Source organism: Miniopterus natalensis, chromosome 20 (assembly GCF_054644295.1).
Source record: "Miniopterus natalensis isolate mMinNat1 chromosome 20, mMinNat1.hap1, whole genome shotgun sequence".
In the NCBI taxonomy this organism is placed as follows: domain Eukaryota; kingdom Metazoa; phylum Chordata; class Mammalia; order Chiroptera; family Miniopteridae; genus Miniopterus; species Miniopterus natalensis.
The window spans coordinates 8,012,959-8,130,144 of record NC_142100.1 but is presented as its reverse complement, the minus strand read 5'-3'; the positions used below and the strand labels follow the sequence as shown (position 1 = coordinate 8,130,144).

General features: G+C 45.0%; 1 protein-coding gene across 6 annotated transcripts; it reads left to right on the top strand.

The window, feature by feature from the left end:
• Positions 1–39,877: 39,877 nt before the first annotated feature.
• On the top strand, positions 39,878–105,325 carry APLP2 (amyloid beta precursor like protein 2). Of its 6 annotated transcripts, XM_087828433.1 has the most exons (18): positions 39,878–40,065; positions 73,159–73,332; positions 74,097–74,220; positions 83,020–83,132; positions 83,991–84,199; positions 84,498–84,700; positions 85,762–85,929; positions 88,901–89,031; positions 89,973–90,047; positions 91,305–91,463; positions 92,309–92,437; positions 95,811–95,910; positions 97,413–97,565; positions 99,022–99,057; positions 101,776–101,861; positions 102,444–102,518; positions 102,746–102,901; positions 103,909–105,325. In XM_087828433.1, exons 1-18 carry the CDS (start codon positions 39,880–39,882, stop codon positions 104,008–104,010), a joined length of 2,379 nt encoding a protein of 792 aa, XP_087684559.1. In that variant the 5' UTR covers positions 39,878–39,879; the 3' UTR covers positions 104,011–105,325. The 6 variants fall into 6 exon arrangements, with proteins under 6 accessions (XP_087684559.1, XP_087684561.1, XP_087684560.1 ...); XM_087828435.1 differs by lacking the exon at positions 85,762–85,929; XM_087828434.1 differs by lacking the exon at positions 99,022–99,057.
• Positions 105,326–117,186: the final 11,861 nt, after the last annotated feature.

The window sequence follows — 117,186 nt, the reverse complement described above, 5'->3', positions numbered from 1 at the left end:
ATGGTACTGGCATAAAAACAGACATATAGATCAATGGAAGAGAATAGAGATCCCAGAAATAAATCCACGCCTTTATAGTCAATTAATATTTGACAAACGAGGCAAAAACATACAATGGGGTTAAGACAATCTATTCAATACATAGTGTCGGGAAAATTGGACAGATACGTGCAAGAAATGAAACTAGACCACCTCCTTACACCATTCACAAGAATAAACTCCAAATGGATTAAAGCCTTAAATGTTAGACCTAAAACCATAAAAATTCTAGAAGAGAGGCAATAAAATCTTCAACATTTTTCTTAGTATTTTTTTTAAATATATTTCCTCAGGCAAGGAAACAAAAAAATAATAAACAAATGGGACTACATCAAACTAAAAAGTTTTTGCACAGCAAAGAAAACCATCAACAAAATGAAAAGACAACCCACTGAATGGGAGAACATACTTGCCAATATATTTGATGAGGGCTTAATATCCAAAATTTATAAGGAACTTATAAAACTCACCACCAAAAAAACAAACAATCCAGTTAAGAAATGGGCAGAGGACCTGAATAGACAGTTCTCCAAAGAGGACATACAGATGGTCAACAGACCTACGAAAAGGTGCTCAATGTCACTAAACATCAGAGAGATGCAAAATTAAAACCACAATGAGATATCACCTCACACTTGTCAGAATGGTTATCATCAATAAATCAACAAACAACAATACTTAAAATAATAATAGTAAAAGACTGAACACCTTTCCGTGTGTTCATTAGACATCTGGACTTCTCCTTTTCCGGAGTGCCCATTCAGGACTCTGCCTAGTGTTCTACAAGTACACATAACATCTCATCTAACACACTCTTCTCTATACTGGGGTCAGGAATAAATTCTCCTGTATTAACTTCTAAAAGGTTAATTGTTTTGCCTTTTATCTGCCATGCCTCCTGGGTCATAGATCAAGTGTGTGAAGTGCGTGGGACTGTCTCTGGACTTCTAATGGTGTTCTATTGACCTATTAGTCTATCCTGATGCCAATATCACACTGCCTTAATTATTATAGCTCTTCCTGATTTCCAGTAGAGACGTTTTCCCAATTTCGATTTCTTTTTCAAGAATGTCTTGCCACTTATTGGGCCTTGACAGAAGTGTTAGGATTGGCTTCTCTAGTTTTTTTTTTAATTTGCTGGGATCACATTAAATTTATAAGTCAGTTCCAAAGAATTGACACACCTTACAATATTGAATCTTCCAATCCTTGAACCAATGTATCTCTCCATTTATTTAGGTTTTAATTTAAAGGCACTCAATAAAGCTTTAGAATTTTTTCTATAAAGGTCTTATACATATTTTGTTAGACTTAAAATATACCTCCTACAGCTTATAACAGTTGAAAAACCATGAATCCAAAAAAAGATATGACTTTTTAAATGTATTAAAATATATTTTGATAAGATACCTAGACTTTGGGATAAGTATATATAAATAAACATTCTCAAAATTTTTAAATGAAACGATGTTTATCAAAGCACAATGAATGCTAAACAATTCAGATTTAAATCTAGGGTTACAGTTTTATAGTTATGTCATATGTCATTTCAACAGGTTCAATATACTTGAGAAAACTTAGGTCATATAAACAAGTGTCCTAAACATCTATTGGTCATAGATCCTCATACTAATCAAATTATGGCGTACATAAAACCCAGAGTAGTTTCAATTCATGAAATTCAAGAAAAAAAGAAGGAAAGAGAAGATGAATAAAGGGTAAGAGACTGAAAATATACACACCCTGCCTGAGACTGAGAAATACCAATGCCTTGCTCCCAGCCTTAGTTCCCTCCACTCTCACATAATCCACTAAACTTCTGCCTCCTTTTTTTCATTCATAGTTACTACACTGTTCTGCCAATGACCTGCATCAAGGATTTAACAAAAGTAGGTGCCTTACAAAGCACATTTAAAAGTCAAACAGAAAGCAATAGTTACAGCTATCCCACCATCAAAAGGACATCATAAGGGTGCCTGTAAGTGTGGTTTGCGCAAGACTGAAAATAGCCCCCAGGAGATTGACCTGGAAATCTTCCAGCAATGCTAAGAAAATGGCAGGATTCGCATACAAAAATAAGAATTTTGAAAAAGAAGACTTCAGTAATCACTTTGAATGTCTTAAGTTAATTGTACCCACTCCTTTATCCCTCCAAACATTTTAGAGACAAGTAAGTAAACGTCACTCTATAGGAGGGAGGCTAAAAACTATCCATGGCTTTGAGGAACTTATGTTTAGGAAGCAAGAAATAGGCATAAATCACTGCTACAGGGCACAAATTAAGCACTCGATAAATGTTACTATTATAACAAAGCAGTACAAAAATGCTGCAGGACATTCACAGACAGAAGTGATCCCTTTCGAGTAGGATGGTCAGCAGGGCCTCAGGGAGGAAGGCGCGCTTTCCATTTGCTCTAGTCCAGGGGTTGGCAAGCCACAGCCTGCGGGCAGCCAGACACCTGCTCTTTTATGGCCTGTGAGCTAAGAATGGTCTCTATGTTTAAAATAGTTGAAAAGACTCAAAAGAAGAATATTTCATGACACATGAAAGTTATGTTACTTTAAGTTGGGGGTCCATAAATAAAGCTTACCTGGAACACAGACATGCTTTCACACTCCAGGGGTGGAGGGCAGTGGCTGCAACAGGGACCGTGCTGCCCACAAAGCCGCATATATTTACTCCCTGGTTCTTGACAAAGAAGTTTACCAGCCACTGCTCCAGGAGAATGGATGGGATTTTAGCGGCGGAACTCCGGTAGGACAAAGGAGTGGGCAGAGGAACAAGCATTCAAGAAACGGAGGCGTGAAAACATGAAGGGAAACCCGAATGATGTAGAGGCAATGCGAAGACCGGTTTGGCCGAAGCACAGGGTCCAAAAGTCAGTAAACATTACCAAGGCCCTGGGTACTGTGTGCTTTGTTATGGAGCCATTTATACTATTGGGGCATGTAACAAGCATTCTCCCACCTCGCCTGCGAGATTGCTGCTATGATCATCCCCATTAATAAAGAAACTAGCTGCCCTGGCCAGTTTTGCTCAGTGATTAGAGCATCGGCCAGCAGACTGAAGGGTCTCGGGTTTGATTCCAGTCAAGTGCATGTACCACAGTTGCAGGCTCGATCCCCGGCTGGTCAGGGTGTGTGCAGGAGGCAACCAATGGATGTGTCTCCCTCTCTCTCTTTCTCTCTCTCTCTTTCACTCTCTCTGAAAACCAATGGAAAAAATATCCTTGGGTGAGCATTAAAAAAAAAAAAAAAAACTAGTTTATGATTTGATAAAGAAACTAGGGCTTACCAAAGTTAACTAATGGGCCCAAGGTCAAAGCCAGTCAATTGAGCTGAGTCTAGGTTCCTTTGCCTCTACAGCCGCTGCTGTTAAGTGCTACATCGTATCAAAGCTCCACAGAGGCTTGTAAAGGAAATACATCTGCAAAGGTCAGTTAGGGCAAAACTGTCAATGTTTCAAATACAGGTGTGAAAAAACATGATTTTTATCTGTAGGCTCTGAACCGTGTTTAAAAGGACAGTTGTCCTACAAGCTGGTCCAAAGAGTCCCACACTTAGAAAGTATTGTGGTCTTTTTTTTTTTTAAATCCTCACCCAAGGCCATGCTTGGGGGGTGATATGAGAAACATGGCTCAGTTTCCTTCCATGGGTGCCCTGATGGGGGGGGGGGGATGGAACCCGAAACCCAGGTATGTGTCCCTGACTGGGAATCAAACCAGCAACCTTTAGGTGCACAGGATGACACTCAACCAACTAAGCCTCTCCTTCAGGGCTTATGGTCTTCTCTTAAATCACAGGAGAAAAAAATTGTGACCCTGATTTTCCTCAATTGTAAGTTTCTCCCTGAAATCTTTCTTAAATCTTTGAAAAATAGTACATTATAAAAATCAATGAGTAAGTAAAAAGCCAAGTTTGGGAAAATTTAGTTGCTTATGCTTAGCTCAACTTTTTTGTTAACGGATTAAGTGCTCAACAGCTGTCATTTTATTATTTTAAGTTCAAATGGTTAATTGAATATATTAATTCAATAACAGTTAACTCAATTTTCTGGAAGTGGTTTTAAGATTAAGGTGTTTGCAAAAGCATAATAATGCTTCTGTGAAAGCTGACATAGCACTAAAGTAATCAGCTCTATCTACATATTAGCAGTATCTGTTCGTAGAAACTAAAGAAACAAAAAGATAAATACAAAAACAAATATAAATATAAAAACAAAAAGTGAAAAAATTGTCTGATGACAGTGCTACTTGGGAACATCCACCCCTACCAGACCAAGTCTAAGTCTAAGGTTGCACTGCTCATGCGAATCACATATGCAAGCCACACGTAATTTTGTTTCTATTTTTAATTTAGCTTGAAACAGGGAGGAGGAGTGCCTTGAGAGAGTGAAACATCAATGGACTGCCTCCTACGCCACCTGCAACCAGCTATCAAGCCCCCAACCCAGAAAAGTGCCACAACTGGGAATCCAACCAGCAACCTTTCGGTGGGCAGGACGATGCCCAAACTGAGCCACACCAGCCAAGGCCACATGTAATTTTAAATTTTCTGGTAGCCACATTTCTTTAACATAAAAAACAGGCTAAAATAATTGCAGTAATATATTTTATTTAACTTAATATCTGCAACATATTATTTCAACATGTAATTGATATTTTAGAAATAGAAATATTTGGGGGGTTTTCATACTAAATTTCAAATCTGGCATGTATTTCATATCTACAGCACTAGCCATATTTCAAGTGGTCCATAGACCACATTAGACAACACAGATCTAAGGGGCAGCTATTGTCAAGATCACAGCAGCAAAGAAGCTATGGACTTCAACCAGTTGCATGGGTAAAGAAAGGGAGTATTTAGTTCCAATATTCTGTTAAAATGAGACTTCAACTAATAAATGAATAACAAAAAATAACTATTTAACAGTACTAATTTTATAATGGTTGTTTTCACATTTTACCTAGTCTTGCTATAGTTGTGACGACTTGGGATTATCCATAACCTCCCCCCTGCCTTTCCATTTTCTCACCCGCCCCCCCCACCCCTAATTCTCTACACTATTTCAAAGTAATCCAAAAAAACCTACTTCCAGGTGCTTTCCACAACCTGAACAAATTTAAAATCTACACGGGTATGGGCAATGGGAAGCCAATGAAGGACTTTGAAAAGGGAACAGAAATAATGTTTCAGAACTAACGGTGAGATATCAATGTCACAGGAGCTGTAGGAAATAACCTGGAAAGGCGCCAGTTCAGAATGTTCCACAGAAGTCTTGAACCAGAGTTATGACATTGATAATAAAAGGACAGAGGCCAGATACTCTAGTAGTGATTTGACTAAATCATGCAAGCAGTATAATGCCAGAAGGGGGAGAGGAAGGCTTCAACAGAGAGTAACCAAAATAATAAAGTCAGAAAAAGCTCCTCTCTCACCTTCCTGCCAGAATTTGAACAGAACCCTTCTGCCAAGATTTGGTTGCAGCAAACATTTGCTCTTTCTTAACTCACTGACTGTACACCAGACCAAAGTCTCATTCACTACAATAAATTTAAATTTATCAAAGTGTCTATGATAAATGTAAACAGTAATCAATAAATCCTGCTTGTGAAAAAGCATATGAATTGCCGGAGAGGGTGTGCTCACACATTTTGGAAAGGAGGTGCGGTGGGGGATAGGTCAAAGTACACGAGCCTTCTGTTTTAAAACAAACCAGGACTAATCAATTCAAACACATTGCAGTGACAGGGTGGTTAATAGTTTACTATTTTTACAGGATGAAATTATGTAGTTCCCCAGAGCTTACAATGTAAAATTAATCAAAACTATAGCTGTTTCTCAACTCTTTGAACAATTCTGCTCGTTACTCAGAAACCTATCTCATAAGACTGTGCATTTAAAAGGTAAAATGAATCAAATATTGTAATTCTTTTAATTCAGAGGATCTCATGATACCCCCTTGAACTAATGGGGAAAACTACTGAAAATGGCAAATTATCAGTTAAGTCATCAGGTACATTAAAAAAAAAGAAGATATAAAAACCATGTACCATAATTCCAAGTTTGTAAAAATGTTTTTATGCACACATAAGATTTGAAGCACACCAAAATATCAGCAGAGGTTATCTCTGGTAATTGCACTTTAGGTAACCTTTACTTTTTATATGGTTTCTGTATTTTCTATGTTTTCTACAGTGATCAAAAAAAAAATTAATTTATACAAGCGGAAACTGAAGCAGTGCCAATCAATTTATGATTATATTGGATTGATATGCTATCCTTATACCACAATAATCTCTAAGTCAAAAAGCATCCAGAGCCCTTGAAGACAGGCTTTGCTGTATCTGTAATACTCGGTTACATTCACTGCATTCACATGCACGATACGTATAGACGCAAACATTAATCTGTGGTGGAGCATGTATCACACATTAAACTAAAAATGGCTTAGTTAGAAAAACAGCAGTTTAGCACCCTTTTAAAACAGGGCAGAGCCAAGAGTGGGTGCTCAAGGAATAAACGTGTACAGGGGAGTCACAAGGTGAAGACAATGTCTTGGTCCATAATTTTAAAATGTAACCCTACTACTCAATTTTTCACTTTAAAATAGTTCATTTTATGCAAATTTTGCCTACATTTATTAAAAGAGTAAACCTAGAAGTTACTTTCTAAATATACCGGCTTGGATCAACAACTGCTTTCAACTCGGCTTTGCTCCAACCAACCCGTTTTGGTCTTTCTGTTTGTTTTTCTCTCAGTTCTCCAGCAACACTGAAGTCTGGTGCATCCACCTAGAAGCTGCCGTGGAGCCGGGAGGGGTGGGTAGGCGAGTACTAAACACAGACTGGATACCTCCTGCTTCCCAGGAGCTTAGAACAAAGGAGGGGGTCAGAAAAAGAGGCCACGAAACAGTCCCGAGTGATTGTTTTTAATGAAGGTTCAGTACCGTGCAGAGTTTAAAGAACTTTTGGGGGTGATAAGCCAGGCAAGATGTGAACAGAATCAGGCACAGGACTGAGCTGGGGGGGCTCATCACACATGCGATCCTCGATGCCACCGCCCCGGCCGCCCGCCTCGTGCTCACAAGTACTGAGCGCGGAGAGCCACGCGCCCGCCGGGCCGGGCGGAGCGCGCCCGCCACACGCACAGCTCCGCGCGCGCCACTTCGGGTACCTGGCTACAGACTAACGAGTGCTCAGTGCAAGCTGAGCGTCGGCTGCCAACGACACCCCCGGCGGCCGGCCCCCCGGAGGCCCCCGACTGCCGCCTTGGCCCGCTCCACGCAGCGCAGGTGGACCTCGGCCTCCGCCCGGCCGCCCGCGGCCGCCGTTCCCGGGACCACCCGCAACGCGCCGTCCCACGCCCCCTCCAAAGGGGCCTCCCCGGGCCCCAGGGACGCCCCCTGTAAACAAGGCGCGGGGGCCCGGGCATCAGCGGCAGGTGGCGGCGCGGCCTCCTAAGACAAAGCAGGGCGCTCCCCAAGGAGCCCTCTCCATGGCGCCGGCCCGCTGCCCACCCGGCCCCCGGGCCAGGGCCGCGCCGCCACCCCCGCGCCGCCCCCCGACCCAGACCGCCCGGGCGCCCCGCAGCAACCCGCGCGCCCGCCCAACCGCCGCCGCAGGAGCGCGCCGGGCGCCCAACTGCCGTCCCGGCCCAACCAACGCGGGCAGGGGAGGAGAGGCGCGCGCGGCCGGCGGAGCGTGCGAGCCACTCGGGGGTCGCAGGGAGGCGGCTGCGCGCGGGGCAGGCAGGGGCGAAGCGGCGCCGAGGCCATCGCAGGACGCGGCGCCAGGAGGGACTCCTCTAGGGGCTTTTGCCCTGTTCCCCTAAGAAGGTGCAGATGGTTTGACCCCCCCACCCGAGCGAGGTGCCGCGTCCCAGCCCCGGCTGGACTGTACCATCGGGCGGTGCCGCCGGGATTTCTCCCCCCCACCACCACCATCAATTCCCCCCCCACCCGGGTCCGCGGTCGGTTGGCCCCGGCCGGGCTCTGAGACGCGGAAAGAGCTTGGCGCCATTTTGGGTGGGACTAAGCAAAGACGAAACACCCTCCCAGTCCATGGGGTACTCTGGACGCCGGCTTATCCGGTCCCCTTAATCCTTTAGGTACTTACACGATGTTGGGTGAGGGGAGCTGGAAGATCAGCGGGTCCCCGATCCTCTCTCCCTAGGGGTGATGGAAATCAATCCCCCCCCGCCACCTCCAGGTGGTTCTTCCCGCCGCAGAGTGGGAGCAGCATAAAAGGCGGGGCCTCATTACCATAATCTGCCTGGCAACCTGAGCTCGGCGGTTTGTGATTGGTTGAACTCTATAAACCCCCTGCCCAGCCTAGATTCGAGTAACGCTGGGACGAACTGACAGGCCCAGATTTAAGACGCCCGACGAAGATTCCCGAGACGCTTATTCAGTCGGCGGGGAAGGCGCAAGGAGATTCACACAGCGGCCCAATGACTGCAGGCCTCTTTATTTCGTGCTCTGCTGTTTTTTTAAAGCCCAATCACAGAGCGGGTCTCAGGCAGGGCTGGCCTGCGTTCGTACTCTCAGCCAATCAGGAGAGCCGACTCTTCGGATTCAGGGTCCGAGGCTCCGAGGGACCCGCGGGCTCCGGGGCGGGGAAAGCACCGGCCTCGGAGCCCCAGGTGGCGGCCCCGCGCCCGCGGCGCCACGTGTCCTGAAGCGGCGGTGCTGCCCTGCGCGCCGCTGCCCGGCCTCGGCCTCGGGCTCGGGCGTCGCCGGGTGTGGCCCGGGCCCAGCGCTCCTGGGGCGACGGCTCTTCCGTCCCCCGCTGACCCGCTCTGTTCAGCCCCTGCCAGGCCCGCAGCGCCTCGTTGCATCTTGTCCTTTCCTCTTACCATTCTGAAAAAGGAAAACATTTTTCGGAAACATGAAAAATTATCCAACACTGGTTAAGCAGTGATTTAACCCCTTTCTGTATCTCGGGCTTCCACATCCTACCACCCCTTAAAATTGCCTTGTCGAGGGGTAACCGGGTGCATGGGGAAAGCTCAGGCTTCGGAGCAGGAGACCCAGCTCTCGTTCCCTTTCGTAGGAGTGGCAACTGGATCTCCAAGAGGCCCTGAAACGTTCCACCTCCAAGGAGCAGTTTTCCCACCCGTGACACCTACCTGGCTACGTCATTTCGAAGATTAAATAAGATTTACTTGTAAAATATTTAGCACACCGGAACTTGAATAGAAGAATTGATGATAAAACAAAATTACCGAACTATTGGCTAACCAAGAAAAAGAAGAAAGTATAAGCAAAAGAGGAGAACAGAAGGGGGGGGGGGGCTGTAAAATTCATTAAACAATATGCTCTTAACTGTTTTGTTTGTTTAAAAAACTGGAAACAAAGTTGAAAGAATGGGAGGACATTCTATTTTTAAAACTCCAAGACGGTTGACTACCTTGTAAGCAACTTTGTAACAAGACCATGCCTTGTTCTTGCAGAGACCCCTGTGCAGGCAGCACTGGGCTTAGGATAAAAGCCTGTCGGGAAACACGTGTTGAAATTCATTGGCAAGAAGTGTAAATGGGGACCCGATGAGGCAGAGCTCAGCATTTATAGTAAGAGATGCTATTAGCTCTTCACTGGATATAGGGACACATGGAAATCAGAAGCCTTAGGAAAGATGATATTGATTAAGAGAGTCATTATGTAATGTTTCCTTTTAGTGCTGGGAGTAGACAATGCCAGAGATTGGACAGGTCCATTCCTCTATCCCCTGGCCTCTGGAGAGAACTTCCCTCATTTTTGAGATTTAACATTATTGCATCCTCTCTGATGATGCAATTGGGATGGTCCTAGCTAAAGTCTGCTGACCAAAAATGACACCAAGGAACCCAGAAGGGGAACTTACCATGAGGAATGGTGCTATATGAACTGGAGAGCCCAGCTTACCTTCAGGGACCTGGAGAAATGGTCTAAGACTTTAGAGTACACAAATATTGCAGAGAGATGCCACCCCAGAGGTTTTTTTATTCAGGTCTGCTGTGAACCTCAGGAATCTGCATTTTATATAAAATTACGTATATATATTTTTTATTCTCACCCAAGGATGTTTTTCCATTGCTTTTTCAAAGAGAGTGGAAGGGAGAGAGAGAAAAAAAAAAAAAAAAAAATCAATGTGAGAGAGACACATAGATTGATTGCCTCCTGCAGGCACCCCGACCGGGCCAGAAATCAAGCCTGCAACCAAGGTACCTGCCCTTGGCTGGAATCTAACCCGGGACTCTTCAGTCTGCAGGTGGACACTAACCACTGAGCCAAACCAGCTAGGGCTGTAAATTAATTTTTAAATTTACACACAGTAAAATTCACCTAGATTAGTGTTTGATAGAGTAAAACAAGTTGACACATATAACTGACCATCACATGTGTAATATATTATTCCTGAAAAACAAGGAATGAGAAAATTCCTGTATTTTATATGTGTATGTGAACATATGTATATGCAAGTATCTGTGCATTTGCAAATACATGTATATCACGTATGTGTTGTGCATATGGTTGAGCATGGAGGAAAAATACTGACAGTTACCAGGGTGATGTAGATGGAAGGGCAGGAGCGGGGGAAGAGAGTGCCAAGCCCCCAAAAAAAGACTGCAATATAAAAAAAAAACCATAAAATCCAGGATATATACCTATTATCATATTTATGGATTTATATTAAAAGTACCTATGTGGATATAAATCAAGACATCTAAAAACTAAAAAAAATACAAATATTTAGCAGTATTTAGCATTACTTGTTAATCTTCTCTTAGCTCCGGCCAGGTGACTCCATTGGTTGGAGCTTCGTCCTATGCACCAAGAAGGTTGCAGGTTCGATTCCCAGTCGGGAGGCAACTGATTGATGTTTTCCTTCCTCTCTTTCTAAGAATCAGTGAACATATCATCAGGTGAGAATTTTTAAAATAGATAAATAAAATAAAATATCCTGTTAAAAGAGAAAACCACAGGCCCCAAATGGCATCACTCTTGCTAAAACCTCATGATACCAAACCTAGATTTAATACCTGATCTAATTGCAGTTTCAACCTCTCCCACAAACATAGTCTTAATCAACTGGTCTGGAATTTTGTGGTCAAGCACCAGTATTCTGTCACATGGGCCCTCTCCATGCCCCCATAAAAAGAAGAGGCAGTCTGCATGATAAAAACCAGTCTGGCCCGGCTGGGCGTGGCTCAGCGGTTGAGCATCGACCTAGGATCTAGGCAACTGGGGTTCGATTCTCAGTCGGGGCACATGCCCGGATTTCGGGCTCGATCCCCAGTGGGAGGCATGCAGGAGGCAGCCGATCAATGACTCTCTCATCATTGATGTTTCTATCTCTCTCTCCCTCTCCTTTCCTCTCTCTGAAATCAATAAAGATATATTTAAAAAAAAAACAACAAACCATTCTGCGCTAGTCCCCCAAAGAATAGATGTAAGGACCCAAAAACAATCCTTTCTTTTCTTTTGTTAATAGAAACAAAAGTAAAGGATTGCCTACCTTTCTTCCTATAAAAACCTCCCATTTCGTACAGCCTCTCGGAGTGCCCTTCTAGTTGCTAGATGGAATGCTTCCCAATTCATGAGTTGCTTAATAAAGTCAACTAGATCTTCAGATTTACTTGGTTGAATTTTGGGTGTTTTGTTTTTTTAAAATATACCTTTATTGATTTCAGAGAGAGAAAGGGAGAGAGAGAGAGAGAAACATCAGTGATGAGTCATTGATCGGCTGCCTCCTGCACACCCCCTGCTGGGGATCGAGCCCGAAACCCGGTTAGTGCCCTGCCCGGGAATCGAACTGTGATCTCCTGGGTCCTAGGTCGATGCTCAAACGCTGAGCGACTCCCAGCCAGGCTGAATTTTGTTTTTTAACAATCATAATAAGAAAGATGTGGACATGTTCTTGTTAAATATCTATTTTAAAACACAATATGTGTTATTAGTTTTCTAGGAACAGATTACCATAAACTGGATAGCTTAAAACATAGACACCTGTTCTCAAACAGGAGACTAGAAGTTTGAAATGAAGGTATGGGCAGGGCCGCATTCCCTCTGAAGGCTTGGGGAAGGGCACCTTCTTGCCTCTTCCTGGCTTCTGGTGGTCGTACCCGACAAATTCATCCACCGGGAGCTGTGAGGACCAAACACTAGACACTGAGAATTGCCCTGGAAAAAGGTTGGCTATTTTATTATGAACGGTGCCATCCAGAAGGGGCAGCTAATGCTCAAAATCTTGAACTCCCCAGTCCAGGGTTTGGGCAAGCCTTTAAGGGTTTACGGGAACAGACACGCAGAAGCACTGGTGGGGCAAGTTTAATTGGAGGACCTTGGAGCTTGGCCATTAATGGTGAGGGAGGTCAGCAACGAGTCTTCCTGGGCAACAGACAGTGTTTAAGTTCCAGTGATGTCCCCATGTTACCAGTGTTGGGGATCTTGAGTTTCCTAAGACAGAAATCAAGAGGAAATCCTAGAGAAGCTTCCAGACATGTTTTGAAAAAGATGTTTTAATTGATTTTGAGAGAGAAGGGAGAGAGAGAGAGAGAGAGAGAGGGAGAGACATTGATTGGCTGCCCCCTGCACACCCCCCACTGGGGACCGAGCCTGCAGCCCCAGGCGTGTACCCTGACCCAGAACCGAACCTTGATCTCCTGGATCATAGGTTGATGCTTAACAAAACTGCTAAACCACGGCGGCTAGGCTAGGTGGGGGTAGTTTTTATATCCTATAATACAAAACATACTAAATGGCTATTTGGAGTAAGTTGTGCATCTAATGTCTTGAACATTTTAAATGACTTCTATTCTCGTGTTTTTGGTAGAATTATTTCCTAAAGTCAACCACTCCTTGATCTCGGCCCTCCCTGTCAGAGTTTCGTGCACTCTGTAACATCTTCAGTGTGGAAGTCCAGTTTTCCTAGTGACTTTGTTAATGTGCTGTGAAAGATTGCAAATGTAATTATGTCCTATATATGATATTAAATTGTGCATTAGTGGGGCTTTGATGTAACAGCACATCAACATTTGAAGATACTGGTACTTGATATTCTATTAAGGAAAATTAGCCTCCAAATTCTAAGCTGGAAAGTCACTGGAATAACAGTTTAGAAAAGAATCACTACTGCAAGTTATTTTAGGTTTTTGGTACGTATGTTAAGAATTGTGTACAAATTGAAATATCTGTGTACTTATCCTTAAAACAACCAATAAAATCTCAATTATGAAAGAAAAAAACTTAATTAAAAAAAAATCAATGCAGGGCAATTTCTACTTAGAGTTCAACCCCTCTGTTTGTATAGTGTTCCACAGCTTTCTGACCAGGCCTTACGTATGGATGGCCTCATTTGATCTAAATGAATATCAAATGATATTGAATGATCTAAATGATCGTTACGAATATAATGGCTGACCAAGCAGTAAACTGGGGTAAATCTTATGCTAACTGGGAGAAAGGAAATGGAAAATTTTTTAGAAAACAAAACCCTAAGCCAAATATAGCAAAGATTAAGATCCACAGAAACATTGTTCTGAATATTTATGGGTAATCCATGAATAATCCTCAGAAACAGATATTGCTGATGCAAATCAGATGAAAAAATTTAGAAGGATTTTTTTCAGCACATATGGCAGTAAAGAAGAGGAAACACAGCGACATTGTTACCAGGGCCATGGATGCATAATTTAAAGACTGAGAGGAAATAAGTGCCACTGGTTAGAGAAATAATCCTCTGTTGGGAAGGACCACATTTCTCTGATTATTAAAAGTGGGAGACAGTAAGAAATGAGAGGAAAATTCCATTGTACTCTGAATGCCTACCGTGACACTTCATGTTTGGATTTTAAGTTGCTTGAGCTTTTTTGTTCTTTCTCAGCAAACATTAACAAGAGACAGGCACTGCATAGATTTAAATTTAGTAGGACCTTTTGTCTCCTTAACAGTGTTTTTATTTACTCTCCTCCTTTGGTCATGGATGTAAATATTCTCTTAACTTCTCCTCATCATATTAAAATAACCAATAGAGGGCTTGAGAATTAGGCAGAAATATTCCCCCTCAAAGCTTCTTTTCAAATTCTAGTATGGCACCCAATTTCTTTTCATTTTAGTCAAGACAAACATCGAATTTTTTTAAGTAAGATTTTTAATTTCCTCACGGGGAAGAAACATTAATTACAAATGCCTACAAGTGCAATCACTGCTGATGACTAGGTTCCTAGAAAAAAATGCTTTTTGTTTGTTTTTTTCTTTACATGAAAGTAACCTACACATTCAAACATCTCAACTATTCAGGTTGCGTTCAACTCCTAGGCATTCAGTCTGTTCGTATACGAATTGTTGAAAAGTGTCTCCCCCCCACCGACTTAAAAAAATCCTAGCTTTTAACCTTGAGACTATGAATCTCTCTAAACTTTTTATACAAAATACCATGTTCAAGCCCTGGCCAGGTAACTCAGTTGGTTAGGTTGAGGGTTCGAGCCTGTGGTCAGGGCACATACAAGAATCAGCCAATAAATGCGTAAGTGGAACAACAAATTGATGCTTCTCTCTCTTTTTCTCCTTTCCTCTCTCTAAAAATTAATTTGAAAAAAATACCATGTTCAAGCTCATATGTGTATTTCTTCCAAGGACAGATTTCAGTTCCCAGCACATGCCAAGGAGCCCAAGACCCCATAAAGACTTAGAATCGCTGCCTTGTAATAATTATTGAAAACAAGGGACTTTTATATTGAATTTTATAGACCTTCTAATTAGCTACATCAGCACTTCCCAAATTTTAATTCACACACAAATTGTATGGGGATCTTGTTTAAAATGCAGATTATAATTTAGAAGGTCTGGGGTAAGATATGAAATTCTACCTTTCTAACAGACTCCAAGGTAATTCTGTTGCTCCTGGCCCATGGAACACACTTTGAGTAATAACAAAAGATATGATAGGCCTGGGGTTCAGAACATGTCACCCATTCAGAAGATCCTAATACTGTACTGTATTTGTCGATATGCTCCAGCTTGATCAGCAAAAGGTGGTATCTTGATTTCTGGTGAAGATGAACTTGAGTAACTTTTCCATATTATCTGTTAAACACATTACCTCCTTTGTGGTCTGTCTTTTATGCCTTTTGCTCATGTAGGGGAGAAAAAATTCTCCTTCTACCTTTGTAGGTTGTTTGGCTGGTCCAATAATCAAATTAACATGAGACAGATTAACAGGAAAAAAAATTTTTAATTACATATGTATGTATGGGGGCCCATAAGACTATGAGACCCCAGGGCAAGTCTAGCAGTTGAGGCCTATATGCCACCTGAGCTAAGGAATGGGATAGGGTCTGAGGCTTCCAAGGGGCAGAGGGTAATTCACAGCACAATATTCTTATGTTGGGGAGATGCTCGATAATTAGATGTTTACCTTGCCCTACAGATAAGTCATTCAGACAAAAAGTTATCTCTGATAATAGTTCTCTCTCTGAACTAGCCTCCCCCCATCTTAATTATTTTAGGTAGTTCATGGAGAGATTAAAGGTTTCTTGAATCTGATGGTTCTTGATTGCCTTCAGCTTAAAATAGTCCACATGTCAAAGGGGCACATTTTGTGGAGGCACATGGAAGACTGTTGAAGATTTATCTCATCTTAATAGTTTTTTATATAACAATATACTAATTTACTGTCAAATTTGCTACAAATTTTTTTGAGAGTTTTTGGGTACATGGTTTAGTTTTTAAATAATGCTTATAAGTATATAACTAAAAGGTTTGATCATTGATTCTGTTATAATATCAACTTGCTCATGTGGCTGGTCAAATGCAGAACAGAATAGGACGTTTTGATGGTAAAATCATTAATATATCATTAAATTTGCAAATGTATATGCTAATCTGAAATTGGCTAAATTTTCAGTTCTTTTAGTGGCTTTATCTCATCCTTTTCCCAGAATAGCATTTGCAGAACTATTAAGTGTTGACCCCATGTAGTTTGTCAAGTGTGAGCAACCTTAGCAGCCTACAGAGACCTCTCATTTGTGGCTTTCTTTCCTTTATTTATTTATTTTCATGGTTTCCTAAGAAAATAATTAGCAGTTCAAGTTTAAATGACCATTAAAGCCTTTCAAATTACATTTCACTAAACTTGTCTAATGCTAGGAAAATTAGCACTCTTACTATTTCTTTATGAATGCCATCTACTTTGAGGGGTGGACACTTCTACAATTTAAAAATAAACATTTGACCTTTTAAAAAAATGTAAGACACAGATTGAATGAAATCAGTGGTTCCACTGTGAAGGAAAGAAAAAACAGTGTCATTTATTTATCTTTCTTATACTTCCTTTGTTATGAAGAAAGTCCTGGGAATTAGTAGACATCTCCTTTGAAGCCTTATAAAATTACTGTAACTCTTAACAGGTCAAAACAACAATCACTCTACCAAAAAGTATTTGTTGAACACTGCTTTAGGTTCGGGCCTGCCGCAGGTGCTAGGAAATATAAGGAAAGCGGATAATTGGTCCTTGAGAGGGCAGGAGAACAGTGAGAAATGAAGCTGCAGGCTGCTGAACCAGGTCACAAACAGTCTTTCGTAACCTGCTAAAGAAGATGGAATTTTTTTCCACAGCAATCGACAGCCTCAAAATATTTTTCTTTTCTTTCGGCCATACCATACATCAGTGGGCATCTTTAAACGCACAGACATGTGCGGGGCTACCTTTGCCATATCTGCAACGCCACGAGTCTAATTAAATAATAAAATAGCATCATTTCTCTTTCAATAGAAAAATGTGTTTTAGAAAGATAATTCAGGCGCCCGTGTGGAAAATGGGCTGCACAGAGGAGATAGGGGTGGAGGGTGACCACTGGGAGATTGATCGCAACGGTCGGGGTGGGACGGGGGGAAGGCCTGGCCCCGCAGGGAACAGCCGAACAGGACAGGGCCCCGCGTGACGGACGAATGAATGAGGTCACGCCGCCTGCTTGTTTACCCTAACACCATGCCCCTGGAGACGGTGCTGCAAAAACACATGATTAAAGGGAGACGGGCTTTTATTAAGATCCTGCTGAAGGTACAGATTATACAAAGCCATCCTTCTTGCTCGATCTTTTCGATCTGACTGTGGTGTCGCCTGTGTCTCTATGTAATCGGTTCACACCCCCTGCTGCTTGTGTGTTGACCGACCGTAGAAAAGGCACCGGGCACAGAGCAGCCAGCAGTTGCCTGGGCCTGTTGGGGGTGTGCCCTCAGTAACTCATCAGCTGCTGACTCAGAGAAAGGGGGGAGCAGCAATGCCCCCTCTCGGTTCCGTGGCCAGCCAAGCGGTTCCAGGAGTGTCGAAGTCCACAGCGACGGGGGCCTCTCCCGGCTGCCCAGCTTGCTCACCTGCTGTGTCATCCTGAAGCACCACTGACGTTTCCTATTAAAGAAGTGAGTCACGTAAATCATTCCCAGGGCTTGGTATCCGGTGGCAAAAAGAACAGACCTCTTTCCCTGGCCCGGGGCTTCCTTACTCACCTGTGCTCCAGGCGGCTCCAGCTCAGGCTCCTGGGCCCCAAGAGAAGCCACTGCTAATGGGGGGGAACACCCAGCACAGAGCCTCGCCCTGTGGGAGAAAAGAATGGGACATAGGGTGGGACACGGGCTTTGTCCAGGCTGCATGACCTCCTGCAAGTCAGTTAGCCTCCTTCAGCTTCAGGTTTCCCACCTGTGAAATAGTGGTTACGATATGACCACACGTATCTATGCGTAAAAAATATATGTACACCACCTGGAGCTCTCATACTTTGCTGGTAGGAATGTAAAATGGTGCCACCTCCTTGGAAAACTCTCAGTTTCTTTAGAAGTTAAACGTAAATTTACCATACAGCCCAACAATTCTACTCCTAGGCACCTACCCAAGAGAAATGAAAACATATGTTCACACAAAGACTTGTGTGTGAATGTTCACAGCAGCATTCTTAGTGACTGAACCACAAAAACATTACGCTAAGTGAAAGAAGCCAGACCCCCCAAAATCACATATTGTGTAAGTCAATTTACATGAGGGAAGGGAAATGCAGAGAAGATAAATCTTAAGGAGGTTGCAGTTGCCTAGGGCTGGGGGAGGGGGGGAGACTGACTGCAAATGGGCAGGAGGGATCTTTTGGGGATGGAAATGCTCTAAATTGGATTGTGGTGATGGATGCATAACTCTGTAAATTCACTAACAGCCATTGAGTAGACACACTGGTAGAAGTTTATGGGATATAAATTATAACTCAATAAAGCTGTTTTTAAAAACCTACCAGGCATGTAGTAGGTACTCAATACCCTAGTCAATCACCAACATTTAATAAGCGTTTATTGGTAAGCGACTTTAAACACATTCCGTGCCTTAGCTCAACTGAACTCCTACTTCTAAGGCGCGTTTCTAAGTTTCACAAACTTTAGTTTTTCAAATACCACTTTCACTACTTTTCCCCACATCCACTGAGACTCTCTCCCTCCCTCCTTCCCTTCCTCTGTCTCTCTAAAATCAATAATGACATATCCTTGGGTGAGGACTTGAAGAAAAAGCCATTGATAAAAGCGATTTCAAAAAAACACACACCTTACTTTCACACTCTGCCATTCAACTAATGCCTATACCCAAACACCTAAAATTATCTTTGGAACCTCCTACTGTTTGGGAACAGGGCTCTTGGGGAAATGAAGAGCTGTCTTCGACCCCACCCTCCAGCCCTAGGGTTGCCAACTGGGGCGCTGAAAATGCCTAAGCTACCTCTCCTCTCAGCCTTTGTAAACTTTGGCCTGTCTTTTCCAGGTGATGGACATCCAGGGTAAAACTTAGTATTTATACCTGAACAAAATGACGACTTTTCTCACTTGCTCTGTTTTTTTGTCTTTTACTGATTTCCCAGTTCTTGCCTTTCCGTGGCCAGCAAGGGAGAATTCTGCCTGCCAGTCTCCCCCGGGCTAAGCGACACTCAGAGCTTGGGGTACAGAAGCTCCGGTCTGCGATGCCAGAGTTTGAGGTTCAGGTTCTGCCTCTTGTTACCTATTTAGCCTCGGGCAAGTCCTTGAACCTCTTGAACTACGTTTCTTTACCTGTTAAATGAGATTAATTATAATATCTGCCTCCAAGGTTGTTGTCAAGCTCAAGTCAGGTAACATGAGAATATACGCCACACAATTCTGCAAAAAATGTGACTTTTTATTATCGTGGTGGTGGTGGTTTTCAAAGGAGCACCTTTAAGAAGTCATCGGTCCCATTAAGATATGTACCTATGCTTCAACATCTCTCAGAAACATAAAACTGAAAGACAACTAATTTATAGAGACATATGCTATGCATTTCAATGTGGATTTTACATGTTCGGCTTTATTGCAATATATTGACCTGTAACATTGTGTAAGTTTAAAGTGTAGAATGTGATGATATGTGTGATACACATATATTGTGAAATATACAACCCCATAGGAGAGTTAGTTAACACCTCCATCACCTTATAATTACCATTTCTTTTTTGTGGTGAGAATATTTAAGATCTACTCTTTTTAGCAAGTACACAATACGGTATTGTTAACAGAGTCACCGTGTTGTAGATTAGGCCTCCAGAGCTGGAAGTTTGTACGTTTTGAAAAGATCTCACTTCCCCCAGGCCCAGCCCCTGCAGACGACCATTCCACTCTGCTTTTTAGTCGGCTTTTTTACATTTCACATATAAGTGAGATCATACAGTATTTGCCCTTATCTGTCTGACTTATTCCACTTAACATGATGCCTTCAAGGTCTATTCGTGTTGTTACAAAAGGCAGGACTTTCTTCTTCTTTATGGCTGAGTAATATTCGTATATATATATCATATTTTCTTGATCCACTTATCTGACACTTCGGTTGTTTCCGTGTCTTGGCTAGTGTAAATATGCTACAGTGAATATGGGAGTGCAGATGTCTCTTTGAGATACTGATTTCATTTTCTTTAGGTATATACCCAAAAGTGGAATCGCTGGATCACGCGGTCGTCCTGTTTTTAACTCTTTAAGGGAGCTCCCTACTGTTTTCCAGAGTGGCTGCACCAATTAATATTCCCAGCAACAAATGCCCAATGATTCTCTTTTCCCCATAGCCTCACTGACACTTATCTTTTTGAGGTAGCCTCTTACCTTTTTGATAGCAGCCATTCTAACAGATGTGAGGGGATGTCTTATCGTGGTTTTGATTTACATTTTCCTATGACTAGTGCTGTTAAGTATCTTTTCATGTACCTATTGGCCTTTTGTATGTCTTTTTTTGAAAACACTGTGAGTTTTAAAATACCTGAAACAGTGCTATATGTTGTTCAAGAATATGTACATGAGTAGCAGAAGTACTTCAAAGGTGTGGGAAGACATGCTAATGGTTGCTCTGGGAACAAAGGGGCAGGGCACTGCAGAAGAGCACACAGGGCCTTCAGGTGTAGCTAGAGTATTTTATTTCTTTGAGGAAAAAAAAGAGAAATATTCAAAGCAACTGTAACAATTTATGAACAAGTGTTCATCTGGGTGGTAGGCACATGAATGTGAACCATGTTATTTTCTGTGCTTTTCTCTTTTAAAATATTTTAATTTTTCAATTGCAGTTGGCATTCGATATTACTTTATATTAGTTTCAGGTGTACAGCATAGTGATTAGACAATCATATAATTTACAAATGTGTCTGTCTGACTTATTTCACGGCGCACAATACCATCTAGGCCCATCCATGTTGTTGCAAATGGTGAGATTTCATTCTTTTTTATGGCTGAGTAATATTCCATTGCATATACGTACCACCTCTTTTTTTTCCAATTGTCTATCAATTGGCACTTAGGTTGTTCCCATACCTTAACTATTGTAAGAAATGCTGCAATGAACATAGGGGTGCATACATCTTTTCAAATTAGTGTTTTGGATTTCTTTGTATAAATATTCAGAAGTGGAATTGCTGGGTCATAAGGTAGTTCTAGTCTTAATTTTTTGATAAGGCTCCATACTGTTTTCTATAGTGGCTGCACCAATGTGCAATCCCACCAAAAGTCCCCATCCTCCTGATACTGCTCTGTTGATTTATTGATGATACCAGTTCTGACAGGTGTGAGGTGAAAGCTCACTGTGGTTTTGATTTGCGTCTCTCTGATGATGAGTGACACCGAGCACCTTTTCACATGACTATCGGCCACCTGTATGTCCTCTTTGGAGAAGTGTCTACTTAGGTCTTTCATCCTAAGTAGATTGGACTGTTTGTTCGGGTGTTAAGTTGTATGCGTTCTTTATAAATTTTGGATATTAATCCTTTATATCTGCAGATGTGTCATTGGCGAGTACCTTCTTCCGACTGAGAAAAAAAAATCCTTAAAAAAATGTTTCAGCTCGATGCTGAAAATCTAAAGAAAACAAAGAAGGATACAGCTGATGGCGACAAAACCTAACTCAAATAACTGCCATCAACGTTGATTGGTAGATGCACCTCCCATCTTTTCCATTCACTTAGACGCAGGAGTGCAGGTAAACACAGCTGGATCATTCCGCTTCGTGAGACCCGAGGCGCCCGCTGGCAGCTGGGCTGGATTGCTCCTGGCCTAGGTGTCAAACAGCAGGTCTCATACAAAGAAAACCATCTCCACCGCCCTTTCTTATTGAGGCGTCTGGCTTATAAAAATCGCCCTTTACAAAAGCTCTGTTGTGTAGAGTGTAAATATTTCATTCAATCCACATTCGCTTCGGCCTGCCTGGTGTTAGCTTTTCATTTGTATTTCACTGTGTTACACAATGCCAAGTTCATCTGCCCGGCCACTCCGTTCAGTTTGTGGGGGGAAGCAAAATCATTTTTTGGTGTTGTAAAGATCAAATGTTCAGGTGAGTAACTGAATTTTTCTTTTCTATTTACTTGGTTTGGAATTAACTGTATATGTGTTCTCTTATCTCAGGAATTGGTTTTTTTTTTTTTCTCCCCAGCCTTTCACTTTTCAACCACTTACTTTTAGTTTAGGTTCAAACTCAGGAGTTGGTTAAGGTTAAGGTTAAGGTTTCAGTATTCAACGGGTCAAGAAATCTGGACTTGGCCTCTCATATCTGCAAAAGCCACCCATAAGTCTAAAGTTGCACAGTCCAATATAGCACCCACCAGCCACATGTGGCCAAGTTTCAATTTGTTAAACTAAACAAGATTTAAAATTCAGTTCCTCGCTCACACCGGGCAGGCTTCCAAGCGCTCAGGGGTCGCCTGCGGCTTCCGTGCGGGACAGCGCAGCACCGAACGCGGTGGCACCGAAGAGGAAGCTGTGGGCTGCTGCGGGTCGGGGTTCCCTGGCTGCACCTGCAGGCGTTTCCTGCACTTCCCAGGGCTCCCACTTTCCTCTGAACCTTGAAGAACCTCTGCAGGTGCAGCTCCGGATGAGGAAACTGTGGGCAAAGCACCATGAGGAAGACGAAGCCCAGGGGAGCCCTGTTCCTTCTGCCCCGGAGGCCGCTGTGCCTGCCAAGCTCCCCGGCCCTGTCCTGGCCAACATCCTGGGGCCTTAGGAAATCTTCACATAAAGATCTTACCGAGAGTCAGAAGGAGATTCACCCATCTGAGGCTCCTTGTCATTTTATTTCTGAAAAAGAATTTAAAAGGCTGTGAGGCGAATGGGATAGGTAATCCAGTTTTGTCCTTAGACAAGCTTCTGGTCACTGCATCTATCGAGCCTCTTTTCGGAAATCAGACTAATAGATGCAGAGTGTGGCCAAGTCGGCCAATGCGCCTTCGGTGGCTCCATAAGGCCAACAGGTGTCACAGCTCAGAACGCCCCTTAGTCTTCGTAGGGGACATGCTCTACCGGCAGGTCGGGCAGAACAGTTATGCCTGGTAATCTTTGAATCGAGGAAAATAGTTAGCAAATGAAATTCCTGGGGAATATGTCTTTCCAAAATTCATGAGGAGATTTTTCTTACAATTCCATGGGTTCTGTGATCTCCCCTAGAGCGCTATTATTTAATTATTCTCATTTGCAGTTTTCCATTTCGCTTTTACAGGAGTATGCTCTATGGTTATTTTATTTTGAAATATGTTTTTATTGATTTGAGAGAGAGAGAGAGAGAAACATCAATGTGAGAAACATTGATCGGCCGCCTCCCCTTCACATCCTGACCAGGATTGAACCTAAAACCTGGGCATGTGCCCTGACCGGGAATCGAACCTGTGACCTTTCGGCGCACAGGATGCTCAACCAACTGAGCCACACTGGCCAGGGCTCTATGGTTATTTTAGAATGAATCAATATACTATTTAAATTTTAAACCACCAGATTTTATGAGAACACCTATAAAGTATTTATTATTCAATTAATAGAAGTATGTCCTTTGTAATAATTGCCTTGGGGCACAAGCACAAAATTAAAGACATGCAATAAGTTATTTAAGACTATAAAAGCCTTCAGCCAATGACAAACTTTAGGCGTTAAGCCACTTTAAAGAATTTTAAAGCAGCTTTCAAAATACTCTCTTAGGGAGAGGCCAGCAGAAGAAAGATAAATATTGGTCCAAACTCTGAAGGCAGCCAAGCTAGAGGCTTCAGCAAGGCTGGAGGGGGGGAGGTCCTGCACACGGGGTCCTCCAGGATGAGGCCTCTGTTGTCTCAGTCCCCTCCTCCGCAGAGGGGATTTGGGGCTGTAAGTCGCTGTGCCCCACCGGGTCTCAGACGACAGCAGCGCTGCCCACGGGGAGGCAGTCACTAGGGTAACCAAATCTCAAACCACTTAGGTCCCTAACGGACATGCTCAAAACTTCAAATTCTCCTTAGAAGCAAACAGGCGGCTCGTTCAGACCCTCCAAGGTGAGTTCATCTCCTCCTTTCAGATTTTCAGAAGTAAAGGAAACGAATCTGATGAGCTTTAATATAATTCTGTGAGCCTTTCCTGAAAGCAAGGCAAGTATTAGCACCATGTGTTGTTACCACAGCCCTCTCTTCAGCTCCCTGGAGGCCAGTCATCCCTTCCAGCTCCTCACCTTCGCCTCTTTGCAGTAGCAATAATGAGCTTGGAAAGCCGATCTGAGACTTTAATCAGCCACACAGAGTTACTAGTTACAAATAATCTCACTTGTTGTTGAGCAAAGCTCAGACCACCTGCATAATATAGGCACATGCTCATGATAAAAGCATATTCCTAGACTCCACCTAAGGCCCAAAGGACTCAGGACCTTTAGAGAGAGGTGCCAGGAATCTGCATTCTGGCCACCTCTTTTCCATGATTCTTCCATTAAAATTTAAGATGGAATAGATGGGAGATAAAAAGGTTTTCTATGCCTTTTATTATGAAGAAACGAGCCCGAAATTCAGCTCAATCTCTGAACCAGAACCAAAAACTTAATAATTGAGAAATAACTCCGGGCAAAAAGCAGAAGTAGATGAATTTTAAAGCTACAAGTACTTCTAAGGGGTCCGGTGACTTGGCAAATCCAGTGATCCTACATTCCTCATTTTTCAAGCCAGTTCCAGTTGCAAATATTCTGACCTACTGCAAGTGTTGAGAACATCTTCAAGTGTTCATCTCTTTATTTCTACTACTCATTTGTATTTGTAAAATGAAAATTAGACATTTCTGTGCTATATAACGATAAAGTTTTTGTAAAGATGCATTGAATAAGACGATCTATGTAAAAGCAGTTTGCAAACTATAAAGTGCTTTACAAACATTACTGGGTCCAGAGAATAGTGAATTGTATTATTCTTTCATTGTCATTTTGGAAAAAAATCAGTTACTAATTCGATCTTCTCTTCTGTAAATTAGGGCCATGGCTTTGAATCATGAGTGAACTATATTATGGTGCAACCCATTCATTTATCGTTTGTCTTTGCAACTGAATTCACCATGTGGCAGTTTACATGGATTATGGAGACATTCAGATCAGATGTGTTTCTCAGGGCTCTTCATAAATGTAGATGCCTCCTTCCTCTCATGATTATCCATGCTGTTTCTTTATATTTTTAATTTTTTTCATTTATTGATTTTTTTTTCAAATATATCTTTATTGATTTCAGAGAGAGGGAAGGAGAGGGAGAGAGAGTGGTAGAAACATCAATGATGAGAGAGTCATTGATCGAGCCCTCAACCCGGGCATGTGCCCTGACCGGGAATCGAACCCCGATCGCCTGGATCCTAGGTCGACGCTCAACCGCTGAGCCACGCCTGGCTGGGCTATTGATTTTTTTTTAGAGAGAGAGGAAAGGAGAGAGAGACAGAGACAGAGAGACAGAGAAACATCAGCTTGCTGTTCCACTCATTCATGCATCATTGGCTGAGTCTTGTATGTGCCCAGAAATTATTTTATGCACACACAAGCAGATATAAGGCTATATTATCTCTCCTTTTACTTTTTAAAATAATTCTAGCATAATCCATGTACTATTCTGAACTTGTTTCACTTAACAATATACCTTGGAGATCTTTCGCTAACAATATAAAGAGTTCCTTCAATCTGTTTTACAGCTTCGGTAAATTCCATCGTATGTAGCTGCACTATAATTCTTCTAACCAGCCTCGTCTTGATGAACTTCGAGGGGCATTCCAGTCTTTTGTCATTGTAAGTCATGTCGTAGTGAATAAACCTGGACATGCTTCATTTCCTGTTTGTGCGAGTATCTCCGGCAGATAAATTCCATAAGGCTCATTTTCTAGCCTCTGCATGTTTTGGTTGCCTCTTTGGGGCTCTTTCCAAGTTGTGCCCGTCTCTCTTCAATTAGAGAAACCAGAAATACACTCAATACCAAGGAATAATCTTCCCAATGCTCAACATAACAGGAGTGCTTTTTACTCTTTAGTTCTTGCAAATCAGATCTGCTGGAGTTGTAAACCAGTTCTTAAAAATGGCCTAACTGTCTTGAAAAAGAAAAATTATTAAAAATAATGACCTAACATTGCTGAAGAATATGAAACATCTAAGCATTGTGATTTCCAGTTAAATTACTGAGATTTATTTTTTCACATTTTTTCCCTCTTTAACACCTATTTTTTATTTGGGTTCCCATCTTAATGGAAAGGTTTGATTGCCCAAAACATCACAATGAAAGCAGTTATGATCGGGGGTAGAATGGGAAAATAGGATTTTAACTGTCGAGTACAAGTGGTGGCTAAATGTTCTGATTTAAAATATTTCATCTCATGATCTGATTATATGTCTCAATTTTAGCTTCAGGAAATACAATCACCACACAAATACAGAATATGTTCAGCCCAGGAATTTGGTAGCTATAATAGCCTTTTAGTGTTTAAGGTGGCAGCAATTGCTTGAGAATTCCCAGTTTCCCTTCATGTTGATAATGCTCAGCGATTCGAAGTGACTTAGTGGCAGGAAGAAATTGCTACTCATTTTAAGGAAACGTTCAGGTATTTACTAAGCATACACAAGCCAAATGGCACTGCATCCGTTTCTGTTTTTTTACTTTCAAAACTACATCAGTTTTGTTTTTTTTTAAGAAATGGAACTTAAGTAACAGAAAGCCGCAGACGGAAAGCCCAAAAGTTCACTTTAACTGTCTTACCATGATCTTCTCTATGCCTTACCTGTCCCTTTCTTTCCTTTTCTCACTCCCAGATCTCCTGCTGGCAGAATTTCTCAAGCAGGAGTAAACTGACTTATTTTAAAAATGTCCTTGCATTTCCTCAAGGGAATGGCTAAAAAAGAGGTTAGCAGTTTGAGGTGCTAAGAGGTCATGGACAGTGTAAAGTAGACAGATAGTTGAGAACTCACTTTGTTTGATTTTCCTCAGATACCTCTGAACTCCAATTAGAATTGACATAACATAGCTGAGCGATAGGAAAAAACAGAACTCACGACTGAACACCTAGAAAATGTTCATAAAGAACTAAGCAAACTGGCATAATGAAAAAATCTATAGAAAACCTGTTGTTGAAGGCATGAATCCTTAGACTTATCTGCACCCTCCATTGCTGATAATTCAGCCTTAATCTATCGAGGGCCGCAGCCAAGAGCAAAGCTTAAAAACAACCATGACAAGAATAACTCCTCTTGCAGGGATGGGCTATTGCCCCCTACGTCGTCTTTATGACTTGAAAGTGTTATGATCTTTTTATTGGGTGATGATAACTTGATCTTCAAGTACCCAAGTATCCCTTATCCTCACCAAACGTGTGGGCTGATACATTTGTCTTCTAGTTTATCTTTACTGTTCTCTGCACTTAGGCGTAAATGTTTCTAGCAGGTCTGAAAGATTGCACACATAGTCATGTCCCAGTGATCCAGGTGATGTCCTTTTACGTTACAGTTGACCCTCGAATGACACGGGTTTGAACTGCGCAGGTCCACTTAGATGTGATTTTTTTGCAATAAATACTGTAAACATATTTTCTCTTTCTTACAATTTTCTTAATAACATTTTGTTTTCTCCAGCTTACTTTATTGTCAGAACACAGTACGTAATACGTACAACATACAAAATATGTGTTAATCGACTGTTTATGTTATTTGTAAGGCTTCTGGTCAACATGAGGCTATTAGTAGTTAAGTTTTGCAGAATCAAAAGTTACACCTGGATTGCCCTCCCTGGTTTTGCTCAGTGGTTAGAGCATTGGCCCAGGGACTGAAGGGTCCTGGGTTTGATTCTGGTCAAGGGCTAAAAGGTCTCGGGTTCAATTCCAATCAAAGGCATGTACTTCGGTTGCAGGCTCCATCCCCAGCCCGGTTGGGGGGGTGTGGGAGGCAACCAATCGATGTTCCCCCCCCCCTCCCTCCCACTCTGAAAAGCAATAGAAAAAATATCCTCAGGTTAGGATTAAGAAAAAGTTACTCATGAATTTTCATCTGCACGGGGATTGGTGTCCCTAACCCCGAACTGGTCAAGGGTCAACTGCGCTTGTGTCAAATATTCAGTTCTGTCTGCTCCTCGCAGGCTTTTAACCTAGGAGCAACCTCTTATTCTTTGGTTTCACCCCTGGATACTTTTTAGTATGTATTTCAAAGGGGGGGGAAATTCTCACATAACCACAAAACCACTGTCACACCTAACAAATTGAACAAAGCTCCAAAGCCTCTCCGTTTCATAATATTTTATCATGTCTGCGTGATCCAGTGTGTGAGTACCAGCAGCGCGCAGATGGCACAGCCCCGGTTTTCTGGAGAGATCTGGAGCCAACCTGGTCCTTCCCGAATTAGCAGCATCTGCCCGCGTGACGCTCGGGTTACTCACCGCGCGCTGAGGAGCTCCGTGTCTGGTCCCCAACCCAGCCAAAAAAGGAGCGGGACCGGTTTACAACCGCGTATCTGGAACCAGCTCAAGTCTTCAGCAACCTGCACCGTGTAAAATGTAACAGGGGGATTTACAAGCTGATTTAGAATATGTTTCTGGACCGCTGGATACAGAGCTCTTTTTATCTCAAAATAGCACAGACATCATCAAGCGTCCCCCAGGGCAGGCAGCCAGGAGCTGCTCTGGGCCTTGCTGTCTGCGCTTTTGCCAGAAAATGTGAGCGACTGCTCCCCAAAGAAGAGCCACGGTAAAGCCCCCAGAATTTGGGTACCAGGCCACCTTCTGAGAGTAAAGCTACTAGGCTTGGCATATACTTATTTCAAGTAGTCCCCTGCAGGAGGAACAGTGCTGTGGGTGAAAATATGGGAAATACCTATTTGAACAAATGGACAGTGAACTATGTGGTGGTGTTTGAGCAGCACGCGTTTCGTCTGGTCCTTCAGAGGGACGGTTCTGGAAAGAGGCAGACCTGGGTTCGAATCCTGTTGTTTCCACCTAATTTCTATGGAACCAATGATCTAATCTCTCTAAGCCTTAGAGGGTTGTTGTATGAAATTACAAGTTAAGTGAAATAATGTTTAGTTTTTCATATGCCTTGGTATTGAAAAGGGTTCCCCAACTAGCTAGTACGAGTATTCTGGTCTCCTGAAATCTGTAACCCCACCGTCAACTGGTGGTGTATCTTTTAGTTCTATGAGGCAAGCTCTTCTGAGTTTGGTTACCTTAAGATAGTGCTTTAAGGGCTCTGATAGATCAAATTTCTGACCTGCTAAACAGAGGACTACAATAGGACCCAGAAATTCTACTTTTAGGTATATACACAAGAGAAATAAAAATGTATGTCTACATAAAAACTTGTACACAAACGTCCATAAAAGCATTATTCATAATAGCCAAAAAGTAGAAACAACTGATGAATGGGTGAGATGTGGTGTACAAACACGAGAGAATATTATTTGGCAATAAGAGGGAATGAAGTACAAATACACACTGTAATATAGTTAAACCTTGAAAACATTATGCTCAGTGAAAGAAGCCAGCCACAGAAAGACCACATGTTTTATGATTCCATTTATATGAATGCCTAGAAGAGGCAATTCTGTAGATACGAAAGCAAATTAGTGGTTGCCTAAGGCTTTTGGGAGGGAGGCTGGGGGGTGACTACTAATGGGTTCAGGGTTTCTTTTGGGTATAATAAAAATGATTTAAAATTGGTTGTGCTAATAGTTGCACAGCTCTGTGGATATACTAAAAACAGTTGAGTTGTACACTTTAAGTGGGTGAATTGTGTGGTATGTAAACTACATCTCAATAAAGCTGTGTGTGTGTATATATATATGTATGTATATATATATACATACATATATACATACATATATACATACATACATATATACATACATATGTATATACATATTTAAAACAAAACATACAACAGCAAACAAAAAGCCCACAGGAATAGACCTTGGGGTCCCACCAAGGCCCTCTTACTCTGAGGCTCTGTCTGAGACAGCTGGGCTCACTCTTTGACTTTTTTTTTTAATATATCTTTATTGATTTTAGAGAGAGGAAAGGAGAGGGAGAGAGAGAGAAACATCAATGATGAGCGAGAGTCATTGATCAGCTGCCTCCTGCACGCCCCCGACTGGGGATCGAGCCCCCAACCCGGGCATGTGCCCTGACCGGGAATCGAACCCTGAACGCCTGGATCCTAGGTCGGTGCTCAACCACTGAGCCATGCCCGGCTGGGCTCTGACATTTCTTAATTAAAACGACAGACAGACAGGCAGACAGACAGGCAGACAGACAGACACTGCCTATATAAATCAAAGAAGAATGTGACTTATTAGTTTGTTCTACATCTTACCTTCCACTCAAAGGTGTTCGGGTAATTTAGAGCCGAGTGGCCTCATCGACGGCCAATCAACACATATCTAAGGGCGCACAGAGCAGCAACGGGAGCGCCAAAGCGAGATCCCAGGAAGGACCTTTGGGAAGGAGGAAAGGGAATCTGTGGTAGCCTGGCAGTAAGACCCAGGCTCAACGGAATGGTGAGCAACAGTCATGGACATTGCCCGTTTCCTACCTAGCCTCCCCTCACCACCCTCCCTTCCTGCCTGATCTTCATGCCCTTACAGCCCTCCCCCAAGGCCCACCCCACCTCCGTATCCGAGGGAGGCCCTGGTAGGCATAGGGCTCCCAGCAGGTGGTGTTTTTGCCCCACCCCCACCCCCACTATACCCCAGTTATTGACTCAGGAGTGGGTGTGGGACCCAAGTTGTCCCATCAGAGAATCTCAGGACCCCCGTTTGGGAGGCTGGGGCAGGAGCTGTCTTTTCTGGACAGTTTCCTGCGCTGATGCAGCCCAGGGCCCGAAACCATTGCCTGTGGATGAAGCGGCCCCACGGGTGGGACCAGGACAGGCGCAGAGGCCTGAGCTGAACGGCTAACTGGAACCATGCCTGCTCTCGGCCCCTTCACCTCTAGGCTTGTCCAGTTCTGCAAGCCAACAGATGCCATTTTTGTTTAAGCCAGTTTGAGTAGACATTTCTATTATTTACAGCCAAATTACATAAAAATGAGACCATTCTAATGAATTCTAAACTCGTATCTAAACTTAATATCTATTAAGATGCTTAGGACAATGCCTGGTACGTAGCAATGACTAGGCAAGTGTTAGTTGTAGTTATTATTATTAATAGAAGTGCTAGTATTATAAAGTGGAGATAATAATGCCTAATCTATCTATTTAACAAAGATATAGTTAATAAGACAAAACCAAAACAACAAAAAACGAAAGAGAAGTGTACCATTCCTCCTTCCATACACATCCATTATCAAAAATTTGAAAAGCACAGAAATATATGAAGAATAAAATAATTATTTATAATCCAACTATCCCGAAAAAAAATCATATGTTGTTTTTTTTTTCTTCCAAGCTGCTTTAAATGTGCAGTTGAAATAATGCTATGTATACAATTTTGCATTCTGCTTTTAAAGAATTTACCATATCTCATAAGCATTTTCCATGATTTATTCACAGTTTGGATTCTTTTCCTAGAGTGGACTCCTAGACATAAAATAAGTGGAACTTACAGGGTTCTTCTGAACACGAAATGAGATAATGGATCCAAAAGAAATTAGAAAATTGAAAAGCACTATACAAATACGAGCTATTGTAATCTCATTACCTCTTCCCCAAACTCGCTCCCCCGCCCCGGCTTCTCTCTTTTGCTGAATTGCACCAGCATAATCACCACCATAAACAACCAACCGCAATTACGTGCTGCCCCGCATCGAGCACGCACGCGCTTCACACTGGGCGAAACACGCAAGAGCTGCCCCATTGTCCCATTCAGTCTATATTAGAATCCCTGCTAAAAAGGTGATATCTGGTTTTGCCAAGAGAGTGCTGATCTTTGATGAAATTAAATCATTTAAAGTCACACAACGAGGAATTTTAGAGCAGGGATTTGAACCCTGAAAGTCATCTGAACCTCACGTCCCCGCGCTATCTTCTGCCATGCCCCCCCTCCCCCCGTGTGCATTTCTTCTGTCCCTCAGGTCTGCAAGGAGGGGAGTTTCTACCCCCTTGTCAGTCTCCCCTGCATTTCCCCTCCTCTGCCCTCCTCCAGGCGCTCACTGTGTCTCCCCTGGGTCATTTCAATAGTCTCCTGGGCTGGCCCATCCCTCCCGTGTCCTTCCTAAGATGCAAATCTGACCATCCTTTAGTGGTTCCCCACAGCTGTCAGGACAAAGTTCGAAATCTTTAGCAGAAACACCCTTATCTCTGATCATCTCTCTTTTCTCTGTCGTTCCCCTAGCAGGGGTGGGGACCCTTTTTTCTGCCAAGGGCCAATTGGATATTTATAACATCATTCACGGGCCATACAAAATTATCAAACTTAAAAATTAGCTTTGAATCAAGTTCCTCGATTTCTTGAATTTCGAGTCCGGCCTGCGGTAGCCTTGGCAGGGCCAGACCAAACGATTTCCAGGGCCTTCCAGGGCCTGCAGGCTGGACGTTCCCCACCCCTGCCTAGGGGTTCAGGCCGCTTCATGCCCACACCCACGCCTCTGCTGCTGATACCTGCTAACCGCAGACACGTTCTTTGTCCATGTGACGCCTGTATTTTTCAACTCAGTTAAAGCATTTCTCCTTTGGGAAGCTTTCCTTGTTATCATAACACTTTTTAACATTGAGCAAAGAGCTTTTATTTATTAAGCAAACTGAGAACAGGGAACATATCTTATTTCACTTTCTATCCCAATGGCATGCTGTAGCTGCTAAATAAATACCTGTTGGCTGAATTATGTGACATTATGTGGCATTGATGTCTCATCAGGAAATGTTAGGTTGTATTAACAAAATACACACTGTCCAGAAAAGGACCATTATATACTCCATTTAGCATGTGAAATATTGTGCTCAATTTTGGGGATCCACATAGTTAGAGGCTGAGTGGTGAATCAGAATGTAGACAGAGGCCTATACATGGTAAGAAGGTCTAGAAACAATGTTACAAGAAAAATGATTATAGAAACGAGCCTGTTTACATTAAAGACCGTGAGAATGGGAGGGCAGAGTGGGATGTGACAGCCATCTTCAAATATGTGATGAACATTAGCTCAGTAAAAAGACAAAATTTAAACCAAGGAGCTGTGAGTTTCTCCAGCCTTCCATTATGGATATTATAGAAAGAACGTCTGCACGGGGTAGAAAGACGACCCCAGTATCTTCAAACTCTCTGATTTGGGGCTACTCAAGCTGAGCAATTTCACACCAGCTTTTCTGAAAAGCAATACCATATAGAAATGACCAACAGTAAGAAGTTTTGGAGTAAGGAGTTCCCCACACTGAGGTTCTTTAAATCATCATTTCATATGTTTTACTCCGAAGGCAGAAGAAATTATTCAAAGAAACACCAAACGAGAGCACTAAAAAATGGGGCATCATCCCGGTAGCTGAGAAAATAGCCACAGCATAGAGGCAGAACAGACCAGGTACAAGGGGTGGGGTGGCTTCTTTCAAAGAAAGACTCTGGGACGACAACAAATAAAGGCAGGCAAATAGAGTTACATGCAATAACAACTCCTCCAAAAGGGATTTGCAGCCAGAGGCAGCTTGTCTCAGAGCTAATCGAGATTAAGCTTTGGGGCCGCTCTCGTCCCAGGCTCCTCCAATGCCCTGGCAGAGACCCTAAAAATCTTACATTGTTTGTCTTCACAAGGACACCCAAGAGTGTAGTAAGTTTTAGGCCTTACAAACTTTGTTGACTGTAAGCTTGTAAACCAGTTCACCAGCAAAACAAAACTTAGTATATGCGTAGTGTGTTTAAAATTGTTTCTCAAGCCTTGTGTTTCAGACACACCTACATACCCAGGTTGTAATCAGTAAATCAATATTATCTTTGGAAACAAAAGATATTTACATGTATACTTTAGGTCCAGACTCTCTCCCATGTCTAGACCCTACTCTGACATTACTGAATTTTGGGGGCTCTGTCTTGATTTTAAGTAGTTGTCTACCTGACTTGTTTGAAAACCAGGACCTTGTTTTAATCTAGACCAGTAGGAGGTAGAGAAAAAGACTTTATAAATTAAACTATGTAAGTCTTAATTGCTTAATCATGTGGTAAAGATATAAATCGTATAAGGTTAAACCTGTTCTGCTTCTAGCCCGATGTCCCTCTGAGAAGTGATTCCATCAGTGACAGGAAACACAGAAGAGAAATATGGGACAGCTAGGTAACTTTCTAACTCCTTGAGCCACATTTTTATAGTGTCTTCTCTGTTCATTAATAGAAGTATGATTTTAAAGTATATCGCAAAGCTACATTAAAATGCGAAAAGAAAGAATGGCAGGTCATTGATACTGTTTCCACGCTTCCACTGAGGAATTTTTTTTAGAGTAATATTTTCTGACATCTGGTAGGGAGCTGGTTGGCACGATGTGAGCAGAGATCTTAAGTCTCTGAAGTCACACAAATCAAGGTTCAATGTCCTTCTCTGTGAGCTACTGGTTTTTGGCTGTGGGTAAATTATTTAAGCTATGTGAGCCTCAGTTTTTTCATCTGTAAAATAAAGGCAAAAGTCATCTTACAAATCTCAATGGCCTTTTTGCATTTTCAGTTTCTCCCTTTCCCCAGTGTCTTCTCGTCAATGGCAGGCAGCAACAGCAACAGCAGCAAAGCTCCCCGCCCATACCCCCAAGGGCTACTCTGCCAGCTTGCTCTTCCACCAGGAAACATCTCAGAAGAGGCCACTGCACTTGAGCCACTGAAGCTTTTACTTTCTGTAAGCAGCTTTAATCCTTACAAAGAAATGACCCATGACCAAGTCCAACGGTCTCCAAGTTCAGTGATCCTTCCTCAGTGCTCACCCAGCTTGGCCTTTGCTAGCTTTGACGCTTTGCTGTGATGGTCAACAAAACGGTGTATCCTTCTGGGTTTCTTTCTCCCTCCTTTGTTGCTGGCCCCGCTGGCTATCTTATGGACTTAAGGAATAATTTTTGCGTAGGTAACTCCCCAGATTCTAATTCTAATTCCAGTCTCTCTCTGAGTTTTTCCCTAAGTAATTACTATGCATCTTATGCTGGAGATTTTGCTGCCTTTTGATGATCTCAGCTCTCCTCCCATCCCCACAGTCTTCTCATTTCTGCCAAGGGCACTGTCATCATCGTATTCTCCCAGGCACCATGTTCGAACACTTGAGGCTCTTTTTGTACCTCCTCCCTCCTCTTTCACTGATTCCTGGCTCCAATGCACCTGTCTAATGCACCTGTCCAATGCACCTGGGTCCAATGCACCTGTTCAATGCACCTGGGTCCAATGCACCTGGGTCCAATGCACCTGTCCAATGCACCTGTCCAATGCACCTGGGTCCAATGCATCTGTCCAATGCACCTGGGTCCAATGCACCTGGGTCCAATGCACCTGTCCAATGCACCTGTCCAATGCACCTGGGTCCAATGCACCTGTCCAATGCACCTGTCCAATGCACCTGTCCAATTCACCTGGGTCCAATGCACCTGTCCAATGCACCTGGGTCCAATGCACCTGTCCAAGGCACCTGGGTCCAATGCACCTGTCCAATGCACCTGGGTCCAATACACCTGGGTCCAATGCACCTGGGTCCAATGCACCTTTTGCACCTGTCTCCTTTTCAGTCCCACTGTACCTCTCTTAGTTGTACCCATATTTATTCTTTCCCCAACATCACAAAAGGCTCCTAGTTGGCCTCCTTGCCTCTAGGCTCTACTTTCTTCCTCGTATGCCGTCACACTCAATTTGCCTAAAAGCTAATTCTAGTTATATCTTTGTCCAAAGATTTCTATGGCTCCTCAGCATCTTTTAGGCAGGGATACTGGCTACCACCTTACCTTTGCGATTTATTACACGGTGCTCCAATGAAGTGAAATACTCACACTTTCTCCTGCATGCCTCACGTTTCTCCAGTGCCATGTTTTCACTCAGATTGTTCCTTCCACGCTTCTTGCCCTCCCCTGACGCTGTATATATTCCCAGGAAACCTCAGGTATAATCTCTTCCAGAATCCTTGCCTGATGCTCTCAGCCAGATAAAAACAACCTTCTCCTCTTCTTCATTCCCTAAAGAATGTAGGCAGTGCCCTAGCCAGCTTGGCTCAGCCGTTAGAGTGTCGGCCTACGGACTGAAGGGTCCCAGGTTCGATTCCGGTCGAGGGCATGTACTTCGGTTGCAGGGTCGATCCCTGGCCCTGTTCCCAGCGCCTGCGAGAGGCAATCAATTGAAGTGTCTCTCTCACATCGATGTTTCTCTCTCTCTCTCTTCCTCCCTCTCTCTCAAATCAATCAATAACTTTTTTTTTTAATTAAAAAAATCTGATTCCTTTATATCACCCTAACCTTGGTGATTTAGAATTTCTGAGGGAGAGGTTTAGGAATTTGCCCTTTTGTAAAACTTCTTAGTTGATTTGTAAAAGGATCCTGATTTGGAGCAACAACCTGGTTTACCTCACCTGACTAGGTGTTGGCTAACAAAGTGTCAAATGAATACATTTAGGGACATAAATTTTACTATTTTTCCCAACAATGAAATGCAAACATCTGAAGCATGCATGGAAGAGAACTGTTGGGAGAAAGTGTGATTTTTTACGAAGACAGAAGAAACAGGAGGTTATTTTAGGACATTTTACTTTTGGACACAAAGGGTGATAAAATGAAAACACAGTACTCTTCAAATGACTTGGTAACTGACATGAGCATATTGGGATGAAAAATTCTTGCTTGAGAATTGCAAGATTAGGTATGGGCCTCTCTGTCATTTCATAAAATGAGTATAACATTTTAAAGTCAAGAACATTGATAAACAGGGCAATAAACTCCTATTAATGATCCTTCAGTGACCTGAAAATGCAAATAAACTGTTTTCAGGACCGTTAGCTAATTTTAAATTGAAACTTCCTATATCACTTTTCCATATTTCCTTGTTGCATGCCCTGATATTAGAACTCAGTCTTGAGTGGAGTCCCAAAAGCATGAATATCAGGGCCCCTGCTCTGAACTCAGGTAACTTCACGTGCTTTTTTCTCTTAGCATTTCGATTCATAGGAATTGAGAGATCCCTGAGTTCCAGTGCCTGATTCTGTGGGCAGGGGAACAGGCCCCAGAGGGACGAGGAGACTCACCCAAGGCTCCACAATAGAACTGCAGCTTGTGAGACGTGTGACTTGCTACCCACTTGATACTGTTTCCACACATGCTTTCGTAGAAACACTGTACTTGGTAACATGTTGTTGCAGCCCCTTTCACCTCTTAAAGGTTCTTCATGATTTCCACTATTGTACATTCATTTCTCATGGAATTATACAAATTGGTGAAGTGAGGCAGGTTTTATAATTTTTACACTTGACAGAGAAAAGTCCAAATGATGAAAGGGTGTGGCTTGCCCTAGCCACACAGCTATACTAGTCGCTCTGGCTGCCATAGTGAATTACTACAGACGGGGTGGCTTAAATCACAGGAATTGATTTTTACAGGCTGAGAAGTCTAAGACCATGGTTTGTTTTTGTTTGCTTGTTTGTTTTAAATCCTTACCAGAGGATATTTGTTCCATTGCTTTTCAGAGGGAGTAGAAGGGAGAGAGAAAGAGAGAGGGAGAGAGAGGGAGAAACATCAGTTGGTTGCCTCCTACACGTGCCCCGATTGGGGCTGGGGATTGAGCCCTTGGCCGGAATCGAACCCGAGACCCTTCAGCCCTGAGGCCGAAGCTCCAACCACTGAGCCAAACTGGCTAAGATCCTGGTTTGTTGATGAGACCTCTCTTCCTGGCCCCCTTCTCACTATGTCTTCACATGGGAGAGGGTGCTGGGAAGGGTGAGGGAAAGAAGCAAGCTCTGTGTTCCTGTTTTATAAGGCCACTAATCCCACCGTGAGGGCCCCACCCTCAGGACCTTTTCTAATAATTACCTCCCAAAGATCGGATCTCCAAACACCATCACAGTGGGGGGGGGGGTGGTCAGGGCTTCAACATACCTGAATTTGGGGAAGGACACACTTTAGTCCATAGCAGCAGTACTAGGACCAGAACCCTGAATAATTGGTTTCAGTGTGTGAACCCTGAGAAAGAAGCTACCTACTAAGAAGGGCTCCTGGTGGTTAATTGTGCTCAAATTTTTTAAGAAAACAAAAACAAGCAAACAAGCAAGACAGAGCCAAACAGCCATTTCTACACTGAGGCCTCTCATTCAAACTGCATGTCGGGGAGAAGTGGGCACTGAGCTACCTGTGTCTGCACTGAGCGGCCTGCCTGCAGGGTGTCCCTGCCACCTGCCAGCCCTTATAAAGCAGGTCCCGTTTCAACCAATAGGACTGAGGCTTCCCCATCCCCTTGGAGCTGCACCCCTTCAACCAATCAGTGTCTCAACTCTGACTAATCAGCCAGGGGCCTTTTGACCAAACTGAGAGGATCTGGAGTCCTCCTTAGCTTGGGGAGAGATCAGTCAGGGACAGGGTGGGGATGGGGGTGGCATGTCTATAAGTCAGCTCCCCTCTGGCTCTGGGAACACACTTGTCCTTTCCACTGAAGACTGTGGTACCCCAGCTGGTCAGTCTGGAGCGCAGAGCAGAGCGGAATGGACCAGACCAGAGCAGACCAGAGCCGCCCTGCTGAAGCGGGCGGCTGGCCCCAGGGCCACCTGGCTCCAGCGGCCTCACAGCTGCGCTGTTTTCACAGCCCTGCTGTATCACCCTTGAGCTGTTTTACACTGAATAAAGTTTCCTTCTTCACCGAACCCCAAATTGGGGATTCCTATTGGTGTTGAATTGGTTCCAACGGCCGTCGGTGGACAAGTGACACTGCAGAAGCATGTTGAGGTCTCCCCCGTGGGGGACCCTGCAGTAGGATTTACTGAAGCCTCGTCAGTGGCATAGGAGAAGCGTGGAAATAAGGAAGGGGGCAGGAGCTATAATGGGAGCCAGCACCCTGGGGGCAGGAGGAGATGGCAGTGTATCCCACTGAACAGAGGAAGAATGCAGACGCTTCCAAGTGCTGGAGAGCCGGCACCGCGGGCCCAGGAAGGGCTGCGTTGGGGAATGGGGCCGAGCCTGTTTAACCACCACCCGGAGCTGCGCCCCGGCGCAGTCAGGCCGGAAAATCCAGCGCTCTCCTTGCCCTCCTCCGCTCGGTGTGGACGCTGTCACTGCCTGTTTACTGCTTCCTGAGGCCCTGCTGTCTGTCTGTCTGGTTGAACCTAAAGGGACTAGCAAGGGCTCTCCCCAGGGTGGGTTGTGAGTCACGGGCTAGCGAAAGGACACAAAGCCGTGGCGAGGGCGCGCCGGCGGTGCAACGGGCAGGGAGCGCTTTCCCGGTGCCATCCGTGGGCATCCCAGTCCCCAGGAGAAAGGAACACCCTCCTTTCCTGCAGCGCAGGGCCTGCCTGGGTTTGAGGTCACTGTGGCCCCTGCACCACTGGTCTCCGTGGGAGGCGGCGCGATCCGGCGGAGCGGCCGGGGGAGGAGGGAGGCGGAGGCCCGGGAGCAGAGGTCACGGCGCGGAAACACCGGGCGCGGAGGGCGCAGCGGCCGGCCGCCGGGGGAAGGGGCGCGCCCCGAGCAGGGTCGGAGGGGCGGCGGCGCCTGTTTGCCCCGCCCCTGTTCGGGGAGGGCCTTCTGGGAACATTTATCCTGGATTTTTTTTTTTTAATCCTGTTTTGAATAAACCATCTTTCAGAACCAAATAGAGGGCGGTACCCAAAGGAATCTGAAAATACCCCGCAGGGGCGGGGGCGCGGGGCGTGACCGGCGCTGCGCCGCCGGATAACCCCGGGGGTGTGGGCGGTCGCGGGGAGCTCGGACCGGGCGGGGCGCCACCCCACGCGCACCTCCGCGCACAACCCCCGCGCTGCACGGCGAGGGTCGGGGCGGGGGCGGGGCCGTCGGGCGGGGGCGGGGCCTGGCGCGCAGCCGGCGCGGGCGGGAGGGGCGGGCCCCGCTGTTCCCTGATTGGCCCTGGGGCGACCAAGAGGCGGGGTCTCTGGGAGGGTCTACCGGCGGGCATTGGGCGGCGGAGAAGCAGGGCGTGGCCTTATGAAGTCAGTTCCGGTTTGTGTAAAACCCCCGGGGCGGCGGCGGACGGGCTTCAGATGCTTCTGGGTCGCGGTGTGAGAGGTGCTGGCTCTGAGCGTGTGAGCGTCAGGCCGAGCGCGAGAGCGACCCGGCGAGGGATGGCGGGCACCGGGAACGCGGCGGCCGCGGCCACGGGCAGGCTCTTGGTCCTGCTGCTGCTCGGGCTCACGGCGCCCGCCGCGGCGCTGGCCGGCTACATCGAGGTGGGCAGCGGACGAGCGCCCGAGCGCAGCCTTTTCCACCCGCCTTGGAGCGCGGCCTGCGGGCGGGCGGGCTGGGGGCGAGCGCGCGGGGGGAGGCGGTGGTCGGCGCTGCGGCGGGGCCGGCGCCCCCTCCCCCGCCCTGCTTGGCGCAGTGCTTAGCGCTGGAGGTCGGGCAGCCTCGGCCGCCGCAGAGGCCAAATGAAAGGCATCGGGGCTGCGGGGGGCGGCGGACCGCCTCGGCCGCCCCAGCCCGCATCCCGCCCGCGGCCCCGCCGCTTCTGTGGGGGACCCTGCGCGGTCCAGACGCCCGCCGCGCCCTCCCCCGGGACGGCGCGAGTCTCGGCCCGCAGCTCGGGACCTCGGGGACGGTGGTGGGCTTTCCCTCCGGGAAGTGGCTTTGCATCCTTTGTTGGCGAGGTGGGCTCGGTTGCGGGGTGCAGCCGCCCGGCGCGCCCCGTGGAAGTGCGGAGGGGCCGGGCGAGCGCGCTCCTGCCCCCGCTCCGGGCGATCGCCGCGCCGGCCCCGGGTCCGAGGGGAGCTGTGCGGCGGGGCTGTCGGCCCGCGTCCGCTAGAGAGGAAAGCCCCTCTCTGGGCGCCGCGTCGCTCCCCGTTAAGAGTGGGTCCCCGCGAGTAGGGAAGGTGGAAAACTCTCTTTTGTCATCCCCCCTGTTATGGGGTCGGGATGCCGGTCGTTCTGCGTTGATGCCCGCGAGCGTTTCGTGCTGCGCGGCGGCGCGGCCTGGACTCGGGGCGACCGGCTGCGGTGGGGCGCGGGGTCGGGGGCCTGCGGCGCGTTGGACGCGGCTCCGCGGAAACCCGCGGGGCGCGGGGACCCGGCTGTGTTCTCACCCGCCTCCTGAAACGCGCTCGGCTGTGGGCCCCGACGCGCGTTTCTGGTGGGGTCGTTTATATGCCTCTTCCCCGCTCACTATTTTATAAAAAAGTACAGTTGCTTTCAGCGTATTTAGCTGATGTCATGACCTAGGCATCGAGAGAACTTTCTAACCGAAACCGCAGGTGTTTTCGCGGTGTTTTGCTATTTCCACGGGTGTAATAAATCTAATCAGGAACAAACTTTTTTCAGATGGAATGGTTTACAACGTTTGTGTTTGTTCTTCTTAAAGCTTTTAGGGGAAAAAATGATTCTTTAGGGGGCGAAAAGGGGAGTTAAGTTTTAAGTAGAAATAGTTTCTGTAAATGTGCTTTTGGAAGACGGTTCTTGTCGCTTCCACGCAGTGGATGGTGAGGTGTGTGCCCGGTCCCCGAGGCGCTGCCGCCTGGAGGCGAGTCCGCGCAGGGCCCGCAGGGGGAAGGAGCGTGTGTGGAGTGAGGAATTCGGGGCTCACGGAAGCCACTGTCCCCGCTCCGGCCTCGCCTCCCGGGGCTGAGCCGCGGGGGCGCGGGGTGAGTTCAGGGAGGGAGTCCCGGTTGTAAGGGGCGCCCGCCTTCCAGCCGAAGCAGGGTGCTAACGCTGCTGCGCCGGCGGAGAGGGGACCCCTGGCAGTCCCAGAGCCTGCTGGGGTTCAGGTTTGGTTGTCACCCACGGCCTTGTTCAGTGGGAAAGCCTGGTAGGAATTAGACGTTTCCCTGAACCGCTTTCTGAATGCTGTTTTATGGCAGCTCCTGTTCTCCAGAACTATATTTTGCCCACACTAAACTATTTTCCGGATTTTTTTTTTTTCTTTTGTCAAGCAGGCAGAATTTTACTCATGTGTGTATATTTTGATTTATGTGTTGTCAGGCCAAGGATTGCCTAAGCCTTGATGTAGATGAGAATGGCCTAGACGTGGATGTCGTTGGGAAGGTCCTTATTGAGATTAGCCAAAGGGATTGCAGCCAAATCCCCGATCAGGTTGCTTGGCACAGAATTATTAATTGGAGAATCTTTAGTGTTGGTTGGTGTTGACTGAATGAATCTCTTACACCTGTTTAAAAAGAAAAAAACACTTCTGTCCTCGGGGTCACTTCCTCTTTTAAATCCAGGACAAATTCTGTTGTGTGCAAGCTCCCATTTGGGGTTCTCAAATGGTGCTTGCGCTGGAACTCTGCACGGTGTGAGGTGGACATTGAGGCTTAGAGAGCCAGAACTTGAATTCTTTCTGCCACATTTAAAAAGTAAGTGGGCCATTTGATAGCCAATTTTCAGGAAAGTCAAACTCAAAGTATGACACCTGCAGCAGAAGGTGAAGAGGGCTTTGTGTTGGTATATTTCTGAGTGGTGGTATAGCAAATATCTGACTGTGACTTGGAGATAGGAGTATCAGTCCTTATTTTATCATAACTGTGTTAAAAATCTTTTGATTTCCTCCTTTCACAGGGAATTTGTTTCGTGATCTAAACCTGTCTGCCCTGTAGTGTAGCCACATGTGGCTCCTCAGCTTGCAGTTGGGCACAGTGTGATTGAGGAATGAAATTTCCACTGTATTTCATTTGAATTTATTTACTTTTACATTTAAAGACTGATACTCAAACCGGTGATTGGAAAACTTTTAACTATGTTTGAAACAGCTTGGTTATGTGGATCTACTTCTTAAACTGTACATTTTATGAAATATAAATGCAGATCAGATATTTCCTATGAAAACAGCATCTGCCTGGAGATGCACTGTAATTGTAAAATGTACACCAGATTTTGAAGACTTAGTATGAAAATAAAATATTTCATTGATTTTTACATTGATTACATTGAAATGATAATATTTTAGACGTTGGCAAAGTAAAATATATTAAAATTAGTTTCACTGTTTCTTTTCATTTTTAATGTGGCTGCCAGAAAATACTACATCTGGGCCTCACATATTTCTACCAGATTGCTAATTTAATGTCTTGGTTGAGGTTGGTCCTACATGTGTTGTTATTAGCACAATTTAAAATATATTGCTATTTTTCCCTCCAATAAACTCTTGCTTGAAGTTGGTCCAGTGTGATCTTGTGTTTTCATAGGAAAATTTTGAACGTTATTTTTTCTCTGTTGTTTTTCCCCCATTACATTTATTTAGAAGTAATTTCAAGCTTACATAGAATTGCACAAACAACTCTCACACCCTTCACCCACATTCACCAGTTAACATTTTCCCTACTTAGCATTGGCTTTATCATTCATTCTGTTTGCATTTTTTGCTGAACTATTTGAGATTAAATTGTGTATAACAAGCCCCTTTACCTCTGAAAACTACAGTGCATATTTCCTAGGAACCAAGGACATTGTCTTACATAACCTTAGAACAGTTATCAACTTAATGAAATTTAATGTTGATACAATGCTTTAATCAAATCAAATGCTGTCTGTATTCCAGTTTGTCACTTGACCCAATAATATTTTTATAGCATTTGAAAACATGGTTATTTTTAAAGCTAAAGAGTGTTAGAATTCTTAGCAGTAGTATGTGAAGGGTTATTAACTTTTTCCAAATACAAAAATCGGATTTTTAAACTTATCTGATATTGTTGACTTTGGACAATTGAAACTTTAAAACCTTTTCAAGATTCTTATATAATTTATCCTTCCTGAATTCCCAGGCTTTTGCATTTTCCTCTTAAGATAACAGAATAAATATTATATAGGTAGTGCTGTTCACTGTAAAAATAAATACGTGTAAACATAAGCAATGAAAAATAATCTGAAATCCTGTTAGGGAAACCTTATGGTAAACATTTTGGTGGTGCATGTCCTGCTGGATGTGCCAGGTACATACATGTTATATGAGTGGCATTATAATGCATATTGAAGCTGCTACCTAACAGCTATTGTTTTGAATTGCCCTAAAATGAACAGTTGAAAGATAAAAAGTGTGATAAAAAGTAGGGAATAAACATTTGTGCTGTTATGGCAGTCTCTATGGAGGGAGCACCTTGAGAGAATTTGAAATGTCCCACAATCCATTGTTCATGAGCTTTTATTTGTTTGTTTATTTTTGTTGTTAATCCTCATTTGAGGATATTTTTTCCATTGATTTTTAGAGAGTGGAAGGGAGAGGGGAGCGAGAGGGACTGACGGACACTGATTGGTTGCCTCCTGCAGCTCCCTGACCATGGCCTGGAACCAACCTGCAACCCTTTGGTGAGCCACACTGGCTAGGGCTGTTTTTAAAAAATGAGAAAAACTAGATTACTCTACCGCTTACATATATTTAATGTAGTGTATCTGAGATGGAAGGCGAACCATGGAGGCGCATTCAAAGAGAAATGATTTCCAGTCCTCTGTATCAAGTATAACTAATAATTAATTTTGCTAAGAGAAGTTTTCTTACATAAGTACCATGAAGTCTTTTTGAATGAAATCTTTTTAAACAACTGTTACCTATTTTTAAAATAGGAGTTTTCATTTGTTATCCACACTGCCAGTGTTAGATGTTAAACAGTACAGCAGTAAAAAGAAACAATGCACAGTGCTTCTTACTCTACTAAAGACGCTTGCCTGTGGTTTCTGGGCCCCACCCCCAGGGATTCTCACTGAGTGCATTTGGGATTCTCATTTTCAGATGCTTCCTAGGTGATTCTTCTGTGCAAGTAGAGAAACAAAACAAAACTCCAGCAAGCAGTGCATTTGGGTGCACTGTCTTCTGTAAGGTCCTGGACAGTCTGGTGAAGTAGGTATTCTCTCCACCTAAAAAGGGAGCCAGTAGAGGGCAGGGGTTATGGTCCTGCACCCGGCCAGGGTATGAATCTGTTTGTCCTATTCTCAGTCTGTTGCTCGCTCTTTCCTCTACATCAGGATGTTTCATAATGTTTCCCTTTTGGTTTGCAGATTTCTTTTTATGCATGTCTACCTTTCTTTCCCAGTACCAAAAAACCTGATAGGAGTATTTCCTTTGATAGAAACTAATTTCATAGAAACCGCTATGTATCATGAATCAATATATACCAAACTTTTAACAGTGGTTATCTTTGAAAGATGTAATTACAGGGGACCTTGTGTTTTATAGTTTCTATGACTTTTAAAAAAACTTTTAAGGCCCGTTTTTCACTTTTTAAATCCTTACCACCTGAGGATATGTTTATTGATTTGAGAGTGAGAAACATTGGTTGCCTCCCAATATGCACCCCAACCCAGGATTGAACCCAAAACCTAGGTATGTGCTGTGACTGGGAATCGAACCTGCAACCATTTTAGTTCCTGGGACAATGGTCCAACCAACTGAGCCACCCAGCTGGGGCAAACTTTTAATGCTTTTTAACATTATACAGGTTCTTTTTTAAAAATAATAAGCTTGTTTCATCTTTGTATTCTGCAAAAAATTTTAAGAAAATATGACCCCCCTCTGGGGAGTCTTATAAAACTCTCTGTATGGGGATTATTTGGAAGAAAAAATGTTTATGGGTACCAGATTTACAATCACTGGCCTAAGTGATAGACAAAACATTGGGAAGTTGCTTCAGTAACCAATATGACTGAGATAAGATTGTGGTCTAGAGAAAAGATAATCGGCATTTGGAGTAGGGCGCTCGTAGGGTTGGATAGTTGAGAGCTCAGCACAACCTTTCCTTTCTGCCTTCTCAGCCTAAAGCCCCGGTTGCAATGTGGCTTTAGTTCCAGAGGACATGCTCTGATGTGCTAGCGTTCAGGGTAAGAAGAGACTGTCTCTTCTTGTATGTCTCTTTTTAAGAGTGACGAAACTTTTCTCAAATCTGCAAAAAAGTTTATTGGACATAATTGTACCAGATGCTTCTAGCCAAACCAGAGGTTCGGAATGGGGCCTCTGTGATCAACTTAGACTTCAGGTCTGTTCTGTTGGAAAAAGGCTATGGATGTTGGGTAGATAACAACCCAGTGCCTACTACATGGGCATTCTCCATTTGGGAGGTTATATAGCTGGCTAGCTGGAAAGAAAAAGACCTAATTTATTCTTACCAGAAGTATCTGTGAATTAAAAGTTTGCTGGGGAAAATGAGACATTGGCGGGAGCTCTCAGCGCAGTTACTAGGATCTTGGCACTTCATTTTGAGGGATATTACCATCTGGAATAAAATCGCTGGGATGGCGAAGTTATGATAAATTAGACATGAAACATGGGTGAACTCTAAGGGAGATATTTAGCCTCGAGAAGAAGAAAATAGGGAATTTAGTGGTGGTGGTAAAGAACGTAAGTATTTTTGATATTTTATACTTTGTTTCTGGAAGGCTAATGGATGACTTGCTTAGGCTGAAGCAGAATTTTTACCTGGAGAAGTGAGCCGATAAAAGAGTGTAGGACCTTTTATTTTACTCCCTTTAATTATGAATATTTCCAACATAATGTAGTAAATATATAAAAGATACTCATATATTTACCACCCCATTTTGTTAAATTTTAACACTTCCATATTTGCCTTAGCCTTTCTTTTTGAAAGAACTAAAGTGTTATAGATACAGAAATAAAGCTTTACGATAGAAAGGCATTTAAACTTTTCCAAATCCCATTAACCTTCCTTTCCAGAGGTAACCCTCATCTTGAGTTGGGAATTGAGCATTCCCATTCAAGTTTGCATGCTGAGAAAGACCCCTGCCATCTCTGTGGATTCCAAAGAAACTTGCTCTGGCTCTTAGAGTTATAACAAATACTAGTTTATTAGTGTACTGTTCATTGTTTGACAGTGTTTTGTGATGATTTTGGAAGATAAGATGGCTGAGGTACTTGAAGTAAAGGTCGTGCCATACTCCTGAATGCTGCAAGCATACAGAGCACTATTTCTAGCCTTTGCCACCCGACATTAGAATCCCCTGGGTATTTTTGAGTTTTTAAGATTTAAAAGTACACAAAAGAATAAAATTTATGGCTCAGTGTGTTTTCATAAAACAGGTATTTGTGCAAATACCTCCAAGGTCAAGAAATAGAACAGGCCCCCCTTCTGTTCCCCAGGAACGGTTACCCCTGACTTTTATTGTGTGTAATTACTTCTTGCTTTTCTTATAGTTTTACTGCCTAAGCATTCATTCCTTAACTCTGTATTTTAGTTTTTCCTGTTCTCCAGTTTTATGTAAATAAAATCCTCCAGTATGTAGTATTCTCAAGTGTCTGGCCTCTTTCACTAAACATGTTTTTGAGAGTCTGTATTGTTGAGTATAGCTGTGGTTCATTTGCTCCATTGCTGTATAGTACTCCATTGTGTATGAAGAAACCACAATTTGTTCTGGTGTTGATGGACATTTGGGATGTTTCCAGTTTGAGGGTATTGAGATAATGCTGTTCTCTCTGTGGCTTGCCTTTTCACTCTCTCAGTGATGTCTTTTGAAGAAGTTCTTGATTTTAATGTCTAATTTGCCAGTTTTCTTTTCAAATTGTTTTTTTAAAGTTATTTAAAATTACAGTAGGCGAATTTTATGTCCTATTTGAGAAGTCTTTTCCTACTCTGAGGATATACAGTTATTCTCATGTGTTGTAGATTAGAAGCCTTTTGTTTTTTGCCTGTTGTATTTGGAGCTACAGTTTACCTGGAACTGATTCTTGTTTAGTTATGAAGCATTAGTCTTTTTATGTTTCTTGTGCGTATGGATATCTAGCACATACCATATGGCTACCCAGCTTGCACCATTTATTGTCAAGGTCATTCTTTCCCTTCTGTTTCCCATGACACCCTTGTTGTTAATACCTCTGTATCTCTGTTTCTGGACTGTCCTAATCCATTGGTTTCTTGTCTACTCTGGTAACAAGTTTACACTATCTTAATGACTGTTCTTTATAATAAGGTTTTATACCTTCTACAGCAAGCCCTTGGTTATCTTCAGTAATGTCTCGACAATTCCTTAACCCCTGTCTTTCCATATACATTTGCCACATTAAACCCAAAGCAACAGCCTGTTTAAGTTTTGATTGGGATCGCATTGAGTCTGTAGTTCAATTGCGGGAAGTTGACATTTTTCTAATATTAAGTCTTCCAGTTAAAAAACATGGCCTGTACCATTATTTACGACTTCTCTAATCACCTTCTGGTGTTAGATTCATTCATAGATACTTAATGTTGTAAAATGGCACCTTTAAAATTTTTTTTGTTTTTGTTTTGTTGTGGCTGTAGAAATGCAGTTGATATTTTCACCTTCATCTTGTATCCAGGAGGTTTGCTAAAATTGTGTACTAATTTTAATAATTTATCTGTAATTTTGAAATTTTCTGAATATATTTTGTGAATTGTGACCATTTTATTTCTTTCTTTCCAATCCTTGTAGCTTTTCTTTCTTTTTCTTGCTTTACTGCACTGGCTGGGACTGTAGTAAAATGTTTTAAGAGAAGTGGTATTAGCTAGTGTCTGTGTCTAGCTCCTGATCTCAGGGAAACTATATTGGCTAAAGGTTTGTTAATTTAGAATTTTAAAGAGCCAGCTGTTTTACTGATCTTTTCTATTTTGTCTATTTTTGCTCTGATCTCAACTATTTCCTTTTTTTGTCTACTTTGTGTTTTGTTTGTTCTTTCTCTATTTTAGCTGTAGAGTTAGATTGCTTATTTGGCATTCTTCTTGTTTCTTGGAGTAGACTTGTATAGTCTGCTTCTTAGAAATGCTTTTTTGCTGCGTCCCATAAATTTTGAGAAGTTGTGGTTTCATTTTCATTTGTTTCAAGGTAGGTTTTTATTTCCTTTTTGACCCATTAACTGTTTAGTAGCATGTGGTTTGGTCTCCATGTATTTGTTTTTTTCAGGTTTCTTCTTTTAGTTGATTTCTAGTTTCATGCCATTGTGGTCGGAAAAGATGCTTGACATGATTTCAACCTTAAATTATTGAGGCTTGTTTTATGCCTTATATGTGATCTATCCTGAAGAATGTTTCATGTGTACTTGAAGAAAATATGTATTTCTGCGGTTTTTTGACAAAATGGTCTAAAAGTGCCTATTGGCTTGGGCTGGTCTAATGAGACATTTACGGCCATTATTTTCTTAATAATTTTCCATCTAGATGATCTATCCATGGATGTGCATGAGGTATTAAAATCTCCTACTATCATTGTAGTACTGTGGATTTCTCCCATTAAGGCTATTGATAATTGCTTTACATATTCAGGTGCGTCTATGTTGGGTGTGTAGATATTTATGATTGTTATATCTTCTTGCATGGACCGCTTTGTTATTATGGAATGTCTCTGTCCTTCTTTACATTTCTTTGTTTTAAAGTCTGTTTTGTCTGATACGTCTTTTCTATTTGCATGGATTATCTTTTCCCATCCCTTCACTTTCAGTTTGTTAGGTGTCTTTCTATTTGAAGTGAGTCTCTTGTAAGCAGAATATAAATAGGTCATGTTCTTAAGTCCATTCAGCCACCCTATGTCTCTATTGGAGCTATTTAATCCATTTACTTTTAAAGTAATTATTGATAAATGTCTACTTACTGCCATTTTGTTAATTGTCTAGGTCATTTTTATAGTTGTCCTCTGTTCCTTTCTTCTCTTGATTTCTTCCCTTGTGGTTTGGTTTTCTTTGATTTTTTTGGGGGGGGGTTCTCTTTGTACATTGTTAGGTTTTGGGTTTGTGGTGTGTATATTGTTCTATATCCATATCAGTCTGTTTTAAGATGATAGGTGTTGATGTTTGAATGTATTCTGTAAGGACTACATTTTTGCTCCCCACTCCATGCTTTATGTTTTAGATGTCATTTTAGATCTTTTTGTGTTGTGTATCTCCTGTTGTAGTTTGAATTGAGTTTGATACTTTGTTCTTTCAACCTTCATGGTAGTTTTTTAAATGCCTCATTTGCTGTATTTATTAAATATTTGTCTTTACCTGTGAGATTTGTTTTTCATATTTTCTTATGGTTATCGCCTTTTTTTTCCTACTTAAAGAAGAGCCTTTAACATTTCTTGTAAATCTTGTTTAAAAGTGATGAAATCCTTTAGTTTTTGCTTATGTGGGAAACTATCTCTCCTCAATTCTGAATGGTAACTTTGCTGGGTTAATTATTGTAGATTGTACGTTCCTTTATTTCAGTACTTTAAAGATGTTCTGACCTGTAAAGTTGCTGCTGAGAAATCAGCTGATAGCCTTATGGGGTTTCTTTTTTTCGTAACTCAGTTTTTCTCTTGCCTCTTTCAAGATTGTCTCTTTTATCTTCAACTATTGTCATTTTAAATGCAGTATGTCTTGTGTGGGTATCTTTGGATTCAACTTGTTTGGAACTCTGTGCTTCCTGGATTTCAGGTTTTTTTCTTTCCTAGGTTAGGAAAGTTTTCAGCCATTATTTATTTAAATAAAATTTCTGTTTCTCTCTTCTCCTGGGATCTTTATAATGCAAATATTTGAGTGCTTGATGTTATCCCAGATGTTCCTTAAACTATCCTCAATTTTTAAAATTCTTTTTTCTTTTTGCTGTTCTTATTGGTTGATTTCCATTAGTACGTCTTCCAGGTCACTATTCCATTCTTCTGTATTAGCTCATCTGATGTTGATTCCTCTAATGTGTTTTTCATATCAATTATTATATTCTTCAGGTCTGTTTAGTTTTATTTATTTATTTATTTTTAGGTTACTTAGTTTTTTATTATACTTTCTAACTCTTAGTTGAAGTTCTGAGTTCCTGTATTCCACTGCCTAGTATCATGAGCATTCTTATGACCATTTCTAGGAATTCTTTATTAAGCAAATTATTTATCTCCATTTCTTTACGGTTTTATTCTGGGGATTTTTCTTGTTTCTTTATTTGGGAGAGATTCTTCTATTTTTTCATTTTGTTTGACTGCCTATTTTGTTATACGAATTAGACAAAATAGCTATTCTCCAAATCTTGAAAAAGTAGCCTTATGTAGGCTCTGTGTGCCAAGTAGTTTCGGCAGGCCAGGAGGAGCTGGCCTAAGGTGTCAGGGCCACTGGCCTACTGAGCAGGAGCAGCTCTGGCTGGGGCGGTCAGGTGTAATAATGCCCTCTTTATCCTACTTGCTCTGTTGGACCTGAAATGGGCTTGGGCCATGTGTACTGCAGTGACTCGCAGGCAGGCCAGAGCACCTTGACACAGCCCCCACTCACCTCATGGAGGTGAAGGTGGATGAAAATCACCCTTAACCCTGGCATGTTCCCACATCTCCGGAGAGCTCCTGCGGCTCCTCCATTTTCTCTGTACAGTCCCTCTCTTGTACAGAAAGGGATCTTGTGTAGAAGTGACCTCTGTGTAGGTGTTTTGTGCCTGATAGTTTTGGGAAGCCAGTTTTGGGAAGCCTGCAGCACTGTTTTCCAGGCTGGGGTGGCTCCCAGCAGGGAGCCCAGGACCCTGTTGTTCCTGCTTGTTTCCTTTGTTTGGAGCCAAAAGGCTCCAGGTAGTGTAGCTGGGAACGCCCTGCATTTGATCTTGCAGGTAGATCAGAGCACCCAAGTAGAGCTTCTGCCAACCCTAAGTGGAGGGGACATAAACAGTGGCGCCAGAGCCACAAGCAGCTCCTATAGTTTACCTCCTTCTCTAGTCGATCTCTTTCTCTTATTTGTTGTTCAGAAGCTGTTCATTCAGCCTTCAGTTTGTCTCGGGAGTAATTGCTCCCTATATTCATATATATTTGAGTTTGCTCAGGGGAAGGGACGAGCAGCATCTGCCTGTGTGCCACCATCTTGGACCTCCTAATAGTCTTTTCAAATAATCAGCTTTGGGTTTTGTCGATCCTTCCTATTGTATGTTTATTTTACATTTTATTACTTTCTGTACATTATTTCCTTCTTTCTACTATTCATAGGATTAATTGTTCTTTCTCTAACAATTTGAGATGACTGCTGAATTAAATTTTTTTCAGCCTTCTTTTCTGATATATTTATGCAAAGCTAAAAATTTTATTCTGAATGGGCCTTGAGCTGCAGTTCACAAGTTTTTCAAGCCTTCTATTAATTAATTTTAAAAATTGAGTTATAATTGACATAGAACATTTTGTAAATTTAAGGTGTACAGTGTGTCAACATAAGAAAAGTCCAAACCAGTAAGAATTTTAATGAGTTTATTTGAGCCAAACTGACAATTGCTGAGAAGCAAAATTTCAATGGGTTGAGAAAATGCTCTAGAGAATGGCAGTTTTGCACCGTATTTTATGCATTACAATCAAAGGGGGAGGCATAAGGAGGGTTGCATGAAATTCGTTGGTGATAGATGAGGGAGGCGGGAGAAAGCAAAGTGGGGAAATTGCTGGGATCGAGAAAGAGTAAAAGGAAGAGACAGATACTTGTTTTACATAGGTGGTTACAGGGCAGTGAACAGTGGACGTTTATAGCACAGAGAGACGGTCTGTGGGGAACAAGATAGCGGTGAGGGGTCCTGTGGTCTATGCTCTGCTGGGAGACTGTGCGGAGGGGCCTGGGGAGGGGCCTGAAGACTCAGACATCCCAAAGGTATGTTATCTTTATCTTTGATGCAAAGAGATAAAGATTGACCTTTGTCAAGGAAGATACTGGCCTAACCCGGCAGGACTCACTTTCAGTTAAGAATTTTTTTTACTAAAAACTTTTAATGTTGACAATTACTGCAGGTGTCCCCCGCCCCCCCCACCCTTTGCCCACCTCCACTCACCCTTGCCTCTCCCTCCCTTGACCTTCACCAAACTATTGTCCATGTCCATGAGGTATGCAGGTGTGTTTTTTAGCTAATCCCTGCACCTTCTTTATCCAGTCCTCCCCACACCCCTTTCTCAGGAACTAGCCCCTCTGTTCCATGTATCCGTGCTTCGGTTCCATTTTGTTCCTCAGTTTGTTTTGTTCCTTAGATTCCACATATGAGTGAGATCATGTGGTACTTGTCTTCCTTGGACTGGCTTATTTCACTTAGCGTAATGCTCTCCAAGTCCATCCATGCTGTTGCAAAGGGTAAAGGTTCCTCTTTTTTTACAGCTGTGTAGTATTCCATTGTGTAAATGTACCATAGCTTTTATATTTTTAAAATATTTTTAATGACTTTTACAGAGAGGAAAGGGGAGGGAGAGTGAGAACACATTGGTCATCCATCGCCTGCATGTCCCCCACCAGGGGCTGAGCCCACAACCCGGGCTTGTGTCCTGACTGGAAATGGAACCAGCGACCTCTGATGCACGGATGACACCCCCCAACTGAGCCACATCAGCCAGGGCCTTAAAGACTTTTTAAATCTCCTCCCTCTCCCCTCTAAGTTATAGAGAAAGGTGTGTTAAAAATCTCCCGCTGTGGTTTTGGATAAAAAAAGTTTTTTTCCTTGCAGTTCTGACAATTTTTCCTTTGCCTTTTTTGTGGCTGTGTTTTTCGGTGTGTGCAGATTTAAAATTCCAGTTTCTCCACACCCCCACCAACACTTGTTTTAAATTTTTTATAATAGCCCTCCTAATGTGGGTGTAAAGTGGTATCTTATTGTGGTTTTGATTTGCATTTACCTCATGAGTAATGATGTTGAGCATCTTTTCATGTCGTTTATTTATATGTCTTTGGAGAAATGTCTAGTCAAGTGTTTTTGAGTTGGGTTTTTGTGGTGGTGGTGGTGGTTGAGTTGTAGGAGTTCTTTACATATTTTGGATATCAGTCTCATTAGATACGTGGTTTGCAAGTATTTTCACCCATTCTGTAGGTTGTCTTCACTCCCTTGATAGTGTCCTTTGATCCACAAAGGTTTTTAATTTTGATAAGTCCAGTTTAGCTTTTTTTTTCCTTTTCTTTTGACTGTGCTTTTGGCATCATATCTAAGGTATTGCCAGCTCAGAATTGAAGGTTTTGTTTGTTTTTTTCCTAAGAATGTTATCTTTATAGCTCTTATATTTAGATCTTTGATCCATTTTTAGAGCCCATGGTCATTCTTTTGCAGGTGACTCCAGTTTTCCCAACAGTATTTGTGTTGAAGGGCCTGCCTTTTCCACATTGAATGGTCGTGGCACCCTTATCAAAAATTGTTTGACTATAGGTGCAAGAGTTTATTTCTGAGCTCTCTATTCTATATGTCTGTTTTGTGTTTGTTTTGTTTTTTTCTTAAATGCTCTTAAATCTTTTCTTAAATAATCTTTTCGATTATTATAGTTTTATAGTAAGTTTTGAAATCAGGAAGTGTAAATCTTTCAACGTTGTTCTTTTTCAAGATTGTAAGATTCCATGTGAACTTCAGGATGGGGTGGTTTTTGTTTTTTTTAATATGTCTTTATTAATTTCCGAGAGAGGAAGGGGGAGGGGGAGAGAGAGATAGAAACAGCAGTGATGAAAGAGTCACTGATCAGCTGCCTCCTGCATGCCCCCGACTGGGGATCGAGCCCGCAACCCGGGCATGTGCGCTGACGGGGAATCGAACTGCGATCTCCTGGATTATAGGTCGGTGCTCAACCACTGAGCCACACCGGCTGGGCAGGAGGGTTTTTGTAAATTTCCACAAAAGATACTGTTGGGATTTATATGGGGATTGCAATGAATTAGCAGATTGCTTTGAATAGTGTCATAACAATCATAAGCCTTCTAATCCTCAAATGCATTGGCTTCTAAAGTAAATTATTGTAATCAGATTTCTTATATGACAGAATATGGTTAATTTTAGTTTATACTGTGACACCTGGATATTAGGTATTTGATGAATTATATGCTTTTTAAATTAACTGCGGCCCCTCCTAACTGTGACGCGTGGTGTAACCTAGGCAGGCTGAAGACTGAATGGGATGGGACTTGTGTTTTATTTGGCTCTCACCATGGTATTCATGGCCTTCAGTGTATTTTAAATTCAAATTAAACATCACCATTTCCAAATCATGGCTTTTTATGTAAAAATTCCTTTCCATCTTTTGGAGAAAAATGGCAGTGCTGCTGAAGTGGCACAGGCCCCCTTTAGTCATCAGAGACGCCGGCGAGTGTGGGTTGCCTTTTGTTTTACAGCCCGGTCTGCTCTTGTTGTGAAGTTTCAGCCCTTGTTGAAGGAGGAGAAAGAGGAAGTTGGCTGGAAATTACTCTTGCAATAAATACCTATTACTCATGGCAGATTTTGAGTAAACTAAAAGCCACATTTGATAACAGAATTTTCTTTGATTGGCTGGTTGGACTTTGCCCTGCCCCCCCCCCCTTGAAGAGCAGTTCTGCTTAATGCTATATGAATGTTTTTCTTTATAGAACTCCCCCCCCCCCCCCCAAACTTTTAAGAAAAATGATTACTTGAGGCCTGATTAACTTCCGCAGGATCTACATTAATAAAATATCCAGCTGGGCTGTTATTTTGAAAGATTAATCTTGTGAATTGATACAAGTCTTGAGACGGAATGTTCGCCAGTGTTGTTTTTAAACAATGGAAAGAGTAATCAGGACAGATTAAAATCAGATTTAAATGTTTTAAGTATTGATTGAAAAAGATTAAATGCAAAGCGCAGATAAGCTCCCAGCCACCCCGAGCCGTCACACACGGTTTTGTGTGTGTGTGTAGTGAGTGAAGAGGCTGAACTTGTCACTGAGTGGTGGAAGCAAGGTATATTGCAGATCTAATACCAATCTGCTGGGTGAACGGATCCTCAATAAAATATCCTTATGGTGATCTGCCACCTGTCTGTCTCTGAAAAGCGGTAGAAGATACAATAGAACATAAGCTCCAAGTCTAGTGTGAGGTAATGAAGGTTGCTTCAGTAAACATCAAGAAGTATGCCCCTTCTAGCATTCTTTTTACTTGATAATTGTGAAGATAAATTTCTTTTGGACATCACATCAGTGCTATGTCAGTATTTGGAACATTTTGGAGTTTTATAGAGAAAATATTTGGAAGAAAGCAGAGACAAAGAAGTGACCAGAAAGGTAAAGAGTGTCTTATACAAATATAGGTAAGATTACATAATTTTATACGAGCATAGGTAGAGTTCATTGTTGGCCAAGTAAAATTTTATCATGTTAAGTATTATTGAGATGAAAAGATATAGTGGCTTCTGCGATGTTACGTAGGTAACTGTTAGATTTACATACATTTGGAAATTCCACCAAAGAAGTCACTTTAGCTAATATGAACATGTGTTTTCATCCCGGCATTAAATATTACAAATGAATTGACTCTTTTTCCATTGAGCTTGTTAATAACTGTTCCCAAGAATTGAGCAGGGGGAAGGAGAATCATTCTAGTACAAGGAGAATCATTCTAACACGGATGGCCCAAATTTGGCTTGGGTGCTAAGTTACCAGATAATATTACATGCCTAAATAACTGCCTGACTTGCCAGTTTCTAAAGGGTTCAAGGTGAACTATTTCTGATGACTTTTTAGCCTAATTAGAAGAAAAACAAGGAGGGATTTTTGTAAACAAAGTGTGTGTGCTAAAGTGCAGTTGAAAATTACTGTAGTGCTTAAATACTGAGGAGACTTTTTTTTTTTTTTGTAAAGGGACTATACATGTTGGCAGAAATAACTTTCTCCTTACAATGTTTGGGTTGATATGTAATTTAGAGGCTGGCCTATTACTAAGGAAAGACATAAAAACAATTTTAGTACAGTGTTTTTAGTAAAAACATACACATGTATGTATATATGTACACATACATACAATTATGTATAATTGTTGTGGATTGTAGTGATACATTAAAATAAAGAATAAAGACCATATGGGAGTTTTTAACTATAAAATACTTAAAATGAATTTAACAAGGTGGTGGTTATTTTTTTACCCAAAATATAATAGTTTGGAATTTTCCAGTGGTTGCCATGCTTTTTTATCTGCTTTATATTGATTTGCTTTTATGGAGTACCTAAATTTAAATAAAAATGGCATGTTATTATACAGAGTAATTGGTTAAACTTGGCTGTAAATCATCAAAGGAAGAAAGTTTTAACACAAGGAATAGGATGGTTTTATTTCTCCAGGAAAACAAGATTAGCTGGATTTTAAGAAAATCTGTGTTCAGGGGAGGCTACAAACACTGGTACAGAAGCGTCACAGAATTGTCCAGGAAAAGTAGTTGGAATTGGGAGTACAAGATCACGGAGCATGTATCTTAGGAAAAATGCCTGGTTGCCTCGGTGACATGATTGAGGCATTCAGGTACTACGGTGACTTGGCCGTGGGAATCGTCCCCATAAACTTGAAGGAAATAACAAGGTTCTCAGAGCAACAAAGGACACTCTCTCTTGCTCCAGGGAAGTTCCAATGAAAAGGAGTCCTCATTCTGCACTTCGCTAGGTTTTAAGAAGCTTCAGCCCCTTGCCATGAAGGAAGCATTGCTAAAGAACTTTTATGATGCAGATACTTATGTTTACAACCACATTCATGTCTATTCTTTTTTCTCTTTATTTTCATATTTGCTCTGGAATAGACTTCCAATTTGTAATATTATGCCTGTAGGAAATAGGGGTACCACCAATGTACCTCCCTTTCATTGTGATCAAACAGCAGTTGGGGTCCCTCATGTGACAGAGCTTGAGAATCTCTCCCTTTCTATTGGGACTGCTTTGATTACATGCCGTCTCCCTACCACGCCGAGCCCCAGCGCAGTTGAGGACTTCGAGGACTTGTGACCGGTTCATCTTGCTGTCTCTGGAGCCTGCTCTTGTAAGGCCCTCCTCACAAATGTTTATTGACTTAAAAATAATCGAAGCAGCAGTCCCTCTGTGATGTGAACAGTAGATCATATACACTCTAGCTGTTCTAGTTGTTATTTGTCTTTGCTGTGGTGGTCAGAAGCCTGGGAGAGGGTTTTTTATTTGTTTCGATCAGACGTCAATATATAAATGAATCTAAAGATGGAGAATAGTGTCTCTCTGTGTGTGTGGTGTGTGTCTGTCTGTTCCTGGCCCTGGCCCAGCAATTGGATAAAATAAGAACTTTGGCTCTTGGTACTTCACTCACGTAACCCATAGGAATCCCTTTCTAAGAAGAAGTGTCTCAGATCCTCTTTCCTGTCTGACTTCTGTTCCTTATTTTACTTGTAACCACTAGTCTCTTGAGGTGGCCTGGCCTCTCCGGTCAAGCTCTGTGGCTCTCACCCCCGTAACTCGGTGGCATGAGGGTGTCTCAGTCCTCTCGGGACTACGCCACTGCCTCATTCTTGCAGTCACCAGAAACACTTGCTAGTCTTCCTGATGGAAGAAAGGAAAGCGCATTTATTTTATTTTATTATATATCTTGTTTGTTTTGTTAATCCTTACCCGAGGGTATTTTTCCATTTATTTATTTATTTAGAGAGAGTGGAGGAGAAACTGATGTGAGAGAGACGCATGGATTGGTTGCCTCTCACATGCGCCCTCGCCGGGGATTGAACCTGCAACCCAGGTATGTGCCCTTGACCGGGAATCGAACTCGAGACCCTTTGGTGCTTGGGTGGACGCTCTAACCACTGAGCAACACAGGCCAGGGGGAAAGTGCATTTAAATGGCATCTCTAGGTGAAAGAAAAAAGTCACTCAGGTTATGTCTTTCTTAGCACAGTGTTAACTGAATATTCAACATAGCACATCCAGTAGAAATAAATGCAAGACACATGTGTAATGTAAATTTTTCTAGTTGGCATTTTTGAAAAAAGCAAAAATTAGTTTTAACAATGTATTTTATTAACTCAGTATAGCTGAGATAGTATTTCAGCTTGTATAATCATATTATAAAATCAACATGTAATATAACTAATGAGCTATTTTACATTTTTAAATTTACATACTAAATCTTTGAAGTTCAGCATATATTGTACATTTATAGCCACATGTCAATTGGGATGCTAATTTTCACTGGAAATACTTGAGCCAGTAGACTTACCTACTGTTTGTACTCAGACTATTTCCTCATCTCAGGTGTCTCCGGGGCTCAGTGACCGTGTTTCTGTCACTTCCACGCATGGAAGTGATTAGTGCGCTCATAACCACTGAAGTCTTGGGCTGGCATTTCAGTTGGTACTGCTTTCTCTCTCCTGGCTCTTCTCCCTCAGCAGTGGGCTTGCTTTCTGTTCCCCCAGTGTTGCTATTCTTTATGGTTCTGTCCTCTCTATCAACTGCAGTCTCCCCTGATGATCCTCCCTAATCTCTGGGTTTAAAATTCTTTCAGCCTGTTACTGAATTGCAAGTTCATAATTCCAGCCTGTAAGTGCAAGTTCATAATCCCAGCTCTGGAGTTCCTGGCCTATATTTTTTGTCTGGTAAAAATCTCCACTCTTGCCACTTGTATAACCTTTGCATACTTAAAATACAACGCATCCAAATCAGAAACCTGACATCTGACCATCTTCCATCCCATGCCTCCTCCCGACCAACCCTTTTCAGGTTCTTTGCTGGTTTTTACTACTGCCCCCTGGATGTCAGAATTGGGAAGCTGGAATCGCTTTGACCTTTCATGCCTCCTGCTCGGCTCCCATCAGCATGTCTTCCGTCTGCCCCTTTCCTGCTTGTTGTTCATTACCTTTCTCCAGGATGGGTGCAGTGCCTTCCCAGCTGGCCTCCTTGGCCCTACAGAATCTTTCCCCTTTCCGCCTGCTAAAATATGTCTCGCAAGGACATAAAATATGCCTCGCAAGGACATCCTCGTGCTGGAAGAGAGCCCAAGCACAGTTTCCATGGAGAAGAGGTTTTGGAGACTGCCCTTCACCTCGCCCCATCGCTGTTTCTCTTCTGTGCTAAGCCTCGTGCCTGCCTGTGCTGTAGCTCTTCTTAGATTGCAGGGCTCTTAGTTTCCACTTCCTCACCTCTCATTCATACTGTTGCGTTATATTGTGGTTTGGGTTTCTCTGTCTGGATCTTGTCTCTAAGACTGAGCTCCCCAAATACATATATTGAGTCTTACTAGTTTGCCCAGTGTATTACCCAGCTAGGGCTGCTGTAACGAAGTCCCAAAGCCTGAGTGACACATTTATTGTCTTCCCATTCTGTTCTGGAGGCTAGAAGTCCAAGATCAAGGTGTTCGTAGGGCCATGCTCCCTCTGAAGGTGCTAAAGAAGGATCTGTTCCAGGCTCCTCTTGGCTTTCGGTAGTTCCTTGGCTTTTGGTAGTTTCTTTACTTCAGTCTTCGTGTGGTGGTCTCCCTGTGTGTATGTATCTGTCTTTTCACATTTCCTCTTTTTATAAGGGTGCCATTCATATTGGATTAGGGGCCCTACTCTAGTATGACCGCATCTTAATTACACCTGCAATGACCTTATTGCCAAATAGGCTCACATTCGGAGGTAGTGGGGGTTAGGACTTCAACATGAATTTGGGGGGATGCATGATTCAACCCATAAAACCCAGTGACTAGCATGTTCACTGTAACAGTTGTAAAATGATCAGATGAAATAATTTGAGTAAATAGGACCAGAGCTTTATTTTACTTTAACTGGCATTATGTTTAAATAATAATAATAAAAAAACCTGTGATCTTGTTAACACTTTCCCATCTCTAGTTTTCTAGTATGTGCGTAATAGCTTTGAATTGTTGCCTCAAACGAGGCGGGCAGAGGATTCCATTTCTAGTGCTGTCCTGATGAGAGTGCTGCCTAGTTTTCTATCCATTTAACGTAAGAGTAAACCAACAGGGACAAAGAATAGGAGCGAAGGAAAGATGTCCACAGAGTGTTGACATGGGAAAGCAGAGGGAGCCAAGTAACCGAGCCAGCAGCCCAGAAGCAACTGATGCCTAAATGCAGGGGAAACGCCAACTAAGGCAACCTGATTTGGAGAGCAGAACTTAAACGAGGGATGAACCGCATCAAAGCCCTGAGTGGGTGAGGCCAGTAGCAGGGAGGGGTTGAAAATAGGAGTGATTAGCCCCTCAGTACCCCAGGAAAGGACTGACAGTTCACTCGTGGGTGGCTGGCCCAGCAGAAGGTGAGGCACAGGGAGGTAAAGGTCTCCCTGCCACGCCCCCCAGGTCCCTGACAGCCAGGCCCCTGTGCCCCAGTGAGGAACTGTAGGATTCCTCTCAGAACAGGGGAGTGAGGGTCACTCGACAAGTCCTATCCATGTACAGAAAACTCCTAACCAGCTTTTTAGTGCTCCCTTGGCTTAGGATCACCAGCCATTTCAGAAACACCTTGAACATGAACAGGAACAAAACATGAGGGGAAAAGCTACTTGAAGACAAGGCAAGGAACAGATAAATACCTTTGGGTAAGTTCTTGATATTTACCTCAAAGAGGAGAGGGTATTAATATCAATGGTACAATAGTTTGCCATTAAAGGGCTTTGGAGAATAAGGAAAGAGTTCTTGGAGATTAGAAACCTGATACCGAAAATTTTAAAAATCTAGAAATCTTTCAGAAAGAGAGAACAAAAAGAAACTAGAGCCCTGGCTGGATTGCTCATTTGATTAGAGTGTCGTCCCGATATCCAAGGTGCGGGTTTGATCCCTTGTCAGGGCACATGCAAGAACCAATCAATGAATGCACAAATAAGAGGAAAGCAAATAGATATTTCTCTCTCTTGCCCTCTCTCTCTCTAAACTCAATTTTAAAAATTATTAAAAAGAAACTAGAAAGGAAACGATAAGAAAGGCAGAGGAGCGATATAGGAGGTCCAAGAGGAAGCCACTAAGAATTTGGGCCCAAAACGGGAAGCCCAGGATTGAGTCTGTCCAGGTTGATGTGGCCCCACTGAGAGCTTAGGTAAGCAAATGACAAAAACCCAGACCAAGGCATGTTATGTTCAAATTTCAGAATGCCAGGATTTGGTAAGGTCTTAGAATTTACTTACATACTGGGAAGGATAAAAAAAAAAAGACCTGCACAAAGGATTAGAGATTAGGGATTAAAGTGGCCTTACATTTATCAGCACTGTGCTGGAAGCTATGAAGACAGTAGCTTCATGCCTTCAATTCTGGGAGAAACGTCTTTCCAGCTCACAGTTTAGTGCTTGTCCAAATTACCGATAAAGTCTGTGTATAAAATAACCTGTTTTGAGAGCTGTCATGTTTGAAACTTGCCATTCACATACCCTTTCTCAGGAAAACGTGAGCTACTAAAGGTAGTCAAGAGAGAAGAGGGTCCTGAGTCAGGAAACAGGAGAGAAGTAGAAGGAATTTTCGGGATGGCTATAGTCACGGTGCCAGGAATGGTGGCTGCGCTCAGGCCTGGAGAATAATCTGTGCAGGTGAAGCAGAAAAGTGGGCCGGGAGGGCTGATGTCAAGAAACGGAATCGAAACGGTTGGATCACCTAGTGGGCAAGACTGCGCTGAAGGGGTTTGCAGAGCTGCTGACAGGCTGAGTGTTGGTGATCAGCGCCCGTGAAGCCAAGAGGGGAAAGGCTCAGATGCTGCCTCTAAGGGGGCAAATAGACGCTTAAGGAAGGAACTGCACCTCGTACATTTTCATGCTATGATAATGCAGATAGGATTTGACTGACGGGGCAAGGGCACCAGGGTGGATGAACATAGGGTTTGCTGGTTTAAGAGAGACATCCTTTTGCCCTGGCCCGTGTGGCTCGGTTGGAGCTTCATCTCGTGCACCGAAGGGTCATGGGTTCAGTTTCTGGTCAGTGCACGTACTCAGGTTGTGCGTCCCATCGCCCACTGGGCGCATGCAGGAGCCAACTGATGTTTCTCTCTCACATCGATGTTTCTCTTCCTCTCCAAAATCAATAAAAGCATATCTTCGGCGAGGATTTAAAAAGATAATAATAAAATAAAGTTAAATCCTTTTTTAATAGGAAGTTGATAATGTGTGGACTGAAAAGGTGCAGGAACATGGCACGTAGTGGAGGTAAATGGCACACGAAAGGGCTAGCAGTGCTGCCTCTGAGGGGCGTGCTGGCCTGCATTCTCCTGTGAGCCTCGTGTTTTGTGGCTTTTCAGGCTGTGTGCATGGATTCACTTGGCAAAAAATAAAATGGAAACTTGCCATATTGCACAAGTTTCTTTTGTCATTCATTATCGATCTACTTGTATAAGGACTAATATAGTGTTAATCATTTTGAAATTGCTGCTGAGTAATCTCTGCTAATTGATACTAGTTTAACGAAGTGTCCCGAAGAAACCAGGAACACAGGCTTTAGGGTCAGACGGGCACTTACTGGGTGTGAATGATTACCTCTTATTCTAGGTGCTGTTTCCAAATACTGTGCTTAGAAAAGTAGATGAGGTTCTCCTCTTAAGGGCTTACATTCTAATGGAGGGAGCTGGACAATGTAGATAGTTTCAGTTTGCTTGGGGGAGGAGAGGGGAAACAGCAACGGATTGGGGACTCTCCTCAGGAAGGCCCCTCAGAGGATGCACATTTTAGTCCTGAAGGAGGAGAAGGTGCCTGCTCAGGAAGAGCAGGGGAAGGGAGTTCTGGTGAGAGCCTTGAGGCTAGAAAAACCCTGGCTGGTGTGTGGGCACGAGGACCCAGAGGGTGGTGCTGAGCACAGGGTTGGGTGATGGAGTGAGGCAGGGCTTGTTTAAAGGGTGGGGATTCCTTGGAACAGAAGAGTGACGTGCTGAGATAATTCAGGATGCCATGGAGAACGGCTTATAGAGGGCAAGAGTGTGGTCACAGCTCCCCGAGGCCCACCTGACCAGGAGAACAATAGTGCTGCTGTACTGCCCGCTGGGTGTGTTTGCAAATATTTACATCCGTCTTATTCAGTCTTTTCCAGTGTAGCTTTTCTTCCTCTCCTTTATGCATTCTAGTAGTTAGGTGGCTTGATCCTAGGGGGGCTGAGTAATGGTCCTGGTGTTACTGGAAAGGGGGCCTGGCCCTGAGCGGGTCTAGTGTGTGGGTTCTTGATTTCGTGTAGGAAAGATTCACAGTACAAGTCCAGGTGATTTTGAGAGTACGTTTATCAAAACAGGACAGTGAACCAAGGAAGGGCTTAGCATAGAAGCTACAGGAGAGCCTAGGTGGGGCTGCTTTGGCTCATTGGGAAGTCAGAGAAAAGGGGGCCTTGGAGACAAGGTCAGGGGGTTAGCGTGGGACGAGCTGCTGCTGCCCATTGCTCCCCTGGTTGCAAGTCTCAGAGGGTCCCTTAGAGCATAGGAGACACATGCCTGTGGGGGAAGGAGACGGGGAAGGAAAAGGCTTGGGTATGCTCCCGGTAGGGAGAGTGCTTGTTGGGTCCTTTGTTTTGAGAATTTAGGGGAGGATCTCAGTAGAATATTCATCAGCTTTTCCAGGTGAACCCTTTCAAGGTCATGGTCTCCACTTGCTGGTCAGTGCCAGAGCAAGGGGTCATTAGTCATTGCTGCTGGTCCTGGTGTCGCCCACCTGGTTTTGCTGCTTTTCTGAGCCTGGAGCTAAAATACTACTGAGGTCTAGATGTTATCTCTAGGGAAGTGACCCTTCTGTAGCTGGCTGTAAATTGCTTGACCAGTTTGTTGAGCTGTCTTAGTTTCCCCATTCTACTTGCCAGGGAATTTTCCCAGTTTCTTACTAGCCTGCCTCAGTGGCAGCATGCAGTAAACATTCTGACCAGCAACTCATACCAGCCTTATTACTTTATTTTTTTAAATTGCTGATAATTACAGTAATGCACATGGGCATGGGTCCCAGACAGGAAGAATTACTCTCTGCAAGCAGATCTGGTGTGAGCTGATAATACAGCCTGTATTTACTTTCAAATTTAGATGCTGCATAAATCATAGGAAAGGTGCCTTAAGATGCCTTTTGACTTGCTTTGAACTTGGAGAGGTGGGGCTCTTTCATATTTTTGTTATTTTCATGGTTTTATTGAATTTTAGAAGGTAAAAATGAGTTGTGACATCAAGATTAGTATCTGGATATTGCTTGCACCTTGTAAACATAGTAAAACGTTTAGCAGAATAGCATATAGAAATTGCCACTTGTGTTTTAAAATGGGAATTTGCCTCTTTCTGCCCTGTGAAAGTGGTTTTGGCAAATTGTCTTACTTTGTACTTATAAACAAAGAAAAGAGTTATTCACCTAAGAATTTCTGCCCTTTCTTGCCTTTTGGCATCACAGAACCTTAGAAATAAAGAGCTAATAATAAGCCTTTGGTTTTCATGAGCTAATAAAAACTAAGAAGAAAAATTTTGGAAGAGAAGGTTGTTGATTCTTAATATTACAGAATATTATTTAAAAACAGACGACCCATTTACTATTGCCCTTGTTTTACAAAAAACATTTTAAAACAAAAGGTGGAAAGAAAGTACTGTTAGAATTCAGGATCATCATTCCTCAAGAGGGAATAGCTGGCCGTTCTGTTGGCTTGGAGGCCTTATATTTGCACACAGGTAAGTGCACTGAACGCCTGTCTTACTCTTCAGGAGGCCACTGAAGACCTGTTGGGGACCTTATAGCCCTCTAGTGAATGTTAGGGACCCCTGTTAAAACAGCAGTAAAAACCACTCTACACATTAAAACATGAATGTTTTCAGCTGCATGGGTTTGTTTTCTTTTCCATTTCAGATCTCTAATATTGGCCTTTCATGTTTGTGGTTGTAACATCTTTAAAAAAAAAAAAAAGATTTTCGAGAGGGAGGAAGGGTGGGGGGAGAGAGAGAGAAAACGTCAATGTGAGGGATACATCCATTGTTTGCCTCCCATATGTGTCCCGACCAGGGATCGAACCTGCAACCTCGGTGTGTGCCCTGGCTGGGAATCAAACCCACAACTGTACCTTTTGGTGTATGGGATGGTGCTCCAGCCAGCTGAGCCGCCCGGCCAGGGCTGTGGTTGTAACATCTTCAAGTCAGATAGAGCTCTTCAGCTAAAGCAGATGTGTTGGATAGTTTCCCAACTTAACCTTGGTAAAATCACTAGGTTGAGTATTTATTTTAGTAAAGTAGGTCTGTCTGAAGAATATTTAAAAAGGTGTAAATTATTACATTTCAAGTGCATGAAATATGCTAAAAAATTACCTCATTTTTAATGGCTGTGACTTAGTGCATTTAATAAACACAGTGTCATAGAGCTTCACGTTAGCCAGAAGTATCTTTATAATTTCTGATAATATTGCCAGGTTTGTGCTTGGAATTCCACAGAAAACCTCCCATCATTTGTATTTCTATCATCTGCCTCAATAATGATTTAGAAAGAACATATTTGATTATTAATATTTAATCAGTAGTACTTCTGGGTGTTTGTTACTTGAATCATTTTACCCATTGAAGGTTTAGAGAACACATCCCTATATAAATTCCCCCAGCCTTGCACACACTGTTTAGTACACTCGTAGTAAATAACTGTTTAAGTAATACTGGCCATTGAGTTAAAAGGTTGAGCCCAAGTTCACACCATTAAGATCATCTTACATTAATACTCAGGCCTCCTGGCTTTCTGAGCTCTGCGTTCAGTGTGACAGATTGCTGCTTGGCATTGGAATCGTGCAGAATCTGACTCAAGGAGGCTGTCTGTTTCCCAGCCATGTTTCTTAGGTGTCAGGAGTTTTAGGAAAGTAGGGTTCTGTTGTAATGTAAAGCAAAAGCCAATGTCAGTGTTGTAGGTGCCGCTTATTGTAATACCTAAGACATGGGTAGTGCCATGTTTAGGCTGCACACAAGCGACAGCAGGTCGAGAGAGTAAATAACTTCCCTAGGGTTGGAAGTAGAGGGGATGTCCCTTAAGAAAACTCAGAGAAATAATTCACGTAGTGCTCTTTCGATCACAACAGTGACTCAATAGTAACTGCGGGTTCGCGTTGACCTCACTTCCCTGCCAGTCGAAAGCCAGACCGGAGCCAGGAAGCCAGCAGTTCCCGACGGTTTTCCTTTAAATAAAGACTAGGGCGGCGTGAAATTGTTCATGTAAAAACATGGCAGCTGACTTCCCACGGAATAAAAATGGAGCGCGTGATCGTGGCCTGCTTTAGGCATGTGCAGCCGAGTAGGTAGACAGGAATGTGCAGTCCCCTAGTCCCTGTCTCCGGGACTTGGGGAGGGTGATGGTCACGGAAGGTCCCCGTGCCCTTCCCTGTGCTCCCGATTTAAGCCCCAGTCCCATGTAACCGTCGCCACGGAGAATGAATCTCTGGGAGCCAGCGCTGTGTAAGGATCCTAACATCCGAGTGCTTGCTCTGAGGTCAGCGTTGTGCTTAGTGCATTATCTTAATTTAATCCCCCAAACAAGCCTGAGAGGAATATGTAGGTTTTACATATGTTTTCTAGATAAAGAAATTTAAAGCCTCATAATAGCCCCCAACAGAAGAACTTCTACGTAACAAGCACCCTTTCAAGCACTTTGCGTGTGTTAACTCGATTAAACCTCAGAACAACACTATGGCCTGTAGTTACGACTGTCATATTTTGTAGATGAGGAAACAGGCGCAGAGAGGCTAGGTGACCTGACAGAGGTGGCGCAGCCAGTCATTAATGGGGCTGGGACTCAGTCCTGCTTTGCCCGCCTCTGACAGCCCACACTCAGCCACCGCGTCGCGCACTTCTGAGATCAGTGGGAGGAGAAGACTGGTGGCTGGACAGGGCATGTCCCTAGTGTCTTCATACCCGCAGAAATCAGCTTCTTAGAATACCTATTTTATTATGGGAAACTGGAAAGAAACAGGAGCCAGTAAAGAACTTGAGAATTTTAGGTCCATAAACACTGTCCTGCATCTTTTTTTAAAAAAAGGTAAAAATAATGTTTTTTGTAACTTTTATAAAAGGCTTCCTGCTCTCGTCTCAGAGACACATAGAGAAAGACAGACCTCTCTCAAATCTTGGTACTTGGATCCTTACCAGTGTCATCCAGACGGACAAATTACCATGATCCTGTAAAAAGCTTAGGAGACAGTCTGAACCACGTCCAGTCTTGGAAATGATACCTCATTTGTACTTTAATGTTTAGAGCTCTAATAAAAGCAGCAATTATTTGTATAAATTACTGCCTATGAAAATAATACCTACCAGCTGGAGTATGTCCGTGGGAGGATAATGTTCTCCCCTAACCCTAATTCACCAGCTTCTAATGAGAAGTTCAAATGTAAAGAGAGGTCAGTGATTTGCAGCTGGTGTAATGCGAACTGTCACTTTTAAGAACAGGTTTTGCTTCATTTGCTGCTGAAACTGGAAAATGTGGAAAATGCTTGACAAAAATCCTGTTATTAAATAGTGGGTTGAAATGTTTGAAGCTTGGATTTTATTTTTTTTAACTTGAAAGCTTCCCTTTTGTACAGCTGATGAAGATACTCTAAAGGCTTCAAACTATAGGCACCCCTTTGACAGTAACAGAAGTTACTTATGTCTTAGGCTCTGGGCAGAATTGTATTAGTTTTCCCATTGGAGAGAAATCAGACTCAGTATTTGTACACATGGGATTTTAGCACATTAGATTGTGTGCTCATGTGTTCAGAGTAGCAAGTTTTTCAGGTATTGGGCCTGTTCTGGTTGGTTTTACTTACTAGTTGTCCTCTTTTCGACAGATTGAAACCCTGTAATCGCGGTTGAAATTCAGGCAGGTGATGAACAGGATTAAAAAACCAAAACCAGTTCATTTTGAACTAATTTTAGAGTTAAAAAAGAGTTGCATAACTACTACAGAGAGTTCCCCTATACCTTTAGCCCACCTCAGTATTAACATCTGACATAACCATAGTGCAGGTACCAAAACTGGGGCATTAACACTGGTACAGTACTGTTAACAAACTTACAGATCTTACTCCAATAATTACTCTGGTTTTCCCATTACTGTCCTTTCCCTGCTCCAGGACCCTGCTCAGGCCCCCACTTTTTACTTGTCATTTCTCCTTAGTCTTTTCCCGTCTGTAACAGTCGCTTAGTTTTTCCCCGAGCCTTTCCTCATTGGTGTTCTTCAATGTCTTATTGCTGGTAAGGTTAATGTTGGTGCCTCCACTGTGAAGTGATTTGTCTCCCTTTTTGTAGTTAGTAAATATCTTGGGGAGCTACCTTGAAACTATGGATTTTTTAAACTTTGTTCAATTAAGTAAATTTTAAGTACAGGTTTCTGGACACAGATTTAACTCATTTTAATTTATAAATCACGAAGTAGCATTTACCACTTTAGACAAACAGGAATGAATTAGTATAGAGGGTTTTTGCATCCATTAATAGATTGTCATTTTACTGACTTTAATTTTTAAAAACAGCGCTGTGTCTTTCAATATCACGGGCATGCGGGTAGTAAGTAGATGTCCCAGAGGCACTTACCACTGCTGTATTGTTCAGCATTTATAAGAACTAGAATTGTTCTAGCTTGACTTCCAGGGTGAAGCTTGGACACCTGAGAGGCTGTAATGCAGCACCTTCCTATTCAAGGAAACATGATTCACTTAATCTTCAGAAAGCTGCAGCTCGCTCCACAGCAGGCACTCTCACAAACCCGGGAGCCAGATTAGATCCTGGGCAGTAGCTTCAACTAGGGAGGAAGTAATGGGCTTGCTTACTTTCTTGGATTGGGAGCACTGCCTTGGTCCTGAATGGCTTTGTGAAAGGAGGTAGGGCTTAGGTAGGCCCAGGGGTTGCACTCTAGAGGTGGTGATTAAAGGGCTGGGGATAAGTTAGGTTCAGACTTAAATTTATTTATTGCCTTAAACCATTTCACGTTTTCAACCAACTTACTAGAAGCACTTTTTACCAAGTTGAATTTCTGTCCTTAGATAGCTAAGCTCTTCCCTGATCCAAATTAATGAAATGGAATTTCTTATTAAGAATGAATTATTAAGTAAAATGGAAGCACTGGGCTAGGAAAGCAATTGATGTAATTTGTTTTCAAAGCCTTCAAAGTGCTGCAACGTGCATAGATCACAAGCACTGGCTTAAGTGCCAGAGCTGGGGCATTAATTTTCTTTCAGGAGTGGATTCCAGGTTCACAGGATATCAGAACTGCTGACTTGGCAGTGAAGTCCCATTTGTAACATGTTAGATTAGGAAACAGATTGATTTATACGTTGATGTAATGGATCAAGGCACAGTGTGCGCTTAAGAAAATGGAGAGCCCATTAAATAAGAGCATTTTCAAAGTAAAGAAGTACAAACAGAACAGAAAAGATCCTGTTATACTCTAGATAAGGTTGGGGTATGTTTGATTAGTTGATTCCTCGACATGGTCCACAGAGGCTTTTTATATTTCAGATGATACCTTCTTGAGAGTCTCTTATGACCACAAGGATTAATCTTTCTGAACTCAAAAGTGAATCACTACAGCATATTAGCTGTCTGGAATGATTCCAGTTACTCTCCTTTTTCTTGGTGGTAACTGATGTGAGGAGCCGTTGCTGCTTAGCTGCCTCTCCCTGTTGCTTTAACCTCTGGTGTTTCAGATTCTCTTTAGGGAAGATAACGCTGACCATCTCCGCACAAAGAGCAAATGCACTTCCCGCTGCTGTGCTGACCTCAGTGGTTGACCTGCACACTGAACATTTATGCAGTTGGAACTGCTGCGGTCGGTTAGCGAACAGTTATAAGGAGTAACACGTTGGAGCATCACCTTTGGTGCCGATGAGGGGCTGCTGCACAGTTTTGGCGCTCCACAGCTGTGGCTTGGGCGACCTCACAGCTAACTGACCCTGTGTCCTACCTGTGTTCATTTTTGGAATTTAAGAGGTAAATCCCCCTCCCCCTGCCACTTCCCACTTGAAAGATTACACAGCACACCCAAAATTCTATTTGTTTAATGTTAAAAGTATACAAGGCCAGCCCTGGCCAGTGTGGCTCAGTTGGTCCCATGCACCAAGAGGTCCCTGGTTCCATCCCCGGCCAGGGCATACGTGCGCATTTCAGGCTTGATCCCCAGTGGGGGTGTGTGCAGGAGGCAGCCAATCCATGTTTCCCTCCCTCCCTTGTTCTCTCTCTAAAAATCAATAAAAACATTATATGTGTATATATGTATATAGATAGATAGATAATAGATATAGCTAGATAGCTAGATACATGACCACAGACAGAATTTAGGAAATACTGCTCAGGATCTTTCAGATTTAACTGTGGTGGTTCACGTATAGCAGGTTTATGAAGCTTTTTGACCTGTCAGTTTGGCTTTCTTGATTACATATTTATCCTGTCACCCTGGATTTTTTTTCATTTACTTCCGTCTGGCCTTTTCAAGAAGGGAGGAAAGAATTTGGGGAGAGCACTGGTTTTAACACGCTAAAGTGTGCCTGGGTTTTCTTGCCTTTGTCTCGGTGTACCGACTTACACATGCCCGTTTTCCTCCATGTCGTAATCCAGGTTTCTAGCCGTGATCCTTAGATACAGCTCCAAAAGAAGGTTGGCCCCCACAAGAGGCGTTTTGGTGCCTGTCTTGAACTCGTTGTGAGAATTAACACATTTGTCGTGTGCATCCTTATACCGTTTAATAATTTCTTTTGATTAAACACTGTTAGTGCTCCTTTTCCCAGATATCTTTAAATGCGCTTTTCTTTCTTTGGAGGAGATAGGACTTAATACCAATCGGTAGCTTCACATGCAGTTATACTGAAGGCATAGGATCTTCCCTTTACTTTAATAAATGGTTGTCATCACAGTAGTAGGGTTACAGTCAATTCTAGTCAATACAGTTGCTAACTGTTCTCCTTTCTGGATTTAATAAGTGGTTTTCGACCCAGATTGATCTAGGCAACGTTTCACTTCCACATTCCTCTTCTCCCCTCGCTAGCCAGCGGGTGGTGTGCTGCTTTCTCCTGTACTAGTAGAAAGCGGGCTAATGTTTCAAAGTAGAATGTGTAGGATGGTAAATTTGTCCTGGAAAAAAGATCATAATGTATTTCAAAATCTAATGTAGGCTCCTGATTGGAAGGACTGTTCATGTCTGTGTCCCCATCAGTATAGGTGAGTAAGAATTACTCAGAAAGCGCACATTCTCCATAGGCTTCAGCCGGGCCTACCCTTTCCTTTACAGGAAAACCATTTTATGTTAATTGTTCTTTTTAAAAAGAACAGTGTAGTAGCCCTGGCCAGGTAGCTCAGTTGGTTAGAGTGTCCTCTGATACGCCAAGGTTGCAGGTTCAGTCTCTGGTCAGGGCACATATAGGAATCAAGCAATGAATGCATAAATGAGTGGGACAAGAAATCGATCGATCTCTCTCCTTTCCTCTCACTAAAAAAACCAGCAGTATAATAGACCATACAATCTAACCCTACCCCGCCCTCCAGTTGTAACATTTTTTTAAAAGCTATTTCATTTTTATTTTGAACAAACTTTCTATTAGGAAGGACCACAGACCTCCACTGTGGCTACAACCACCAGTGTTGGCATATTTCTAGATGTTGGGGTGCCCGTGGTTTTTCCTAGTGCGAGAGACTTTGCACAGGAGCCTTGCTGTCATCACGCCTAGATGTTATTTCTCACCTGTAACTTGTGAGTTGTTAATGGCTATGACCTTTCACAAACATGTGAATACTAGCCAAAGAAAGACTTTCTGCAATAGTTTATTATTCTTACCTACTAGGAGGGAATTGTTTATGAAGTGCCTTTCAGTGCTCTGGTTCCATGAATGACGCCATCACTTACCAGCACTGCCGGACGGGACCTCCTCCCCATCTCCCAGCCAATCTGTCATCAAGACTTGCTTGTTTTGCTCTCTGGGATCTCTTGACTCTCCACCACCCTCTCTTAGCCAGGCTACCACGTCTCTCGGACTGTGCACCTCCAGCTTCCCGAGCCATTCCCCTGCGTGCACTCTCGGTTCCTTTCAGTCTGTTCTTCACCCTCAACCAGAGAAAGCATCAGAGCTGCGTTTGGAAAATACTAACTTTGCCTAAAACCTCTCCACATTCCAGTGATAAAGACCAAAGTCCTGTTGGTATGCAGACTGTCCAGTCTTGGCCCTGCGAGCCCCTCCTCCCTTCTCTGCCGCTCTCCACCTGCCCCCCACTGACGATGCCCCAAGCGCTGCTCTGCCCAAGTGCGTTCTCTTCAGGGGGCTCCCTGATCGCCTCGTGCAGGCCCAAGGCAGGCTCCCGTTTTATATGCTGCTTCAGCGCCGTGTTCTTGTCCCCCTCAGGGTGTCTGGCATGTGATGGCACTTTCTTGGTGTGTAGACTGCTGCACTAGACCAAGCACCGTGAGAGTGGGGAACATAGCTTTTTGCTCACACTTGTGTCTTAGGCATTTAGCTGGTTGCTTTGCATAATAGCTGCTGCTCAATAAAATTTTGTGCGCGTTGAGTAAAATTATTGGAACTTTAGACATTTTATGCTTTTGTGGTTTGATGTATTAAGTGGATTTGCTTGTAACAGAGGCCATAGTTAGGTTATAGGTTCCCAAGTCAGAAGTATCTAGCTGGGGAGTGGGGGTTACCTTTCACTTTGATCATGTACATCCAAAGGTCATTTTTCATTGTGGCCTCGCTCCTGGGAAAGGATTTGTTTATGACATAAAAATAGTTACAATGAAGATTTTTTGAAAGGTCGGTTCTGTCACCAACAGCTGATTGACTGCCTTTGTGCCAGCCTTTTTGGAGTAAACCTGTTTTTCGCCCCCCTTTGCAGGCTCTTGCAGCCAACACTGGAACAGGATTTGCTGTCGCCGAGCCTCAGATTGCAATGTTTTGTGGAAAGTTAAATATGCATGTGAACATTCAGACTGGGGAATGGGAACCTGACCCTACCGGCACCAAGAGCTGCTTTGGGACAAAAGAAGAAGTCCTTCAGTACTGTCAGGAGGTAAGAGTGTTGCCAGAAACTTAAAACCGCTTTGTTTCTGGGTCAAACTGGAACCCATTTGCCTTAGAAATGGATATTCTGTCTTTCTCTTTTGACCTAAGACCAAGTTGCTAGTGACTGGCGCGCGGGCCCTTTTGTTTTCTAAGCCTTTAGGATTGAGGCTCCTCGGGGGCTGTTGATCCGGGTGCTGTGAACTTTCCTCCGGGAAGCTCAGCCAGCGGCTCCCCCTTGCTATGGAAGACGTGAAACAAAGCATGTGCTGTGTGTGCTTGTGGTTTCTACTTGCTGTAGATGATCAGCTCAGGTCATTCAACTTGGTTTGGAGTCAAAACTTGACCTAGGAAAGGATACAAGATGTTTGAACTTTCTTACCCAGACTGGTGTATAGAGCCAGCGCCAGATCTTTATTCTATAATTTTATTAACACATTTCCATAGGCTTGAACTCAGCTACTTACACACACCCTGCAGGAGGCCCTGATGCCTAACGGATTAATTGGGCTGAACGCTTGCTGCGTTTGTATATCCTTAAGCAAAGGTTCCTTTCGCATTTGTAGTCAGAAATCCGCCTGTCTCCAGAACAGTCATCGTTACAGTATCTTTTTCCTTGAAGAGTTTATCTGGAGCCAGGGGCAGCCAGTGGAACTTAGGTTTGCACAGGGTAACGAGACACCGAGTGGGCATGAACACTCACCCTTATTGCGAGGGAATTGTCCGTCTTTTACGGACCAGTCCAGTTACTGAGTGTGTGCTTTTCCCGTGCAGATGTATCCAGAGCTACAGATCACCAACGTGATGGAAGCCAACCAGCCGGCCAGCGTGGACAACTGGTGCCGGAGGGACAAAAAGGAGTGCAAGAGCCACATGGTGGTTCCGTTCAAGTGTCTTGGTGAGTGTCCTTAGATGTTCTTGGGTACGTCTCAGGAAGTGGGGCCCCTCATTTTCAAATTTAATTTTCTCTTGGCTCACAGTGAAATACCTACATCTGTTAAGAACCTGAGGGATACAAGAATTTATTGTGGGACTTTACCTTTTGAATATTTATTGCTTTCTGTGTCAATAATTGACTTGTCTTCAGTGATCACTCACTCCCCCCTCCCATCATGGGCATCCTTCTGTTTTTTAAGGGTGAGTCTTTTCCATGGCACTGAATGAGTGTTGCCCCCAGGGCAGCCCCGCTTTGCCCCCGGTCACAGTAGTGAGTGGTACTGAGCAGCCCATAAATGCAGCATTAATATAAACATTCTGGGTAGTTCTATAGATGTACGTAAGTTTAGCCATGAATTTAACTTTTTCTCCTCCCTTCTTTAAAACCTTTCCTAAAGTGGAATACATTGCTTTTCTCATTCTCACATGTAGCAAAATAACAGGAAGAGTCAGCATCTGAATAACAGTATTTAAAATACATAGCAATTACTTTGTTTTAAAAATACTCAGTAAGGGGAAAGAGGGACAGTGCCTGTGCTTAACACCATTTACTTTAAAATTGAGAATCATGCAGTAGTGTGAGACTTGGAAAAGTTTTGTGACGTGGTTTAAGGATGCTCTTCTGTTCCATTTGGCTCCAAGAAATCCGTGAGTATGAGGTTTCATTCATTCTCTATAAAATTCTCAAACTAAATGAAACAGTATTCTTGACTGTGTGTAGACAGGTAGTACTTGGAATTATTTCTTTCTCCACATGCAGTCGGTTTTCAAGCCAGGCCGATCTCCCCCTTGAGTGTGACTCATGTCCATATTTAGGGGCGCAGAGGCACTCCGGGATGTTGCAGCAGACTCACGGGCAGTGTGGGATGTTTGGCTTTCAGGGGAAACATCTGTCCCAGACATCCGGGAACTGCTAGCTGGGGGAATTCGCATTTTCAGCATCTGATCGTTTTATTCCTTTCTGTGACCTTGTGTCTTTGTTGATCTGCATTCGTGGTTCCTGTGATAAAAAGCCAGCATCACACAAATCACTGTGGAAGAAAAGGGTGATGGTGCTCAGTCGATTGCAGCGTTGGAGGAGTTGTGCCGGGAGGGCCCCGCAGGCCTAGGGTGTTAGGACACAAGTACTTTATTCACTTGCTGGCCTGACCTACTTGTCTTTTGGGCCTTCTTTTGGCCTGTGGGTGCTGTGAAAAAAATTACTGAGACACTCGGGGTGCTATGACTGGACGGTTGGGGAAGCTCTGTTTCTGGTCCCCCTGCTCTAGCCCAGCCTCCGCGCGTGCCTCTCAGGTCTGTCGTCCAGCGCGTTGCCCTCTGACCTGGACTGAAGGTTGAATTGTCTCTCCTGCACATACAACCCTTGAGTAGTTCTTCACCTAAAAAACAATGTTTAATGAAGCTCCTTAGCATGGGTTTAAACTCCACGTGGCCTTGCTTAACTGTGCTCTTTTCTACAACATCTCATGACTCCTGGCCACTTACCACCCATCCAGTTCTCATTGTTTGGAATGATTTTCTATACTTAACTTTACTTGGGAAGTTCTCCATTTAAGAACGCCATTTATCTCAGGGAATGCTTCCTTTAAAGGAAGCTGGTTTTATTTTCTATCCAGATAACCAGATTTCTGAAATTCTCCATGTTGTTGCCATTCCACCCATCGCACTGTTCAGTCTGATTTCTGTTTGTGCATCTTTCCAACCTTGTCGTAAATGCCTTGAAAACACTGACCGTGCTGTAGCTTTTTGTCCCCTCAGCACCATGCAGAGCCTAGAACATAGGATGCACTCGGTGATAATTACAGGACAAGACCCCTACCGTAGCTAGTACGCAGCAAAACAATGTTGTTTTGCTGCTTTATTTTCAAACGCTATCGTTTGAATTTATCAGTGTCTTACAGAACCAAGCAGCGAAGTGATACTCTCACTGATGTAACGCACAATGACATTAACGTCTTTATGTAACTCATAAAGACAGTTTGACCATAAAATACTCAATACCTTCTTCATATTGTCACAAATAAAGCATCATACGGTCTCTGATGTTACTTAATTCAGACAGTTATTCACGTTTGCCCCGGCATTCATGTGGCAGCTTTTTAACCAGTAAATAGAGCTACCCATTTATATTTTTAAATGAATATAGTTGCCTGAGCCTAAGTTAGTGAGAGACCAGTGACTGAAGTTTAAGGGAGGTAGTCGGAAAGAAATACTGCTGATTCTTCCTTGTTGTCATTTAAGCAGTAGATTTTAATGTCTCTCCCCTCTCCCCACCAAGCCTCCCCTTAGAGTACCGGGTAGAACTGACACTGGTTAACAGTCGGCACGGCCTTCTTCTTACCACAGATTCCTCAGAAAGCCTTTAGTGATAGACTTTTAGAGTTACACTTGCCTTTTTAAATTAGAAATAATAACAATTTAAAATTAATTTCACATTTATAGAATGGTTGCAAAAATAGTGCAAAGAGCTTATATTTCAGATTTTCTAACTTTTGACATTTGGTTAATATGATAAAAATTTTTTTTAAAAATATATCTTTATTGATTTGAGAGAGAGGAAAGGAGAGGAAAGGAGAGAGATAGAAATATCAATGATGAGAGAGTCATTGATCAAGCCCGCAACCGGGCATGTGCCCTGACTGGGAATCGAACCCCGATCGCCTGGATCCTAAGTCCACGCTCAACTGCTGAGCCACGCCCGGCCGGGCAATATGATGAAATCTTAACTACTAGTTTTTTTGTTTTCAGCCATTTAGGTTGCAGAGATGATGTCCTTTTATCTCTTAATATGTATTTCCTAAAAACAAAGACATTCTCCTAAATAACTGTAGTGTAATCATCAAAATCAGGGAATTATCATTGATCCAGTATATAACCTACAGACCCTCTTCAAGTCTTGCCTGTTCCAGTAATACCAGGATCTAATTCAAGAGCTCTTGTTGCATTTAGTTGTCTCTGTAGCCTTCCCTTATCTTTCATGACCCTGACATTTTCACAGAGCATAAATTTTCAACCTTTTTCATCTCATGGCACACATAAACTAATTACTAAAATTCTGCAGCACACCAAAAATATATCTTTTTTTGCCTATCTGACAAATAAATAGGTCTGATTTTGGTTCTTTTGCACCAAATGGCTATTGTGTTTTCTGTTGCCATTTTTTTATTTGACAATCTGAGGGAAAAGAGGTCAGTGCCCCTGACTAAATAGTCAGGTATTGCATGTTTTAAAAATTCTTGTGGCACACAGGTTGAAAATCGCTGTAATAAAATATAGGCCAGTTTCTTTGTAGAATGTCTTGCAGTTTGGCTTTGTCTTATGTCCTTTTGATTGATGCATTTTTTAGGGTAGTGTCACAGAAATGGCCTCGCTGCATCAGATTAGTAGTTTCCCGATGTCAGTTTGTTTCATTACTGGCCCTAACTTTTATCGCCTGGCTAAGATGGTGTCAGCACTCATTTATTTCATTATGGACTCGCTGTCGGATTTGGCCAGTGGGAGCCCTTTCGTGCTGGTTCCTGTGTCTTTTACCATGTCCCTGTCGTTCTTTGAAAGCTTCCTTACTTTCTGGTACAAAAAGATCTAGGCTCCTCCTGTATTTTCCCTGCCCCACCCCTGGACTCAGCCATTTCTCCAAGAAGCCCTGGTTTCATTTAGTGGGAAAGAATATTTAGACCCCAAGGCCTGGGCACTCGGTGTGCTTACGGCTATGACAGTGTTACTGCTTCTAGGCCCACTCAGGAGAAAGAGCTAAGAAATAGGTATGTGTACATTACATGCACACACAAATCTATTTTCTATATATATGTGCATGTATTAAAAACAGTAAGCTCATATTGATACCTACAATTCCATTATCTTCAGTATACTTTTTAAATTTTCTCAATATCCCCTATAAATAACAGTCTCTCTGCTTTTTAAGTGTAGGTTCGTTGAGATGTAATTCACATACTATGTAAAATCACCCGTAGTTTAATAGTTTATAGTATATTCACTGAGTTAATGTAGCCATACTCAGTTCTTTTAACATACAAACTGTACTGGTCCTTTTATACGTATTAAGGTAAATACTACATGTTGCTGTGAAGAGATGGTAGTGTGGTTAGCTTCAGCTCTGAAACCCCTTTTAAATATTGCTACCTAGCAAACCCAAATCAAAGACAAGCCAGAAGGGTGGGGAGCTGGGGGAAATAGGACATGCTTATATTGGTTGGGTACCTCTATTAATTCGTTTGGATGTTCCAGGAGCCTTATCTATGTACTCAGGCACTGTTTTTTTTGTTTTTGTGAGGTTGAGGGGAAGGATGTGTCCTGATTTGGATGCCTGAAAGCAGTTTGAGAATGAATTTAGGTTGTTGCTAGCGATGTTTGCATCAGATCTGATGCCACGCTGTCTGTAGACATCTGTGTCCCCGTCATTCAGCTCTGCTCTCTTCTGAGAACGTGTATAATTACCCATCAGTGTGATTCTTTTAACTGATATTTAGTATATTTGGTGAGAAATACAGTTCAGGCTCCTCAAAATGAACATTATATTTCCCATTACTACTGATTGCCTCCTGCTTATCTCTAAAACTTTATCTGAATAAATAGGAAGACCCGAGTAGGACACAGCCAGTGGTGTGTGTCGAAGCAAGACTGCTGGTATTTGTGGGGAGCAGTCGGTCGTCTTTGACGTTCATGTGTAGACTGGCTCTGTTGCTAAAAGAAGAGAGCGTCACAAGCCCAGGACAGGTTTTGTGTTTGGTTATTTTGGAAGGAGATCAGAACAGAGAGTGTTACTGTGATGTGAGGACGACTGCCACAGGAGGTTTGCATAACCAAGCGTCGAGATGCAGTCTTCAGCAACTGCACCACGGTATCTTGGAGTGGCCCACTCGTCCATTGCAGGTGTCTGTTTGCAAGTCACCTTCTACCTTTGAATTTGTGACAGCTCATCAACAGTTCACCTTCTTCCCAGTGTGAACGCTTCTGCGTGGTGTATGTTTCTGCTCATGACAATTATTCTAGGTCTTGAACGTCTCAGAGCCTTATTTACCTAGACATCTTCTAGGGAGGGCAACGAGACCTCACAAAAAGTTGCATTGGGTGGTCAGGTTGATTTTCTTGGTTTACTCTCATTACAAAAGGATTTCTCCCATTTGCTTACAGCTTCAGAGTGTTCCATAAATAGTCTTACTATTTGCAGCTGGAGAGTACTTTTGCAGTGGGTTTATTTATAATAATGTGAGTATTGGTTAGTGTTGGGAGCTTCTCCAGTGGGTAAAACAGCCTTATTGTTATTTTGAAAGGAATTTCAGCAACTTTGAGAAAGCTTTATTGTTTTACTTTTTAAGTAGACATTTATTGAACATCTATTATGTGCTTCTCTCTTAGGGATGATACATACATCTTTGAGTAAAAGGCAAACTTCAGGACTTAACCAGGCTGAAGGAGGAGGGATTAGGGATATGAGGTGTATACAAAGCTATAGTAATCAAAACAGCATGGCACTGGCATAAAACCAGACAGATCAAGAGACTAGAAAGCCCAGAAATAAATCCATGTCTTTATGGTCAATTAATATTTGACAAAGGAAGCAAGAACCTGCAGTGGGGTAAAGACGGTCTGTTCAATAAATGGTGTTGGGAAAACTGGACAGATACATGCAAAAAAGTGAAACTAGATCACCTTCTTACACCATATACAAGAATAAATTCAAAATGGGTTAAAGACTTAAATGTTAGACTCAAAACCATAAAACTCCTAGAAGAAAACATAGGCAGCAAAATCTCAAAAGGAAACAAAATAAAAAAGTAAACAGATGGGGACTACATCAGACTAAAAAGTTTTTGCACCACAAAGGAAACTGTCAATGAAACGAAAAGACAACCTACTGAACGGGAGAAGATACTCGCCAGTGACACATCCCATAAGGGGTTAATAGCCGACATTTATAAAGAACTCATACAACTCAACACCAGAAAACCCTAAACAATCCAATTAAAAAATGGGCAGAGGACTTGAATAGGCACTTCCCCAAAGAGGACATGCAGGTGGACAAGAGACATAAGAAAAGATGCCCAACGTCACTAATCAGAGAGGTGCAAATTAAAACCACAATGAGATATTATCTCCCATATGTCAGAATGACTCATCAATAAGTCAACAAATAAGTGTTGGCGAGGGTGTGGAGAAAAACCCTCAAGCACTGCTGGTGGGAATGCAGACTGGTGCCACCACTGTGGAAAACAGTGTGGAGGTTCCTCAAAAACTTAAAAATGGAGCTGCCCAATGACCCAGCGATTCCACTTCTGGGTGTAGTCAAAGAAACCCAAAACACTAAATTGAAAGGATATATGCATTCCTCTGTTCACTGCAGTGTCATTTACAATAGCCAAGATTTGGGAGCAGCCCGAATGCCTGTCAATAGACAAGTGGGTAAAAAAGTTGCGGTTCATGTATACAGTGGAATATGACGCGGCCACGAAAAGGAGTGAAATCTCACCCTCTGACAGCATGGATGGGCCTAGAGGGCGTAATGCTAAGTGAAGTGAGTCAGAGAAAGGCAGATACCACATTATTTCACTTCTGTGGAATTTAAAGAGCAAAGTAAATGAATAAAATAGAAACAGACTCATAGAGACAGTGGTCAGACTGATGTCTGCCCGAGGGGGTGGGGGTAGTGAGAAGGGGAAGGGGTGAGAAGTACAAAGTGGCAGTTACAAAAATAGTAGCAGGGATGTGAAGCACAGCCTGGGGAATAGTCAGTAATACTGTGATAACTGCATGTGGCGCCCGGTGGTGCTTGAACTACGGGGGAAACCACTTTATAAAGTACATGGCCCGGCCGGGCATGGCTCAGCGGTTAAGTGTCGACCTAGGATCCAGGCGATCGGGGTTCGATTCCCGGTCAGGGCACATGCCCGGGTTGCGGGCTGCAGCTGATCAATGACTCTCTCATCGTTGATGTTTCTAGCTCTCTCTCCCTCGCCTTTCCTCTCTCTGAAATCAATAAAGATATATTTTTAAAAAATAAAAAAATAAAGTATATGATTGTCTAACCGCTGTGCCGGACACCTGAAACTAATAACAAATAATATTGAACATAAACTAGAATAGAAAAAATTTTTAAATAAATTAATAAAGTTAGTGAAATTTTATTTTACAGTTAAGTATGGAGTTAATTATTAAATTTCTGGCATTTAAAAATGTTTTGGTTTTCAACCTTAATTCCAAAATGTTTCATGCATCCTGAAAAGATAAAACATAACGTGGTCTCTCGTGGACTCACCATCCGGACTCAGCATTTTGCTGTGTTTGCTACACCTCCATCGTTTTTTATTTAATCATTACCCCAGATCATGCTTCCTGATTTCAGAGAGAGGAAGGGAGAGAGAGAGAGAGAGAGGAACATCAGTGTGAAAGAGGAACACCAATTGGTTGCCTCTCTACACCCCCCAGCTGGGGCCAAACCCGCCACCTAGGCAGGTGCCCTGACCGGGAATGGAACCTGCGACCTCTCAGCGTGCGGGACGGTGTTCCCGCCGGCTGAGCCGCAGTGGCCAGGGTTCCGTCTTATTTTTTTAATAAAGGGTTTAGGTGTTCCAAAGTCCCATCCTTCCATTCCTGCCTCTCTCTAGAGCTAAACCACCTTTGCCTGCCACTTGGGAAGGCTGGCCCCCTGGTGCCTAGAGACGGGGTGAGATGACGAAGGTGGGGCGTGGGTCTGCAGAGACCCCACGAGTGCAGAGCCCGGTAGCTTTCTCGGGCCAGGGTACTTCCTTACTGCACTTCTCTGTTTTAGACCTCAGCGGGTCGCCTGCCTGCGTCCTCCCCCGCTGCTTGCATCTCCCCCTGAGCTAAGCACACACCTCTCCCTCCTCGGTTTGCGTCCGCATAGACCCTGTGGGAGCCTCGGTGGTGCGTCAGGATCGCTTGGGGTGCTTGCTCAAAGCAAAGCACCGCAGCCCACCTTAGACGGACTGATCAGAATTTCTGGGTGATAATCCGGCGATATATATGTATAAGCTTTTAGCTTTTTGTTATGGAAGTTACAAATACATCTAGACACAGAGAAGGCAGTGCCCTTTACCCTCCCGTCCCTGTTGCCCAGGTGTGTATCGATCATTAATTCATGAGCCGCTCTTCATGGGTTGGTGATGTTAAACCACCCGTTGGTCACCTGGTTAAGTAGTGTCTGTTAGAGTTTTCCCTTGCCAAGGCCCCCGTTCCCTCTTTATAATTAGCTGTCCATTGATGATTCTTACGTGAATCAGTTATCACAGTGGTGGCTGGTCTTAGAGCTGGGTGTCTTTAGGTACACAAGGGACTAACGTAAGATGTATCTGTACTTTAGGAGAACACCCAGTCTTAGTTTCCTGGGCATTTTGACAACTGATATGGGCAGAAATAGGGAAGTAAGTGGCCAGGAATCTTGTTTATGTGGAAGCCGGGGGGCAGAACCTGTGTGTGTGTGTGTGTGTGTCTGAGGTCATGGAGGGGGCCCTATTCCTGCTCTCTTGTGATGTGTTGTGTAGCCTGCAGCAGGACTGTGAGGGGTTGGCATCTGGGAAAGGAGGACAGTCCTGGGCTTAATCACTATCACGGAACGTTGAGCTCTTGTGGCTGCTGCTTGGAGCTGTAACGGTCAGTTGGCCTTTGAAGATGAGACATGCCTCACCTGTCTACACCTGACTGTAACTGTGACAATCTGCGGTGAGGGTGGCTCCCACTTTGAATTGTCATCAGATTTGTTTTTGACAAAGCTTCTCTTTCCCAGTGGGTGAGTTTGTGAGCGACGTTCTGCTGGTCCCGGAAAAGTGCCAGTTTTTCCACAAAGAGCGGATGGACGTGTGTGAGAATCACCAGCACTGGCACACGGTGGTCAAGGAGGTAAAGGATGCTGGGAAATGGGGGGGGGGGCAGGTTCCTCCAACCTCACCACAAGTTAAAATCAGTTCTCCTGCCCGGCCGGGCATGGCTCAGCGGTTGAGCATTGACCCAGGATCCAGGAAACGGAGGTTCGATTCCCGGTCAGGGCATGTGCCTGGGTCGGGGGCATGCAGGAGGCGGCCGATCAATGACTATCTCATTGATGTTTCTATCTCTCTCTCCCTCTCCCTTCCTCTCTCTGAAATCAGTGAAGATAAATTTAAAATCAGTTTTCCTTACTTTCCCTCTCTCCCTCCAAAGTTAGCAGCTTCTTGTATCTTCTAAATTAAAAATAATTTGGGAGAAGAATTGGTATTTTTGTAGGAAGTTCGGTATTGACAATGCAGACCCTAAAGTTTAGGATATTAAAAAAGGTTGGTAGGCGGGGATGCTGTCAGCAGGGCTCCCAGGAAGGCCCCTTAAGCCCTGAGGCCTTAGGGTAGACCTTGCCAGTGATGGAGAATCTGTCTGGTCAGAGATGCCGACAGGGTTGGATGTCATTTCTTACCCTCTGCAGTTAAGTTGGTGCTCCGGTCGCTTGTTTTTCTTCGGTCAGATCCTGAAGCAGGGCCCTCCTGTGCCAGGGATGCTGTAAATGACCCCGCACCGCCTCCGCCCGATGCTGATAATTACTAAAAGAAGCTCCCTCTCCCTCCTTTCTCCAGCTGTGGGCTTTCATTGTTTGGGGCCCAGATGTTTCCCTGTTGCAAGTTAAGCAAAACTTGTAAACCTTCTTAAAGCAATAACACCACAGCTTCTTGAGGGAAAATCCGTGTCCCCGAGACCCGGGGCTCCCTGACCCGCCCCGGCCTCTTCCAGGCCTGCCTGGCGCAGGGGACGGCCCTGTACAGCTACGGCATGTTGCTGCCCTGCGGCGTGGACCAGTTCCACGGCACCGAGTACGTGTGCTGCCCCCAGACCAAGGCCCGTGAGCCCGCGGTGTCCGAGGAGGAGGAGGGAGAGGAGGGAGAGGAGGAGGAAGAGGAGGAAGAGGAGGAAGAGGAGGAAGACTACGACGTTTACAAAAGGTGCACCCCGTCCCGAACCTGCGGGCGGTTTCTCCAGGCCTGTGGGCTGCGGGGGGCGCGGGCCTGGCCTCGCTCGGCTGGGCCGAGCCGCTCGCGTGTCATTCTAGCTGCGGCCGGTCGCGGGGGGCTGGGGGCCCCCAGCCCTGCTGTTCCCCCAGGTTAGCATGGCCCCTGTCCGCGGCCCTTCCCTCCCGCTGCTGTAGCTGGGCCAAGGGCCTGCGTGGCCCAGTGCAGTGCAGGCTGAGCTTGTTTCAGAGCAGGGACGGGGGCTAACCTCCCTCTCCCGTCGCAACTTCAGTGAATTCCCGACCGAGGCCGATCTGGAGGACTTCACAGAAGCCGCTGTGGGTGGGGACGGCGAGGATGACGGCCAGGAGGCGGTGGAGGACCGTGACTACTACTACGACACCTTTAGGGGACAGGACTACGACCAAGAGAGCCCAGCAGAACCCCGCCGCGACGGGGCCGTGTCAGAAAAGGGAATTACCCACGACGTTAAAGGTAACCGATGCCGGGCGGCGGCACTGACACCCGTGTGGGACTTTCCTACTTAGAGTCTTGTACTGCATTCGTCTCAGGTGAGTTACCGAAGGGGAGCCAGCTCCTCAGTGCTGGTGGTGCCAGCTCAGCAGCAGCTCGGCTTCTGCAGGGCCTGCCAGGTGCCACGTCCAGGGAGAGGTGCAGAATTGAGTCAGAAAGTGATGCTTAGCATTGCAAGGACACAACCAGAGAGCAAGAGACAGCGGGGCCCACCCTCGGGCAGGGTTCTCCCACCTTCAGCCTGAAGTGTTCTCTCCTGAAGGGGAGCCCCCCGCCCCCCCAATACTGCTGAAGCCCTAACCTTGTGCAATGGAAACGACTGCCTTGGCTCTCTTTTGAGTGGGTTCCAGCCTGCAGGCTGCCCCGTTTATCCATTGGAAAGACGTTTGTAACTGGGAGGGTGGAATTCAGCGGCCGTCCTGGTAAGGGAGTGGGGCCAGCGGGTTTTCACCTTGCCAATTAAAAAAAACGGGTTGTGACAGTTCTAGAGCGATTTCCACACAACCTCCTGCTCACTGTCTATTTGAAACCAGTTAAGATCTGAAGAATTATTTAGGAACAACTAGGGGGAAATTACTAAATGAATCTAGAAATTGATGATTCGCCTGGAGAACAGGAAAGCGTGAGTTCATCCTTCCCGGATGCACAAGCAGCATTAGCCCTGGTTCTCCCGCATTTTCCCACGGCCGTGACCCGCCAAGGGAGACGGGCCAGGCAGGTGTCTCCACCGGCGGGTCGGCCGGGTGGGCTCCCAGAGCTGTGACACGGAGTCCTCCCCGCCAGCCTGTGCCTCGATCTAGACTCAGTCAGCACAAGGTATTCTCAGCTCCGAAATGTCCGTATTGCCTTCGAGTGGAAAATGACTGCTTCAGAAACGACTGGCGTGAGCCGGGCGCTCGGGGTCTGTCCAGCCCCGGCCTCCGCTGGTGCCGTGTCCCCCGGGCCTTCCTCCTGCCCGGCCCAGCCCCGCGGTCTGAAGCTGCCCCCTCTGTCCTGCTGACACTCTGACCGTTTCCACACAGCTGTCTGCTCCCAGGACGCGATGACGGGGCCCTGCCGGGCCGTGATGCCCCGGTGGTACTTCGACCTCGCCAAGGGAAAGTGCGTGCGCTTTATATATGGCGGCTGCGGAGGCAACAGGAACAATTTTGAGTCTGAGGATTATTGTATGGCTGTGTGTAAAACCATGAGTAAGTGCGCCACGCGGGCTCTGTGCAGCAGACGTCCTGTCCAGCGTTTGTCCTTCCCGGCGTCTGTGTGGTGCCCCGCCCCCTCGGGGGTTGCTGTCGGTCGTTCCTCCCCCGTCCTGTGCTTTCTGGCCCTGGGCTTGCTTCCCTGTGGGCAGCTGTAAGCTCAGTTCTGCGTGTCCTGTGCTCACCGTGGGTGTGGTGGTGGTGCTGGTGCTGGTGTGTGGCCTCCCTGGTGCTGCGGGGGCGCCCAGGCCTGGCTCGCCCGTCCGTTAGTGTGCGGGCTCCCGGGGCGCTTGGTCTTGGCCTCGGCTTGGAAGGCAGCCACGTCCTGGTTGTCTCTGGTTGAAAGGCACAAAAGGGCAAGCAGGTCGGCCCGAGTCCTGCACGTGATCCTCTCCAGGCTTTGCCTCTTGTCCTTGGGTGTGACCCCGTGGTGCCCGCTGTCCACAGCAGTGGTAATGGGATACTTTCGGGAGTCCAGAATATTGAAACGCCTTGCTTTTGTGCTCCAGGAGGAGAGCCTCGCAGCCAGGTGGCAGTAACCGTTTTCTCCGGTGTTGGGCACCCCGGGTCGTGCAGAGATTGGGATAGTGAAGGAATTTCAGTTTACGTGTCCTTTGGACACAAGGAAACTCAGTGGTTCGGTTGAGTTGGGTTCGCCGAGGTAGGAAGGTTTGCTTTTCTCCATGGTTACCCCACTTCCTTTTTTCAGACCCTCCTTCTCTTTGCGGCACTGACCCGTGCGTTTGGAAAATCCTCGGGCCAGGCTCCCGATCTGGAATTCATTAGAGTGATGAGTTGCCGCCTGTTCCTGCTATTTGGCTGTAGCTTCCGATGGTTTTCATTGAGATACCTTCATGGTCCCTCTTTCCTCCCCCGACCAAAAGGTTTCTAAACTCTTAATATAACGTGGTATACTCTAGCGCTTCCACTCCAGCCGCTGCGCTGTGGAAAGGCTGTTTTTATTTGATGTGATTGAAAAGGTGAAAAAAATATGAATCCTTAGGGAACTTTGGCAGGAACTTCTATTCAGGAAAAATACAGAGGTAGAAATTGATATTTTCTGCTTTTTATAACTGAGAGGCAACAAGACATTGTTTTGGGTTGAAGCCTGAGGAATCGGGGATCGGATGAGATCTTACTGAACACGCAGCTGGTGATCTTTTCCCAAAGGATCAGAGAGGTAGTGCCTCAGACGCGACGGAGCGGCAGTTCTTCAGAGCGTTAACAGTCCGCAGGACGGTGGTAGGGGAGGTGGTAGGGGAGGCTTGCCGAGGAGCTGCATGTGTGCAGGTACTTTTGGCCCCCAGCTGGAGTGCTCGGAAAGCCCAGAAGCATCTGCTCCAGTGGTCAAGCTTGTGTCCCTGTCAGCGGGGGTTGAGATGGGCGAATGTTCCAGTTGTTTTCACATGGATAGAGGGATGTGGTTCCAGGTGTGAGCCCAGCCTGTCTTCAGAACCGAACCTCTAGGCCTGCCGCCCCTTTCCCTTTTTGTTTCCAGAGGGTGGAGGCAGCTCGTGTTTGGTATTATCTTTATCCGGCCCAGTGATGTGAACCCAAGACTCTGTCTCTAACCATAAGCCTTTGAGCTGCAGGCCTGCGGTGCTGGTGGCGAGGTGCTCAGTGGCGCGGATGGATGTCAGTGCTTTGAAATTCTCCAGCTGAACTTTGGAGTATCATGGGGAATGTGGCTTGTGAAGCTATATATCCTAATTTAGTTCATTTGAAAATTGGCTGTTGAGACCCTATTTAAATGTATGTGGGAGCCAGATACTCTTCAGAAGATTTTAGTTGTAGCTTTTAGGTTTAGTAACTAAAATGAGGGAACTACAAGATGCTCTGATGGGAAACTTTGGAGTGGCTGTTACATTTGTTATTTATGCCTTTGTTTGAAGGTTCTGCTGAACCTGTGCAATTCTGAAAGTTAGGTGGATTTGTTTCTGAATTAAAATTTGTTGAATTTGGGCACATTTACTACTCACTGTGCTCTAGCATTGTCGTGACACAGCACGTTGCGCCAGCAAGTTGCATGTCGGTCCTATGTCAGTCCTCCCTGGCTCGGGAAATCTTGGGGGAATTGGGTGAACAAGTTTCCGTAGGTGTTTCTTGAGAGGTTGACTAAGTAACCTGTCATCTCAGTCCTTTCCTCTATGAGATTAAGCCCCATTGTGCAGACCCCGCCTCGCCCGGGCCACTGCGAATCTGCTTGACTGGCAGGGAGGAGTGGTTGTCCCAGTGGATCTGTTCTCTGGGTGGTGGCTTGTTAAGGCCCATAGATGTCATGGATTGAAAAGCCCAAGGTGTCTTCACGCTGGCAAATCCTTGTCCATTGTAGCAACTTTGTCCTGTCACATATAGCAAGTTGGTTTCATCTCTGTCATCTGTTATTGGGGGTGGGGCTGAGTCCTTCAGTTCTACTGAAAACGGAAAGTCTGTAGCTGGAGGGCAGTTGGACTCCCTCAGTCTGTAGGCAAAGAACATCCAGTTGAATTTGTTCCCCAAACTAGGTTCTAATCTAAAAATAGCAAGAAGAAAGGAGCCCAGAGTACTGAAGTTCCTTTCAAAATAGAGAATTTGTGGAATTCTCAGAGCACTTCTGCTGGCCTGATTTCAGCCCTCGACGCCGGTCAGGTGCGATCAGTGACAGCAGCAGGGAGTTATTCCTTAGGTTTTAAGATTTCAAGAACTGAGGGACAGTTAGAAGAGGCGACGTCCTTTTCTGCCCCTGACGTCCTCAGTGAGTGCCTGGCTGGTGCCGCGGTCCCCGGGGCACCTGGACGGGCCTGGTGGGTGAATATGGGGCAGGGCGGGGCCAGCGCAGCCGGGCAGAGCCGGGTCTTAGCGGCCAGGAGCAGCCTGCGCGTGGAGCGTGGTACAAGGCCCACTAGCCCACTCCGCGGTCCCGGAGCACAGTGCGGCTTCAACGCGGGGTCTCCCCCCAAAGTGAACTCCCCCTGTTGTTTTGTTTCAGTTCCCCCAACTCCTCTGCCAACCAATGACGTCGATGTGTATTTCGAGACCTCTGCAGATGACAACGAACACGCCCGCTTCCAGAAGGCGAAGGAGCAGCTGGAAATTCGGCACCGCAACCGGATGGATAGGGTAAGCTCAGCACCCCTTACCCTCTGGCCTTTGGCATTGGGTGACCTGGCTGTCATAGGTGAAGAAAAGGGACACCATCTCCCTAGGTTGTCACACTAACTAACATGTCACCTAGGACAGGTGAGGTGTGAGAGCACAAGGGGACCCTCTGGGTGTGACCAGTCCTTCCCCATCCTGTGGCTCCACGGGAACGTAATTCCCCGGCGTGCTTGTGTTCCACACGCGACGGCGAGCCCTTCCGCTGCTGTGTGCTCGTTACTATTATTGTCATTATGATTTTGCCATTAACTAGCTTAAAAAAATATTTTAAAGCAGGAAGCTTGATGTCACAATTGTCAGTAGCATCATTTGCCATTAGAGGAAGGTAAGTGTGAAAATGTATTAAATGAAAGCCAGGTCCTAGCTGGATACCGTTGCCTGTTGAAGGCTCTGAGTCTCAGGGATGTTTTCGTTTCCTCAAAGCGGTTGTGTTAGAGTAACGAGCACCATAAGCAGCGACCTCCTAGACTTGGAGGGACAGGAAGAAAATCAGAGGGATTCCTTTCTAGGTCTGAGTTACCACCTGAAATCTCACACCACCGGGGATGGTTTATACTTTGGGAGAAACGCTCATTACTGTTGTATCCGTATCGTTTCTGAGAAATAGTATTAACCACCTCCTGCCCTTCCCTTTTTTTTTTGGTGAGACTGAGGTACATAGACTTTTAAATAACTTGCCCAAGGTTGCAGAACAAGGAGACCCGGAGGTCATGGAATTTAGACTCTGCCTCAGCCCTCTGCAGCAGTAGTTCTGTGCACAAGCTGAGCTCACGAGGGATCGTACATGCGATTTCCTTTTGTACGGTTTCCTGCGTGAGGTTGAGGTCTGGCAGTATTTTTAGAAAATGGGGGACTGTTTCAGAGATTACTCTCTGGTTCGAGCGCTTTGACTTCGCTTCTAGGTGAAGAAAGAATGGGAAGAGGCCGAGCTTCAAGCAAAGAACCTGCCTAAAGCAGAGAGGCAGACTCTGATCCAGGTAAGATCATCCCCAGGGGCAGAGCTTTCCAGCCCGACCCTCCGACGTGGTCGGAGCCACTCCCAGGAAGCTGGAGCTGGACTCTTAGTTGAGAGCTTACGTTACAGGGGAGTTTTAACTGGCCTGCTGTGTTTTTTAATCTCCCAACTGGTGTTCTCTAGAATAGCTCACCTCTGGCAGAAGGAAAACAAATCCCCCGCCAGAGCACACCTAATTCGTGCCAGGAAGTAACCTTAGCTCGCTGTGTTTGTTAATTCTGCTTTCCTGGCAGAAGTCCTCGGTCATCTTCATTCTTAGGCTGTGACTTGTTTTTCAGCAGCACTGAATTCTTTTTTTTATGGACTTACTGAAAAGCCAAAAGGCAGAGAAGGAAGCTCTGTGATACCAGTTCACCTCTAAGTTTGTAGGACTGTAACCTTAGAATCAGAGCAGCTGCGTTCTCGAGTGGAAGAGTGTTGACAGGAGTGGGGGTAGCAATCTACAGGGCAGACTTGGGTCTCGTGAAACTTTTCAGCATTTTAAGTCAGTTGGTGTTTATGTTTAGCAGAAATCTCTGCTCGTGATAACCCTGTCTCAGAACGCCTGGAAGATCCCAGCGTGTTCATTTGCACAGCCAGTGCACCCAGTGCAGGGCAGTTAGCCCAACAGCCTTCAGCTGTACCTTCAGACGTGGCCGGGTGCCGCACAGCCAGCAGCCGGCCTTCGGGCTTCGCTGGGAATGACGGCAAGACTGGGACGTGTTTCAGGCTGCAGCTCCTGTGGGCCGTGGCTTCAGGGGCAGTAAGTGGGCCCTGCCCACAGTGTGGGGAGTCAGTGTTTCTTCCCTGGCAGCGCACGAGGGGAAACCAGTAATGCCCGGGCATCGCTGAGGCGTCCTCTGACACTTGCTTTACCATGCGGTCGCTGGACAAGGGAGTAATTACCCTAATAGATCGGGTGGCGTACGGCAGGTCCTGGATTCACGCCGTTTCATTGACCATCGTTGGCGTGGTGTTGACGAGGTGCCGTAGCCACTTAACCCTGGTTTATATCAGTTAGCCTGTGGTAAAATTGGTTTCGTTTGTCGTTTCACTTGAAGTCACAGAAGCTGTCAGTGAGAAGTGAGGACTTGCTGTCCACGGGACTTAGATCTTAACCCTGCTCCGCTCTGAGCCCGCGGCCGGCTCGCACAGGCCCTGGGCAGGCTGGGCCCTGAGGTGGTTTGCCTAGATGTGTCCAGGCGCCATGAGTTACGTGTTTTCTGCTTCCTGGGCTTAGCACTTCCAAACTATGGTGAAAGCTTTAGAGAAAGAAGCAGCCAGCGAGAAGCAGCAGCTGGTGGAAACCCACCTGGCTCGAGTGGAAGCCATGCTGAACGACCGCCGCCGCATGGCCTTGGAGAACTACCTGGCCGCCTTGCAGTCGGACCCGCCGCGGGTGAGTCGTGGGCACAGCAGGTCCCTGGTGAAGCGCGTCCTCGGTGTGGCCTGCCCTGAAGTAGTGTTTGTGTGGAGCCAACGTGACACACAGGTCCGTAAAATTACATGTTCGTGACAAGTTCTGGCAAGGCCGGAAGTGAGCCAGGAGGAGGGAGGAAGGGTGTTAGCCTGTCCTATGTGCTCCCATCGGCTCAGCGTTGCTCTGTGCCTGTGGGCGCCACCTGCGGCACCCGAGTGTCCGGCCAAAGGAAGCACAGCCTCAGGAGGTTGGTTGGTGGTTATCCAGTTACCGAATTTTGGTAATAGCCTTACTTTCAAAGAATAGAAACATGCCTTCCATGGACAAAGGCGTTGAACCAGTTCTATTTTAAATAGAATTGTGAAGAAAGAGGTAGTTTATATAGAAGCCCTTCTGTGCTAGTAATCTCCAACTTTATCCCTTAACTCTGTCTAACCTGTCTTGCTCTGGGGGATGGAAAGTACTGGAGAGGAGGGTATTCGTATCCTTCTTAGGTAAGCAGGCAAAGTCGTTTCTGGGTGACACAGGGTTTGCCTGGTTCGTAATTAGGGTGTTTGGAGGCTGAGCCAGCAAAAGAGTACCCATTGTAGGAGGACAGTGGGCTAGAAATCAGGGAAAATACTGTTTGTTAAGGAGCCAGTACAGCTGTGGAACCTAGGTTTTGGTACTTAGAAAGGTAGTTTGTAAAAGCTTTTGAAAGTACAGATTTCATTCTCGTGCCTTACTGAGCTTTACATTCTTACGGGAATTTTTAAAGCCGCCTTTTTCTGTCAATTTTCAATTCCCTCGTTTCTGGATTTTAAAGCAACCGTTCTCCCTTGCAGCCTCATCGCATTCTCCAGGCCTTGCGGCGTTATGTCCGTGCTGAGAACAAAGACCGCCTGCATACCATCCGTCATTACCAGCATGTGTTGGCTGTGGACCCGGAAAAGGCGGCCCAGATGAAGTCCCAGGTACACCAGGCGGAGTGGAAATGCTCTAGAGAGTGTTCTGGTGGCAAGAGGCCGCCGTGACTGACAGTTGTGCTTGATACCAGCCCTTAGAAAATGATTTTTCATTTCCAAAGACATTAGGTACAGAGTTTTTGTAAAGGTACTAATTTAAAGATATCTTTTCCATATTTTTTTTTTTTTGAAGAATAGTTTATTGATTTTTAGAGAATGAAGGAGAGAGAAACATCAGTGTGACAGTGCAACATTGATCGGCTGCCTCCTGCACGCCCCCTACCAGGGATCGAGCCCGAAACGCAGGCCTGTGCCCTGACTGGGAAATGAACCAGCGACCTCCTGTTGCGCACAGGACAACACCCAGCCAACTGAGCCACACCGGCCAGGGCCATGCTTTTTTATATTAAGTCAGTTTCTGAAAGTTTAGGAATGCATGATTATGTTGAATAGATAGGTCGTATTAGTTCATTTCTGACTTAGGTACCACTAGAATTAATACTTGGAATTATTTTCTAGGCAAATATATCGAGCAGATCTTAAAAAATCGGTTTCTTTTGTATATTATGTTTTTGTTTAGACAGACACCGTTATGTGTCCGGGTTTTGTCCCACGCTGGGTCTGGCTTTTCTTAACAGTCGTCTGTAAGTTTGTTTCTGGACCCTCTTTCTAGTTTCGATGTTGTCCATATAGTAAGTTGAGTTTTACTCTCAGATTCATGGAAAATGAACTTGCCTACAGACTGCTAGTGCCTTATAAGCCACAAAGTCTAATAGTTCAGCCCATTGGGTTTTTTTGTTTGTTTCTTTGTTTTTGAGTCTTTTCTTTCTTCAGCCTGTTAGTTTTCCTAGAGGGCCCTGGAATGGCATCTGACCTTACTTTTTATTTCCTCTCATATTATAAACACAGTGCAGTGCTGACTGTGGCACCCACTGCGTGGGAGGCACTTACAAGTGCGGGTACTTGCCCGTCACCCCAAAAACTCCCCCTTCCAGCCTGTGGTGTGTGTGTTATGAGTGGAGGGTAATCTGCCCAGCAGGCCCAGGGATACTGCAGCGAGGTTACTGCTCCGTTCGTGAGCAGACATTTGCGCTTTCTGTCCACCTGCCAGACTGCCCTCACATCTGACACTAGAGCGGATCCCCGTATGCCCTTGAGCAGCTCACGGTCCCGCACAGAATTAATTACTTCGTCCTCACAGACGGAGAGTAATGCCCTCAAACATAGTTGCACTTTAGCAGTTGGATGTTTGGGGTAATGAAAGAGCTCGGGCCCCTAAGGGTGGAAAGAACAAAAGGGGCCAGCTGGGGACCACATGGGCCTCTGGTTTGGCCCAGAGCTCAGTGCTTTTCTTCAAGCTGGATGGAGGGGGAAAGGCCAGGAGCCCCCCAGGGTGGCTTCCAGGAAGTGTAGGGGAACAACACCTGCATCCTCAGGGTTGACTTTTGTAGGTTTACTTGATTTTTTTTTTTTTTAAGTAATCATTTTTAAATTTTTTGTGTGTGGAAGAACTAAACTATTGTGTAGGATTTTACAGAGAAAATGGCCTGTTCTGTGTGATGAGAGTAGGAGGAGAGGCTTTATCAGTATATTAGATCAGTAACTAGGGAATGAGTTACCTGCAGGCAAGACCAAAGTGCTACACCCAGCCACACAGGAACTCTCCTAAGAAAATCTCAGCAAAAACCCAGCTCTCCTGTGTGATATTTACTCTCTGCTCCAAACCCGACTGGCTCCTACTCTGTTACCCAAACTCTAGAGAGCCCTATATGTATTCAGCCTATTACAACCTGCAGATTTGGTTTGGGTGTGAGTGACGTGGTGCTTTTACCACTCACGCTGCAGCTCGAAGGTTCGCTGTATATACAGATACTGATGTCCAGCACTCCACCTGTGGTTCCTGTTCTCGTGCGGTGTATGGACCTTCCTCTCTCAAATGGCTCCTTAATTCATCTGAAGAAGTATAACAATGCCAACACGTGCTATGTGCGTGGGCCATGTTTCCCTCTCTATTTGCATTTTTTCACTGAGGCATCACTCTTGAGCTTTCCGATCAGTTTACTTGATTTGAAAGAGTGGCAGATATAAAATTAAATTGCTTCATCCTCGCTTTTAAAAGTTAGAAAGATGTCAATCTACAATAAAAGCATCTTTCCATTTAACCCCCCCTTCCATTTTGACCTCTTATGTTAATGGAGTCAGTCCCACACAATTAATCCATTGGTTTAGCTCGCCCTCTTGAGGAAGAGCTGATGACTGCACATGTAGCCAAGCAGGAACCACCTCGAAAAGCTTGCTTGTGTGAGCTACAGCGTGCCTCACTCACTGTGTCATTGGGGTGGCGGTTAGCCCACATCACCTTTCTTTCCCACCCCTGAAAAGCTTTAAAAGTAAGTGACCAGTTTTAATGGCTTTTTTAAAAAAGCAAACAACTTTGGCAATTTTGCATTCAGAAAGGATAGTGAGCTCTGGAAGACGGGTGGCAGATAGGATAGTGAGCTCTGGAAGACGGGTGGTCTTATTTAACACCCCTTAAAATCAAGTTTGTAGCCCCGTTGGTGTAGCTCAGTGGTTGAACGTCAACCCATGCGCCTAGAGGTCAGGCTTCAGTTCCCAGCCAGGGCACGTGCCCGGGTTTTGGGCTTGATCCCCAGTAGAAGGTGCCCTGTGCAGGAGGCAGCTGATCAGTGACTTTCCCTCGTCATTGATGTTTCTGTCTCTTTCTCCATCTCCCTTCCTCTCTCTGAAATCAGTTAAATAAAACAAACACACTTTTTAAAAAATCAGGTTTGTATATGCCTTAGTGTTAATTTTTGAAAGAATAGCTAATTTAGTTAAATAGGAGTAAACTAGTTATGACCATGATAACCATTTTAAGCAGTTACTTTACTAAGCAAAGTCTATGAATGGTCCCCTCTCCCCAAATCTACTTTTTAGCCAGAGACTTCATCTTCTTTTTATCTCATCCAATCTGACCGGTGTGAAAATTGGCCAGCTCTTTCCCGTTTTTACTTAGAAAAACCTTATTGAGTACCTGGCACTGTGCAACCTAGGGTTCTTTTTAATTCATTCTGTACAGTTAGCAAGTTCCTCATATGAAAGTCAAGTCAACAGCTGGTTAGGGAGAATTCTTAAATTTTCTTTAACTCGGAGGACTCTGGGTAAAGTCTCAGATCACGGAGGGATATCGCACAGCCTGAGCACATTCTTTACTTCAGTGGTCAGTAAATGTGGTGTGGGGATGAATACATTCCCTCTGACCAGCTGCCTTGCTGGACACTGTAGAGAGTATCTTTTCAGTTGCCTTGCGGAAGTGTGTGTGGCTGTCCCTCCTGGCCCGGCTGTGTTGATGACAGGGCCTCTCACCATACTGTGCTTCCAGGTGATGACACATCTCCACGTGATTGAAGAAAGAAGGAACCAAAGCCTCTCTCTGCTCTACAAAGTACCTTATGTAGCCCAGGAAATCCAAGAGGAAATTGGTGGGTGCTGACTGTATTTGTATCAAATTCAGGTGGGATTCCAGCTGAGACTCAGGGGTGAGGGCTGTGAAGCTGGACATTAGCACCCTGTGGTTTCAGAGGTCTGGATTTCACGTGTCAGGGTCAAGTACTTGGCCATGAGCCACTGAGCCTTGAGTTTCATTGCCCTTCACTGTGTTACCGGAAGAAAAATCCAGGGTGTAAAATTGCAAGGGACTGAGGGAAGTCTCCTGTTACCCTTTCCCCCTTGATTGCTGATGTATTTCAAGGCACTTGTTTTACATATGTTCTCACTTCCTCTCCTTCTGGTTTCTGTCTTCTCCAGTTATTCAACCAATGTTTATTATGTCTGCTCTGTGTCACGGTGTAAAACAGTGCACAAGCACACAGTATCTCCTGGAGCTCTTGTTATCATAGAGAAATGGACGGGAAAACAAGTATCGGATGGTGGGGAGAGCTGTGGAGGAAGTTAAACTAGGGTAGGGTGGTGAAGAGTGGCTGGGTGGTCAGCGAGGCTATCTCGGGGACAGTGACCTGAGACCACAGGGAGAGAACAAAGTTATCACAGGAATGCTTCCTGCAGAGGCTTCGGAGTTTAAATCAAGCTGCAGGTACATTTGAGTAGATCAGGGAGGCCAGAACATCAGGAGAAACAGGGCCAAAGAGGTAGGTAGAGGCCAGTTTGCTAAGAGATTTTAGCAAATCAAGGGGTTTGGATTTCATTCCAGGATAATAGAAAGCCATTGGAGGCTTTTGAAGTAGTGAGTGATTAGATCTGGAGTATGCTTTTAAAAAGAATATGAATTTTTAAAAAAATTACTTGAGTGCTCCATGGAGAGTTGATTAAAGTTGGAGACCACCAGGAAGCGATGGTTAAAGTCCAGGAGAGAGCTGGTGGTTGTGTGCACCAGGGCGGCGATGGAGGGGATAGGTGTGGGTGGTCCTCGGGATACTGCTCAGGTGGTGTGAACAGGATGCGCTGTGGGTTGGATGGGGGGGCGGGGGGAGAGAGAAGCATCAGGGAGAATGCCCAGGTCTTCATTGTGAGCAGATGGGGGTACAGGGTGCCAGGTTTTACTGAGGCAAAGTGTTGTCTTTACACATTTTAAATAGAAGTTGCTGTTGGACATGGAGTGGGGGGGTGTAAGGTTGGCCATTAGCTTGATGAGCCAGAGCTCGGGCGCTAGGTAAGAACAGATTTGGGAGTCACGATATGTGGGTGTTTAAAACTGTGCCTTAGATGAAATTGCTTAAACGGAGTGAGTTGATAGAGAAGAAGGGTGCCCAGGGTGCTCTTGGTGCTGGGTCCTGCGGTGCCACAGATTCAGAAGGTGTTTCAGGTGATCGCTGGCTGTGTTGTGAGTGGTGAGACGCTCCTCTCGGCAGGTCTCCCATGCTGTAATGACATGAATTAGTTCTGTTCAGACTGTTGTTCCTGTGCCTGGAGTCTAGATCCAGATCCTTCTGAAAACCTGGTTCCCTGCCTTGTCTGTCTTTGTCAGACGAGCTGCTTCAAGAACAGCGTGCAGACATGGACCAGTTCACAGCCTCGATCTCAGAGACCCCTGTGGACGTCCGGGTGAGCTCTGAAGAAAGCGATGAGATCCCGCCATTCCACCCCTTCCATCCCTTCCCATCCTTACCTGAGAGTGAAGGTGCGTATGACTGGCAGTGCCACTCCCGGGTTGTGGGGCTGGGGGCAAGAGGGGGGAAGACTGCAGTCAGAAAATTGAAGTCAGATTTTTGAACCTGGATTGTGTTGGGGAGACCGCATTCCTAGTGAAATTCGGGCAGGGCAAGGGACACTTGATTTCATTGAGCACCAGCTATGTGCAGGCACCGTAGTGGGAGCTTCCAGGTAGTTGGTTTCAGTTATCAACATGAGGTTAGTCACATTTCTCACATCATATATACATGGTCTGCTTAAAGATCACAGTTTTTCCTGGGCCTATCAGCTCCCTCCAGTATGTGTAAAACCTTACATGTGGAAGTCTTTTTACTGTTTACAGAGCCCTTTGCTGTTAAATTTGGTTCTTATATTTTCCTAATAGTCTTGGGAGTCAGGTAATGGGGAGGCTACAAAGATGGCAACTTGCCGGGGCATTAGGAGGCATAATACCAGGCTTGCTGTCTTCTGTCCCCTTGCTGGTTCTTGCTGTCTGAGGGGATCTCTGGAAGCTGGGTTTGCACCAGCAGCAAACAAGCTGCTGAGTGAGCGGCGCCCCGAGACCAGGGTGTGGAACCAGATTCTGTTTATTGTCTGCTACCGTTGCTGCTGATGGTGTGGCTATAAAAATAGAGGCCATGGCGATGGAGTCCTCATCGGATGCCAGCTTTAGCTAAGTTAGTCTGTGGGTGCTCTCAGTTAACCCTCAGAATAACTCTCTACCGGAGTTCCCCCATTTGGGGGTTCCAAGGTTTAAAGAGGTTAAGGGTCTGCCCAGGGTCATGTAGCTCATAGGTGGAGAGTAAGGATGTGAACCCGAGCTGACTGCGTCCAGCAGGCCTCTGACCAGACGGGGTGCTAGGCAGAGGCCCCTCCAGTGGGGGAGGAGGGAGCCTCCAGCTTCGCCTTCAGGCCTTGATCGCCTTCTAAACTCGTAATCCCGGAGCTGCTAACTCAGTTGAGCCTCCAGTAACATAACAGAACCTGAGAAAGAGCTGGGTAAAGAGGCGCCGCTCCCTCCCTAAAACCTGCCCTTCAAACCCCAGGCCTCCGGGGCGGCTGCCTGGGCGCCAGGCACACGGCCCCTTCTGGGTGGAGGCATTTGGACATATCTGAACTAGGACCTTGTCTCTTTTTCAGAAAACCACAGTCAGTGCCAACGTCTGATTCTGTTATTTTCTAAGAAAAGGAACTTCGTTGGCCTAGCTGAATAATTTGGGAGTCTCACAAAACTCCCCAAAAGACCCAAGACAGACCTACTTTTCCTCGCCTACCTTCCTGCCCTTGCTGCTGCTTTGTTTATGGGACATTGCAGGCCGAGTTTCTAAGGAAGCCGTTTTGTTCGTATTATAGAGGAATTCTAAAATAGGAAATTTGAAAGAAGCCATTTTCCTTCTTAATCTCCTTTTGTGCTATTTTGTTTTTATTGTTTTCCTTTCTGCTAGACACCCAGCCGGAGTTGTACCACCCAATGAAAAAAGGTTGGTTTGTCAGAGATGTTCCCTTAAGACCATTCCTGTCACTTCCCCAATGTGTCCGAAGTCTCTCGTTCTATTTCATAACATCACCGCCTTTTCCCACCTCATTTCTCAGACGTGGCTGTGTGTGGAGCCAGAGCAGTTCTGTCTCCAGCATCTAGTCCAGTGTCAGTGACCTTGGTCACCAGGTGGCCGTCCTGAGCTTTCCCTCCGGATGTCCAAAGAACACCAGAGTAACCAGAGATTTTTCATAAGTCCTTTAATCCGGGTAGACTTTGATAAATATGTCCAATTAGGTTGGTTGTGAGTTGCTAGTGTGAAAACAAATAGGTTTAATTTTGGTCAGGTGGAGAGTCTTTTAAAAATTTTTTTTAATTTCTTCTTTTTTTCTCTGCTGCTCCCACTTAATCTGTCCCCCTTTTAGCGGTTCCTTGCCCTTTGTCTTTGCCATCTGTCTGCTTCAGTTGTCTCATGTCCCCTGAGTTATAGCATCAATCAAAACATATTAGAAGCTGATGGATGAAACAGGTGGAGACTAGGGGACTCTTGCTGTAGTGTGTCCAGTTTTCAGGAAAAGGTAACATTATGTAAGCACTGCAGGTGGGATTTTTAGCTTCTTTTATAGATCAAGTGGTTGAAGAAGCCTTAGAGATGACAGGACTTGCTCAAAGTAATGAGTTTAAAAGGCGGAGAAACCAGCATTTGAACCCAGCTCCTCTGTCTGCAAAGCCCAGGTTGTTTCTGTTGCATACAGTGCCTGTGTCGGTTGCTGAATTTCCCCAGGTTGCCGGGTAGTCCACAGTCTGCAGTCACCAGGAGTCAGGTCAGAGGTGTTCTTAGTGTGTGTGCTGTGAGCGCGCTCTGGGCTTTGCAGACAGGCTGCAGCTGGGCCAGGTGGTGGATGTGCCGCGGCTTATCCTCGGGACACAGGTAGGGTGTAAAGCTAAAAATCGCTCCCGTGTTAGTGCTTCATTTTATTCTGCTGGGACATAGCTCTGCATCCCTGTGCTAGCATTGCTCTGAACAGCCGTCTGAAGAGGTTTAGAGATCAAGCCTAAGATGTTCAGTAATCAAAGATGAATTTTTTAGAAGGTTGCCTGGCTTTTGCCTTCACACCTCAACTGTTACTAGTTGGGACAATTTAAACATTAACTTTTGGTCTCTTACAGCCGCTTGTTTATGTGTTTTATAAAATCAGTGGTTTTGGTTAGTGTGTAAGAAACACATGGATTATATCACCAAAAAAGTATTAGAACAGTCTGGCTTAGTAGCAGATCCAGTGCCGTGTTATTCTCCCCATAGGGTCCTGCCCTCTGACCTTTAGAGTTTTGAGGAGATCCTGAGGAAAAGTGGTAGAAGAGCTGAGTTGCAGTGGGTTAGGCCCAAGCGTGGGCATCCTTGCTGGGCCAGCACCGTTCCTCTCTCAGGTAGTGGAAGTGCTTTTTTAAGACAACAAAGGCCAGCCCTGGTTTAACTTACCCTAGAACCAAACTGTGAAATTATTCTTTAAAATAAAAGCCTTAGAAAAAACTTGCGTCGCTGTTGGCTGTTCTCACGAGCTCCTGCGTCAGCTGGTCTGCAGGGTCGGCAGCTGCAGCGGCTGTGACGCGTTGCTGTGACAGAGCAGGTCTGGCAGGAGCTGGAAGCGTCGCTGTGGCTGGCCCGGTGTCCTCGCCTGCCTTCGGTGAGCCTGGGACAACAGCGCTTTGCATAAACTTGTGTTTGAATGTTACTCACTGGCAGGTGGTCACTTCGAATGCCAAGTATCCTGCCAGGTTGATCTGTTTATAAAGGCTCAAATTATAGACGTCTGGGTAGAAGCGTATGGATTATTATTAATGAGACAATGTTAGGGTGGCTGGAAATCACATGCTCTGGAGCTAAAAATAAAGAGGCTTGCTCCTCACTTTTCTTGTGCTGGGCTTGCTCTGGCCTTGGTCATGCTGCTTTTTGGATACGGCTGCTTGGAGAGCCGCGTGCAAGTGACGTTGGCTCAGGCCACGTCTGACCTTGACAGGAGGAATGGTGCTATTTTCTCTCCCTTTATAGAAAGGTACCTTCCTCCCTGGAGTTAGGATCCTGCCTTTTTATGGAATGCTTCCTTCCTGTTCATTCTCCAGGAACCATCGAGGATGTGACCGTCATGATCTAGGCCCTGGGGGTTACAGCCCAGTGGGAAACACGGGAAAATCAGTAATCACAGACAGTGGTTTGAAGTGCGGTCACCTGGGGTGTCTCCCAAGAGGAGCTGTAGCTTGAAGGACAACTAGGAAGGGTTTAAGGTCAGGGAGGTTATTTCAGGCAGGAAGAGTAGCCTGTGGGGTAAAATGTGAGGCTCAAGGTCTGACAGTTGTTCATTGGAGGGGAACCCAGCTGCCAGAGAAGGTGCTCGGTGGTGTCCCCTCGGGCATCCCATGGGTGCCAGGCTGGGACTGGACTCTGGTTCTGTTCTCTTATGACACACACTCTCCTGAAGGCTTGCGCCCCATCGTCCCGAGCCGGGCACACGTGAGCGCCCTCCCCCCCTCATTTTCCATTGCCATCAGCCCTCTGAAAAGCCCTGTTTCATCCGTCCTGAGCGCCGTGCTTCCTCACGCGTGGGAACCGGGCAGCGCATTGAGCTGCGGGGAGGCGCCCAGTGGGGGCCCTGCCTCGGGGCCTCGGCCCCCCGGAGGGCGCGAGGTCGGCTGTCCCGGGAGCTCAGCTGCGCTCTCTCCGCAGGCTCGGGGCTGGGCGAGCAGGACGGAGGGCTGATCGGCGCCGAGGAGAAGGTGATCAACAGCAAGAATAAAGCGGATGAAAACATGGTGAGCCGTCTCCCTGCTGCTTGTTCACGTTGCCAGTAATGCGCGCGAGTGGCGTGGTTGAGGGGCGACCCCGGCGTGTGCTTCTCCGCAGGCGGGCGGCGGGGTGCGGTTCAGCGCCCGGGTGCAGCCCGGAAGGGAGGGTTACTTCCCAGCAGTAGCTCATTCCTTGCTGTGCGTGGGCAAGTCCGTGTGCAACTGAGGAGATGCGTGAAATGCCAGAGGCCAGTTTCAGGCGAGGAGAGACCCAGCCTCCTGTCCGTTGCTCTAGCCTTCTCTGTCACTCTCTTTCTGGGTTATTCTTAACTGAGTCTGATATTTCAGCTTAGCTTCCTGATGTCTGTCCCGAGTCTTCCCTAAGGGGAAATGCAGTGGAGGCCCTTCAAGGACCCACTGCTTCTCGGCGATCTTGCATCCGCACTCGCTCCTTCCTGGGGGCTGGTGCGTGGATTTAGATGAAGGCGACAGAACTGATGGGTGGTGGGTGTCCATCCGGTATCTGCTTCCCTCCACCAAACATAATGAAGTTACATTTATACTAAATTTCCCTTCCACCCAGTTACTGACCTTGTCATACTGTTTCAGGTCATTGACGAGACTCTGGATGTGAAGGAAATGATTTTCAATTCTGAGAGAGTTGGAGGCCTTGAGGAAGAGCCGGTATGTGTTTGGCTCCAGAAACTAATGCCGGGTTAATCTCCATGGAGACTGGAAAAAGTGGGAGTTCTCCCATGTGGGAAAGCTGGGTGTGTCTGGGAGCCGCCTCGGGCTGTAGAGACAGGACTGCAGGAGCACGGCCCCGATCGAGTGGCCCGTCTCTCGGTCGCTGCCTTTCGCACCGTGCACATGGTCACTGGGCTTGATTGCACGTCCCCTTGTCGTCTTAGGAATCTGTGGGGCCGCTGCGAGAGGACTTCAGCCTGAGCAGCAGCGCCCTCATCGGCCTGTTGGTCATTGCCGTGGCCATTGCCACCGTCATCGTCATCAGCCTGGTGATGCTGAGGAAGAGGCAGTATGGCACCATTAGCCACGGCATCGTGGAAGTGAGTAGCCGGGCGTCTTCCCAGGGGGCCCGGGCCGGCCGGGCTGCTTCTCTGCCGTCGGGAGCTCTATGGATTCAGACGTCTATCCTGAGTTCCTGCGCATCAGCTAAATCCCTGGCGGGACTGTGAGGCCACGTTTTGGAAGTCAGCCCCAACTGAATGATGTTGATTCTGTCACAGAGGGCTATTGCCGACTTCTAACATGAATTTGGGCTGTGACTGTGAATGTGAGAAAGTCATAAAAGCAGTTAGGTAGCAGAGGGTGGAATCCGCTCTCCCGGTTCTGTCCTTGTGTCTTTTTTTTTCAGGTATGTCAGGTATTTGAGAGTGAAGGACTGTTTGTTACACTCTTCTTTGTTGTCGTTGTTTTATAAGGAACAAACCAGGTCTGGGACAGATCGGGAAACAGTGGCAGTCATGAGTGAACTAAGCCTTAAAAATATGAGCTAGGACTAATATTCTCCTTTCTTAATGGGGAAAAGGCACCAGGAAGTGTAGAAGCCAGAGCAGACTTTCATCTTCTGCTGGTAGTAACTGGAACTGCTGGCCGCTCGTTTTTGCTGGATGGTGGAAATGTCCAGTCTCTTGGCTCTATTCAGATGCGTGTCTTAGTCATTGGGCTTCGTCTCCTGTTGCTCAGGGTTCTGCTGGTAGAATTTCAAGCTGGAAATGACCCTGCAGGTCATCCGGCCTCGGTCCCTGTTTTACAGGGTTGCTCACCGAGGCTGTCCCAGGTGGTAGGTAGCAGAACTGAGACCTGCTTGTTACTGTGGAGCTGGGAAACTGAGTTCACCGTGTTCTCCAGCTTGGACTAAGCTTTTAGGACTCCAGCTTTCAGGAGCATTGCCTCTTGGACCCTCCTCTTTTCTCTCTCGTCTTCCTGTGTCCTCACCTCTCTTGGTTCACCCAGTGGGAATGGGATGCTGGCTGGTTTGGGTCCCAGGTCTTCTGAAGCCCGTGTGTTCTCCTAGCTGCCCTGCAGTGATCCACAATCTTTGTTCCTCCAGGTCGACCCAATGCTCACCCCCGAAGAGCGTCACCTGAACAAGATGCAGAACCATGGTTATGAAAACCCGACCTACAAGTATCTTGAGCAGATGCAGGTTTAAGTGGGAGAAGGTGCATGTCCCCCCCATTGGAGGGGGGTGCAGGTGGGCTAGAAGGTCCAGTGAGTTGAATCGACTGCTGACCAACAGATACTTCCAGAGGATTGCATCTTACATTCAGACCTCTTGGATCATTAAGACTATAAAGTACTACTGTAGGATCACAATTTCCATTCTTTTAAATGGGTGAAAAAATGTTAATATAACAATATATGATATATAAACCTTAAATGAAATGAGAAAATGATCTATTGCAGATATTTGACTGATGTAGTTTTCTTTTTTAAATTAATCAGGCATCCCACTTCTATTGTATTGTCTCACACATGCTCTCCGTAGACATGGAAATGTTGATTTGCAATGACAGACTGTATGCAGGTCGTTTGTCCCGGTTGCATTGTATAAATCAACTAAGGTGCATTCACTGTCCTGACTCTTATGTTTTATAAAGGCAGTATTTCCTTTTTAAATGAGCTTCAGGAAGTTGCTGAGAAACTAAGTGAAATAGGGAACTGTAAGACCATTGAAGCACATCTGATCCCCTCTCAAAATTATTTTATAGGACCAGTTTCTTGGGAGTCTGGTGTTCCCACTGCTGGGTTCCTTGGTGTCTCCACACAAGTCCTGTCACCAAGGTGGTTAAAAGCATTTGCGTTCCAGCATCTTTTAGCGAGCCTACTGTATACAGAATAGGGCGTCCACTACTGCTTTCCTTCAAAATCCAGTTCTTCCACGGATAGTAGCCTGTAGTTTGTACATGACCTTCACTGTCCACCGTTTACTTACCATAGCTTTTTACAGCTCACTCCCTCCCAAGTAATGTCCGAATGTGCTGTCTTTACCTCCTTGGACATTTCCCTCTGAAGGCACTGATCCCGTCCCTCCCGCTGTACCTTGGCTTCCCCCTCTCCTCCCGTCACCAGCTTGGTGGTGTTCTCTCGGAAGACGACAGCCGCAGGTGGCGGTGGCCCGGGAGACCGTGGAGGTTTGCTCTGTGTGGAAGGAGGCTGTTGAGAGGGCCTGCAGACACCATGCAAGGTGGTGAGGGTTCCGTTCCCTTCACGCGAGTCTCTGTAATGCTTGTATAGTTGATGTTGATGCTCACAGCTTTCTCTTTTTTTATTCTGAAGGTTCTGGTAACCTGTGGTGTATTTTTTTCTATTTCCCCGTGACTGTTTTTTTGTTTTTGTTTTTTTTTCTTTCCTCCCTTTTCCATGTCTCTTTCCACTATGCACAGATAAACTTCACCTACAGACTCCTTAATCTGATCTGTGGAGAATGTACAGTTTAAACACATCAATAAATACTTTAACTTCCACCAAGACTCCTTGTTTAATTGGCCCGGTGTTGCTCTGTGGTGATGGTTTTCACCCTCCTGCCTCCAGGACAGTGGGCACCTTCCTTCCCTGCAGGGTTCCCAGCTGCTGGCAGAGGCAGGGACTGGTCTAGTCACACGCGTTGGACTCTCAAGTTTGAATTCCATGACAGTAACAGGGAAAGCAATTTCAACTAAAGGCAGGTGTCTTTTATAAAAGAGTCTCAGAGAAATATTCTTTTTAAGATTTTTTAATTGATTTTTAGAGAGAGAGGAAGGGAGAGGTGGGGGGAGAAAGAAACGTCGATGTGATACGAGAGTGAAACATTGGCTGCCCCCCTACCGGGGATCGAGCCCACACCCTGAGCAAGAATTGAACTGGGAACCTCTCGGGGTACAGGACAACACCCAACCGACTGAGCCATACCGGCCAGAGCTCAGAGAAGCATTCTTTCATTATTTCTTACTGCTTTCCTCCACTGTATTTTATATAGTTTCTGAAATTCTAGTTGGTTAGACCGTGAACCTCCCTGATGACTGCTTTTTCTTTAGTTTTGCTCTATAATCTGAATGATTGCTTTGCCTTTGTCTTCCAGCATTTCTAGTAGTGAATTTTGTCATCATATTTTAAAATTTCTTAAAAGCTGCTTCCTTTTACTATTTCTTTTAACATTCCTTCTTTTTATGATGACAAATCCATCTGAGTTTATGTTCCCACCCAAGGATGTTTTTTCCATTGCTTTTTGGAGAGAATGGAAAGGGGAGAGAAAGAGAGAGACATCAATTGGTTGCCTCCCACATGAGCCCCTACCAGGGCCAGGGGTTGAACCTGCAACCCAGGTGCATGCTCTTGACCGGAAATCGGACCCACGTCCCTTCTGTGTGGCAGCTGATGCTCTAACCACTGAACCATATGGACCAGAGCTAAACTTTAGAATTTTTGAAGATTTCTTTCCTTCTCTAAATTCCTTGTTTCCTTTTGAGCTATTGGTTTCCTGTAAATGCGTAGTGGCTATTTTTTTGATCAAACTTAAGAACAAAGTACAAATTTGCTTTAAAAAATAAAATAAGGGGGAAAGTCAGCCAAGAGTTTTGTCCAACAAAATTTATTAATATGAGACTTTTCTTGATATTGGAAATAATGAGTAGGGCTTGTGGCTGAGTTTTCAGAGAAATGTTTGCAGCCTCCATATCTGAGTTTGTTTGTTTTTTTTCTTTTTTCATTTTTCAATGACAGTTGACATTCAGCATTTCCATTTCTGAGTTTCTTAAATAACCTGCCATTAGGAGGCAGTGTGTTCTCAGTAGAGGAGCTTTGTTTCCCTGACAGCTGTTTTCAGCACTTTGTACCTGGGGGAGGTGTTGACCATGATGTGTCTTTAAAATGTCCAGCGATATGTGTAAGAGTAAAATCAGGGGCTGATGCCAGTTTACATATGTGGTGCAGTTAACACTGCAGATACGTGCATGTGTAAATGCACCTGTGTGCACACATATGAGGCAGCTTCCCTAGGATGCTGGAACAGGGAGTGTGCCTTTTAAGAGCCTCTGTGCAGGAAGTACCTTGGGACGAACCAGTTGAGCAAGCCGGTGCTCTGCAGCCTCCAGCATTTCCTCATCTGCCTCTCCCTCCTGCACCGGCCGCTCAAGCTGCTGCCAGGAAGCTCGTGGAAAAGATGAAACTTAAAAAAATGTTTGAATCCAGTTTCTGCTAGAGTGCGGATCCCTACGCGTAAGATCAGCAGGGAAGCATGGACCCAGCACTCATCATTCCAGGCACCACAGGCCAGCTTCCCTTATTTCGGTGCCCGCCACCTGCTAGCGGCCTTCAGGCAGCGTCTCATCTAACTGTTCTAACCTTTATAGCACAGGCTTCTCCCTGCCCAGAAAGCGGAGGCTTTCCTAGTCAGTGGTAAGGGTGGAGCACAGAGCCAGCCCCAGCTGTCACAGTCGGCCCCTTGTTCGGGACGTGTGTCAGTCATCTTACAGGCTGGTGAGGGCCAACCAGGACCTGTCCACTGGTCAATTGGTGGGACTTTGATCCGTCACCGGCACTCCTGTTGATGATGGACGTTGGAGAGGTCTGGGGCTGGTGCACTTACAGCGACTTCTCTTTACACATTAATTACCCTAATGGGGTCAGTACAGAGGCATTTGGGGTTAGGGTTGAATGTCATGACAACTAGGCTTACTGCCTGCCTGCACCCTGGATTGATAGGTCTGTAGATATGGTAGGAAACCGGGTGGGGTTTTTTTGTGGTTTTTTTTTTTTTTTTTGAAAGAAAATGCTATGGAAATTATGTAAGTCGGGAACTGGCCAGAAGGCCTGGCCCTAGACCAGCCCCACACTGGTCCCTCTCAGGTGCTAAGAGAAACTTAAACTTACCTCCCGGTTTCTGCCTCGGTGACTCAGCTGGAGCCTGTGGAATGTGGCCCTGCCCGCCTGCCGTCAGCCTCAGGTGTGGCAGCTCTGCTGCCTGGTACGAGGTCCTCCTACCTCCCCGTCTGCCCGAGGGGAAAAATGAGCCAGCCCCGGCGTCCTGGTAACCTCTGGTTTCAGTTTCTCTGACACTGATATTTTAGGAGGCCCAGGCTGGGATGCGATGAGTCCTCTAAGATTTGGAGAGGTCCAGGGGTCCGCTCTACCGTCTTGTGTTAGGAAGCGATGGATGCAGACAAAATGGGTGGGAGGAACTAGAAGGGCCCTTACAGCTTGTCCTCTCACTTTACAGCTATAATATGGCCACAAAGTCCCATGCTGTTCAGCCCAGAGCCAAAGTCTGTGGTCTGTGCAGCAGGTTCTCTTTTCTGGAACTAAGGGTAAAGTCCTTTTAAAATGAGGATGGCATCTTGCCTGGTTACCTGCTATGAAAAGGGACGTCGTGGCTGTCCTCTGTGGGCACTTCCGTCGAGCATCCCCACTGCGGAGGAACCCTGGTATGCAGAGAATGGGACAGGAGACATAATTTTAAAATTTTTCTAGAAATGGTGGGGGCATGACTTAATTGAGGAATCTTTGGGAGTTCTCTGGCCATGTTTGTCCAGGTCTGGTTGAAATTAAAATATGGAGATCAGTGGCTCTTTCTGATTAGAACAGCATGTACCTTACATGTATAGTTATTTTAAAGTTATATACATGCACTGTCATAAATAAAAACTTGGGAAACATAAAAAGATGATTTCCTCCCCTAAACTTTACTAAGAGTATAAAGCCTTTTTGGGTCCAGTAAAATATTGCGAGTCTCAGTACAAGCACAGAGATTGCTCAGCCAGGTGGTCAAGGCCAGCATCTGCAGTGACAAGTCACAGTGACAGCATGTACCCCTGATTCGGTGTGATAAGTGTGGCACTTTACCTCTGTGGCCTTCCTTCCCAATAACATATAAACCCAGGGTCTTATCATGAGGAAAGTCCAAAATAGAGGGACTTCCTGCAGAATATGTAACCAGTACACCTGCAAACTGCAAAATCATCAAGACAGGTGTAAGTGAGGAACTGCCGCAGTCAACAGGAGCTTAAAGAAACACTAAATATGATTTGTATCCTGGGACATAACGACATCAGGAGAAAACTAAGGAAATCCGACTAAACTGGGCTTTAGTTGAGAGAGAGGAGGAAAGTGTTTTTAGCGTCTCCACTGTGAAGTTGCTCCCCTCCGCCTTCTCTGGAAGGAGGTCACTGCCTCCCACGCTGAAGGAGCAGAGAGTTATGGTCTTCCCCCCCCCCCCCATTATGCCTTATTATCTTTTAAATTATGTTTTAACACTTGGAAGTAGAGCAATTAGAAGGTCTGGTTCTAAGGCCTGTTTCAAAGCTGAGAGTCCTTGATTGCCATGATGATTTCCCAGGTGCACACAGACGTCAGGCTTATCGGATGGTGCACTTTCAGTATGTACAGTTTTATTGTATGTCAATTATACCTCAGTAAAGCTGTTTGTTTTTTTTAAAGCCAGAAGAGACGCCTCACCAAAACAGGCTGCAATGGCAGAAGCGCCTGTTCTAGCACAATTCTACGTCTCCACTCCTCTCCACCAAGTCTTTTTTCACGTTTAAGTATACAAATGGGTCTTTTAGGTGACAGATAATTTCTAACAGCAAAATTACCCAGAAATGGATCTCTTTCCAGACATTTCTTTCCAAGTTCCTCCATAGCAGAGTTTCTTTAGAAAAATATTAAAACAGGTGTTTTACAAAACACAACCACCACAGTGTAACATCTTGAAGCTCAACAAGTCTTTACTTTGTCACAAGAAGAATTTGGTAGAAAATGTTTTCTTGGTCACTTATTAAAAATATTGCAAAGATTCTACCATATGTTTAAGTTCTGGATTCTTATCAAAACAACTATGTTGGAGGTATTTTGTTGCATATTGTGCATTTATGGTTTCCATGTGGGCCAGCACCGGAATCTTATTTTGGAAATATTTCTTTACTCTAGTCGAAGCAGTCCATCAGTATTACAGTTTTCCCATATTTTACATAATACATTCTTTTCCATAAAATATGAATTAAAATTTAAGAGTTGGCTACAATGTTATAGGTGGGAATTCTGAAACTGTATTTCCTGTTTCTTTTTCTAATTTGGCCACTTCCTAGCTTGGTGACTTGAGGAAGTTAATCTAATTGCTCTGAGCCATAGTTTCTCCATCTGGAAAAAAAAAAAAAGGGTTTGGTGATAGTAGTGACTTCATTGGGTGAGGAGGGAGTGGCCCACAGGGAAAGCTCCTAAACCTAGACTGGTGCCTGGTGCAGAGCAAGTGCTCGGTTTATGTTAGATACTATTTTTAACTCTTGAAAACATCTCAGTACACTTTTTTTTTTGCTTTAAAAAAAAAAAGGTATTTGTATAATTCATGATTAATACAATTGGCTGGAATGTAATAGTGTCAACCAATGGTAGTTGACACCAAATCAATGCCAACAGGAATCCCAAATTTGAGGTTAGTAAAGAAGGAAACTTTATTCGGTGCAAACAGTTCAGACCGAGGAACAGCAGCACAGCCGGGAGGCAGCTGGGAGGAGGCCCCTCCGGCCAGGCAGCTCTGGTCTGCTCAGGTCCAGTCCAGTCCCTCAGGCAGCAAGGAGTCCCCGCCCTGGTCCCTGACCGCCTGCCCTCATGCAAATAAGGACCCTGCTGCCCTGATTGTTCAGAGGCAGCTGCTCTGATTGGATGGGGACAGTCTCAGTCCTACTGGTTGACATGTGATTCCAGAAACTCCTTTGTAAGGGTGGCCCAGAAGGCAGGAGCACAGTGCAGGCAGGCAGCAAGGCTCCTGGAAGGAAGGCTCAGAGGAGAGGCCCCTGTTTAGACACCTGCTAGGCTCTGTTTGTAGACGAGCTCAGTTTTGCACCAGGAGCCCTTATTGGTAGGTGTCTCCTTTCTCAGGGTCAACAATGGAAACATCTGCACTTTCATCTGAACCTTATTGGTAGGTGTCTCCTTTCTCAGGGTCAACAACGGAAACATCTGCACTTTCATACTCGAACACTGTTTTTGTCAGTTTTTTCAAACCTGTGCATCTTCCAACAGCATTTACTGACAGAAGAATGGGTCACAGTGTCGCATGGTGTTTTCCGTATATTGTTTCAGCCATTTGTACTGTGGCAAGAAAAAGTGATTCTAGCCCGGCCAGGGGTGGCTCAGTGGTTGAGCATCGGCCTAGGATCCAGGAGATCCTGGTTCTATTCCCCGTCAGGGCACATGCCCGGGTTGTAGGCTCGATCCCCAGTTGGGGGCGTGCAGGAGGCGGCTGATCAATGACAATTCTCTCGTCATTGATGTTTCTTTCTCTCTCCTTCTCCCTCTCCCTGAAATCAATAAAGAAATATTTTAAAAAGAAAAGAAAAAGTGATTCTATAATGGTTTGTGGCTTTTTGTCTTTGACTTTTATATTAAGAAACCTCAAGCTGTATGTGCATTATTCCTTAATGGAATTTTGTAAATCACTAAATTGAGTCTTGCATGACTTTAAGCACTAAAAAAATTGTAGCAGCTTGTCTTCATGCACTTGACACTTCCTTTTCAAGTCTCATTAATGAGACCTGCCTCATAATATTCATTAACAACTCAGAACCCAAAATATACTTAGAGGAATGTCATTTTTGGTAGTCCCTCCCTCTCTCTCCCCCCCTTCCACTTTCTCTGAAAAGCAATGGAAAAAATATCCTCAGGTGAGGATAACAACAACAAAAAACAACACCCAAAAAAGTTAAGTTCCTTTAGCACTTTAGCATTGAGCTCAGAATATAAGCAAATGAATCGGCACACTTTGATTTTTAAAAAGCCCATGTAGACCCCATGGGTCAGGAAGTGGGCTGGTCAGCACCATGGGTCAAAGAGGGAGCTGGGCATAGCTGCACACCGGGGGGGGGGGGGGGGGGAATGGGCTGGGAAGTGCTGATTATGAGGATGGCAAGGGGAGTCAGAGAAAGGAAAAGTTTCAGTGATGCTCTCAAGACAGAGCATCGAGTAAGCAGCCCAGGGTAACAATGCGTTTTCAGAAAGGCTCCAAGGATCCTGCCAGACGACCAGCTCAGAGCGTCTGCATTTGCCCAGTTTACGGACACCGGTGTGTCTTTGGAGCAGCCCTCCTATATTTGGAGGATTTCCATATTATAAGTTCTGCCTACTCAAGGCAGAAACGGGAACTCTCAGCAGGTTTGTAGGTAGGCCAATGAGCCGTACTCACAGGAGGCTTATTCAAGAGGGAACTGAGAAAGGACTCGGGCTACTCTGGCTAGAGGCGTGCAGCTTTCAGCGGCAATGGTAGCCTTACTGGTGTCCAGGGTTGGAGAAGTGGGGGCTTCAGGAGCAGCACTGTGGTTGGTGTGCTGGCCTTGTTCCTGGCTGTGTCCCCCCCTCTTGCCTTTCCGGCCCTCCCAGAGATTCTGTGAGCTTCCTTAGAAGCTTTTAATAACTTCCTCTTTTTTAAATGTATTTTATTATTATTATTATTATTTTGCTCAAATTAATTAGAGTATACTGTTGTTTGTGAGCTGGCAAGTTGACAAAAACTCCATTAAGGGCAAATTCACTGAACTCTAATGAGAAAATTATACCTGTTATTGTCATTTAATAAAGGAGATAGGGCTAAAAAAAAAAAAAGTGACGTGAGAACAAGGACTCTCAGTATGGGAAAAATAAATATAGACACAAAATAGAATAAGTTTAGTCAATATTTGAATTGAAAGTATGAATATGAACTTGTGTTTTTCATCACCTTTAAAAATTCCCATATTTGTCCACTGAAAGCCCCAGAAACAATGACCAACTCAGCAGTGAACATCTCTTGTGTCCAAATTGTCTTGAGATACCATTTTTTCACTAAGAGACAGTAGGATGGCTTGAAGAAATGGGTAAGGGCACGTCAGGGCAGGAAATGCGCGAGATGAACCCGGCACATCCTACCAGAAAGCTCAGAAACAACCAAAAGTGATCAGGGTTGGGGCATGAGTCCTGGAGCAACTGGAGAAGGCGCCCACTGGCCAAGAGGAGACCACTGAGCATAAAAACAGCAAAGGACCGAAACACACCAAACACGCATAAATCTAGGAGTTCATAATAACACAAAATAAGCCAAAACCAATCGCTCCCTTTGGAAGATGTTAGGGAATTTTGAAAACTGCTACATAAGGGGAGAGACTCAGCCTTTCCTCCCTTTCTCTATGAACTTTACCCCTGGGCCGCCATACAGATGAGAAATATCTCTTTACAGAAGTATTCCAGCAAGTAAGTAAACAAGGGATGATGAATTGAAATGTTATGTTCATACTTCCTACTGAAATTAGGATCTAAGCACGGAGCTAGTAAAACAAAGCGAGAGAGTCAGATACGTGCTGAGTGCTGAAAACCATACCACTGCCGAGGAAGTTATCTTTCCTCCAAAATAAAAATTAAAAAATCGGACCTTTGCCCAGGCCGGTGTGGCTCGGTTGGTTGAACATTCCCTGTGCACTGAGGGGTTACGGGTTCAATTCCCAGTTGGGGCACATGCCTAGGTTGTGGGTTCAGTCTCCAGTTGGGGTGCATATGGGAGGCAGCTGATCAATATTTCTCTCTGACATCGATGTTAATCTCTCTCTCCCTCTCCTTTCCTCTTTCCCTAAAATCAATTAAAGAACACACAGAAAGAAATTCACATCAGGCTCAAACCTTAATCTGATGAAGCCTCTAGATACTACAATTTGCAGGAACTATGAAGGGCCGGGGACTCTCTGAGCAGACTGCACACTGAGAACACAATCGGCAAATCCTGACTGTGGAGAGTCCGCAGAACAAAAGATCTCATTTCTTCCGTAAATAAATTGTAAACGAAGAGAGAGGTGAAGTGGGAACCTCTGGATTAAATGAGACCTGAAAGATGTATTTAAAACACAGACGAAAAGCAGGCCAAGGCTGAACTGCAGTGTGTAGGGATTCAGGGTGATGAAACCACATGAAGAAAAAACAAGACAGAAATCCCCCTGGAAGTCAGTGGGGTGCTGCTTCTGGTGAGGAGACAAAGGACTGTTCTGGGGACAGGCACATGGAGGGCTGGGGTGGGTGGACGGGGTCGGCAGGGCTCTGTCTCCTCTCACTAATGGCGGTGACAAGAGTGTTGCCTTAGAACAACCCACTAAGCTGTATATTTGTTTTAACCTAGTTTTTATATTTGTGTTGCATTGGACAATAAAAAGTTTTAAGTGATAACAGAAAACATTTGCTTACATTTTCACTTATCAGTTACTCTTTTTTTTTTCTTAATTCTCACCTGAGGATATTTTTTCCGTTGCTTTTCAGAGAGAGTGGAAGAGAGAGAGAGAGAGAGAAACATCGACATGAGAGAGACACATCGATTGGTTGCCTCCCATATGCACCCCGACCGGGCGAGGGATCGAGCCTGCAACTGAGGTACGTGCCCTTGGCCGGAATCGAACCGGGGACCCTTCAGTCTGCAGGCTGACACTTTAACCACTGAGCCAAACCGGCCAGGGCCCAGTTATTCTTTTAATAATCTAACGAACACTGAGTAGAAGCTGGGGAGACGAACAGGTCCCGGCCCCCGCCTTCGGGAGCCGCGGTCCGAGCGGGGAGGGGCCTGCGGCGTGTCCCCCGCGGCGCCCACAGGGGAGCGGGGCCGCGGGAGAGGCCGAGCTTCCAGGAGGCCACGCGCGTCCAGGGAGGAAAGGATGGTGGCTGGGAAAAAGGAGACGGCGGCAGTGTGAGGAGACAGGTCCCCATCTATTCCGAAGGCAGAGCTGACAGACGTGTCCGTCTGTCTGTGGCGGTTGTTGGGCGGGCGGGGGGGGTAAGAAAGAAGTCATGATGTCTGCAGAGCTGTTTGACTCAACGGAAGACGAAGCCACTGGCTGCTCCGAGGGAGCTTACACAGGCGAGGTGGCACTCAGGGCACTAAACCCTGTCCTGCTGCCAAAGGAGCGTCTCCGATCGTCGCCCAGGTTCCTAGAGCGTCACCTTTATTCTCTTGGCTAATAAAGGCCTGGCACTCGGAAGGCGCTCGGAGCTGTCACTTGGACACAGGACCGTGCAGGGCGTTTGCTGCAAATCCGGATGAAGGGAAAGTGGCGCAGGTCAGGACCCTCCCTACGGCCACTGGGTCGTGTGGACTTACTGAGCACCGGCTGTGTGTGACCGACGAGGGGGCGTAACAACGTCATCCCATCAAAGCCATTCCGTTCAGTCCTCCCGCCGCCAGGACATACGAGGTGAGTGCTTTTATACTTAGGTTTTAAGTGAAGGAACCCACGAGCACAAGTCTGAGGTCAGGCTTAATCTTCTGACACGTGGTCAGCGTCACAGACGGCCCTCGCCCAGTGGTTCTTGCGGCGACATTCAGAGAGCTCTGATAAGCCCCAGGGAGTCACAGCGCCCGGTGACATCCGCCCTGATTGAGGATTGTGCCCATTTCTGGGACAGCTGAGGAAGAAGAGATTAACTATGCCTGAAGGAAGCTCCACCGAGGGATGTTTTAGCCGAATCGGGGTTTCACCCGGAGAAGAGACAACTCGGGCTGGGGGGGGGGGGGGGCCCAGCTGATGGGGTGGCCGGTAAAGGCCAGGGCCCTGCGAGTGTTCAGCCTCCGACGGCTGTGCCCTGGGTGACGGGTGGGCGGGAGTCATCCAGGGAGAAGACAGCATCACCGCGTGGCTGCTAAATAACTGGGATTTCGAAGGTGCATCTTTACCGTCCACAAAACACCTTCTACGGGCGGGGCAGATACAGAAAGCCTGTTGTTCCAGAAGATGGAGATACACTCTCGGACGGCGGCCCCGTAACTGGTTCCCTCTGCCTCTGCCTCGCCCGCTCATCCTAAACCTCTCCCCACCTCTCGTCCGCAGACCTCTCTCCGAGTGGGATTTGCCCGCAGCCTGGCCCCAGCTGCCCCCCCTGGGCTTGCCACCTGCTTGCCCGGTCTGGACAGCAGCAGAGCTCTGCGACTCTAGACTTGGGCTGGGTCCGCCTGATGGGCCCCACTCTCTCCCACGTTACGACCAGTTGAAGCCAGTGTCTTCTGGCCTGTGGTCAGATCCACACTTCTACGCTCACCCTCTAAGTGGCCCTGGTCCCAAGTTCATAGGGGCCGCCTGGAGAAGCCCTCCGAGGGGGTCCCAGCTGGCAGGATCCTGGGGTAGGGAAGAGCAGGATTCACCTGAGAGATGGCAGGTTTGGGGTGGGAGTGTGTGGTGGGGGCAGAGAGGGGCATGGAGGCTGTACAAGTTGGTCACTGCTGCACGCAAATGACACGGGCCTCAGGCTGAAATCTGGGTTTGAGTTTGGATCGACCCCTGTGAGTGTGAGAACCCGGCTTATGTCCTTTAGGCTGTTCGCTCTTGGGTTTCCTCACAATTTAGGAATACAAGTACTTAATTCACACATCATAATGTCATGAGGATTAAATGAAACAGGTTTAGAATCAATAGACACGACACAGTGGCCATAAGGGAAGGGCCCTGACCTGCGCCAGTTTCTCTTCACCGGATTCACAGCAAATGCACTGCATGTGTACTGTGTCCAAACGACAGCACTAAGTGCCTTCTAAGTGCAAGGCGTTCATTAGTCAGGAGATAAAAGGTGACGCTCCCGGAACCTGGGAGACGATCTGAGACACTCCTTTGGCAGCAGAACAGCAGGTTTTAATGCCCTGAGTGCCACCTCACTTATGTTACTTTGAAACCGGCTACTTTCAGTCATCCACATGAATTGAAAGGTGTTGTGCCTTTGGTAACTGGGGTACCAATGTACTATCTACAAAGGACCACAGATGACTTTCTACCAAAATGTAGAAAATCATTTTCGATATCTTCTATTTGGCTCTGGAATGCTTTATATGATGAAAGGTAGCAGGTTTGTTTTCTATTATAAAACAGACACGATTCATTATGGTAATCATTGGACTAGGCTCTGAGGACTCAAAGAAGGAGTAAGACTCTGACAAAGAAAAGGTGGTAAATTCCACGATAGAGGTACAAATAGACCCAGTTGTGGTTTAGAGGGAAGGGAAATCTTATGGAGAGGACAGAGTGTCAGCCAGGAGGGGCCAGGTTTGCTGCAATAATGAACAATCCTCAACTCCCAGTGGCTTAACATTCCAAGAGCTTAATTCTTATTCATGCTACACGTCCCATGCACATCATGGGGGTCTCTGAACATTGCAGCTACTTAGGGCCATAGAGGTTTTATCTCAACCTGTGCTCCCAGGATGACTTTGCAAAGGGAAGGGGGAGTGGGGACTATGCATTGTCTCCTTATGCTCCTACCTGGAAGCGATGCGTATCGCCTCACTTGCCATTTCCTTGACCACAGCTAGCCATGTGGCCACACCTAACTTGGAAGGAGAGGACGTGCAATCCCAGGATGTGCCCAG

Excerpts from the sequence above, each read along its gene's own strand:
- APLP2 (XM_087828433.1), top strand. The coding sequence starts at position 39,880 with ATGCTTCTGGGTCGCGGTGTGAGAGGTGCTGGCTCTGAGCGTGTGAGC. Across the intron at positions 40,066-73,158 it reads CGCTGGCCGGCTACATCGAG|GCTCTTGCAGCCAACACTGG; the intron begins GTGGGCAGCGGA and ends CCCCCTTTGCAG. Across the intron at positions 74,221-83,019 it reads GGTTCCGTTCAAGTGTCTTG|TGGGTGAGTTTGTGAGCGAC; the intron begins GTGAGTGTCCTT and ends TCTCTTTCCCAG.